Source organism: Pan paniscus, chromosome 13 (assembly GCF_029289425.2).
Source record: "Pan paniscus chromosome 13, NHGRI_mPanPan1-v2.0_pri, whole genome shotgun sequence".
Lineage (NCBI taxonomy): Eukaryota > Metazoa > Chordata > Mammalia > Primates > Hominidae > Pan > Pan paniscus.
In genome coordinates this window covers 100298981-100443159 of record NC_073262.2, presented here as the reverse complement: position 1 = coordinate 100443159, position 144179 = coordinate 100298981, and the positions used below count along the sequence as shown (strand labels likewise).

General features: G+C 38.2%; 3 protein-coding genes across 9 annotated transcripts in view; 1 reads left to right on the top strand and 2 right to left on the bottom strand.

The window, feature by feature from the left end:
- Positions 1–20045, bottom strand: part of PLCL1 (phospholipase C like 1 (inactive)) — a 348610-nt gene extending 328565 nt beyond the window's left edge. For 2 of the 5 annotated variants that reach the window (XM_003825319.4, XM_034954745.3), the window contains exon 1: positions 17016–20045. In XM_003825319.4, coding sequence (XP_003825367.2) covers positions 17016–17255 — 240 coding nt within the window. In that variant the 5' untranslated portion in view covers positions 17256–20045. Of the gene's footprint in view, positions 1–12004; positions 16422–17015 lie in introns of those variants that run through there. The other 3 variants (XM_034954746.3, XM_034954743.3, XM_034954742.3) reach the window with 3 other exon arrangements.
- A 16238-nt stretch (positions 20046–36283) lies between these two features.
- Positions 36284–96974, top strand: BOLL (boule homolog, RNA binding protein). Of its 3 annotated transcripts, none has more exons than XM_003825318.5 (11): positions 36284–37155; positions 41262–41405; positions 44060–44151; positions 46023–46077; positions 47396–47471; positions 51155–51282; positions 56623–56694; positions 66532–66579; positions 67376–67504; positions 80770–80868; positions 94027–96974. In XM_003825318.5, the coding sequence occupies exons 1-11, from the start codon at positions 37135–37137 to the stop codon at positions 94048–94050; spliced, it is 888 nt and encodes a 295-aa protein (XP_003825366.1). In that variant the 5' UTR covers positions 36284–37134; the 3' UTR covers positions 94051–96974. The 3 variants fall into 3 exon arrangements, with proteins under 3 accessions (XP_003825366.1, XP_054964894.1, XP_003825365.1); XM_003825317.4 differs by lacking the exon at positions 36284–37155 and adding an exon at positions 37862–38082; XM_055108919.1 differs by lacking the exon at positions 56623–56694 and having other exon boundaries at positions 36444–37155.
- A 6261-nt stretch (positions 96975–103235) lies between these two features.
- MARS2 (methionyl-tRNA synthetase 2, mitochondrial) lies at positions 103236–123319 on the bottom strand. Its single transcript, XM_003825316.5, has one exon. It carries the CDS (start codon positions 117610–117612, stop codon positions 115771–115773), a length of 1842 nt encoding a protein of 613 aa, XP_003825364.3. The 5' UTR covers positions 117613–123319; the 3' UTR covers positions 103236–115770.
- Between the last annotated feature and the right edge of the window lie 20860 nt (positions 123320–144179).

The window sequence follows — 144179 nt, the reverse complement described above, 5'->3', positions numbered from 1 at the left end:
TTCAAACGACAAAAGCAGACTGAAAATGAAATTGGCTCCCTAGTAAGGGAGGCAACTCCCTGCTGACTGGAAGCAAATTCTGCACATCTAGAAGGGTTCCTGCCCTAGTGTGGTTAACTGCAAAATGACCTCCAAAGGCTCTCCTAAAAGTTCACCACAGGATCTTTCAGACAGCATGTGGCACACAACAGTTACTCAAGGCATCCTAAGTTGTTCTTGCTTGGAGTTTATCTATGATTCACATATGGTATACATTTGAAAGTCAGGATAAAAAGTGCAGTCCATGTCTGTGAGACATCATTTTGAAGCCAACTGGCTCATACAGATAGACCCTAGTAGCACATGAGCCGTGTTCTGGTCAATTTTCCTAACCAGGTTAAACAATGTGAACCCCAAAACAGAATAATGTCTGATTCCCTCCTATTACAAAACACTTTGGTCCCTTCTCCAAATTAAGAATATATCCCACGACTAACTGTTTAAACCTTAACAAAAACTTACAGTCTCCTCTTGTTCATTTTACCAATAGAATCTCCTAATCTCTACCTAAGCACATGGCCATCCTGATAAAGACTACATTTTCCAGCCTTCTTTGCAGCTGGGTATGGCCATATGACCACTGGGCCAATGGGCCAGTGGGATATGAACAGAAGTGGCATGTGAAACTTATGGGTCACTTCCTTAAAAAGAAACTAATTGCTCTCCACTTTCCTCATCCCCCTTCTTATGAAATAGAAGGCAAATGTGGTGATAGGCCATTTTCATCAAAGGGACAAGCCAACATCTTAAGGGGTGGCCCAAAAAGAAGAGCAAAAAATCTGGATCCCTGAATTACTTTACGGAGCAGAGACACCTACCTGATTTGTAATAACCTGCTTAGTGTTGCTTATTAAAGAAATAAACTATCTTGTTTGAGCCACTATGTGCAGGGATCTCTTTGTCAGAGTGACATAGCCTCCCATCAGATGAAAGTATTTATAAATATGGAGAGTGGACCTCTTCACTTCAAAAGCTCAGAAGTTCATGTATAAATATTCTCAGCTAAATTCCTCCTTTAAAAAAGATTTTTATAGGGAAATTTTAAGTTCAGATGTAGATCAAGCCAACTATCTAAAGCAAACAATACTTTGGAGGGCTGAGTACCACCACCAGTGATATACTTCCTGAACACTGAAAAACAGAACGGTTTATAAAGGAAAAGACCCAAATGATAGGGGGAAAAAAGAGAACTTGAAGAAAACTACAAAGACAGTCCTTGTGGGTTATAGCACCGTGATCCTTACAAGGACAAGACAAATAATCTACCTTAATCATCTACTTGATCTTTAAAATGCTTAAGCCATTTTCAAATGTAAGACCTAAATATCAAAATTGAAACCATTAATAAGAATACAGAAAGGCTTCAAACATAATCAGATAAACACAGTTAAGCTTTAATGTCCATACGAAGCCTCAGAGCAATGTTTCTGTAGCTTGTAAAAAAGCAAATTCTTTAAAAGATAGTAAGGTATTAGGCACAGTGGGTAAAGAACTTAAATCACAGTTTTGCTTTCTCCAGATTTTTCTTGAAGAAGTTCAGAACAGCAAAAATATCCACTTCAGAATTTTCATTTTATGTAAATAAATATCTAATATCTACATCTAGAGAGTTTTAAATTTTGATTTCAACTTTTTATCTTATTTAATGCCACTAAGCCCACCACATTCTCAGTTGATCCCAATGTCAGCAGAAAGTATTGCTTTTCTCTTCTGGCTTTTAACAGGCTTCATGCAATGAAAAACATTCCATAACCTGGTCTTGTTATCCATGAAACCAGATTGCAACTGATTCCCTATGATGTGAGCTTATATGGAAATCACACTTTGATACAAGCAGTGCTAAGAAAACTGGGCTTTGTTCTTATTTTAATATCTTACACTGCCATACAGGCTGGCATACATACCCCATTACACTGACAATGCACAGAGGAACACAATAAATGACTCTAGAACTATAAGATAATAAATCTGTGCTGTTTTAAGCCACTAAGTTTGTAGCAACTTATTACAGCAGCAACAAGAAACTAATACTTCGGGTTGCTGACATGTAAGTTTTGAAGAGTCAGAAGCCCAAAACCCAGCCCTAGGAGTTGTGCCAAAACAATTACTTCAGATCCATTGCTTTTTCTTAGATCCTTCCTACTTCCAACTTAAATGAAATAACATATATGCACCTAACTCAATAAACGGTGGTTGCTTTTATTGCAAAACAATCCAGGGTTTAACTACCTTAACTTTTGTTTTTCTGCTCAGCTCCATTCCAGCCAGATGAATATATTCTGAAATCATTGTTTGTTTTTTCAGGTTGCAGATTTGGAAGACAAAAGAAAATGAAGAGTAAAAGTATACCTTCCCCCAACCCTACTACATACACACACACACACACACACACACACACGCATAATAGTGAGCCTTGGCTTCCTCATCTGTAAGGTGGAAGTGATAATGATAGCTACATGTCTTCCCAGACTGTTGTAAGAATTGAAGATATTGTAAGATCTTGACAATGGTGTGCTCATTATTATTCTATAACATGAATGCTTGAAAGAAACCTCCACTACCTATCCCTGGTATCATAAACAATTCTAATTACATTATCTAATTATCACAAATAATCTCATTTTAATGATTCTCTGAAAGAATGGGAGTGATAGTAGACAGCCGGCTTAGTAAAATGAAAGGGTAGAATTGGAAAATGGTCTCTAAGCTCCCATTCAGCCCTCCAATTCTATAACAATGTAATTGAATAAGTAAGCAGTCTCAAGTTGTGGTATAAACATATATTTTTTTCCCTAACTGCTCATTCTCAGATCCTCTTTGTTTCTCTATACTCCAGTTATTACTGATAGCTTACTCAGATTCCATAGTGTTTCATTCTGTTTCCATTATCAGAAGGGTTCTTTTGAGTCCTTACTCAGTCTTGTTCACTTTAAAATTTCAATGTCATGTTTAATTCAAGGTCTTCTCTACTTTGCAGCCCCCACGGCAAGCTAGAATGGTGGATTTAGTGGCTAGGGCTGGGGGTGGGTCTACTCTACCCACTTCTCCCTTTCTCTTCCCTGCTACACTTCCTTTCTAGTCTTAAGCTGGAGGATGAAATGAAGCCGAGGTCTCTCCATAGGATGGCCTCATAGGGATGTTGCAGGCCCCACTGGGTTGGTTTTCTCTACTCCTCAAATTAACACTGAACTGACCACTGGTTCTCTCTGTGAGGCAGGCATCCAAAGGCTGACTCTCTATGAAGTTGCTTATTCCCTATAGTGCCCTTCTTCCCCACACATTTATTATCCTGGTGTGGGAGATTTGGCATGAACATTGACCTTTTCCCTCCCATCCCTCACCAGCCCCTGTCCCAGCCTTTTGTTACCAGAGTCTCTTCACCCAAGAAACCTCTTTGGGTGGGGCAGCAGCAAGAGGACTGGATGTCTTCTACAGTGTCCTCTTTCTCCACAAACAGGAGAGCATCAGGGGCTCTGATGGTCCAGTAACTCAGTGTCTTTCAAGAAGAGACAGAAAGACACCAGTCTGAACTTATAGGGAGATTTGGTGGAGAAGGAGACAGTTAAATGCCACCACCATTACCAGTCCAATCTTACACTTAAGAATTATCTCTTGGCCAGGTGCAGTGGCATGTGCTGTAGTCCCAGCTACTCAGAAGGCTGAATCAGGAGGATTGTTTGAAGCCAGAAGTTCAAGTTCAACCTGGGCAATATAGTGAGACACCATCTCAAAACAAGCAAACAAAAAAGAGTCATCACTTGAGTCCTTTCTCAACCTCAGAAAGGGTCATTATCTCTTCACCTTACAATGAGGTAAGTGGAAGGAATAGGCTGTCTTCAGGAACCACAAACACCCCCCGCCCCAACCTCCAAGTCTACTTTGTCCCTTCCAGTCATTCCCTTACTCAGCCTGGGGAAAAGGGTTTGGGCAAAAGAAATAGTGAAGGTAGTGGAGGTAGTGAAGCCAGCTTCTTAGTAAGGAAGGGACGGTCATGGTTGCCTGAGTATGTGAATATTTAGAGCCTTTTTTAAAGGAGTGGTGGCTAATTCCAGCACTCACAACTACTTCCATCCTAGTACACCAACTTCTACAATGATTTGTTTGTCAGGTCATTTCTCCCTATTGGTAAACCTATCATACTGAAGGTGCCACCATGAAGAATCTCCCTGGACTTTCCTAGAGCTGGGGTTAGCAAAATAGCCAAGTAGACAAAGCTTACTTTTAACGCCAATCATCACTATCGACAACCCAGAACAGTCCTCCCTTGATTCTTCTCAGGAATCTTCAGACTCAAAAGAGCTTTGTGTCCAACGATCACTGCTAAGTGTGTTAAGGTGTCAGGTGCCCATCAGTTAAAAGTTCTCCAAAAAAACCAAAGACCATCAAAATTAAAAAATAAATAAATAAATTCCAAAATGTACAACTTCTGGCAGAATGATTCAAGTAAAGACATTTGTCAAGGCATTTACTCAGCCCATTTATAAGCATGGTCCCATCTGACTCCATTCCCCTCTAGCACACCTTGATCCCTCTCTTTCTCTTCACTCCTTTCAGAAACCTCAACTACTGGTCAAGCTTAACAGTTAACATTTCTGAGTGTGACTTCTCACAACCTATGCAGTTCTTACTTTGATGACGATGTCTCTGGATAAAGACCATCTTCCCAGTTGCAGGAAAGAAAACTGGGGATCAAAAGGTTACCTAAACCAGGCATGGGGACATAGGCCTATAGTTCCAGCTACTTGGGAGTTTGAGGTGAGAGGATCCCTTAAGCCCAGGAGTTCAAATCTAGCCTGGGAAACATAGCAAAACCCCCATCTCTACTAAAAAAAATAAAATAAATGTTACCTCCTGTTGAGACTTCTGACTTCCAATATGCCTGGCGTAAGTATACACACACACACACACACGTGCACACGCACACGCACGTGCACGTAGAAACATCAGTTCATTTATCACAAAACTAGCTTGTTCCCACACTAAATAAACATGAGAAAGTATGAGGAAAAAAAGTTTTTTAGGTTTCAAATGCTTGGGAGAACCCTTTCTTTTTGGACAAGAAAAAAAAATCACTTTAAGAGAATGTGACCAAATACTTTATTGCATAAGTGCTGTAATACTAGAGAGAGAGCCAAAGACCTGTACCTTTCAATAATTTAACATAACTTCAGATAGATAATTAAAACTGACATACAAAAGAAAGCTTACTGTACCTTTAACACTAGGCAGTCTCCAAGTTATGGGGACAAACTTATGGGTACCATTTGGCCATGACACTAAATCTCTGCACAGCAGAATGGATTCATTACCTTTAACACAATAAAGCATCCACAAGGGCACAATTTCATGACACAATCATATATTTGAATTTCCCACATATTGACTTTGCAATTTCTACCAAAAATAAGAAATTAATTGATCAGACAGAATTTCAGTTTAATGGAATTTAACAAATATTAAACATGTTCCTCCTACATATAAGGCACTATATCTGCCTCAAAGCTAATTAGGAGGAAATCTTGACCATATAGCACCATCTCTCCTACCACTAAACAAAAGTTACAACTTCCTTGGACTGGAAACTTAAATGCTCTTTATTTTATTTATTTATTTATTTATTGACACTGGGAGACAAATCTATCAAAATATAAAATAATTCATAACAGATTACAATAATTAAGTAATGGTCCATCCTTAGCCTATATAATTTATACCAAAGTTGGACCATAAACTCTTGCTTCATGGTAAAGAAGATAACTTCAGTCAAAGAATAAAAATAAACAGGCATACCTCAGAGATATTGTAAATTCAATTCTGGACCATCACAATTAAGCAAATATTGCAATAAAGCAAGTCACACAAATTTTTTTGTTTCCCATGCATATAAAAGTTATGTTTACACTATACAGTAGTCTATTAAATGTGCTATAGCATTACGTCTAAAAGCACAATGTATATAACCTTAATCTTAAAATACCTTATTGCTAAAAAATGCTAATGATCATTAGCTATAATCATAATGATTATGAGCCTTCAGCCAGTCATAATCTTTTTGCTGCTGGAGGGCCTTTCCTCCATTTTGAACACTGGTGACTGATCAGGGTGGTGGTTGCTGAAGGTTTGGGTGGCTGTGGCAATTTCTTAAAATAAGATAAAAGTGAAGTTTGCCACATTTATTGACTCTTTAGTGAAAAATTTATCTGTAGCATACAATGCTGTTTGATAGCATTTTACTCACAACTAACCTCTTTTAAAATAGGAGCCCACTCTCTTGAACCCTGCTGCTGCTTTATATAGGTTTATGTAATATTCTAAATCTTTTGTTGTCATTTCAATGCTCAGAACATCTTCACAAGGAGTAAAATCCATCTCAAGAAACCAATTTCTTTGCTCATACATAAGAAGCAACTCCTCATCCATTCAATTTTTATCATGAAATGGAAGCAATTCAGTCACATCTTCAGGCTCCACTTCTAATTCTAGTTCTCTTGCTATTTCCACCCCGTCTACAGTGACTTCCCGCACCGAAGTCCTGAACCTTTCAAAGTCATCCATGAGGTTGGAATCAACTTCTTCCAAATTCCTGCTAATGTTGACATTTTTACCTCCTTCCATGAATCACGAATGTTCTTAATGGTACCTGGAATGGTGAATCCTTTCCAGGTTTCAATTTACATTGCCCAGATCCAACAGATGAATCACTATCTATAGCAACTATAGCCTTATGGAATGTATTTCTTAAATAATAATACCTGAAATTCAAAATTTCTCCTTGATCCATAGGCTGCAGAATGGATCTTATGTTAACAAGATGAAAACATTAATCTCCTCTACATTTCCATCAGAGCTCTTAGGTGACCAGGTGCATTGTCCACAAGCAGTAATATTCTGAAAGGAATGTTTTTTTCTGAGCAGTAGGATTCAACAGTGGGCTTAAAATATTTAGTATATCATGCTATAAACATATGTGCTGTCATCCAGGCTTTGTTGTTCCATTCATAGGGCACAGAGTAGATTTGGCATAATTCATAAAGACCCTAGGATTTTCAGAATGGTAATTGAGCATTGGCTTCCACTTAAAGTTACCAGATGCATTACCCCAGGCAAGAGAGTTAGCCTGTCCTTTGAAGATTTGAAGCCAGGCATTGATTTCACTGCTGTAGCTATAAAAGTCCTAGATGACACCTTCTTCTAATTTGAGGTTTTTTAGTATAGCCGGCTTCATCGATAATCTCTGCTAGATTTCCTGGAGAACTTGCTGTAGCTTCTACATCAGCACTTGCTGCTTCACCTTGCAATTTTACATTATAGAGATAGCTTCCGTCCTTAAACCTCATAAACCAACCTCTGCTAGCTTCCAACTTTTCTTCCACAGCTTCCTCACCTCTATCAGCCTTCACAGAATTGAAGAGAGTTAGGATCTTGCTCTGAATTAGACTTTGGCTTAAGGAAATGTTATGGCTGGTTTGATCTTCCATCCAGATCACTAAAACTTTCTTCATATCAGCAATAAGGCTGTTTTTGCTTTCTTATCATTCATATGCTTCCTGGAGTAGCACTTTTAATTTCCTTCAAGCACTTTTCCTTACATTCACAACTTGGCTAACTGACAAAAAAGGCCTACCTTTCAGCCTATCTCAGCTTTAGACATGCCTTCCTTACTAAGCTTAATCATTTCTAGCTTCTGATTTAAAGTGAGAGATGTGAAACTTTTTCTTTCACTTGAACATTTAGAGGCCATTATAGGGTTATTAACTGAACTAATTTCAATATTGTTGTATCTCAAAGAGTAGGAGGCCCAAGGAGAGGGAAAGACACTGACAACGGCAGGTCAGTGGAGCAGTCAGAACACACACATTTATCAATTAAGTTCGCTGTATTATATGGGCATAGTTCATGGCACTCCAAAACAATTACAATAGTAACATCAAAGATTACTGATCACAGATCACCATAATAGATATAATAACAATGAGAAAGTTAAAAATCTTGTAAGAATTACCAAAATGTGACACAGAGACACAAAGTGAGCACACGATGCCAAAATGAGACACAAAATGCCACCAGTAGACTTGCTCAACACAGGGTTGCCACAAATCTTCTATTTGTTTAAAAAAATGCAATATCTGCAAAGTACAACAAAGCAAAGTGTGATAATGTGAAGTTGCTTGTACTACTAGGAGCCCCACTCCTCTCAAGGGAAAATGGAATGCAATATTAAAGTAAAGTCATAGGTATTTTATGTGAAAGGAAGGCTGTGAAACTGAGAAAAAATGTATATTCAAGTAATCCTTGAGTTTCCCAAAACTGTTTTAAAAATTGGTTTTTGATTTGTCAGCTGAACTTAGTGTTTAAGATAACAATAAAAAATCTGCTATTTTATCCACACCAGCTAAGCTTTAAATCAATACTGTTTTAGAGGATAAGAACATATAGCATAAAGATTAAAAGCAACCTCTGGAGCTAGATTATTTGGACCTACTTCTTGGCTCTGCATTTATTAGCTATGTGACCTTAGGCAAGTCACTTAACATCTCTCCATCTGTAAAAATCGAGATAATAATAATATGCATATCATATGGTTATTGTGAGAATTAAATTATTTGACACACGTTAATGCTCAAAACAATGCTAGACTCATCATACAAATTATATTAGTATTTGCTATTATTATAAAGAAAATTGCTCAGTAGGAAAACCAATTCAAGATGTTACTAGGTGTTTTATATATTAGATTAAACATAAAAATAAAGCTACTTACTATTAATAACATTTCTAAATATATAATATTTAATTATGATATGAAATCAATACTTCCAAAATATTTCAAAGCTGGAGTTTACTAAATGCTGAAGATGACTTTGCATCTTTTATATACGCCTCTAGGGGGAGCATGAGGCTCCAACTCCTTCACCTCCATCCCCACTCCCACTTCCAAACATTAGTCACCATCAATGATTAAGAAACTGCAAGTTCAAGGACATTGATGGGGTATGTTATATGGGGAGGAAGCTCTCAAAGGAGAGAGAGGTCAGAGTGCACATAGCATGGTCTTCTCTCTCTCCTCCCCAACCCAACAATCAGGGCTGACCTGTAGGGGAGCAGGGCCATCACTCTTCTGATGCCATTACCCTTTTCCTGAACCAGGCCTTAACCCAGCCTGAGCCAAGGGAGGCTTAGAGGGGAAACATACTCTCCCCCTGCTGACCATGTCTCTGACTCCTTATTGTCTAGCCCTAATGGGTGTGCCCCTGATTACACCCTAGAAGGTGTGCCCACCCTCATCATTGGCTGTCAGATCTGGGAGGTGGGGTGTGGGCTTTAAGTATACAGGTTATTTGGCTTGCTTTTGTTTGAAGTCGTTTGGGCCTTAGGGAAAAGTGCCTACAACATGGTCAGGTCTAGCTTTCTAGGGTTCTACATTGTAATTTTGGTCCCAGATAACACTAAAGTGTTCTTTTGTCTCTTTTTGCCTTATTTGTGCATCCATCTCCCTCACATCGGAGAATGTCTCACAGAGCAGGTGTTCTGAATTTGAGTATCTCTGATTTCTAAATACTCAGTAGCATCACAATCCCACCATTTCTAACCGTGATATTGTACCGTGTAAATAATACAAGTTTGCCTGCTTATACATATTGCCTGGGCTTAGTCTGTGTTTAGTACATACTTAGCATCTTTTAAAAGGCTTTTGAAAGACATGCATGCAGCCAACAAATATATTTTAAAATGCTCATCATTACTAATCATTAGAAAAATGTAAATCAAAATCACAATGAGATACTAACTCACACCAGAATGGCTATTATTAAGAAGTCAAAAAACAACAAATGTTGGTGAAGTTGTGGAGAAAATGGAACACTTATACACTGCTGGTGGTAATGTAAATTAGTTCAGTCACTGTGGAAAGCAGTGTGGAGATTCATCAAAGAGACTAAGACAGAACTACCATTTGACTAACCAATCCCATAACTGGGTATATATCCAACAGCGCTCTACCAAAAAGACACATGCACTTGTATGTTCATCACAGCACTCTTCACAATAGCAAAAACATGGAATCATCTCACCAATGGTGGACTGGACAAAGAAAATGTGGGAAGCATACACTATGGAATACTACACAGCCATAAGAAGGAACAAAATCATGTGCTTTGCAGCAACATGGATGCAGCTGGAGGCCATTATCCTAAGTGAACTAATGCAGAAATAGAAAACCAAATACCACATGTTCTCACTTGTAAGTGGTAGCTAAACACTAAATACACATGAACACAAAGAGAGGAACAATAGATACTGGGGACTACTCGAAGGGGAAGGTTGGGTTAGGGGACTTGGGTTGAAAAACTAACTATTGGGTACTATGCTTACTAGCTCACAGGATCATTCATACACCAAACCTCAGCAACATGCAATTTACCCAAGGAACAAACTTACACATGTACACCCCCTGAACCTAAAAGTCAAGAGAAAAGAAGTAAAAATGTTAAAAATTAAAGGCTCTTGAAAAAGGTCAGCATAAGAATTAATAAAGCAGATATTATCTTTCAAAGGTATTTTAAACTTTTGAATATGAAGATGTATAGTTAAGGAAAAACACAATAACCTTGCCTATAATAGCTACACACTTTCATAAATTTACAAATACAAATTAAGAAATATATGGAAACGAGACACACTAAAATAGTTTATGTTGTTTTGCCTTGATAGATTTTATTATTTTCAAAATTAACTTGCCTTCTTTCTGAAGTGATAATGATAATGTAAACAATGCTTCTTTTCTACTCACCATGTACAATCCTACTTTTCTCAAAGTAATGCTAGATTGATTATTAATAAGATGAGTTTAAACGGCACTGCTGAAAATAAACTAGGTTATATCTCTCTCTTACATTCACAAAAGATGTTACAGATAAAACTACAAATGAAATCCAATTTTAAATCCAATGGACTATTCCAATACTTCGTCATACTATGATTTTGTTGCCATTAAAAGTTAGCTGAAATACACAATACATTTGCCAATATGTAAGACCGAATGTTGTTGTTACAGAAGTTGGCCATTTGGCCCTAATAGTTATTGTCAGTTTAGTATAATCATTAATTACCATAAACTCTGTCTATTGTTTCCTATTACAGGAACTAGAATACAGAGATGAACTAGGATAGATAGGGAGGTGAATAAGAGTCAACAAAACTACAAATAAACCTCTTTTACATTATTAAAACACTAAGATTTTGCAGAACTGAAAGGTTTCACTATAATAAAGTTTATTGATTTATTACCTTAGATTTCAATGTAAAGTCCAACACAATGATTCTCTCCCTCCTTCTTATAACCAATGGCTCATTTACTGTTGCTGAGATCCTGCCTCTTAGCTCTGTCTAGTCATCTAAAGTCGGATAGTTTTTTTAAAATATACAGTGTTAAGCACATCTCAGTTTGGACATTGCTCCTGAATGTGGAGTTATTTTTAATATTCACAGTTATTAAAGCTGAACAGAATTGAGTGAGGGCGCAAAGAAGACTGATGCAATTCCTTCATTGAGTTACTGCCTGGGCCACTGCCTGATTAGTTTGCTGTGGCATTGCCTAGAAGCAGTTAATGAATTGCTTGTTCAGTAGCACCAAGGTAAGGTCGGCTGTCTCCTGATATCTTTTCATAATGCCCTGCTATGCCTGAGGTGTTATTTGGCAATAAATGTTCAATTGACATTTTACTGTACAAAATTTAATTACCTGTTTTCTCCATTGTAAAAAGGGAAAGGTTGGGAAAACACTATTCAGTCTCAATCACAATGCACGTTTAACCCCTCAATGGCTATGTAATTAACTTACACTTTTTTTAGCCTTAATATATTTTCCAAAAGGGAAAACAAACTTTGTGAATTCTGATAATAGTAGCAAACACTAATCAACAGACACTTCAAAAACCTTTCATCAAAGTAAGACAAAGCTCTTTACCTGAAGTTTATTCTTCATTTTCTTGAGAGGTGCTATAAGAAATCACATCAGAAAGACCCTGCAATTAGAAGCAACCACTTCTAAGGTGAAATGTGACCAGGTTACTATGGCAATTTGAGAGAAAGTAACATTCTAACTGAAGTTGTGGGAATCATAAACCAAATCTACCTAAGAGGTTCATGCCATTCATGCAGCCAAATCACATCTCGGGAGGAGAGCCGCAGCTGAAGCCCCCAGGGCACACTCTCAGCAACCCTTACGGTAAAGTGAAGGCTGGCCAGCATCTCTGGTTATTTCTCCAAAATCCATCCATAAGTTGGTTATTCAGAACTTTTAACACATATTTGTAGAGAATAAAATCTATAAATGCTGATTAATTCCTGGGTCAATCTACAAACGCCTATATAATCCATAGGGTGCCTAAAATTTTTAACTGATTTTTAATCACATTTAATTTCCCTTCATAACCGTCCCTATTTAAACACACACACACACACTTTCAGAGCTCCAAAAGAAGATTCCCCCATTTCCTTACTCCCCTAGATTTATATATATTCCTATGACCCAGGTATTTTTTCTGCCTGCGTATCAGCCTAAAAGAGAATAAAATGCTTCACAAACTCCACTGTCTGCAGGGGTATGGGGAAAGTGGGCCTGGGGTAAAACAATAGGATGTAAGCTCCATATATTGATGCCAAGCAGAACACCTGCCAGATTGCTCTGTCTTTTCAAGTACAGCACAGGCCTAACAAAATAGCCAAAGACAGAAGAGGTTGCAATCCCTTTCTAGAATAATCAACCTCCAAATGTTCTGAACTGAAGGAAAGAAGGCTGAGAAAAGATAATTTACCCCACAAACCATAGGACCTAAGATGCATACTCTTCTGTCACTATCTCACGTGTTCGGGCTGTTTCAAACCTAGAAGTGTTGATGGATTGTGGGACTTCTTGCATCTGAGAACCAGCCCAAGAGCACAAACTCTGAAATTAAGCAGACATGACTTTCAGTCATCACTCCACATTTTAACAGTAGCTCTCTGTGCCTTCCTTCCATACTTTAGAGAGTTTCCTGTGAGGTTTAAGTGATACAAACGTACGAAAGCTCCTAGTTTAGTATATGACTCACAGTAGTAGGCACTTAATGTGAACTGCATTCCTCTTGCCTCTCTGAGGAAAGCCATAATCTTGATAGGGGTCTACTGGTACCCAAGGGGCACCTTTAAGGCTTCAGTTCAAAAATCCACCATACCAGCCCAAGATGACATGAGAGAGTGAGACTCGCCATGATATAAAATAATGAGACATGAACAACACCCAAGTAGCTGCTCCAGTGCTGGTCTCAACACCTCATTCCCAACTCCCATCTTCATCCCCCACACCCATGTCCATGAGATCCAAGTGACAATTTCTATTCTTCCTTGCCTAGAGAATTTGTTCTTAAGTAGAACAAAAGGAAGTTGAAAAAAAGTAGAACCCGTCAATGTGTTACATACAATGGAAGAAAAATCAACTGCTATTTTTAAAATACATATGTAGCTCAGTTTCCACCAACTAATATAGTAAATAAGCTATGCTGCTTCCTATTTCCAAAACATTACAATTATTACTGCACTACAGCTATTTGGAACAGCATTTAATATTTTGATTAATATAAAATGTACTAAAGCTTTTCTTCTTTGTGTACATTTCAATGCCAAATTAAAAAAAAACTCTTGGCAAAACTGTGAAAAATGCATTTTCTCTCAATATAGAACATTTGCTATGTATTTCTTATATGATCTAGACTTTTTTTGGAAACTCATTTTTACTATGCTAAAGGGAACAAACCACAGGGCAGCAGATTATAGGGCTATAAGCAATAATCTAAAATGTTAAATATTTTAAATGCTATAAGTTTGATATCAAATACCAGATAAATAAATGGTCTTATTTCTTAATTAGAAATATATTCAAATGCAGAATAGTAAACAACTTTTAGAGATTATCAATACTGCAGGTATCCAACTTGTCATTTCAAACCACAAGTCATCAAGAAGAAATTAAAATGGATTCTATTGCATTATTGTGGTATATAACAATGCGCTTACCAAAAAACATGCAGCATTTATCAATGTCAATGCTGTTGAAACAATCACACAGAAAAACATAGGAAAAAGTAGACAGATTTTTTAAAAACTTAGTTTAATTCTCACATTGAACGTTTTTAAACTTAGGATTGGTTATATGTGGGGAAGAAACACAATGGCAGTAGAAAGAATTTCTGAAGATGCATACAGATAAATGTTGTCATTGTTTTCCTCAGCTCAGAAGAAAATTGTTTTTTCAACTAAACACATGTTTTCACAAATTATGGAGGGCAAATTTACTAAAAACATTCTTTTTATTAATATACAAGACAGTCTGTTTTCTGTCAGGATAGCACTATTCTGAAACAATACCTTAAATTGAGCTGACAAGAATTTAATATTTGATGATTCACAACCTTTCAGTGGCTCAGCATTATGAATATCAATTATTACTGCACTACAGCTATTTGGAACAGCATTTAATATTTTGATTAATATAAAATGTACTAAAGCTTTTCTTCTTTGTGTACATATCAATGCCAAATTTTAAAAAAAATCTCTTGGCAAAACTGTGAAAAATGCATTTTCTCTCAATATAGAACATGTGCTATGTATTTCTTACATGATCTAAACTTTTTTTGGAAACTCATTTTTACTATGCTAAAGGGAACAAACCACAGGGCAGCAGATTCAAGAATGTCACCAGAAAGGTTCTTGATCTCAGAGAAGGAGTGGAACAGAGCTTACCACCTGCCTTTTTTTCTCCTTAGAAGGGCGTTAAGGCCTCTGGGAACAGACCCCAATGACTGCTGCCCACCAAAGACCTACCAGATTACCCTTGAAGATTAGTTTATTCTTCACAATGACCTTAGACTACTCTCTAGGCTTCAAAAATGCTTAAAACTATGAGACTTATAAAACTCTAGCCAGATTTTTTTGTAGAAATCAGGAGCTGCTATAGTTCATCATAGACACATATAGATATATCTGCTTACACATGCATGGAATATTTTGGAAGCATACATAAGAAAGTGTTAACATCTATGAGGGTGGACTACATAAGTGGGAATGTGGAATGTCTGAGGGTCTTTCCTTCACACTCCTTTGCAACATTTGATTTTTTAAATTATATGTATGTGCTACTTTTTCAATAAAAACCTAACATAATAATTCACTTTATTTTCTAATATCTTTAATTTTAAAGGCCATTTACCAAATGTTAATTGCATTTACTATTAAATAGGGGGAAAATCAAGTTAATATTCTGTTGTCTCCCTCCTTTTTTGTCACAAAAAGAAACTTCAAAACAAAAGAGGCACCATTACTCAGCAATGACCCTTCTGAGAATATAAACCAGCATAGTACAATTCAAAAGTGGCAAACTCAGTTGCAAGAATTTGCATATTCCTTATACTCCATTACTTTTGTTTTTTACAACATTATAGAGCCCTTTGCTCTTTATTGTCATATATTTTAAAGTCTCTTGCAGTGCCTGTTTTACACACACAGGACACCATGTAGTATCAATACAGTAGAATCCAAAATGTATGTGTTTCCTAATTGTGATGTTTTTTAAGTTTCAAAACAGTGTGCTTTCTGACCTGTGGGTTAAAAACAAAATAGTAATTTCCCTTTGTCCAAATTCACACCCAGAATAGAACACTCCTGTTACATAATCAAAAAGCCACAAAATAACAGAAACTACTACAAGTCATTTGTAATTACCACCCACTCTTCTTTATATATTATAGAAACCTCTCCACTGATTTTAAACTTCCATGTGTCAGTGTTGGGAAAAAGACTTTACTGGAGCCACATTCTGTGGTTAGTCTACCTCAGCTGGTGCTGGGAGCTTGCAACATGCATGATGCACTGGTTACGCAGCTTAACCCTGAACAGAGCTTTTGAATATATTAGTGAACCCAATAAATTCAATAGTAAGTAAAAGTCCATCTTTCATTGTCATTGAGGGATGTGTGTGTGTGTATGTACACACACACATATATACTTATATATATACATACATACATATCGTTTTATACTGACTGCTCCACCAAAATCAATTTTAATCTGCCATGCATTTGATTGATTACTCACATGCATTTACACTGAGGCCCTTTTCCAGAGCCTGTGCGAGGGTTCTTACCTAAATAACCTTACCCCAAAGTCATGCTCCCAAAAGAGGAAATCTCAAACAGAAGAAACAAGCCCCAAGTGGAAGGAAGATGGAAAGAGAAAGGGGAGGAAAGAGGTTTACAAATTCCTTGCCAAATGGATGGAGAGAAATTCTGTGAGGTGATTAGCGGGTCAGGAAGCGTTTTCCCTGGATGTGGTGGTAACCACAAGGACCAGTGATAATGCTTGGGGGATTGATTGCTTTCCGGTTGTGCTTTCTGCAGCGCAAAAACTCTGGGCTCTTGCATTGCTCTTTACTGTGGTGCAGGGTCCACTTAAAACTCTGCCTCCCTACCGGGAAAGTTCACACATCTTGGGATTTCGGGATCATTTAAGTCTAGAGGGATTTTTTTTTTCACTTGAGAGTAAGCTGTGCATTTTCTTCATTGTATGGGAAAAGCTAACCCTTCATTGGAAAGCAATGCACAACCATCCGGTGGGTCTGCATTTATCCTGAGTTCTCCCTTCCTCCCTCCATCAATGGTTTAGTGAAGCTTGCAGAGAAAATGAGGGAAAGCATCCATCAGAACGCAAAGACGCAGAGCGGAACTTTTCCTCTGCCGTCAGTGGGGAGAAAAAGTCACTTGTGCGTCTCGTGGCTGACAGCTGAGTCTGGGAACCTCCGGATAAGGAAGGAAGGTTTGGCGTTGAAGGAGGTGGGAGAAAACAATGCTGAGCCCGGATGCCTCCGGACACCGCACATCCTGCCCGGGTCCCCGACCCACCCATCACCCACAGCCACGCTCCCGGTGCGGCGCGGCTTTGCTTACCTTGATGATGCTGCTGCGCCGGGGGGTCGCCCGTGCTGCCTCCAGGAGGCCCGCCTCGCTGTCCGCTGGGGTCCCCGCGGCGCCTGGCAGTGCGACCCCGCTGCGACGGTCCCTCATCCGGCCCCCAGAGGCCGCCGTCACGCAGTCCCCGGCGGCATCCGGGCCCACTCGGGGGTCGTCTTCGCCCCCCGCCGCGTCGGGCGGCGCCGGATCCTCCCTGCCGGCCGCGCCCTCGGCCATGGCCTGGAGCGTTTAGGGCTCCCCGGGGGAAAGCGGGACGCCCGGCAGCGGAGTCCAGCCGCTAGGCACGGGTGCGCTCCTGCACCGGGAGGCGGCCCCGCCAGACTTTGTTTCACCGCCCAGCGGCGGTAGTGGCGGCGGCGGCGGCGGCGGCGGCGGCGGCGGCAACTTTCTGGAGAGGGGACATCGCTCGGGCAGAGACGTCCTCGGGCTTCGGTCTAGGAGGCTAGCAGTCCGGCGGGGGACGGTGGCGGGAGTGGGGAGGCGATGTGAGCGGGAGGCAGAAGGAGAGGCGAAAAAGAGAGGGAGGTATCCGAAATGTGATGCAAACGCCGGCCCTGCGCCAGACAAAAGGCACCGGGCGCCCAGCCAGGCAGCCTCTGAAGCCCGGACGCCGGCGGCCCGATAGGGGCCAGAGCCGGGCGACTGCGGCCGGGCGCAACCGCCACCTGCCCGCGGACTGCGGCGCAGCGGTCCCAGGAAGTGCGGCGGCGGCGGCGGCCTCCACTCAGCTCTGTTGTGACAGGGAGGGAGACTTGTTTTGACAGCCCTTGGGGATTGGCAGGCGTCTGGGCCTCTTAGGAGCCTCGCCTCGCCGAGGGGGCTCGGCCCGACCAATCCTCACTGCGGAGGGGTGTGCCCGAGCGCGAAGAATGGAATGTGTTCTGCAACTGGGAGCCGGCCAACGGGGCTAGTGTACTCGAGCCAGGGTGTACGCGCGCGCGCGCGTGTGCAAACCCGGAGGCGCTCCGTGTATATTTTAGGAAGTTTAGATTTGCGAAACGAGCCTGAGATGCAACAAAATCCAGGTTGGGTGAAGGAGAGGGGAGAAAGAAACCTTCTTCTGCCAAACAAAGCAATTTGGAGGAAAGGGGGTATTGAGTATGAATGTCTAAGCGTTTGGGGTGACGGGGTGAAGGTTACAGGTCACAGGTTAATTGCAGGCTCTCAGGCCAATTCTTAGAAGTCAAGTCCATGCAGAGATAAACTAGGGTTTACTGGGATCTTGGGGTTCCATAATGTGCTTCAGGTTCCAGGAAAGGATTCTAAGGTATTCTGCAATGTGAGTAAATATAACCAGGAAGGGGAGTCAGTGAAAGAGATGACGGTGAAAGGAAACTGAACCAACTAAATCCCTCCGAAGACTGACTCTTAACAAAGCACAGATAGAATCCAAGTCAGATAAATGCAGGTGGGGAGTTTAGTCTCTATCCTAAAACATTCCTATTTGACAATGTTTCAGCCTCCTTTCTCTATATAATCCTATATAAAAACATATTTTGCTCATTTCCAGTAAGCTAGCAACCAAGAAGGGAGAGATCTTTGGATGATGAGTTAAGTCACTGAAATTATCCACAGAATGCTCAGATGCAAACCATGGTCCTAAGGCTCCCTGGTAAGACAAAAGACTTGGCATTTTAATTTTAAACTCCTTTGATATTAGAATCTATATTAAACCTCACTTATAACATTACATTTTATCCTATTAATAATTTAATAATTTGAGATTTTACTTGTTCCTTAGTCTGGCTAAGAGCATGAGAAATTATTCAGCATTTTAGACCAACAATTTGGTTTGAATCTCATAATTTTAGAGATATATGGGGATTTAGGGATCAACTAGGACATCATTTTTGTTTTACGGTTGAGACAAAGGCCCAGGGAGTCTTGTCTACTAGTTAGTGCAGGAGCCAAAATTAGAATCCACCACCCAACTCCTCCGATAATCTCTTCACTACTTTATCTGTCTCCTCTGGGCTACAACCAGCCAGAACTGGCAGGGGCACTTGGGAGGTTTCAGATTTGACATTTATCAACTACTAGGGAATACTGAGAAGGCTTGACTTTGCCTTTTCTTTAAACATAAATGCAGCCTAGTAATGAATGTACTGTAGAGAGTAGCAGTGACCTCTGGTTTTAGAACCAACACCACCCTCTAGTGAGATTCTGAGAACTGCATCCATAACAGCAAAGGCTTCTTTTTCCCCCTCATCTTTAAAAGACAGGAGGGGTAACCCAACAAAAGTTTCCTTTTCAACAGGTATGCCTTTACAACGCACAGACTAGAGGAAGAAAATAAAGTGTACCCAGACTTAAAACAACCATACATGTCTTCCATCTCCTTTAGTTCAGGGAATTCCTGTCTATGCTATATAGGAAATATTTTTAATTGCTATCCTCAGAAATATATCTTATTTTAGGCTATCATTTTTTTCTTTGATATTCAACTATTATTACATTTGACTTCTGTCATTTACAGTTGTCAGTGCTTCATTTTTCTTTGTTACTCTAATAAAAGTCCCATTCTTCGGTTGTCCTCTGAAAAATGTAAAACTGCCTTTATCTCACTCATTATCTTGTTATAGGATATTAATGTCATTTATAAGTTCCTCATCCTACAGATTTGTGTACCATTATGATAATAATTTATTTTTACAAATATTAAAATTAGCATCACTTTATTAACAAACATTCAAGGTCAGTGATTTAAAAAAAAACAGAAGCCAGAAAGTACAGCATATAACTTGCAAAATGTTGTATCTTTCAACTAGACAATGTCTAGTTGGACTCTTTTCTCTTCCTTGGCATCCTTCCCTCTCACCCTCATGTGAAAGTGCACACACACACACACACACCCCTCTGATTCCTTTGCTCTGAGCCTCTATCCGTAAAGATTGTTGTCTAAATTACTCTGCTTTGATAAACTAGTTGGACCCTAATCTAGCAAGTCGTTTATATTGTTGTGTTCCAGCATAAGCTCAGAAGGCTTTTCCTGATACTCATGTTTGCAACTGAAAAAAAAAAACCCTCCTATGTACTTGCTCCTAGCCAGGAGCAGATTCTGCTTTGTGGACCCACTTCAAAAACTGAAAGAGACTAGCTAGTTTCAGTTAAGTCAGCAGCCATGGGCACATTCCTACCCCTGCATTAACAGTCCCTCTTTCCAAATAGCTGTCACCTACAATTCTTGCCTCCCAACCTTTTACCAAGTCATGGTGACAATTGCTAGATTGGCAGATTGGAATTTGGGGGTGAGCAGGGGTAGGAAGGTAAGATGTGAATAATAGTAACGAGCAGGAAATTCAAATGTTACTACGTCAGAAAGGACTCTCTAACTACAAATCTCAAGTTGCCCCTACAAGCCTCAATACATGTCAGTCATATCGTGTTTTGTCTTCTCACAGGATTTTATCACTGTGAACCAACTGTCTTTTCCATGGAATTGTTTACTTACATATTCTGTTTTATTTTCCCCCTATCTCTGCTTCACTGAAATGTAGAATGCCATCTCCATGTGCCTAAAGACCTTGCGATTTTATTCATTGCTGTATCTCCAGCTCCCAGAACTATGTCTGGAACAGAGTAAGTGCTCAATAAATATTTATGGACAGAGGACTTTTGCAGTCCTGTGACTAAATAAAATAATCAATCTGATAAAGAAAAATGGTTCTGTCACTGTCTGCATGGTAGAACTTCTCATCCTCAAGGATCCTAGAATTCCATTTTAGAGCAGAAATCAGAACAGATCCACACCAAGCAGCTACAAATCTCAGAAGAAGGGCACTTATTAATTGGAATGACTTGAAATCTAGAATTAGACTGAAATACAACCAATAAGAACTAAGCAAGTTCTAGCAGTCCTGAAAATACCTAGACCAGACTAAAAGACTAGATATGTCAATATAGTCCTTCCAGCCAGGGAAGTCCAGAACCCTGGGCCTGAGAAAAAACCAGTGAGAATATTAAGACTTTCCATATACTACCAGGAAGTCATAGTGGGGGGAAAAGAACTATCTCTTTGATAACTGCTTTCTATGTACCAGATAATCCTCTCTGCAGTATTCTGATCTCCACTTCACAGATAAGAAAACTGGGGATCAAAAGGGTCAAGTAGCTTGCTTGAAGTTAGAGCCAACTAGGAAGTGAAAGAACCAGCATTTGAGGCAATGTTAGTGACTTCAAAGCCTGCATTCTTCCTGCTACCCAAAGCTCTCATAAGATACAAGTCCAGTAGCTGTCCTGGAGAATGAAGCCACTCCTTCGGATCTGGGACCACTCATATTAACCATGACAACCTCCTCTCTCAACATCAACATGACCTTTATGTCATCAGCATGGACCACCAGTATGACTGATTCATTAGTGCATGAGGAAACACATTTATCATCTCATTCACATATGTGTAAGAAAAATATTTTTATATTGAGACAGGTCTCCTAATAAGTTAAAGGACGCATTGCACGTAATCAAAGAAGAGGACATACAGCATTTTCAGTTAAGTTGCATGCATCTTTACATTCGGTCATAGCCCTCCCCAATATACATGGTGATCATTTTGTTTTGCTAGCTCAAGAAAACAGAATTTGTAGGGTAATTTGTAGAGTGAATATTATAGTAGAGTAAATACATACAAGTCAATAAAAGATAAGCAAAACTTGATATATGACCTCTTTGAAATTCAAGTTTTTTCTTGAAAGTTTTTGTCACTTATATTAGGAATTAAGAAATTTCAGTAACTAAAACATAAAAATCAACTAATCTTATTTCAAAGAACAAGTAAAGTGTGCTCCATTATAACAGTCCTACAAAAATGAGAAGTTACAAATTGCTTATAATAGGTCTAGATTCCCCAGTTTAATAAATCTTTAAAGTACTGAGAGGCAATGAATCTAAGAAATCTTTAATTACAGCCAATGTTCTTCAATGTCTGATTACTGCTGCTTCTTTCAGAGATTGAGAAATCTCTACTGTCTGCAGGAGAGCAGAATGCCTGGGCCTCTATCCATTAACACCATTCCCACAGGAATTACCCCATGAAGACCCTGGGGCTAAGGCACTATCAGGAGCTCCAGGCCAATCATCTGGCAGTAGTCTGTATTGTGCATGGCAAAGGTCTTTTAAAAATAGACAGTGTTGATTTATTTTCTATGTATTAACTTACTTTGACGTGGATCCCGGAGTTGGAGCTCATATCACGGTTTTTTCCCCCACTGATGCAGAAGCCAGAGGCACTTAGGAAAAGTACCACTGAAATGGCACAAATAAGGCCCCCATAAAAACTTGATTCTCTGTTTTATTTGACAACCGAATCTTTTCCAGGTACAACGTTATGACAGAAATCTTTTCAAACCAGATATACACCCAATGCCTGACATTTTCAATGCAGAAGTGAATATACAGTAGGTTCCTCCTCCCCTCGAGCCCCCAAATCCCAGGTACATTCCTCAAATCTAAATCACCTACACGATGTTGGGGTTTTTATCCTCCAACTTATACCAAGGTATGAAGTTTATTAATGCTTTTTAGTGTCACAGGGCCCATTGGAAGAAACTGCAGAGTCATATTTCCTTTTCTAATGCACTTCTTTTCTCCACTCATAATGTGTAAGACTCTTACACCTATTTTATAGACTTTATTGATATGCCTTTGTTCTAGTCTACCTTAAACCTTTCGGGAGGAAGAAGCAGAGTGCAATATTTGAATAAATATAAAATCATAATGCATGTTTTACATTAAAATATAGGACAAAAGTAAAGTATAGTTTGTTTTGTAAGCCCTTTTTTTCCGAGTTAGTTTTCAGGTATATAGCTCTTTTGTTAAGCATGATACGAAGTTTGTCTGCTTTACAAAATGAGGAGTTAGAAAAAGTGAATCCTTCCTTTTAAAAAAAAAACAAAAAAACAAAAACAAACAAAAAAAGCCAAATGCCTCATGAAAGCTGGCTTGCCAGCGTTTGCTCTGTCATTAACCCCTGTGAGAATCCCGCAGTTCCCACTCTCACTAAGTCATATAGGTCACCATGGATACAACTGCCTCTACTCAGCCCACAGTACGGGAGCAACAGCTGTTGAACCACACTTGGGACTTTTGCCATTCACTGTTCTGTATAAATTGTACTGGTGAAACATTTCAGATAATGTTACAATTGTTTTTGAAATTTTAAGTATGTTGTAGGAAACATCTGAAATATTAGACAACAGTAAAGGACTGAAATTTAATTTAACTTGTGAAATAGAATAACAAGTAAGAAGCACCGTACATTTTGTGTAATAAGATGTTGCAGCACTTTCTTCAAATTTTCTCCTAACCAAAATGAAATTTTAATAACTAAACTGATAGCTGCAGATAAAATCTACTTGGAAGATTCTTTGACAAGCAAATACTTAAACTCTGGGCAAAAACCACAAAACAGTACTATTTTATACTATAATTTATAAAGGAAGGAATATGTTTTCTGATTTGTGATGATCATTATATTTCTCATCAATAAGCTACTGTGAATTCTAAAATTCAGAAAAGTAAAATATGTAGTTAAAATTTTACCCTTCTGCCTACCATAATTTTTCTATATTCAGGATATGGATTAATGATATTTTACTTTGTTTTATGAAAATGTGATGAGATGGTCTGTGATCTGTGATTGAAGCAAAAAAAAATCTAAAGGAGTGTCTTTATACTTAACACCCAGTGGATAATAAAAATAGCATTTATTTAATTATAAAAAGTAGCATACACAATGTATTTCCTCTTATTTCTCATCTTAATTCTCACCACTCATTAATCCACCAATCATTAATAACATTCACTACTGTGATCACACGGAAACACTTCATTAACACTCTTTGTCATAAAGCAGATCTTTATACCCTGGGGGATTTTTACTGATCCTCCCTGGAGGAGGGTCATACATCCTCATCCCATTTACAGTGGGCTCAGCCATGTGACTTGCTTTGACCAGTGAAAGAACCCCCTTCTAAGCAGACGCTTTAAAAGCCAGCATAAATTTAACTATGATCTCATTTTCTCAGCCTCGAGATTGTTCACCAGACAGGGGCTGAATCCTGAATGAAAGTGGCATGGAGCAGAACTGAAGCCAATCTATAATAGACACGTAACATGAGCAATAAAACATCCTTTGTTGTAAACCCCTTGGATTTGAGGGTCATTTGTTACTGTAATATAACCTAGCCTCTGCTGAGTGATAGAGGTATGTAAGTTTACTGAAAGCCCTGTGCTTTCCACAACCATGCTTTCAGTTCATATGGCCGGATACTGTTTGATTCACTTGTAGCCAGTAAATATTTCTGGCATCTAGTAAACTGGTACAAACTAAAAACTTCTATATATCCAATAAAATTGCATATAATGATTTCCATTTCTGTGACCCATTTTTCTCATTTATCTCTTTACTGCAAGCTGTGTAAGCCCCGATTCTGCCTTCCTTACTAGGTTTAGAAATTATAGCATAATGAGATCATATGTATGCTTTTTTGGTACAATTTGTTCTTCTTTTGCCTATCTTGGACATATCTTCCCTCTTCCACCCACATCAACCCTCCCCACTCCTTGCAAGGTAACTCAAGTTAACATTCATCTATGTATATGTATATGTGTGTGTATATATATACACATAAACAAAGTATATTTTGTCACTGTTTAGCAGAAAAAAATGAGGGGGAGAGATAATCTTATATATACCTGATATGGTTTGGATGTGCCCCGCCCAAATCTCATCTTCAATTTTAGTTCCCATAATCCCCACTTGTTGTGGGAGGAACCAGCTAGAGATCATTGAATCATAGGGGCAGTTTCCCCAATCCTATCCTCATGATAGTGAGTTAGTTCTCACAAGATCTGATGGTTTTATAAGGAGCTTTCCCCTTCACTTGGTGTTCATTCATTCACATTCCTGCCACCCTATGAAGAAGAACATGTTTGCCTCCCCTTCCACCATGATTGTGAATTTCCTGAGGCCTCCCCAGCAATTCTGAACTGTGATCAATTAAACCTTTCTCCTTTATAAATGACCAGTCTCAGTAGTATCTTTGAAGCAATGTGAGAACAGACTTATAGAGTAAATCGGTACCGGTAGAGTGGGGTGCTGCTATGAAGATACCCAAAAATGTGGAAGCAACTTTGAAACTGGGTAACAGGCAGAGGTTGGAACAGTTTAGAGGGTGCAAAAAAAGATAGGAAATTGTGGGAAAGTTTGGAACTTCTTAGAGACTTGGAGGGCTCAAAAAACAGGAAGATGTGGGAAAGTTTGGAACTTTCTAGAGACTTGAATGGCTTTGCCAAAATGCTGATAATGATATGGACAATAAAGTCCAGGCTGAGGTGGCCTCAAATGGAGATTAGCAACTTGTTGGGAACTGAAGTAAATGTCACTCTTGCTATGCAAAGAGACTGGTGGCATTTTGCCCCCATCCTAGAGATCTGTGGAACTTTGAACTTGAGAGAGATCTGAAATTGGAAATTATGTTTAAAAGCAAAGCAGAGCATAAAAGTTTGGAAAATTTGCAGCCTGACGATGCAGTAGAAAAGAAAAACCCATTTTCTGGAAAGAAATTCAAGCCCACTGCAGAAATTTGCATAAGTAATGAGAAGCCAAATGCTAATTGCCAAGACAATGGGGAAAATGTCTCCAGGGCATATCAGAGACCTTTGCAGCAGCCCCTTCCATCACAGGCCTGGAGGTCTAGGAGGAAAAAAATGGTTTTCTGGGCCAGGCCCAGGGCCCCCCTACTGTGTGCAGCCTAGAGACTTGGTTTCGTGCATCCCAGCCACTTTAGCCATGGCTAAAAGGGGCCATGGTACAGCTCAGGCCATGGTTTCAGAGGGTGCAAGCCCCAAGTCTTGGCAGCTTCCACATGATGCTGACCCTGTGGGCCCACAGAAGTCAAGACTTGAGGTTTGGAAACCTCCACCTAGATTTCAGAGGATGTATGTAAACCCCTGGATGTCCAGGCAGAGGTTTGCTGCAGGGGCAGAGCCCTCATGGAGAACCTCTGCTAGGGCAGTGCAGAAGAGGAATGTGGGGCTGGAGCCCCCACACAGAGTCCCCACAGGGGCACTGCCTAGTGGAGCTGTGAGAAGAGGGCCACCATCCTCCAGACCCCAGAATGGTAGATCCACCTACAGCTTGCACTATGCACCTGGAAAAGCTGCAGACACTCAATGCCAGCCTGTGAAAGCAGCCAGGAGGTGGGGGCTGTACCCTGCAAAGCCATGGAGGCTGAGCTGCCCAAGGCCATGGGAACCCACCTCTTGCATCAGTGTGCCCTGGATGTGAGAAATGGAGTCAAAGGAGATCGTTTTGGAACTTTAAAGTTTAGTAACTGCACTATTGGATTCTGGACTTGCATGGGGCCTGTAGCCCCTTTGTTTTGGCCAATTTCTCCCATTTGGAACAGGTGTATTTACCCAATGCCTGTACTCCCATTTTATCTAAGAAGTAACTAACTTGCTTTTGATTTTACAGACTCATGGATGGAAGAGACTTGCCTTGTCTCAGATGAGATTTTGGACTTGGACTTTTGAGTTAATGCTGGAATGAGTTGAGATTCTGGGGAACTGTTGGAAGGGCATGATTATGTTTTGAACTGTGAGGACATGAGATTTGGGAAGAGCCAAGGGTGGAATGATATGGTTTGGCTATGTCCTAATGCAAATCTCATCTTGAGTTGTAGTTCCCATAATCCACATGTGTTGTGGGAAGGACCAGGTGAAGATACTTGAATCATGGGGATGGTTTCCCCCATCCTGTTCTCACCATAATGAGTTAGTTCTCACAAGATCTGATGGTTTTAAAAGGGGCCTCCCCCTTCACTGGGTATTCATTCATTCTCCTTCCTGCCACCCTGTGAAGAAGGACATATTTTCTTCCCCTTCCATCATTACCATGAGTTTCCTGAGGCCTCCCCAGCCATGCTGAACTGTGAGTCAATTAAACCTCTTTCTTTTATAAATCACCCTGTCTCAGATAGAATCTTTGCAGCAATGTGAGAACAGACTAATACAATACTCCTCTGCATCTTTCTTTTTTCATTCAATAAGAGCTAGTAAAAAATCCCACCACCTCTTCTGCAATAGCTACTTATTCATTCTTTTAAATAAGTGCATAGTATTTCCATGGTGTGAATATATCATAATTCATTCAGCCATTGCCTTATTTAGGGTATTCAATTTATTTCTAGTTTTTCACAACTACAAACAATGTTGTAAAAATCATTTTTATACACATATTTATGAACCAAAGGTTTTATTTGTATAAGATAGACTCCCAGGAGTCAAATTTTAGGGTCTAAGGCATATATTTACCTTTGATAGATAATGCCTGATAGCTTTCCCAAAGAGCTACAATACTTCACATTCCACCTTAAAAGGTACTGTAGCTCTGATTAACTTCTGTGACTATTATAGGTATAAAGTTATAGTCTATTGTTATTTTAATTTTCACTTTCCAGATTACTAAGCATTGTTTCCAATGTTTCTTGGCCATTTGGTCTTGATCTTCAGTAAATTGTCTACAAATGTGCTTAGCCCTATTTTCTATTGGATCAAATGCCATTTTCTCAGGATTTTGTAAGAGTTTTATGGCAAACATGGAGTTGCCACACCCAGACCCTGCTACGATAAAGGACTCAGTCCCCAGCTGCGAGGAGTAAGGTTCACTGACAGCCTGCAGCTATTCACTTATTCAGGGTCCACCTCAAATTTGAACCAAGATCATAAAGTTCTTCTTCAGGCAGCCCATGGCCAATGAATGAGTGAGGCAGTGATAGCTGAGGGCATGCCCTTCTCCATTTCCACCATCACAGGACTCCACCAACAGACATCCTTGCTCCACAGCTCCCACTTGGCTGGCTGAGTCAGCTTGTAACAGAAGTGATGGCACCACCTGCCCCTCCCTTTTCCCCCAAATATTTTTTGCACCCCTATAAACCTTTTGCACCCCTAACTCCATATGCTTCCCAGAGAACTCAATCAGCACATTGTAAATATTATCCTTATTATGTCATCTGCATTAATAGCTATCTAGAATAATCCTTTATTAACTTTATGGAAACTTTTGCCTACACATTATATTAATTTTCACAGAATCAAAAAATGTCTATCAGCTTGATTATAATTTTTGAGTCTCCACTGTTGATTAAAATGCAGTTTTCCACCCCTAGATTGTACATGTAAATCCTACCTTTTTCTGCAAGATTTTTATTTCTTTTTGAAACTATGTATTTGGTCTGTTTATAATTTATTTCTAAATTTGGTTTTTATATTTATATAAGTGTTAATGAGTGTGTATAAGTGTCAAATAAATTTTTAAAAATAAGATGGGGGTCTATTTTTATTTTCTTCCAGATGAATGTCTATTTGTGCCAACACTATTAAATAATCCTATTGTCTCCTCACTGAATAGAATTATCCTTCTTGTCATATATCACATTTCTACATGTACTTCAATCTACTTTTGGATTGTCCTGATTCCCATCCAATACCAATTAAGTTGATTACAGTGACCATGTGTTATGTTCTAATATCTATCTTCCCTCTATATTGTAGATAGAGGGATTTCTGTAAAGTACAAATCTGACTTCCCACTATTAAGATTCATTGGCTTCCCAGTGCCAGCTGAATAGAGTCCAGGCTCCTTGGCACACATGGCCATGGCTCCTATCTACATCCCTGGAATCCTCTCTGGCTACACCACTTCTCTTCTTTCACACTCTAGGACTATTAGGCTACTTGAAATCCACTGAATACTGAATGCATTTCATGCTTTCACCTCTTAGTTATATGAAATCCCTTTCCCACCTCTCTTCCTTGAGCTAACCATCACTCCTTCAAAATTCATTTCAGACATTGTCTTTTCCAGAAAGTGTTTCCAAAACCCTCAAGTTACCATGTATTCTCCATTAATACCTTTTATACCCAGTGTACTATATTTACATCTTTTTAAGTGTGTCTGCCTTTTTAAGTGTGTATTTCCTCTGCCTTCTAGAACAAAACAAAACAAACAAAAAAAAGCAGATCTTGAGGACCATGCTCTTCTGTAGGAGTTTCCACACATTGTGTTTGCAAATTCTTGTTGGTTTTTGAAGACGCCCATCATTTACTATGTCTCTATGTTAGTATTTATGCACATTATAAAACATACACCAAAGAGTTTTAAGAAGATGAAGCAAATATTACTTTAAAATGTTTTGCTAATGGTGATGGCTTTATATCACCATTAGCTAATATCTTAAGAAACAATATCCATTTAGGGCCTTCTGTTGTTTATGGAAGAGGGTGTACATCCACATACTAAAAAGTCAATTTTGGGGAGCTGACTTCTTATAAGATATATTGTCATTGTTTTTACTTCATGATGTGGCTGAGGACGTGCTTGTAGTAAGAATAGAAGAAGGGAACGCTCTGCAATTTTTGAAATGTTCACTAGAATTATCTTTGATTTATGTTCTCTGGAATATTTAAGCCATGCATCCATCTTGAGTTAGTTTAATTCAAACTAACACAACATAATTTAAAACTCATTTAGCTGGGCTCATGGACCAGGCAATGAGTTGGAGCTGTCAACTTCTCCATGTTCTAGAACTCCCAATCTTCCCTCAAAATATTTTTACCCATATATGGATCAAGTAAGGGTAAGAGTGGAATCTACATATCAAACATTAGCAAAGCTTGATTTACTTCTTATCAATTTAGATAAATAAAAATATGAGCTCTAATATTTTATTCCCATATCCCTGGGGTACTACTGCTCTACCTCAATAGTTTAAGATAAAATATTGAATGTCTGTTATGTGTCATTACAGAGTTAAGTTCACAGTGTACAAAAATGAATAAGACCTGACACATATCTCTAATCATCAAAGAAATGCAAATTAAAACTGCAATGATGTATCACCTCACATCTGTTATATAGCTATCATCAAAAAGGTGAAAGATAATAAGTGTTGGTGAGGATATGGAGAAAAGGGAAGCCTAGTTGGTGGAAATGTACATTTGTACAGTCATTTTGAAAAACAGTACAGAGGTTCCCCAAAAAAACTAAAAATAGAATTACCATATGATCCAGCAATCCCAGTTCTGGGTATACATTCAAAGAAACTGAAACAAGTATGTCAAAGAGATATCTGCACTCCCATGTTCACTGCAACATTATCCACAAAAGCCAAGATATAGAAGCAATCTAAGCGTCCATCAACAGATAAATGGGTAAAGAAAATGTGGTATATGTACACAATGGAATACTATTCAGCCTTTAAAAAGGAAATCTTGTCATTTGCAACAATATAGATGAACCTGGAGGACAATATGTTAAGTGAAATAAGCCAGGCACAGAAAGGCAAATACTGTATGATCTCACTTACATAGAGAATCTAAAAAAGTCAAACTCATAGAAACAGAAAAAGGGAAGACATTGGTCAAAGGGTACAAAATTTTACTTAGATAGAATGAATAAGTTTTACTGATACATTTCAAAATTGCTAAAAGAGTAGATTTTAAATGTTCTCACCACAAGAAAAATGATAAGCAGATGAGATGATGGATATGTTAATTCACTTGACTTAATTATTCCACAATATATACATATATCAAAATATCACATCGTACCACATAAATATATACAACTATGCACTTATAAAATATTTTTATTTGTCAATTAAAAAAAAGAACTACAGAACATCAGAGCTATTAAAGGACCAACCAGTGAGCTTTTTAGATTTGCCTACCACCAGGCTGGCAGAAGCTTCCGAGAGTGAGAACTTACAGTGTGCCAATGAAAAGGAATCTGTACTCTCACAAATTGTTATGGGAAAATCAATCAGGAGAAATCAATTAAAATTTAGAATCCACATATCCATTGAGGGGGAAAAGGAACAAAGAAAAAGGTTATCTGGCAATAATCAATTGTTCTTCACTCTTAATCCAGAAGGATGTCATAGTGGTCTAGAAGGACAGCTGTGTTCTAGCCATGAGCTAGCCTGTCTAAAGTACCAAGAAGTCTCCTAGTTTATATCTTAATGAAAAAAAAAAGCCACCTTTTACTAAGCATCACAACTAAAACTTTCCTTTACAGTTAAACATGTCCAAATTCACTTCTGTGAGTTAAGGACAAGAAAGTAAGTATCTGATCTCATTCTACCTATAAGGATTAGAGGACAGTCCAGCTGGTGAGCCTCTTAATGGTCCAAATGTCTAAAGTAAGAATCAAATGGTGGGGACTTAGACAAAGTGTGGTATGGGGTGAGGCTTATCTGTTCATTTATTCCCTTATTCTACAAATATTTTTTGAGTTCATACTTTATGCTAGTCAGTAGGTTCTATATTGTATGTTCTTGTATCTAAGTAGTGCTCACAGTAAACAGCATAAGCAAATAAATGAACTAATTTTTACCAAAAAAAATCCAATAAATCAAATATTGTTCTAGTCTTCGTCTCTGTAACAACCTCTCCAAGTCTAAGTGTTGTGTTCCCTGTAGGAGAAAAGAAGATCTGAGCTGTCCTCTTTGCTTTCTTAAGGCATTTTTTAAAACTCTATCCCTCACCTCTCCTATTTCAAACATCCAACCATTACAGAGAAAAAGAAAGCACCTAAAATCCTCCAAAATGAAACAATAAGTTAATAGATCTGGAAACAAGAAAAAAAAATAAAATGGAAACAGAGGCATCTTCTAAACATGTCTTTACATGTTGTTTTATCTACCAAGTTAAATCACTCCCTGGTCTGGGCTATCTCTGTACCTGGCAACTCTTCTACTGCCATGCTTAGCACAATGAATGTATAAACTTTTTACTTACTTAGCTGCTTCTTGCACTAGACCACAGGCTGCTTAGCTGCTTCTTGCACTAGATCACAGGCTGCCACTAGGTCTTGCTACCAGAGCAAGAACTAGGCCTTAATCATTGCTGTATCCCATGCCATAGCATAAAGCCTGCCCACAGGAGGAACAAAATAGTTATCCACATCTATAAACTAGAGAATGCATCCAAAGGGTTATCAAGAAAATGAGAGCCAGAAGTAGATATTAGGAGCTACAATCTGAAGTTAGAAAACTCAAGAGGCAAGAAGGGAAGAACTGTCAACTAGGGAAGGCAAGAAAGAAGGGTAGTTGGGTAAATCCCTGAAACAAAGACTATGTTCTGAACAGACTGTGCAAAGAAAAAAGATGAGAAACATTGGGAACCTGGCAGAAAACTTAAGAAAATGGGATGTATAGGTTTGCAATTTGTAATGTGCTGTACTTTTATGTTTATCTTGGTAAACAGTATCTCCCATATGTGAAACCAGATTTCTGAATGAGCCTCACTAATCCCTCTCCATCATCACCCATGCCCAACAGTCTCAATTCCTCACTGGTATCTCTTTAACCTTTTCCCAGTGTTTGATTCTCACTCCTGTCACCTTTGTTCAGGTCCCCATTATTTTTCACTTGAATTGTTTTCTCCTCCAAATTCAATTATCTGTTTCCAGTCTGTGCCCCTCAAAAACTCTTCCTTGATATGAAAATATCTTCCTGTGAGGAGCCCCTCTGCCCGGCCAGCCGCCCTGTCTGGGAGGGAGGTGGGGGGTCAGCCCCCCGCCCGGCCAGCCGCCCCGTCCGGGAGGTGAGGGGCGCTTCTGCCCGGCCACCCCTACTGGGAAGTGAGGAGCTCCTCTGCCCGGCCACCACCCCATCTGGGAGGTGTACTCAACAGCTCATTGAGAACGGGCCATGAAGACAATGGCGGTTTTGTGGAATAGAAAGGGGGGAAAGGTGGGGAAAAGATTGAGAAATCGGATGGTTGCTGTGTCTGTGTAGAAAGAGGTAGACATGGGAGACTTTTCATTTTGTTCTGTACTAAGAAAAATTCTTCTGCCTTGGGATCCTGTTGATCTGTGACCTTACCCCCAACCCTGTGCTCTCTGAAACATGTGCTGTATCCACTCAGGGTTGAATGGATTAAGGGCGGTGCAAGATGTGCTTTGTTAAACAGATGCTTGAAGGCAGCATGTTCGTTAAGAGTCATCACCACTCCTTAATCTCAAGTACCCAGGGACACAAACACTGCGGAAGGCCGCAGGGTCCTCTGCCTAGGAAAACCAGAGAACTTTGTTCACTTGTTTATCTGCTGACCTTCCCTCCACTATTGTCCTGTGACCCTGCCAAATCCCCCTCTGCGAGAAACACCCAAGAATGATCAATAAAAAAGAAAAGAAAAAAAAAAAGAAAAAAAAATAAAAAAAATTAAAAAAAAAGAAAAAATGTAGAACCACAAAAAAAAAAAAAAAAAAAAAAGAAAATATCTTCCTAAAATTTGGCTCTGATTATACAACTTCCTGGTTCAATCATCTTCAATGGTCCCTATTTACAAAGGTCTCCAGAATAAAATTCTCTTTATTGCCATAGTATAAGTAACATGACAAAGTGCACTGAGCCCGAACATAAATCATGCTACTGTAAAGACACATGCACACGTATGTTTATTGCGGCACTATTCACAATAGCAAAGACTTGGAACCAACCCAAATGTCCATCAATGATAGACTGGATTAAGAAAATGTGGCACATATACACCATGGTATAATACTATGCAGCCATAAAAAAGGATGAGTTCATGTCCTTTGCAGGGACATGGATGCAGCTGGAAACCATCATTCTGAGCAAGCTATCGCAAGGACAGAAAACCAAACACCACATGTTCTCACTCATAGGTGGGAACTGAACAATGAGAACACTTGGACACAGGGTGGGAAACATCACACCCCAGTGCCTGTTGTTGGGTAGGGGGCTGGTGGGGGGGGATAGCATTAGGAGAAATACCTAATGTAAATGATGAATTAATGGGTGCAGTAAACCAACATGGTACATGTATACCTATGTAACAAACCTGCACGTTGTGCACATGTCCCCTAGAACTTAAGGTATAATTTTAAAAAAGGAACAAAGTTTTGAAAATGACATCCACCACTTACTAGCAGTGTGACCACGAGAGTCACTTTTACCTCTCTAAGACTCAGGTTTCCAATGAGAGAGAGAAAAAGAGAGACTAAGAAAAAGAGAGAACTAAGACTTAAAAAGAATGTGGCTAGCCCAGCGTTAGGTACATGATGCAGGCTCAATATCTTTCCCTCAATTTTTCTGCCCAGACCAGCATTCCAGCCTTAACGATGCCCTTACCCAGCCCTGGACACTGTGCTCTATGATGCTATCCTCTGTTCTCCCACAGACCGTTGATCATTGTTAATATATCACTCAGCCTCTTATGCCTGTATTTTATTTTCTTATAAGCATATTTATATTATACTGTTTGGAGTAATTAGTTTTTTCTATCCTTCTTGATTTAAAATGCTTTGAGAACAGAGGTTTGACCTTGTTCTTCAAGCTTGTCCAACTGGTGGCCCATGGGCCACATTTGAATGCGGCCCAACACAAATTCGTAAACTTTCTTAAAACATTATGAGATTTTGTGATTTATTTTTTTAGCTCATAAGCTATCGTTAGTGTTTATGTATTTTATGTGTGGCCCAAGACAATTATTCTTCCAATGTAGCCCAGGGAAGCCAAAAGATTGGACACCCCTGTTCTTCATCTTCATATCTCCCATATTATATTCCATTATGTACTGCACAGAATAGGAACTCTGTTAAGTGTCTACTAAATTGGGGTGCATTGCATAATTTTATGTGGTTTATCCAAGTTTTAAAGCTGAACTTTCCTTTTGGTGTAAGAATTAATAGTAAGAGGCAGAACAGAGAACTGTTACACTGAAAATAAAGTATATCCCTCTAGTACCCAACACCAGCCTTGAAATACAGTTAGCGTTCCCTAAATTACGTAAATTTTTGTCAGATTAAACGCCTACTGCGCTGAATACATTTTTTAAGAGAATGTAGTTCTTGAAAATAAGTGTTTTTAGTCAAAATGTTTTGGGCAAGAGAGGATAGTAACATCTACCCAAATCCAGCAACAGTCCTAGGAAAAAAAAAATGCCCAAAGAAGATTAGTTCTACTGGTATTGAACAGTAAGATTATTATGCTTTAGAATATGAGTTTTCATCTAAATAGGTTTGTATTCTCGATTTCCACAGAGACTGAAACCTGGTAAAATGAGCTTAAATTGCATGCAGAAATGTATAATGACTTTAGGGATTCTTTGGGTAAGATAAACAAAAATTGTTTCCCATTTTATTTTGGGTAAAATAATATGAAGAGCTAATCTTTGAATAAATCAAAAATTAATATAGTCACTCTGTTTTTAATTCTATATCTTGAAGGCAAAGTAACCCAAAGTCAAACTTTTATAGTAGTGTGTACAATAGTTATTACTGGTGTAACTTTTAACAGTTGTTACTGCTGATTCTTTAAAAATATGTGGCAAAATGGTTATGATCAAGAACTGTGGGTTGGGGGGGAGACGAGGGTTAAACCTCCTACAGCTTTAGATCTTGACCAAATTACTTATCCTTCAAATCTCTGCTTCATCACGTACTATGACGATAGTTGGAGCATCTATCTGAAAGGTTGCTGTGAGCATGAAAAGATTAAATGATACTGATCATAAAGCATTGTGCCTGAAACAAAGTGAGTACTTGATAAATGGCAGCTATAATAATGATAATCATTACTATAAGTTTATCCAGTTGTAATCATTTTAGCTACCTACTAGAAATACGTATTATTTACAAAGCAGTCTTCTTTCAGCCAGGCATGGTGGCGTGGGCCTGCCTGTGGTCCCAGCTACTCAGAAGGCTGAGGTGGGAGGATCGCTTGAGCCCAGGAGGTCGAGAATTCAGTGAGCGTGATCGCACCACTGCACTCCAGCCTGGGCGACAGAGTGAGCCTTCGTGTCTAAATAATTAGTCAACTGGACGGGCACGGTGGCTCAAGCCTGTAATCCCAACAATTTGAGCGGCCAAGACAGGCAGCTCACTTGAAGTCAGGAGTTCAAGCCTGGACAACATGGTGAAACCCCGTCTCTACTAAAAATACAAAAATTAGCCGTGGTAGCGGGCGCCTGTAATCCCAGCTACTCGGGAGGCTGAGACAAGGAGAATCGCTTGAATCCGGAAGGCGGAGGTTGCAGTGAGCCGAGATCGCGCCACTGCACTCCAGCCCGGGCGACAGTGCGAGACTCCGTCTCGAAAATAAAAATAATTAGTAAGTTAATTCATTAATTTAAGAAAAAAAGCGCGATCTTCTTCCAAAGGCGATCCCAAGGCTGTTGGAGGCTGAAACCGCTAAGTCGCCCTCTACCACGCGGGTGGCTTCGTCCCGGACCCCTCCAGAGGCTGTGCCACTGCTGGAGGTGCTCAGCGGGGCCGGGACCCGCTTGGGGCGCCGTCCGGGGCGAGCACCGGAGCCCGACTGGGCTGAATGGCAGGTCCTGACCAAGCCACCCGCGCGGCCCCGCCCGCCTGGCGGGATGAGTGACGGCGGCAACAGGTGCAGAGCGGCGTCCGCGGCTTCTCGGGAGCCCCCGAGTTTTGCGAGTCAGGCCCCGAGAGTCAGAGTTTGACTCTAGAACCTTCTTCGCTTTACACCAGTCTTCGGAAGTCGCCCGTCAACCGGCTTCTTCCACCTCAGTAAAGCCTTAAGGTCACCTCAACCTCTCGAAACCCACCAGTCCCAGAGGCCGACTCTTCTCAAGTGGAGGAGAGGGGAAGGCGTGCATGGAGCTTTGCCTGACCGCTCGCTCTCTCCTCCCCAGCAGTCTGAGAGAAGGCGAGAGGGGTCCCAGAACAGAGCCCTCGCTCCGCACGCCCCACGCCCGCCCCGCTGTGCCGTGCGCTCTGCCCCTGAGACGCCCCGGCTCGGAGTCCCAGGGCCACAGCCGAAACTCGCCCTCCCGCGCCCCTCTCCGGCTTGCGGCGCCCGCCCGCACTGCCACCTGCCACCCGAGGCGACGCAGTCCGCTTCTCCCCACCCTCCAGGTGGCAGGTTCAGGGCCCGGGTCCGAGCCTGCTTCCCTGCAGCTGCCACAGCCACCCTCGCCGCCAGGGGGCGAGAGTCCCAGGCAGGACAAGCAGCGCTGCTGCCTTGGCGTGAAGGTGGTTTCAAACTTTAGGCTTCTTTTCCCTACCCCGCGTCTCTGAAGAGCAGAGAGGAAGATGGAAACCGAGTCCGGGCCGGTGAGTACGGCGATCAGGGCCCCAGGGCGCGGGATAGCGGGGAGAAAGAGCAGCGTGGAGCCTGTCCCTGAGGGCTTGGAGGGGCGAGGTGAAGGCCCCAAACGCTCGCTATCTGGTTGGGAAGAAACGTGGCCAGGTGCCCCATCGACCGCTGCCAGGAGCCACCCGCCCGCAGACCTCGTCTGGCTGTGTCATGGGGGTCAGAAAGGCGCCGCCACGGGGCCTGGACTGGGTGTAGACGGGCCAGGGGACCTCAGGCGTGGATGTTTCGGGAGGCGGCGGGCGGCCAGGCACCCAGCGGAGTCCGAGCAGATAAACCGCTTTCCCGCCGAAATTGGGCTAGGCAGCGTCTTTGACGCTCCCTGCGGCCGAACTCGACCCAGCCGCCCAAGGCGAGGAGTTGCCAGGGCGGTCGACGCCTCCACTCCCCAACTGGTCAGCGAGGACCGGAAGGTCTGAGAGACCTGGCAGGGCCCGCCTGTGGCCCAGGCGGGACCCGGACACTCTAGCCCTGGCTGTGCACCCAAGCCAGTCAGGGTGGACTTGGGGAAGTGAAGGAGGACTGCCCGCACAGGCCCGAGGCGCAGCGGCAACGTGCCATCCCGCCCCGCCCCGCCCCGCCGCCAGCAGCCAATCAGGGAGCGCCGCGCGAGGGTGGGGCCCAGCTGCGCACGAGGCCAGCGGCGGGGTCGCTGCCGTTGAGGCTTCCCGCCACTGCTGCTGGCGGATTTGTGGGGCAAAATTTCTCGCTGGCTAGCCTTCTTTTCCCTCCCGCACTTTGGTGGGGAGGGGGTGGATCCTCGTTTCGGTGCCCAAGTTCACGATGACCCGAGAGAACTCGAGGAAGTTGTCGCCGCGGCCATTTCCCCCAGTGCCGCAACTTGCTGGCCTTGGAGGGGGAGGAGCGCCGAGGCAGTGACTGCGACGGTTAGCCCGCCCGTTCCTGCTGTCTTCGTTTGCAAAATAGATGCTAGATCTCGAGGTTGATTCTCAAGGGGAGGGGCCAGTGAGGGCACATTGCTTTGGAGGAGTAGTTTAATAAACTCTCTAGTGCTGGAAGTTTTAGCAAACGGAGGAGCCTTCAAACCCGACAACAGTCCCCATCTAGATGTTTCCGTAACACATGCGGAATTATTGCTAGTGGAATTTCAGGCTTTCTTTGTTGTTTAACTCAATGCATCGCTAATTGTTTATAATGAACTTAGATGTTGCCTCCACCTGAGCCTTGCTATTGCTAACATTAAAATATTTTGTAGGCCTGGCGCGATGGCTCCCGCCTGTAATCCCAGCACTTTGGGAGGCCAAGGCGGGCGGATCACGAGGTCAGGAGATCGAGACCATCCTGGCCAACATAGTGAAAACCCGTCTCTACTAATACAAAAAAATTAGCTGGGCGTGGTGGTGCGCACCTGTAGTCTCAGCTACTCAGGAGGCTGAGGCAGGAGAATCTCTTGAACCGGAGAGGCGGAGGTTGCAGTGAGCCGAAATCACGCCACTGCACTCCAGCCTGGCGACAGAGCAAGACTCTGTCTCAAATATATACATATATATATATATATATATATATATATATATATATATATTAGACTGCTGTTATACTGTATTCTTTAGCCTTCAGCCTATTTGGCATATCATGAGCAGGTCTCTCCTGAAGAAATGATTCACTTTTAGTCATTCAACAGATATTTATTGAGCACCTGCTGTGTACTGTCAGTACTTTAGATGCTGCCATGAAAAAAGCAAAACTTCTGCCCTAGTGCATTACATAATAGTGGAGACAGATAATAAACATACTAAGTAAACTATATCGTATGTTAGAAAATGATGAGGGAGAAAACTTAAGCAGAGCGAGCCCACAATAGAGCCTTAGAGAGTGGAGGAGAATGAAGTGAATTGAGTGTGAAAGGTTGTTTTTCTTTTCTCAGGGAGTATCCTTTAGTTTCTCGAGATTGGAAATAAAGCACTGTTTACTTCCGTTCATTTCATCCTTCTCTCAATGAAATATAATGGGGTTTGTCTTTTACTTAAACTTGCGAACATATTAGTACATCTTATTTTCAATAAGAGAATTTCATGAAGAATGATTTTTTAAATTTAGCAAATAGGTAATTTTGACACTGTAAACAAATGGGCAGAAAGACAAGATTACATCTACTAGAGCTGTTATATTATCTCTAGCAATACAAAATCCATAGTTGAAAAATACTAAGCATTCCAGAATTACCCATTCTGAGCATTATATCCTACTGAGCGAAGTGACTGAAGTCACAAATAACCTCCAAGTGCCCAGAGAGAAAGCTGTTAAGATTAGATTCCCAGTTTCTTTCATTGGAAACTACAACATAGTAATTATTAAATGTGGTGGCTTTTCTGTGTTTTAAAAGAAGTATTTACATATTCCCTTATTAGGAGTACGTACTTCCTTAAGGCTGGATGGGGAAGAGAGCCCATAAGGTCCAGCCTATAGCCCAATTGCCACTCCTGCCCTAGTCATTTCTCTGTACATCTTGCAAAGATTAATTTAGGGATTGTGGTTGTATTGGCCAGAGAAGAAAGAGCAGAACAAATTTGAAAAAGAACAACTTTATTACCTGAGCTGGAGATTCATTTTCATGAGTTTGTTTCTCAGAGAATTGGAATTATGAACTTCAAGCTTTTGTTATTTTCTTTCTCGTTCTTTTTGAGATGGGGTCTTTCTTTGTTGCCCAGGCTGGTCTCGAACTCCTGATCTCAAGCAATCCTCCTGCCTCAGCCTCCCAAGCAGCTGGGATTACAGGCACAAGCCACAACACCCAGTTTACTTCAAGTTTTTTGAAGCACACATTTAGGATATTATGGGGTTTGTCTTTAGGATATTATGGGGTTTGTCTCAGAAGTGTGTTTAGTGTTTCCAGATGGAAAATAATTCACCAGTTCTTGAATTGGTTTCTCTTCAACGTGATTCTCAAGTCTTGGGTTTTTTTTCAGTTATACCTTAAAAGTCTATTATCTTACCGTTCTGCAAAGGCTTATACATTTATATATATTTATTAAAATTTAAATTATGTCCTCTAACTTAGAATTGTGAACATGTGGATATGTACTGAGCTAATTCTTTGGAATAAACATTTATGAGCTACAAGTATATAATTTTTTAACAAAATCAGTCCAATCTTCAAATTGACAAGTGCATTTAAAATTTTGACTTTCAGGCTGAAAATGGTGATTGTGAATGTTAGAGTTTATTAACTTGTCGATGACCATTAGTTAAAGACCACCAGGAACACATGCGTCATTTAGTAAAGTTGGGTCTGTTAATTGTTCAAACAAGGGAAAACATAAACCATGGGGCCTCTCAATCAGAAGGTGTTAGAACTTACAGGATATAGGCTTCTGTTGAGCAATTTTTAGAGAGGGTTTAAGGAAGTAGGGCTTTACTCTGGAATGTATAGCGTCAGGAAATGGTAGTAATTCTATGATTGGATGTGTTAACTTTTATCTAAAAGGAAAGAAAAATGGATTGAGGCTAAAACTATAGCTGATAAAGAAGGAGCAGTCACTCATATCAGCCAGAATGGAGGGTTGTTTGGTTATTCTTGTGGTTTGGGCAATGCCTTTGTTTTTGTCAGCATTCAAACATGATTATGGAGTGGTCTTGTTTTTAATCTTGATCCATCAGAGTCACAGGGTGACTTTGTCTGATGTTGGTGTTCTGTTAACAAGAGAACACCACAGCCTAGCTGTGAGTGCCAGGCCAACTCCTAACAACACCAGGGTGTAGTTGATTGTGTCAGGCTGGGACTGTTTTTCTCTTTCTCAAACATGTTCATGAGTTTAATATTCCCCTTAATAATTAAGTAATAGGTTTGATAATAATATAAGCATTTTAAGTAATATATTTAATATTTAAAATCTCTATAGTGGAGTAGATTCTGTGTTTCCTAGTTCTGTTGCCTTAAAAAGCTCTTAGCTCTAATTATAATTTTTATAATATTAAAAGTAAAGCCTAGAATACTATATTTTGCCTAAATGACTCTTCTTTTTGAAAAATATATGTTTTTGGTCTGCATCAAAAGCAGACTGCATTATACCCAGTGCAAAAAGTGTAAAAGAATTTTATTTTACAGCAAACATCAAACCAGATGCAAACAGATTCATTATCTCCATCCCCTAATCCTGTGTCACCTGTGCCTTTGAATAACCCAACAAGTGCCCCAAGATATGGAACAGTGATCCCTAATCGCATCTTTGTAGGAGGAATTGATTTTAAGGTACCTATTTATGCATGCAGTAAAGTGTATTTTTTCGTTAGAAGTCTTTATTTCTCAGAAATTGTTTCTTTGTGCAACTATAAAATAACATATTTGCATAATGATTAACAGATTTTGAATTATCTTATTATAAAGAATCTTTTCAACCAGCATGTAGGTTACATAAAGCATTAAAAACTGTTCAACGTCAGATATAAAGAAATTGATCCTCACTGACTTGCTGTGGGCTGCTAGCCACATAGTGACAGAGTGAGACTAGAAGCCTAGTTTTCTGTCTCATAGCTCCATACTCTTCCATACCAGAACTAATTATACTTTCTTGCCTAATATTCCAATAGCCAAAATAATTGATGATTATAATTTTCAAAAGAGACTCCATTTTTTAAAAACTTAGTTTTATGAAATACTATTTCTTTACCCCAACTCTTATCTCAGATTCCTGAGCAACCTCCTAGGCATCTATTCTTTGCAAAGCACTTTCTATGTTAGAATTTAGGATTTGATCACCAAAAAAGTCCTGTGTCCTTGTCAGAATAAAGCATCTTAAAAGTAGTATATTTAAGCAGAAAAAAAAATAACTATTCGGTACTAGGCTTAGTACCTGGGTGCCGAAATAATCTATACAACAAACCCCAATGATGAGTTTATAACAAATCTGCACGTGTACCCCGAACTTAAAATAAAAGTTTTTTAAAAAGTAATATATTTATATCATGTAATCAGCCATTCCACTGTTTCAAGGAAGCATAGTTCATGACATGATGTGCAGTGCCCCCCAGCCCACATAGGGGAGGTAAGAGTAAACACCTACAAGAAAGGCATGCATAGATATTTTAAGTGGAATACTCTTACTTTCAAATGGATATATAGAAGGATTTCCAAGCTTCTATTTTACATATTAGAAATTATAGGGAGAGTTATCATTTTCAACAAAAAAAAACCTTCCTTATGCCATTAGGTGTGATATTTGACATTTATAACTATTTCCATATAACCAATCTGTTACAATTTGGGTGGAATTTCTTTTTTCCTGCACAAGAGAAATGTTACACTTAGTGTATTTGCCAAAACAATGAGTCTTAAACAAGTATATGATTGTTTCACTAAAAATAAAGTAAGAAAAATTATTTCTTATAAAATATTTATTTTTAAAAAGATTTTCTTTGTGGAAAATACTGATAGCTGGCAGAAATGTTCAATTTGGGAATTCATTTATATTACAATAGATTAGCATGTTTTAAAAAATAAGTTATCAATAAATATAAACATTTGTATGGCCAGGTTATTTTAGGTTACTGAAGCCCATCAGCTACAGCATGCACTTTGGAGACGGTTGTTATAATGCAGCCATAGCTTTAAGGTAATTGCTAGGGCTTCCTCCTGTATACTTATACCTTTTTCAAAACCACAGATAAAGGCCAGCAAGGAAACCATTTACTTTAATAGCAAGTAGTCACAGACTTTTTAACCTTTCATTTTTATAAGCAAACAGACTATCCCTCTTAATGCTTACTTTTCTTGACTGTCTCTTTGTCACTAAAGAAGTGGAGCTACAAAATTGAGCTAGTGATTATTCTACCAGAGAATAGTTGGAATTAATTTGTATTCAAATATCTAGTAACAATTCTTATTCTAGCATTGATTTCATTTTCTGTTAACTGAAATAAAAGGCATTCAGTTTTTCTTAGATTGAATCAGTATTTGTCATTATCCAGCTTAGCAGGCTTTATGTTACCAACTAAAAACCAATAGTGTATGTAAGTAGTGAGGTGGCAGTTGAACTCAAAAGGCATAGCTCTGCACTAAGGCATGTCTTTTTGCAGTATATATAAAGAAATTTTTTTCTAGAGAAAAGTTACTCTTGTAGACAAACAGTTACAGCTAAACCAGGAAATGAAATTGCAATGAATTTAGTGTCAGTATTCTGAGAAAAGGTGATATGAGTCTATTATCAGACTATTTCAATTAAAAAAACAGACATGCCAAAACCATCTTTGTAGACACCTTGTATGCTTTAAATCTAATTCTGATTCCAATTTTTATTTTATTATCAAAACAATGTCTGAATTTAGCTGAAATGTATATTGAGTACAGATAAGGAATCTAATAACTTTAAATCTTATAGTCACTCCATTGTTCTCACAGTTGAGTTCAAGCACTTTTGGAAATATATTCCTTTCCTAAAACTGACTTAGGAAAGGAGTTCCTGAGACTACTGATTAAAATAGAATGACTGGTGTAGGCCAACACAACCTAGTTCCACTGCCATGACTGTCTCTGAGCCACAAGAGCCAAAATAGTATTGTACCCTTACTATGGAAATACCATTCCTAATCCAAATTGGCTTTTTAAAAACTGGCCAGCTAGAGAACAAGAATCATTTAAAGATTTCTTTAAATAGTGAGTTTTGTAGTTTTAAAATAATTCAGCTTACATTTTTATTGGCATATGGTAATTTAACAACATAGCTATTGCATAAAGCAAGATATTTACCTTGATTTTAATCACCTAATGGTTTATGCACTGTTTTGATGATGAGAGGCATTTTTCATGCATCTTATCTATAACTTTTTCTGTCTCCAGAGCAAGCATGAGAATTATTCATCTTTTATCAACTAAAAATGCTTTTTAATGTTTTCTTTTTATGCCATTAGACAAATGAAAGTGATTTAAGAAAATTTTTTTCCCAGTATGGGTCTGTGAAAGAAGTGAAGATTGTAAATGACAGAGCTGGAGTATCCAAAGGGTTAGTATCACTATAGATTGTCTATGGAATTAGCAACTCTATTTTCATTGGATGACTAGGTTTTGTACGCCAGTTTACTTTGGTTCCATTTTCCAGCAGAGACCATCATGCCCTCTTCTTTCCTCCTACCTTTTGATTTCCTTGTGTGTGTGTGTGTGTGTGTGTGTGTGTGTGTGTGTGTGTGTATTTTGGAGGGAGGAGACACTGTAATATTTCTTAATTTGTTGAGAAGTTATTCTTGCATGGGTGGAGGGACCATTCAGTGGTAGGCAGCAAGCACTTAATGTAAGTAGCAGATGTACATTAGCTGAGGAATGAGAAGCAAAAGGAATCAGATTCTTTTGGAATTGTATCCCTGCTTTAGGCCATAGAGAGCTTTATTTGAAAACAGCTGACACCAAGAAATGTCTGTAGGTTGTGCCTCAGAGACCTAATTAGGGGACCAGTATGAGAAATATAATTCTAGTGAGAATGATTTTTAATTGCTATATCAATGATAATGAAAATTGAGAAGAAAGTAATAGACTGTGTCTTTAAATGTGTATAGAGCTGTTTCAGTGGAATGCTATGTGTACAAAGCCGAATTTCAGAAAGGAAACAGATAGTTTACATAGTACACTCACTTAAGGAGTTGGACTGCAAAGTTAAAAGAAAATAGATAAGGCAGTAAAGTATTGTATTTATTTTCTTGAAAGAGAGGCGAGACATACATATTTATAGGCATAAGAAAAGGGACCCATTGAGGTGGTATTGGTGAGAAACAACATTCGACAGATGGATATGCTGGAAGAGATGGGATTCTACAGAAAGGTTATTTTTAAACAGATGAGATACTTCCTCAGAATGCCAAACAATATTAAGGTGAAGTGAGATTTACCTCTTTTGTTTGACTAACAGAATTTGCTATGTTTTGGTAATACCATTTTTTAATCATTGGAAAACATACGTGGAAATGTAAACTGTATTTTATGCCTTTTCCACTGGGTGGTGTGTGTGTTCTACCAAAAAAACAGTGTAAAAATAATTCCTTAACTTTTTAATGTTTGGGCAAATAGATAAAGAGAAATTCCTTTGTTTAAAAGAAGAAACTTTGTATATGATCCAGTAATTATGAATTGAAGAAAATAGTGAAGATATTTAGCATTACTCAGAAGAGTTTCCTTAAGTTATCTAAATAGCAATTATGTTTTGAGAGATACACTTTTTCTTTCTTTTGTTACTTTTTTATCTACCTATTGTGGCTTTTTGGACATGGAGCACATCATTTATGTGTATTTGTATCTTCACCATTATATGAATTGTGCTTGAAGTTAATTATGTATGAAAAACAGATGTGAAATCTGGGTTGTACATATTTTTAATTGATATTGTTTGGGAATATACTAATAATTACATTATCAGTTATATGTGCTAATAATAATAATTAAATAATACATTTACATTGTCATTCACCAATATAAGAAATTTTATTGTGTTGAAATTTTAAATTTTTTAGTTATTTTTCTACTTTGATTTCTCTTAGCCAAACTTCTATTAGTTTAAAAGGAGATTATTGCTCTGGATTGAAATTTATTGCATCCCCAATTTTTAAGCCACAGCATGAATCTCTTGTGCTTTTCTTTCCTGCATACAGCTGAGAGCTGAAGCTGTTTCAAGATCTCAGGGGTTTTTTTTCTTTTAGTTCCTGACTAAAAATGACAGTGTTAGGCTGTGAATGATTCTTCTAAGATTCCCATGCTAGTGCAGCATAGAAACATGCCTACTCCTACAGTGGCCGATGGTTTAAAAACAAAATTTTTAAACATTTTAATATAATTAATATAACATTCTAAGAAAATGATTAATTAGTAATAATTAATGCATTTATTTAGGTATGGTTTCGTCACTTTTGAAACACAAGAAGATGCACAAAAAATTTTACAAGAGGTATGATCTTTTGGTGTATTTAACTTCATTTCTGGAAATTTTGTATTTGAAACTAATCTTTTCGGGTTTCAAATACAATAATCAACTGCTTTTTAAAAAAGGTTTGCATCTTAAGATTGGCATTGGTCTCTAGGAAACTTAATCTGCAGAAGAGCAAATTCCAAAATCACTACAAGTATGGTTGTGAAACTGTAATATAATGTTTCGCTTTATTTACTTAAATTAAGAACTTGGGGATATATCTTTTGTGAAGTGTTAATAGCATTTTGAATGTTTAAAAAACACTACAAATGTGGATTCCAACAGTGAGGTTATCTGAGATGATTTCCCTCCTGTGAAAAACATTATATAAACTAAGAATATTCACAGAAAAAAAGCCTATAGCCAGCAATTCAGTGTAATAACTTTAAGTTAAGGCAAATATAACATTTAACTTTTTTAGAAAAAAAGTAGAATTTGAATTGTATGTTATTAAAATCAAATACAGTCAATTCTTGTTATTTGTGGCAGTTATGTTCTCTAACATTGCTAGGAACACTGAATTAGCAAATGCTGAACTCTTCTTTCTAGGGGAAGTACAAGGTAATGTTCCCAAGAACCTCTGGTCACAATATTGTCATCAACCTATCAATATATAACCTTGTTTTATATGGTTTTCCATTTAAAGGCATCATATATAACAGATTACTGGTTCATTAACATTGAAGCCATGGCCAATAGCACTATAATTCATGCTTGAATTAAGCACATCTAATATATATATTCTCCATAATGCCTATGACAGTCTTCTTGTGCTAGCCAGCACTTCAACAATACACATGGGGGCCATTTTAAATAGCAAAATCACCAACAAAAAGCACAAAAATGGAGAAAACATGGCACTAAATAGAAAGCTCTCTCTTAGAGTATGAGCACTGGAACAAGAAGAAAGAATATCGCCTTATTTGACCTCAACTGGGAGCATGCGCATCAGGCTACTCAAATTTTCCGCCGCTCTTCACGTGTCCACTAATAACCTCAAAATTGCCACAAATATTAATTTTAGGATTACAAGTAAATTTTAGCAAATAGGCAAATTCACAAATACAGAATCCATGAGTAATGAGGATTGACTGTATTACAAATGGAGAAAATGGGGAATTGCGGTCAGACCCAGATCTATTTCAGTCTGAAGACGGCTCTTTCCCACTATTCCTTGCTGCTTTGAAAGAATATTATAGTCTGAATTTTTGAAATTCTTTCTAACTAGTTTTTCCTTATTGATTTTATAAATAATAGTGCCAAAATAATAAAATAATTTCTTTTTTCTTTATTTTAGGCTGAAAAACTTAATTATAAGGATAAGAAGCTGAACATTGGTCCAGCAATAAGAAAACAACAAGTAGGGATCCCTCGTATGTATTGAGAACTAATGTATTTTTAAATATTTTTGCATGGTTCTTTTTTGAAATATAAGACTTTTTATAGAACTTTATTAAAAGATCATGTTTCTTTCATCTAATAAAGTTATTTTAGCAAAGTTGGTGGAAAAACTGAATATTTTTGCCACAAAATAATGTATCTCAATTTTTTTTGGCTGGGAAAAAATTTATATACATAAAGATGCTTAAGTATATTCCATGTAGTTACATCATTAAAGGAAAAAAAGCTTTCGTGATGAAAATATCATTTAATATAGCAAAAGTAATTAGAAGTAATTTAATAATTTAGACTTACTAATGAGAAAAATTTTAATTAGAAACTAATTTAAAATTAATCAGAGTAAAAATATTGAAAGTGAAAACATAGAACTAATATCAGAAACTCGCTGCATGCTGTGTACTGTAACCCAGCCAGGTGTGTCATAATTTTCAGGGGGACAATCCCTAAAGCTTTAGGAATTGGCTAAATTATGTATCTACCTTCCTCAAATTTCTCTAATGCTTTCAATTCTATCTTTCCTCACTCTTTCTACTTATTAAGTTAGGCATCTTTATAGTTAACTTTTTACCTTTAATATTTATTAAAATTCCTAACAGTCTTTGGCTAGAAGGAGAAATGTGATGTAAAATTTATAACTAACTTATTTTCCCTTAGCCACATCCTAGTGTCTACGGGAATGTTTAAAACATTAGGTTATTATATATAATCTGTTAACAAATTAATAGATTGTATTCATTTGGACTGTTATGCTTTTGACTTAGAAATAATAGATATTTGGTTAATACAGTTGCCACAACTACAACAAAAAAGAGATTGATGTATATTAAGTTTAATTTTGACTTAGTATTTGTTAATTTAGGAGACAATCAAAGTATCCTCAGTAGGTTAATACAAAATGGAATGCACTAAATATGGCAGAATGCTGAATATTTTCAATCTACTGTTGTTACTTGCAAAGGTTAAGCTAGAACATATAGTAACGGTCCGTTAGCCCATTATCACCAGCAATATGTACTAAATAGTAATGCTCATAGTATGATCTACCAGTTGCTGAAATAGAAAATAAATCAGCACTATGCTGAATGCTTTCACATATACAAATAGTTTTTTCAAAACTACTTAGTGCAAGGGTCAATGTTATGAGTTTTCATTTAATCTTCATAGAATCCCATGATGTATTGTTATCTCTATTTTTGTAAATAGAAAATTCAATCCCAAAAAGATAAAGTCATTGTTTTAAAAATGTTTCTGCTGAAATACTCCTAAAGGTAGAGGAGAGTTAATCTTGGCATGTTGTGGTTCCTAACCCACTGCAGCATACTGGAATTGCAAATTTTCTTTAAAGTCTCATGATTTATGCAAAAACATCATGTATAATTTGCATTCTGTTCCATAATATCATATTGTTTATTTGAATATAAAAATATTTCCCAAAAACAATTGAATAAAACTGATTCTGTAGGAAGATTACTATGTTCAGCCTCTGCTTTTTCATATCTCCTGGTATACCATCCAGCCCTTATCCAACTTTAAGAAGTATGGGGTTAAATAGCCTAATGGTGAGTGGTAGCACTAGCCTTCAAATGCAGGACTGTTTGACTCCAAAGTTCTTTTGACTTTTCTGCGAAGAAAAATAGGTGTTAAAAGTACATTTACAAATAAGGGATTCTTATCTTAGTTTTTTCTTAGATCTGTCATTTCTTTCCATCTCCATTACCAACACCCGAGTCCCAACTAACCACTTTGCTTACCTTAATTCCTGGAAAAACATCCTAAGTGGTCTCTCTGAATCCAATCTTTCTACCTTCCAATCCATCATTCACAAGGCAGCCAGAGTGATCTTTCAAAAGTGCACCTCTTATTGTCTTATGCTCAGCTTATTTTGAGGTATTCTTCCCTTTTCTTTCCATGCTTTAGCCATGTAGCCTTCTTTCAGTTCCAGAACATTCTATACTCCTGTTCTCAGAATCTAATATACTGTTTTCTTTACCTAGAATGTTCTTTGCCATCCAATTCATTCTTTAGAGCTTAGCTGAAACATCATTTCATCACAAATTTTCCATATATATGTATATATAGAGAAATTTTATATATGTTTTGTATACATAATAATTGAAATGTTCAGTATCGTACCCTATAATGCCTCATGTATTTATCAAAATTGTATTTAATTAATTAATTGTGTAATCAACTAATGACTATCTTCACTACCAGACCTAACTTCTTTGAGGATACAGACCATCTCATGTCTAATTTTTTTATTTTTTGCTGTATCACTAGGGCCCTGTTCAATGCCTTGAAATAGTACACACTGAAAATTTATTTATTTAGCAGGTAAAGCATGGTTCATTTTCTTTGAATAATGAACCATTATTGAATAATGAACCATTATCATTATCTTTGAATAATAGTGGAATATCTTTTGGGGGGAATCCATGGACCTCCAAAATTGTGTGTAAAATTGTGTTTGACTGTATATACATCTGAGGAAAAGGTCCCTGATTTTCATCAAATTCTCAAAAGGATCTAATTAAGAACCATTAAAATAAATAATAACAATACTAGATCAAATGCAGTGAAAATATAAAAGCTGAGGAGCAATAGTATTATTTAAAGTGGTAGGCCCATGCTATTTGAAGTGTGGTTTGCAGACAGTGTCATTTCATTGGAAGCTGTCAAAATGCAAATTCTTAGGCCCTGTCCCAGATTTACTGACTCAAAATCTCTGAAGATAAGTCCCTGGAATTTGCATTTTAAAAAACAATTTAAGTGATTCTAATTTATGGGAAATTTTGAGAAGCACTGGTATAGGTGGAAGAATTGTCAGTTTCACTAATTTATATAACCTTGCTGGTTAAGACCTAATCTAATTTGGCTAATTTAACTTTTAAAGTCTCCTCAATGACAAAAAATATATATATATCTATGTATATTATTTACTGTTTTTTGGTTTGTGGTGGGGGTTTATATAACTTGGCCCGGGAAAAGAGTTGGGGACCCCAGACTAGCCACATGAAGACTTGTGGTCATGTTTGCAACAGCAGCAGTTGTAGCAAAGGGAGACTAGATAGAGAATAGATCATAGAAAAGAGAGATAAAAGACAGCCATAGCATGAACGAATGTTTGCTGGTAGGATATCCAAAGAATTAGTAGGGTGGAACCAAAATGTCTTCAGGAAAGTAGAATCTTCTCCAACTTTACTGCCTCCATCATCTTTGGACTTTCAGAAATAAAAGGTCTAGCCAAGACCTTAGGAACTTCACTACAGTGTATGTTGTCTTGAAGTAACTTTAAATTATACATAATTTATATTTGTACAAATAATTACTTTGCTGATGATAGTCTAAATTGTTAAGCTTTGTGTAGCATACTGGTGTTGGAATCTGAATTGATACATTTTTGGTATTTCTTATTCGTATTGTTTTTCTTTTCTTTTAATCATCTTAAACTAAAAGCTTTAAGGTATTGAGTTTTAAAATACAGGCTTCAAAGATACTTTGACAAAAGGAATTTTTTTAAAATATCTGTGACATTCAATTTTTACCATAGCTACATAGGTATATTAAGATAAATATTTTTCTGAAGTGTTTAGAAACTACATTTTTAATAATTAAATTGAACATTTCAATTATTATTATTTAATCTTTGCTTTAGGTTCTAGTATAATGCCAGCAGCTGGAACAATGTATCTAACAACTTCAACTGGATATCCTTATACTTACCATAATGGTGTTGCTTATTTTCATACTCCAGAGGTAACTTCGGTCCCACCGCCTTGGCCTGTAAGTAATTTCATTTAAAAAAGGATTTCCATCTATTACTATCAATTTTTTAATGTTTGTTATATTTCTGAAATATCTTAACCACAGATAATTACAAATAATAACACACATCAACCAAATTAAATAGACATCAACATTTTGCCACATTTACTTAAGTTCTTAAAATGGGGAGTAAAGTAAGACAGCTTCAGGTCAATTCTCCTTACCCCCACTTCCTTACCCTCTTTCCTGTTCAGAAGTAAGCAGAATATCTTTCCTATTCATTTTATATATTTTTGCTACAAATATATGTATTCATAAATGACATATAGTACTGCTTTAGTGGTTTTTATTTTTTATTTTTTGCATTTCTTTTTTTATATACTTTAAGTTCTAGGGTACATGTGCACAACGTGCAGGTTTGTTACATATGTATACATGTGCCATGTTGGTGTGCTGTACCTGTTAACTCGTCATTTACATTAGGTACATCTCCTAATGCTGTCCCTCCCCCCTCCCCCCACCCCACAACAGGCCCTGGTGTGTGATGGTCCCCATCCTCTGTCCAAGTGTTCTCATTGTTCAATTCCCACCTATGAGTGAGACCATATGGTGTTTGGTTTTCTGTCCTTGCAATAGCTTGCTCAGAATGATGGTTTCCAGCTTCATCCATATCCCTGCAAAGCACAAGAACTCATCCTTTTTATGGCTGCATAGTATTCCATTGTGTATATGTGCCACATTTTCTTAATCCAGTCTATCACTGATGGGCATTTGGGTTGGTTCCAAGTCTTTGCTATTGTGAATAGTGCCGCAGTAAACATACGTTTACATGTTTCTTTATAGCAGCATGATTTGTAATCCTATGGGTATATACCCAGTGATGGGATGGCTGGGTCAAATGGTATTTCTAGTTCTAGATCCTTGAGGAATTGCCACACTGACTTCCACAATGGTTGAACTAGTTTACACTCCCACCAACAGTGTAAAAGTGCTCCTATTTCTCCATATCCTCTCCAGCACCTGTTGTTTCCTGACTTTTTAATGATCGCCATTCTAACTGGTGTGAGATGGTATCTCACTGTGGTTTTGATTTGCATTTCTCTGATGGCCAGTGATGATGAGCATTTTTTCATGTGTCTGTTGGCTGCATAAATGTCTTCTTTTAAGAAGTGTCTGTTAATATCCTTCACCCACTTTTTGATGGGGTTGTTTGATTTTTTTCTTGTAAGTTTGTTTAAGTTCTTAGTAGATTCTGGATATTAGCCCTTTGTCAGATGGGTAGATTGCAAAAATTTTCTCCCATTCTGTAGGTTGCCTGTTCACTCTGATGGCAGTTTCTTTTGCTGTGCAGAAGCTCTTTAGTTTAATTAGATCCCATTTGTCAATTTTGGATTTGTGGCCATGGCTTTTGGTGTTTTAGACATGAAGTCCTTGCCCATGCCTATATCCTGAATGGTATTGCCTAGGTTTTCTCCTAGGGTTTTTACGGTTTTGGGTCTAACATTTGAAGTCTTTAATCTATCTTGAATTAATTTTTGTATAAGGTGTAAGGAAGGGATCCAGTTTCAGCTTTCTACATATGGCTAGCCAGTTTTCCCAGCACCATTTATTAAATAGGGAATCCTTTCCCCATTTCTTGTTTTTGTCAGGTTTGTCAAATATCAGATGGTTGTAGATGTGTAGTGTTATTTCTGAGGCCTCTGTTCTGTTGGTCTATATCTCTGTTTTGGCACCAGTACTATGCTGTTTTGGTTACTGTAGCCTTGTAGTATAGTTTGAAGTCAGCTAGCATGATGCCTCCAGCTTTGTTCTTTTTGCTTAGGATTGTCTTGGCAATGTGGGCTCTTTTTTGGTTCCATATGAACTTTAAAGTAGTTTTTTACAATTCTGTGAAGAAAGTCATTGGTAGCTTGATGGGGATGGCATTGAATCTATAAATTACCTTGGGCAGTATGGCCATTTTCACAATATTGATTCTTCCTATCCATGAGCACGGAATGTTCTCCCATTTGTTTGTGTCCTCTTTTATTTCGTTGAGCAGTGGTTTGTAGTTCTCCTTGAAGAGGTCCTTCACATCCCTTGTAAGTTGGATTCCTAGGTATTTTATTCTCTTTGTAGCGATTGTGAATGGGAGTTCACTCATGATTTGGCTCTCTGTTTGTCTGTTATTGTGTATAGGAATGCTTGTGATTTTTGCACATCGATTTTGTATCCTGAGACTTTGCTGAAGTTGCTTATCAGCTTAAGGAGATTTTGGGCTGAGACGATGGGGTTTTCTAAATATACAATCATGTCATCTGCAAAGAGGGACAATTTGACTTCCTCTTTTCCTAATTGAATACCCTTTATTTCTTTCTCCTGCCTGATTGCCCTGGCCAGAACTTTCAACACTGTGTTGAATAGGAGTGAAGAGAGAGGGCTCTACGCCAATAAACTAGAAAATCTAGAAGAAATGGATAAATTCCTGGACACATACACCCTCCCAAGACTAAACCAGGAAGAAGTTGAATCTCTGAATAGGCCAATAACAGGCTCTGAAATTGAGGCAATAATTAATAGACTACCAAATAAAAAAATTCCAGGACCAGACAGATTCACAGCCGAATTTTACCAGAGGTACAAAGAGGAGCTGGTACCATTCCTTCTGAAGCTATTTCAATCAATAGATAAAGAGAGAATCCTCCCTAACTCATTTTATGAGGCCAGCATCATCCTGATACCAAAGCCTGGCAGAGACACAACAAAAAAAGAGAATTTTAGACCAATATCCCTGATGAACATTGATGCAAAAATCCTCAATAAAATACTGGCAAACCGAATCCAGCAGCACATCAAAAAGCTTATCCACCATAATCAAGTTGGCTTCATTCCTGGGATGCAAGGCTGGTTCAACATCACGAATCAATAAACATAATCCATCACATAAACAGATCCAATGACAAAAACCACATGATTAATCTCAATAGATGCAGGAAAGGCCTTCGACAAAATTCAACAGCCCTTCATGCTAAAAACTCTCAATAAACTAGGTATTGATGGAACGTATCTCAAAATAATAAGAGCTATTTATGATAAACCCACAGTCAGTATCATACTAGATGGGCAAAAACTGGAAGTATTCCCTTTGAAAACTGGCACAAGATTTTTTCTGCTTTTTTAGTTTTTTGTGTTTTACTACAAGAATATATTCTATTTTTTATTTTTAATGCTATAGTATTGCCACTTTTCACTTCTAGATCTTAAATCTTGAATTTATGTATCGACTAATCCACCTATTTCCTACTATTTTGAAATTAATCCTCTGCCAAACACTAAGTTTCCATGTGTGTGGGTCTTTTTTCTGCTATTTTGTTCCATTGGTGTATTTGTTCACCTTGCCCAGTTGTAATTATTTTGACTTTATAACGAGTCTTGAAATCTTAAAGTACATTGTTCATCTTCAGGAGTCTCTCATCTATCCTTATGTCTTTGCTTTTATATGTATAAATTTTTCAATTCAGTTTGTTTAGTTCAGTGAAAAGCCCTTGTTTTTTTATGAGAATTGCATTAAATAGTGTGAATAACTTGGGACATTTCAGTATTTTAAAATATTGAATCTTCCTATCCATGAATATGATACATCTCTCCATTTATTTGTCTTATTTTACTTCTATCCATAAAAAAGTTTTCTTTCTCCATAAAAAAGCATGACACATTTTGTCAAATTTATTCTTAGTAGACTATAGTTTTGTTGCTTTAATGAATGCTGTTTTTTAAATAACATTTCCTAATAGATTGTAGCTGGTGTATAGTAATGCTCTTGATTTTTCAATAGTGATAATCTATCAGTAACCCTGCCAAACTCTCATTTACACAATTATTTATGATTCAGTGTACTTCTATTTCTTTCACTTCTTTTTTTCCTGGAGTTTTTGCACTGACCATGTCTCTGCTACAGTATTGATGTAGTGAAAACATCATGACCTTGTTCTTGAAAAAGGGAGCAATTTCAGTGATTCACCATTAAACTTTACATGTATGCATGCATATACACATATGTATGTGTATATGCATGCATATACATATATGTATGTGTATATGCATGCATATACATATATGTATGTGTATATGCATGCATATATACATACATATATAGACACACACACGCATACTTTGTAAGTGGGAAGATACTCTTAACCAGACTTTCTCAATCTTAGCACTGTTGACATTTTGAGCCAGATGATTTCTTTGTTGTGAAGGGCTGTCCTGTGCACTGTAGGATGTTTAGAAGTATCCCTAGGCTCCCCATAGTTATGATAATCAAAAATGTCTCCCAACATTTCCAGATGTTCCCTGTAGGACAAAATCACTCATGGTTGAGAGTTACTGCCCTAAATCAATTAAGGAAGCCATTTTCTACCATGTTTGTTAAGAGTTTTTAATCATAAAAAGGTATGGAATTTTAACAAATGCATTTTCTGTCTCTGTTGAAATTACCATTTTTTCTCCTTTAATCTATTAATATGGGAAATTACATTATTATTTTCTAATGTTAATCAGTGATACAGTTTTATTAGCATACCATAGTCTGTGAATTGTACAAAACTGTGATACTTTTCCTCAGTTTCGGGGGTGCAAACATTAAACAAAACAATATAAGTTAGATCCCACATTAGACACTGAATTTTAATTGCTACATTAGAGCCAGTTTTACTATCTTGCAATACAACTTGCCTGTTTTATTAAAGATCTGGTTTTAAGTAATCTGTTTTGGGGCTTACTCTTTCACTTTGAATAATCAAGTGTTACCTGTACTTTTTTCAGCACAGATTTTTCACTTGTAAGTTTATCAAACTATTAACTCTTTTAAATGTCAAATTACTAAAATAAAAATAAAATCTTTGCTTTAATTATAGGTATAACAAAGGAATAGAACATTGATTATTTGTAACTAGTGGGAAAATTAGATACGACTATTCATTCAGTTCTAAATACTATTATAAACATTAACTGTTTCCTGCTGGTCCCCACAATGGAAACAGGCAGCGTCACCCTAAGTCTTGCTGTCATTTTCCTCTAAGTATTCTCTTATAACTATATTTTCATAATCTTTGGAGATGGTACATTTCAGACTAAAAACAACTTTTCTGGTGGTTGTTTTAGCATTACTATGGAAATGAAACCACGTAGAAGTAGAAATATTGTGATGATTTTAATAGACTTAGTAGAGTTGGTAATCATATCAATAAGAGGTAGAAAAATAATATTTCTAATCATAAACCAGAAGTTGACTGGGTTTAGGTAATAATTTGAGATAAATTTTATTGTGAGCTATTTTAAAGGCTTCTGCCTAATTTTTCTTTTTCCATCCTTTTATAGTCACGTTCTGTATGTAGCTCCCCTGTGATGGTAGCTCAGCCCATTTATCAGCAACCTGCATATCACTACCAGGTAAACATAAATTACAATTAAAATTCTCTCTGAAACTTTCAGTCCTTTCTTAGCTAACTTTCATTTATTTCTCATGCAACTACTTTGCTAATTACGAAGAGATAGTTCATTAGAGAAATGTGAATCAAAACCACGTTGATATACCATCTCACACCAGTCAGAATGGCTATTATTAAAAAGTCAAAAATAGCAGATGCTGGCGAGGTTACAGAGAATAGGAACACTTATACACTGTTGGTTGGAGTGTAAATTAGTTCAACCATTGTGGAAAGCAGTATGGAGATTCCTCAAAGAACTAAAAGCAGAACTACCATTAGACCCGTTACTGGGTATTTAGCCAGAGGAATATAAATCATTCTACCATAAAGACACATGCATGTGAATGTTCATTGCAGCACTATTCACAATAGCAAAGACATGGAATGCCTATCAATGACAGATGGATAAAGAAAATGTGGTACATATACACCAAGGAATATTATGCAGCCGTAAAAAACAATGAGATCATATATTTTGCAGGGACATGGATGGAGCTGGAGGCCATTATCCTTAGCAAACTGACACAGGAACAGAAAACCAAATACCACATGTTCTAACTTATAAGTGTGAGCTAAATGATGAGAACTCATGAACGTAAAGAAGGGAACAGTAGACACTGGGGTCTACTTGAGGGTGGAGGGTGGGAAGAAGGAGAAGAGCAGAAAAGATAACTATTGGGTACTGGGCTATGAAATAATTTGTGTAACAACCTCCTGTGACACGAGTTTACCTATGTAACAAACCTTCACATGTACACCGGAACCTAAAATAAAAGTTTTAAAAATAAGTAAAATAAAATAAATGATTAGTTAGAAAATAAAAAATAAAAAAGAGATAGTTAATCCTTGGTAGTGTTTTTTTTTAATTTTTTTCATTGACAAATGATAATTATACCTATTCATGGGGTATGTAGTGATGTTTTGATACATGTAATATGGTGATCAAATCAGAGTAATTAGCATATCCATCATCTCAAACATTTATCATTTCTTTGTGTTGGGAGCATTCAATAGCCTCCTAGCTATTTGAAACTATGTATTATTGTTAACTATAGTCATCCTATAGTGGTATAAAACATTAGAACTTATTCCTCCTATCTAGCTGTAATTTTGGAGGTGTTTTGGATTTTTTGTTGTTTTTTTTTTAATTTTTATTTCCATAGGTTTGTGGGGAACAGATGGTATTTGGTTACATGAGTAAGTTCTTTAACGGTGATTTGTGAGATTTTGATGCACCCATCACCCGAGCAGTATACACTGAACACAATTTGTAGTCTTTTATCCCTCACCCTCTTCCTACTCCTTCTCCCTAAGTCTCCAAAGTCCATTGTTTCACTCTTATGCCTTTGCATACTCATAGCTTAGCTCCCACTTATGAGTGAGAACATAGGATGTTTGGTTTTCCATTCCTGAGGTAGCTGTAATTTTGTATCCTTTCACAAACCTCTCCCTATTCTTCCTTTCCCTCTATCCTTCTCAGCCCCTAGTATTCTTTTTACTTCTATGAGATCAACTTTTTTTTTTTTTTGTAACACATGGTACTCTTTATTGTGATGCTCAGTGGAAAACATCTGTAAACCAGCTTACTGTAGTGATGACAGTTGCAACTCATGCTAAGGCAGTTTTATTATATAAAAAAGGGATTAGGGTAGGAGTTACATTCATTTCTTTGTGACAGCAATGGGACCTGAATTCAGAGCTTTGTAGGCATATGCAACATTCACATCACTTCATGATTTGAGAGTTTGTTTCCTTTAACAACAACAACAACAAAAATGCCTTCTTGCCATATGTAAGTCTAAATGCAGCATATACAAAAACAGGAATACAAGTAAATTCAGCAACCAGTGTAGACCAGCAGAGGATAAGCTACTCTCTTCTGAACATGGTTTGGAAGGCAGTGAAAAAGACTTGGAATTTTATCACTTATTACAAGAAAGGGGGAAAAATAAAACTTGTTTCTTTCAAAAATATCTGTGCAGGTGGCAGATTTTTGAGATCAGTGTTTTTTAGCTTCCGTATATGAGTGAGAACATGTGTTGTTTAACTTTCTGTTCCTGGCTTATTTCATTTAACATAATGACCTCCAGTTCCATCCATGTTGCCATGAGTGATAGGATTTTATTCTTTTTTATAGCCAAATAGTATTCCATCGTGTATATATATACCATATTTTCTTTATTCATCTGTTGTTGGACACCTAGGTTGATTTCATATTTTGGCTATTGTGAATAATGCTGTAATAAACATGGGGGTGCAGATGTCTCTCTGATACAATGATTTCCTTTTCTCCAAATAAATTCCCAGTAATGGGATTACCAGATCATATGGTAGTGCTATTTGTAGTTTCTTCAGGGATCTCCATACTGTTTTCCATAGTGGTTGTACTAGTTTGCATTCCTAGTAACAGTGTATAAGAGTTCCCTTTTCTCTACATCCTCACCAGGGTTTGTTATTTTCTCTTTTTGACAATAAACATCCTAACTGGGGTAGATAATACCTCATTGTGGTTTTCATTTACAGTTTCCTGATAATTAGTGATGTTGATCATTTTTTCATGTATTTGTTAGCCATTTCTTTGTCTTCTTTTGAGAAATGTCTATTCAGATCATTTGCCCATTTTTAATCAGTTTATTTTTTGTTTATTTTGCTGTTGAGATGTCTCAGTTCCTTGTAAATTTTGGATATTAATTCTGTGTCAGATAAGTAGTTTACAGATGTTTTCTCCCATTCAACAGGTCGTCTGTTCACTCTGTTGATTGTTTTATTCACTGTGCAGGAACTTTTTAGTTTAATATAATCAAACTAATGGGATGAATTAGGGAGAATTCCCTCTGCTTCAATTTTTTGGAATAGTTTGGGAAGATCTGGTATTCTTCTCTAAAGGTTTGGTAGAATTCAGCTATGTAGTTCTGGACTTTTCTTTGTTGGAAGACGTTTTAATTACTGATTCAATCTTGTTACTTAAATTTGTTTCTTAAGGTTTTCTTTTTTTTTTTTTTTTTTTTTTAAGACGGACTCTCTGTCGCCCAGGCTGGAGTGTGCAGTGGTGCAATCTCTGCTCGCTGCAAGCTCCGCCTCCCAGGTTCATGTCATTCTCCTGCCTCAGCCTTCCGAGTAGCTGGGAATACAGGCGCCCGCCACTACACCCGGCTAATTTTTTGTATTTTTAGTAGAGACGGGGTTTCACCCTGTTAGCCAGGATGGTCTCGATCTCCTGACCTCGTGATCTGCCCGCCTCGGCCTCCCAAAGTGCTGGGATTACAGGCGTGAGCCACCGTGCCCGGCCTTGTTTCTTAAGGTTTTCAATTTCTTCAGTCTTGGTTTAGTCTTGGCAGATTGTATATGTTCAGGAATTTATCCGTTTCTTCTAGGTTTCCTAATTTATTTGCATAGAGTTGTTCATATTAGCCTCTAATGATCCTTTGTATTTCTGTGGTATTCATTGTGGTGTCTTTTTCATTGCTGATTTTATTTATTTGGGTCTACTTTCTTTTTTTTCTTAGACTAGCTAATGGTTTGTCGATTTTATCTTTTTAAAAAGTCAACCTTTTGTTTTGTTAATCTTTTGTATTGTTTTGTAGTCTCAACATTGTTTATTTCTGCCCTGATTATTACTATTTCTTTTCTTCTACTAATTTTGGGTTTAGCTTGTTCTTGCTCTTCTAGTTCCTAGAGGGACATTGTAAGGGTGTTTATTTGAAATATTTCTAGTTTTTTGATGTAAGCATTCATTGCTATAAATTTGCCTCTTAATACTGCTACTGTTGTGTCCCATAGGTTTTGGTATGCTGTGTTTCTATTTTCATTCTTAATTTCTTCCTTCACCCACTGGTCATTCAGCAGTATGTTGCTTAATTTCCATGAATTTGTATAGTTTTGAATGTTTTTCTTGTTATTGATGTCTTGTTTTATTCCATTGTGGTCAGATAAGATACTTTATATAATTTCAGTTTTTTTTAATTTTTTGAGACTTGTTTTGTTTCCTGAAATATGGTAATTCTGGAGAATGTTTTATATCCTGATGAAAAGAAAGTATATTCTGCAGCTGTTCAGTTAAATGTTCTCTAAATGGCTGTTAGGTCTGTTTGGCCTATGGTGCAGTTTAAATCCATGTTTCTTTGTTTCTTTTCTTTTTTTCTTTTTGAGAAGGAATCTCGCTCTGTCACCCAGGCTAAAGTGCAATGGCATGATCTCGGCTCACTGCAACCTCCGCCTCCCAGGTTCAAGCAATTCTCCTGCCTCAGCCTCCTCGGTAGCTGGGATTACAGTTGCATGCCACCACGCCTGGCCAATTTTTGTATTTTTAGTAGAGACGGGGTTTCACCATGTTGGTCAGGCCGGTCTCGAACTCCTGACCTTGTGATCTGCCCACCTCGGCCTCCCAAAGTGCTGGCACTACAGGTGCGAGCCACTGTGCCCGGCCTGTTTATTTTCTTTCTAGATAATCTGTCCAATGCTGAGAGTGGGGTGTTGAAGTCCCCAACCACTATTTTATTGGGGTTTCTCCCTCTCTCTTTAGATCAAATAAGACTTGCTTTATATATCTGGGTGCTTTTTGTTGGGTACATATGTATTTACATTGTTACATTCTCTTGCGGAATTGATCCCTATATTATTATATAAATGTCCTTCTTTGTCTTTTTTTAAAACTTTTAACTTGAAGTTGGTTTTGTCTGATATAAGTATAGCTACTCTTGCCTGCTTTGGTTTCCATTTGCATGAAACATGTCTTTCCATCCCTTCACTTTCAGCCTATGTGTGTCTTTACAGGTAAGGTGAGTTTCTTTTAGGTAGCATATAGTTGGGTCTCTTTTTTTAATATATTCAGCTAGTCTCTATCTTTTAAATGGAGAATTTAACCCATTTGCATTCAGGGTTATTATTGATAGGTGAGGACATCCTGTCATTTTATTTATCATTTTCTGGTTATTTTGCATATCTTTTGTTCATTGTTCCCTCTCTTTTTGGTGATTTTTTGCAGCTGGGTTCTCTGTAATTATAAGGCTTGATTCTTTTCTTCTTTTTGTCCTTTGTGTAATGGCTGTCCCAGTGAATTTTATAGTTTTGCATGTTTCATGATCGTTGTTACCATCCTTTCACTTCCTGATGTAAGACTCCCTTGAGTATTTTTTTTGTAAGGCCAATCTAGTGGTGATAAATTCTCTCAGTTTTTGCTTGTCTATGAAAGAGCTGGTTTTTTTAGAGACAGAGTATAGTGACATGATCATAGCTCACTGCAGTGTCAAACTCGTGAGCTCAAGTAATCCCTCCCACCTTAGCCTGCCACACAGCTGAGACTATAGGCATGTGCCCTGCCTGCTAATTTTTTTTAAGAGATAGGGTCTTGCTATGTTGCCCAGGCTGGTCTCAAATTCCTGGGCTCAGGCAATCTTCCTGCCTTAGTCTCCCAAAGCACTGGGATTACAAGTATGAGCCACCACACCTGGCCTTGTGAAAGATCGTATTTCTCCTTCATTTCTGAAGGATAGCTTTACTGGGTATAATATTCTTGGCTGGCAGGTTTTTTTTCCTTCAATATTTTGAATATATCTAAATATATCATCCCATTCTCCCTGGTAAGATTTCTGCTAAGAAATCTGCTGTTAGTATAATGGGGATTCCTTTAATTGTGACTTGATACTTTTTTCTTGCTGCTTTTAAAATTCTTTCTTTCTCTTTGACTTTTAACAATTTGACTATAATGTGCCTCTGAGAGGATCTGTTTAGATTGAATCTGCTAGGATTCTTTGAGTTCCCCAGACCTGGATATCCCTCTCTTCACCCAAGACTTGGAAAATTTTCTGCTATTATTTCATTAAACATGTTGTCCTCACATTTTCCCTTCTCTTTTCCTTCTGGAATGCCCATTACATGAATGAATATTTATCCTCTTCATGGTGTCTTATAAATCCTGTAGGTTTTCTTCATTCTTCTTTTTTTGTCTGCCTGTGTTATTTCAAAAGACCTGTCTTCAAGTTCAGAAATTCTTTCTTCTGCTTGGTCTAGTGTATTGTTGAAGCTCTCAGTTGTATTTTTATTTCATTTGTTGAATTCTTCAGCTCTAGGATTTCTGTTTGGTTCTTTTTTATGATATTTATCTCTTTGTTAAATTTCTCATTCAAATTATGGGTTGTTTTCCTGATTTTGTTGAATTGTCTATCTGTATTCTCCTGTATCTCACTGAATTTCCTTAAGATTATTATTTTGAATTCTTTTTCTGGCATTATGAAATATATACAAATATTTCCCTATGATTGGGGTCTGTTACTAGAGAATTACTGTTTTTATTGGAGGTGACATGTTTCCTTGATGGTTGATGTGTCCCTGCATTGATTTCTACACATCTGGTATGAAAGTCACCTTTTCAAATTTGGAGTAGGTTTCATAGGGGAAGACTTATTTCTATGAATGGGTCTTGGGGTGTTGGTTCAGTGGGGTGCATTGGCCTTGGTTCTAGGTGGACACAGTAGGGTAGTCTCTGTTTAGTCTCTTAAGCTGTAATACTCTCTAGTTGTGTTTCCAAGTTTCTCAGTGACCTAGCACAAGAGAGTCTATGACAATGGTGGTAGGGCTTTGCCAGGGGTGGGCTTGCTGAGCTGTTCCTCAGGTCAGGGCTGTGTACATGAACATGGTAAGTCTGGCTCACTGGGCTTGGGGCCACAGGGCTGTTACTCTGACTGAGAGCACAGGCATGCAGTTTCTCAGCCAGCCTGGGGGAGTGCCCACCAGAGGCAGCCTGTGGGGCTGTTTCTTAGGTCTGGTATGCAGGCACATGGCTGCTTCGCTGGCCTGGGGGTGCATCTCCTGGGGACAGCCCATGGGACTGTTTCTCAGGCCTGGAATACAGCTGCATGGCTGTTCAGTCGGCTAGGGACATGTTTGTCAGGGGCTGTTTCTCCGGCTCAGGATGCAGGTGCACAACTGCTCACCTGGCCTAGGGGCATGTCTGCTGGGGGTGGCCCACGGAGCTATTTCTCAAGTCTGGGACATAGGCACAGGGTGGATCACCCGGCCTGGAAACGTTTCTGTGAGGGCTGTTTCATAGGCCCAGAATGCAGCCACAGGGCTATTGGTCGGCCTGGGATCATGCCCACTGGAAGCAGCCTATGGGGCTGCTTTTCAGGCCTGGGACACAGGCTCCAGGCTGCTCAGCTGTCCTGGGGATGTGTCTGCTGGAGGGGTGGGCACAAGGCCATTTCTTAGGCCTGAGGCATGGACACACAGCCACTCCACTCCCCTGGGGACATTTCTGCCAGTGGCAGTCCCCGGAGCTGTTTCTTGGGCTCTAATTGCATGCACAGGGTAGGTCAGGGGCTTGTCTGCAGGGCGTGAGGCACCTCTGGGCTGTTTCTCAGCCCTGTATGCAGGTGTGTAACCATTCCATCCCGGCAGCATGTCAGCTACTACGAGGCTTGAGGACCTGTCCTGCTCAGGAGAGTGCAGCAGTTTGACCAGCTAAAGAGTGGGTTCACCCTGGGCAGGTCAGCCAGATTGTTCCTCTAGCTGGAGGTGAGGGCAACAGACGTTGGTTTCCCTACTGTACAGAACCAGAATCACAGCCAATCTTGAGCCTCAGGTTCCATGCTGCTGAGGTTGTGTTCAGCCACTGGTGTGTACTTGGCAGAATGAAAATGGAACCCCAGTACTGGAGACGTGCAATAGCTACTGGCCCCCTAGAGATGACTATGGCTTCAAGATGCTGTCACGCTGCAGCAGCTTCGCTCACAGGGTGGGGTTGAGGGGGTGGGGAGTACACACTTTGTACTCCTAATTCGGGGCAATGCAGCCACGAATTCCCAGCAGCTCTTCAAACTGTGAGACTGTGGGATTCTGTTGCAAGGAGTGTGGGTGTTTGCAGTAGCAATGCAGGCTGGTGGGGATCTTCTGCTTACCTTTTCCCTGCAATAAGAAACTGCAGGACTCCAGGCAGAACAAATCCTAGCAGAAGAGAAGGGTTTGCAGAGGCTGGGTGGCTCCATGCTGCGCTCCTGGATTTGCAATCACCACAGGTGTGTCTCCACTCCCCTGCGGCACTCCAGCACTCTCCTTTTGATGCTCCTGTCAAATTGTAGCTGTTTATTCTTTGCCTTAGTCTTTTCTTGTGGCGGGGTGGGGAGCCAGTGGAAAATGAATGCTAGGCATCTCTGGTCAGCCATCTTGCTGACATCATGCCTCTCTTTTTTTACGAGGGAATTAAACAATGTCATACAAGAAGATGGATGGACTCTTTGCTTCCTTTTACCAAATGTGATGAGGTCAGTTTTGCTCCCCTGGCTAACATTTAGATCTAAAAAGTCTTTAGCAATAATTCCCCAAGTAAGATACAGGTATTGGACTGCAAGCTGGTTTTTTAATGTTAACATATGTCAGTTTCTTGCTATATTATATTTAACATAATTTATATTAAAGCAAATAATATATTGTGGTTTATTATATATTATGACATCCTCTTTCAGTTAACCAGCACTCTTCATTAATTTTAGTGAGAAATTGGGGATAAGTGAACTATAATGCCAGATCATTCTGGTCTATAGCAGGGTCATCAAACTATGGCTTGCAGACCAAACTCCAGCCAGCAGCCTGCTTTTGTAAATAAAACATTATTGGAACACAGCCACATTTGTTTACTTATTGTCTATGGCTGTTTTTGTGCTACAGTAGATGAGTTGAGTCTTCTTTTTCCCCTTATCCCAGTGCTAGGCAACCAGTAATCTACTTACCTGCTTTTCTAGATTTGCCTATTCTGGATATATCCTATAAAAACAATCATACAATATGTGGTCTTTTGTGACAGGCTTCTTTCATTTAGCATAATGACTTCAAGATTTATCTATGTCATGATAAATGAGACATGACATATCTCAGTACTTCGTTCTCAAATAATATCCCATTGTATGGATACACTGTACCACATTTTGTTTATCCATTCATCAGATGATGGACACTTGAGTTGTTTCTACTTTTTGACTGTTATAAATGATACTGCGATGGACATTCACATAAAAATTTTTATGTGAACACATATTTTTATTTCTCTTAGGTCTTATAACTAGAGTGGAATTGCTGGGTCATACGGTAACTTTGTTTAACCTTTTAAGGAAGTGTTTATTTTCCCAAAGGGCTGCGCCATTTTACATTCCCACCAGCAGATTATGAGGGTTCTAATTTCTCCACGTGCCCGTCAACATTTATGATCTACTTTTTTGATTAAAGCCATCCTAGTAGGTATGAAGTGATGTTGTATTATGGTTTTGATTTGTATTTCCCTGAAGGCTAGTGGTGTCGAGCATTATTTCTTGTGTTTATTGGCCATATGTGTATCTTCTTTGGAGAAAAGTCTATTCATATCATTTACCAATTTTTAAGTTGGGTTACTTGTCTTTTGATTATTGAGTTGTAAGAGTTCTTTATACATTCTTGATATAAGTTCCATGTTTTCTCTCATCCTGTGGGTTGTATTTTCACTTGCACAAAAGTTTTTTAAAGTTTTAATGAAATCTAATTTAACTATTTTTTGTTGTTGCTTTGTTGTTTATGCTTTTGGAACCATAATTTTAAAAACATTTCCTAATTCAAGGTCACAGGCATTTACACCTATGTTTTTTTCTAAGAGATGTATAATTTTAGCTCTTACATTTAAGTCTCTGGTCCGTTTTGAGTTAATTTTTGTATATGGCTTTAGTTAATTTTTGTATATGGTGTGAGGGTCCAACTTCATATTTTTGCCTGTAGATATCTAGTTTTAACCCTTGTTTATAATCAGAATGGGTTTTTCTTTTCTTTTATTTAATTTTAGGCCACCACACAGTATTTACCAGGACAGTGGCAGTGGAGTGTTCCTCAGGTAAATGTTAACTTTCAATATATAATTTTAAATCCTTCTTTCATTATATTCTTGTGATGACTGCATGAATACTAAAGTTTTTTAGATTTGAGACCTTCTTCTTCTGTTTATTAACTTATTCTTTTGGCAGTTCATTTTCAGTTTCTTCATTTGTAAAATGGATATAATGATACTATACCTTTGTAAGTTTCCTTACATGATTTTTGTGAATATCAAATGATAATGCATAAGTGAAAGCATTTTATAAATGTGTACTGTATAAACATGAAAACTTAACCTTTTTTACTATTAGTGTTATTTGAAAATTTAGCATTTTTCTAACTTCACTTGGATTTGGCTTCAGTTTTTATTCTGTTCCTAAATAAGTATTCTATTTCCCAACTTTTGGTAACAAATAGTACTTCACCAAAAAAGTTTCACATTTTCCCACTTTCATTAGAAGTCACAGAGCTGAGAGTAGACATTTATGTCAATTTAAATACCATAGATCACATTATCACAACCTTTACTGGTGACATTAATATAACCATAATTATTATCTGAATTTATATATGAGGTTCTGAGTCATTAAGAAGTTCTAGTGCTTACCAATGATAAGATTCTTTAACTACATCTACACAATTGGAATTTATAACAGATCAGTTTCTAATCTGTTGCTGAGATACTTCTGTGCTATTCCTAAAAAAAAATTTAGTAAAATAAAAAACAAGTACTTCTCTCATCTGTTGGCTAAGTCATTTGGTTTAACAGAAATAACTAATCATATTTGAATTAGAAATATGGTTTTGTATTTTAGCCTTCTGCCTCTTCTGCTCCATTCTTATACCTGCAACCTTCTGAGGTTATTTATCAACCAGTGGAAATTGCACAGGATGGTGGATGTGTTCCTCCTCCACTGTCTCTGATGGAAACTTCAGTTCCAGAGGTATGTATTAGTCTTAAAGTAATTGATCTATAACTACCTCATGTTAACATTTATTTCTTTTTCTCTTTTTTAAATTTGTTCACGACCCTCATTGAAACTGCTTCATCTTTGTTTTGTTGATTTATTCAAATCTCTTCCCCTTTCTTATATCTAAGAATGCATCATCTTAGACTTTTTCACTAACTAGTTCTGAACCATTTCCCAAATCAACCATTCACTCCACTAAGCTAATCTTTGATTTGATATTTTTGAAATAGTAAAATTCCAAATACTCTGCATTCTCATTTTGCCTGTCAATCTGTATTGTTACTAACATTCTATTAGTCAAAAGCATATAATTAAGATGAAGAAGAAAAAAAATCTTTAAAAAAATTCTTCCTACAAAAATGTAAATTAAATTTATAATTACAAATTTTAATATCCTCTTCAGCATCTTTAAATTATATTTCTGATCCGTTACTTATAGCTTCACCATCTGTATGCCAGGAACTGTGCATGGTATGTTTTATTTTATATTTTTTATTTTATATTATTTTAAGTTCCAGTACATATGTGTAGGATGTGCAGGTTTATTACATAGGTAAACCTGTGCCATGTTGGTTTGCTGCATCTATCAACCCATCACCTAGGTGTTAAGCCTGGCATGCATTAGCTATCTTTCCTGATGCTCTCCCTTCCCAGCCCCGACACGTCCCAATGTGTGTTGTTCACCTCCCTGTGTCCATGTGTTTCTCATTGTTCAGCTCCCACTTACAAGTGAGAACGTGCAGTGTTTGGTTTTCTGTTCCTGTGTTAGTTTGCTGAGGATAATGGCTTCCAGCTCCATCCATGTCCCAGCAAAGGACATGATCTCTTTCCTTTTTATGGCTGCATAGCATTCCATGATGTATATGTACCACATTTTCTTTATCGAGTCTATCACAGATGAGCATTTGTGTTGATTCCATGTCTTTGCTATTGTGAATAGTGCTGCAATGAACATACACATGCATGTATCTTTATAATAGAATGATTTATATTCTTTGGGTATATACCCAGTAATGGGATTGCTGGGTCAAATGGTATTTCTGCCTCTAGGTCTTTGAGGAATCACCACACTGTCTTCCACAATGGTTGAACTAATTTACATTTCCACCAACAGTGTAAAAAAGCGTTCCTGTTTCTCCACAGCCTCACCAGCATCTGTTGTTCCTTGACTTTTTAATAATCGCCATTCTGACTGGTGTGAGATGGTATCTCATTGTGTTGATTAGCATTTCTCCAATGATCAGTGATGCTGAGCTTTTTTTATGTTTGTTGGCTGGATAAATGTCTTCTTTTGAGAAGTGTCTGTTCGTGTCCTTTGCCGACTTTTTAACGAGGTTCTTTGTTTTTTTCTTGTGAATTTGTTTAAATTCCTTGTACATTATGGATATTGGACTTTTGTCAGATGGATAGATTGCAAAAATTTTCTCCCATTCTATAGGTTGTCTGTTGACTCTGATGATAGTTTCTTTTGCTGAGCAGAAGCTCTTTAGTTAATTAAATCCCATTTGTCAATTTTTGCTTTAGTTGCAATTGCTTTTGATGTTTTCATCATGAAGTCTTTGCCCGTGCCTGTGTCCTGAATGAATAGTATTGCCTATATTGTCTTCTATGGTTTGTGTGTGTGTGTGTGTGTGTGTGTGTTGGGGTTTTTTTGTTTGTTTTTGTTTTGTTTTTTGAGACGGAGTCTCACTCCGTCGCCCAGGCTAGAGTGCAATGGTGTGGTCTCGGCTCACTGCAACCTCCACCTCCCAGGTTCGAGTGATTCTCCTGCCTCAGCCTCCTGAGTAGCTGGGACTACATGCACGTGCCACCATGCCCAGCTGGCTAATATTTTCATATTTTTAGTAGAGACGGGGTTTCACCGTGTTGGCCAGGATGGTCTCGAGCTCCTGACCTCATGATCCACCTGCCTTGGCCTCCCAAAGTGCTGGGATTACAGGTATGAGCCACTGCACCCAGCCCTTCTATGGTTTCTATAGTTTCGGGTTTTACATTTAAGTCTTTAATCCATCTTGAGTTAATTTTTGTATAAGGTGTAAGGAACGGGTCCAGTTTCAATTTTCTATATATGGCTAAACAGTTTTCCCAGGACCATTTTTTTTTTATTATACTTTACATTCTGGGATACATATGCAGAACGTGCAGGTTTGTTACATAGGTATACATGTGCCATGGGGGTTTACTGCACCCATCAGCCCATCATCTGCATTAGGTATTTCTCCTAATGCTATCCCTCCCCTTGCCCCCGACCCCCTGACAGGCCCTGGTGTGTGATATTCCCCTCCCTATGTCCATGTGTTCTCATTGTTCAACTCCCACTTATGAGTGAGAACATGCAGTGTTTGGTTTTCTGTTCCTGTGTTAGTTTGCTGAGAATGCTGGTTTCCAGCTTCATCCATGTCCCTGCAAAGGACATGAACTCATTCTTTTTTATGGCTGCATAGTATTCCATGGTGTATATGTGCCACATTTTCTTTATCTAGTCTATCATTGATGGGCATTTGGGTTGGTTCCAAGTCTTTGCTATTGTAAATAGTGCTGCAATAAACATACATGTGCATGTGTCTTTATAGAAGAAAGATTTATAAACTTCTCAATATATACCCAGTAATGGGATTGCTGGGTCAAATGGTATTTCTGGTTCTAGATCCTTGAGGAATCGCCACACTGTCTTCCACAGTGGTTGAATTAATTTACACTCCCACCAACAGTGTAAAAGCCTGCCTATTTCTCCACATCCTCTCCAGCATCTGTTGTTTCCTGACTTTTTAGTGATCGCTATTCTAACTGGCGTGAGATGGTATCTCATTGTGCTTTTGATTTGCATTTCTCTAATGACCAGTGATGATGAGCTTTTTTTCATATGTTTGGTGGCCACATAAATATCTTCTTTTGAGAAGTGTCTGTTCATATCCTTCACCCACTTTTTGATGGGATTGTTTTTTTCTTGTAAATTTGTTTAAGTTCTGTTTAGATTCTAGATATTAGCCTATTGTCAGATGGATAGATGGCAAAAATTTTCTCCCATTCTGTATGTTGCCTGTTCACTCTGATGATAGTTTCTTTTGCTGTTCAGAAGCTCTTTAGTTTAATTAGATCCCATTTGTCAATTTTGGCTTTTGTTGCCATTACTTTTAGTGTTTTAGTCATGCCTATGTCCTGAATGGTATTGCCTAGGTTTTCTTCTAGGATTTTTATGGTTTTAGTTCTTACATTTAAGTCATTAATCCATCGTGAGTTAATTTTTGTATAAGGTGTAAGGAAGAGGTCCAGTTTCAGTTTTCTGCATATGGCCAGCCAGTTTTCTCGACACCATTTATTAAATAGGGAATCCTTTCCCCATTTCTTGTTTTAGTCAGGTTTGTCAAAGATCAGATGGTTGTAGATGTGTGATGTTATTTCTGAGGTCTCTGTTCTGTTCCATTGGTCTGTATATCTGTTTTGGTACCAGTACCATGCTGTTTTGGTTAGTGTAGCCTTGTAGTATAGTTTGAAGTCAGGTAGCGTGATGCCTCCAGCTTTGTTCTTTTCACTTAGGATTGTCTTGGTTATATGGCCTCTTTTTTGGTTCCATATGAAATTTAAACTAGTTTTTTCTAATTCTGTGAAGAAAGTCAATGGTAGCTTGATGGGAATAGCATTGAATCTATAAATTACTTTGGGCAGTATGGCCATTTTCACAATATTGATTCTTCCTACCCGTGAGCATGGAATGTTTTTCCATTTGATTGTGTCCTCTCATATTTCCTTGAGCAGTGGTTTGTAGTTCTCCTTGAAGAGGTCCTTCACATCCCTTGTAAGTTGTATTCCTAGCTACTTTATTCTCTTTGTAGCAATTGTGAATGGGAGTTTGCTCATGATTTGGTTCTCTGTCTATTATTGGAGTATAGGAATGCTGAATGCTTGTGATTTTTGCACATTGATTTTGTATCCTGAGACTTTACTGAAGTTTCTTATCAGTTTAAGGAGTTTTGGGGCTGAGATGATGGGGTTTTCTAAATATACAATCATGTCATCTGCAAACAGAGATAGTTTGACTTCCTGTCTTCCTATTTGAATACACTTTATTTCTTTCTCTTGCCTGATTGCCCTGGCCAGAACTTCCAATACTGTGTTGAATAGGAGTGATGAGCGAAGGCATCCTTGTCTTGTGCCGGTTTTCAAGGGAATGCTTCCAGCTTTTGCCCATTCAGTATGATATTGGCTATTCATTTGTCATAAATAGCTCTTATTATTTTGAGATACATTCCATCAATACCTAGTTTATTAAGTGTTTTTAGCATGAAAGGGTGTTGAATTTTTTTGAAGGCCTTTTCTGCGTCTATTGAGATAATCATGTGGTTTTTGTCGTTGGTTCTGTTTATGTGATGGGTTACATTTACTGATTTGCATATGTTGAACCAGCCTTGCATCCCAGGGATGAAGCCAACTTGACGGTGCTGAATAAGATTTTTGATGTGCTGCTGGATTTGGTTTGTCAGTATTTTATTGAGGATTTTTGCTTCGATGTTCATCAGGGATGTTGGCCTGAAATTTTCTCTTTTTTTTTGTTGGTTTCTGACAGGTTTTGGTATCAGGATGATGCTGGCCTCACAAAATAAGTTAGGAAGGAGTCCCTCTTTTTCTATTATTTGGAATAGTTTCAGAAGGAATGGTACTAGCTCCTCTTTGTACCTCTGGTAGAATTCGGCTATGAATCTGTCTGCTCCTGGACTTTTTTTGTTTAGTAGGCTATTAATTACTGCCTTAATTTCAGAACTTGTTATTGGCCTATTCAGGGATTCGACTTCTTCCTGGATTAGTATTGGGAGGGTGTATATGTCCAGAAATTTATCCATTTCTTCTAGATTTTCTAGTTTATTTGTGTAGAGGTGTTTATAGTATTCTCTGATGGTAGTTTGTATTTCTGTGGGATCAGTGGTGATATCCCTTTTATCATTTTTTACTGTGTCTATTTGATTCTTCTCTCTTTTCTTCTTTATCAGTCTGGCTAGTGGTCTATTTTGTTAATCTTTTCAAAAAACCAGCTCTTGGATTCATTGATTTTTTTGAAGGGTTTTTCGTGTCTCTATCTCCCTCAGTTCTGCTCTAATATAGTTATTTCTTGTCTTCTGCTAGCTTTTGAATTTGTTTGATCTTGCTTCTCTAGTTCTTTTAATTGTAATGTTAGGGTGTCCATTTTAGATCTTTCCCTCTTTCTTCTGTGGGCATTTAGTGCTATAAATTTCTCTCTAAACAGTGTGTTAACTGTGTCCCAGAGATTCTGGTATGTTGTGTCTTTGTTCTCATTGGTTTCAAAGAACCTATTTATTTCCGCCTTAATTTCATAATTTATCCACTAGTCATTCAGGAGCAGATTGTTCAGTTTCCATGTAGTTGTGTGGTTTTGAGTGAGTTTCTTAATCCTGCATTCTAATTTGATTGCACTGTGGTCTGAGAGACTGTTTGTTATGATTTCCGTTCTTTACCATTTTCTGAGGAGTGTTTTACTTCCAATTATATGGTCAATTTTACAATAAGTGCTATGTGGTGCTGAGAAGAATGTATATTCTGTTGATTTGGGGTGGAGAGTTCTGTAGATGTCTATTAGGTCCTCTTGGTCCAGAGCTGAGTTTAAGTCCTGACTATATTTGTTAATTTTCTGTCTCATTGATCTGTCTAATATTGACAGTGGGGTGTTAAAGTCTCCCATTATTATTGTGTGGGAGTCTAAGTCTCTGTGTAGGTCTCTAAGAACCTGCTTTGTGAATCTGGGTGCTCCTGTATTGGGTGCATATATATTTAGGATAGTTAGCTCTTCTTGTTGCATTGATCCCTTTACCATTATGTAATGCCCTTCTTTGTCTTTTTTGATCTTTGTTGGTTTAAAGTCTGTTTTATCAGAGACTAGGATTACAACCCCTGCTTTTTTTTCCTTTCCATTTGCTTGGTAAATATTCCTCCATCCCTTTATTTTGAGCCTATGTGTGTCTTTGCACATGAGATGGGTCTCCTGAATATAGCACACCAATGGGTCTTGACTCTTTGTCCAATTTGCCAGTCTGTGTCTTTTAATTGGGGCGTTTAGCCCATTTACATTTTAAGTTAATATTGTTATGTGTGAATTTGATCCTGTCGTTGTGATGTTAGCTGGTTATTTTCCACATTAGTTGATGCGGTTTCCTTATAGTGTCGATGGTCTTTACATTTTGGTATGTTTTTGCAGTCACTGGTACTGGTTTTTCCTTTCCATATTTAGTACTTCCTTCAGGAATTCTTGTAAGGCAGGCCTGGTGGTGACAAAGTCTCTCAGCATTTGCTTGTCTGTAAAGGATTTTATTTCTCCTTCACTTATAAAGCTTAGTTTGGCTGGATATGAAATTCTGGGTTGAAAATTCTTTTCTTTAAGAATGTTGAATAATGGCCGCTACTCTCTTCTGGCTTGTAAGGTTTCTGCAGAGAGATCTGCTGTTAGTTTGGTGGGCTTCCCACCAAACTCTTCTCAAGGAGTATCTTTCTGGTGGTCTCTGTATTTTCTAAATTTGAATGTTGGCCTGTCTTGCTAGGTTGAGGAAGTTCTCCTGGATAATATCCTGAGTGTGTTTTCCACCTTGGTTCCATTCTCCGCGTCACTTTTAGGTACACCAATCAAACCTAAACTTTGGCCTTTTCACATAGTCCCATATTTCTTGGAGGCTTTGTTCATTCCTTTTCATTCTTTTTTCTCTAATCTTGTCTTCACGCTTTATTTCATTAAGTCAATCTTCCATCTCTGATATCCTTTCTTCTGCTTGATCAATTCAGCTATTGATACTTGTGTATGCTTCACGAAGTTCTCGTGCTGTGTTTTTCAGTTCCATCAGGCACTTATCTTTTTCTCTAAACTGGCTATTCTAGTTGGCAGTTCCTGTAACCTTTTTTCAAGGTTCTTAGCTTCCTTGCACTGGGTTAGAACATGCGCCTTTAGCTCAGAAGAGTTTATTACCCACCTCTGAAGCCTACTTCTGTCAATTCATCAAACTCATTCTCCGTCCAGTTTTGTTCCCTTGCTGGCGAGGAGTTGTGATCCTTTGGAGGGGAAGAGGCATTCTGGTATTTGGAATTTTCAGCCTTTTTGTGCTGGTTTTTCCTCATCTTTGTGGATTTATCTACCTTTGATATTTGATGCTGATGACCTGTGGATGGGGTTTTTGCGTGGATGTCCTTTTTGTTGATGTTGATGTTATTGCTTTCTGTTTGTTAGTTTTCCTTCTAAGAGTCAGGCCCCTCTGCTGCAGGTCTGTAGGAGTTTGCTGGAGATCCACCCCAGACCCTGTTTGCCTGGGTATCACCAGCGGAAGCTGCAGAACAGCAAAGATTGCTGCCTGCTCCTTCTTCTGGAAGCTTCGTCCCAGAGGGACACCCACCAGATGCCAACTGGAGCTCTCCTGTATGAGGTGTCTGTCAACCCCTGCTAGGAGGTATCTCCCAGTCAGGAGGCACAGGTGTCAGGGACTCACTTAAGGAGGCATTCTGTCCCTTAGCAGAGCTCAAGCACTGTGCTGGGAGATCTGTTGCTCTCTTCAGAGCCAGCAGGCAGGAACATTTAAGTCTGCTGAAGCTGTACCCACAGCTGCCCCTTCCCCCAGGTGTTTTGTCCCAGGGAGATGGGAGTTTTATCTATAAGCCCCTGACTGGGGCTGCTGCCTTTCTTTCAGAGATGCCTTGCCCAGAGAGGAGGAATCTAGAGAGGCAGTCTGGCTACAGTGGCTTTGCGGTACTGAGGTGGGTTCTGCCCAGTCCGAACTTCCCAGTGGCTTTATTTACACTGTGAGTGGAAAACCGCTTACTCAAGCCTCAGTAATGGCAGATGCCCCAACCCCTGACCAAGCTTGAGCATCCCAGGTCGACTTCAGACAGCTGTGCTGGCAGCAAGAATTTCAAGCCAGTGGGTCTTAGCTTGCTGGGCTCCATGGAAGTGGGATCCACTGAGCAATACCACTTGGCTCCTGGCTTCAGCTCCCTTTCCAGGAGAGTGAATGGTTCTGTCTCTCTGGAGTTCCAGGTGCCACTAGTGTATGAACAAAAAAAACCCTGTAGCTAGCTCGGTGTCTGCCCAAATGGGCACCCAGTTTTGTGCTTGAAACCCAGGGCCCTGGTGGTGTAGGCACCCGAGGGGATCTCCTGGTCTGCGGGTGCAAAAGCCATGGGAAAAGCGTAGTATCTGAGCCAGATATCACTGTCCCTCATGGCTTCCCTTGGCTGGGGAAGGGAGTTCCCCGACCCCTTGTGCTTCCCGGGTGAGGTGATGCCCCACCCTGCTTCTGCTCACCCTCTGTGGGCTGCACCCACTGTCTAACCAGTCCCAGTGAGATGACCTGGGTACCTCAGTTGGAAATGCAGAAATCACCCACCTTCTACATTGTTCTCACTGGAAGCTGCGGACCAGAGCTGGTCCTATTTGGCCATCTTGCCCTGGACCTCCCCAGCACCATTTATTAAACAAGGAATCCTTTCCCCATTGCTTGTTTTTGTCAGGTTTGTTGAAAATCAGATGGTTGTAAATATGTGGTCTTATTTGAGTTCTCTATCCTGTTCCATTGGTCTGTGTTTTTGTACCAGTACCATGTGTATGGTATGTTTTAAATCAGTGTGGTGAAAGATTAAGAAATTAGCATTTACCTCCCAGTTTAAGTACATTGTTTTATTACTTTTTTAATATTATAATTTTGTTCTGAAACAATAATTTCCACAGTTGGATCTTAAGATTTACTATCAATACTTTTACTACGATTTCTTTATTGTTTGTTTCATGACCCACCTTTTTTTTTTTTTTTTTTTTTTTTTTTGAGCCCGAGTCTCGCTCTGTCGCCCAGGCTGGAGTGCAGTGGTGCCATCTCGGCTCACTGCAACCTCTGCCTCCTGGGTTCAAGTGATTCTCCTGCCTCAGCCTCCCAAGTAGCTGGGACTACAGGCGTGTGCCACCAAGTCTGCCTAATTTTTTGTATTTTTAGTAGAGACGGGGTTTCCCCGTGTTAGCCAGGATGGTCTCAATCTCCTGACCTCGTGATCAGCCTGCCTCGGCCTCCCAAAGTGCTGGGATTACAGGTGTGAGCCACTGGGCCTGGCCTGCCCCACCTATTTTTTTATGGTTGCTTTTTTCTTTTTATCCTCAGCTTTACTAAATTGTAACTAACGACAAATGTATACATTTACAGTGTATAGCATGATGGTTGGATATATGTACACACTGTGAAATGATTACCCCAATCAAGCTAATCCATCACCTCGCATGGTTATCCTTTTTTTTGTTTGTGGTGAGAACATTTAAGGTACTTTAAGTCTTAGCAATTTTCAAGTATATAATGTTATTATTAACTATAGTCATGCTATACAGTAGATCTTCAGGGCATATTCTTCCTTTAGAACTGAAACCCTGTAACCTTTGACCAACATCTCCCATCTCACTCACCGTCCCCAGTCCCTGGCAACCACCATTCTTCTGTTTTTTTTTTTTTTTTTTTTTTTTTTTTTTTTTGAGACGGAGTCTCACTCTGTCACCAAGTTGGAGTGCAGTGGCATGATCTCGGCTCACTGCAACCTCTGCCTCCCGGGTTCAAGCGATCCCCCTGTCCCAGCCTCCCAAATAGCTGGGACTACAGGCGCACACCACCATGCCGGGCTAATTTTTATATTTTTAGTAGAGACGGGGTTTCACCATGTTGGCCAGGATGGTCTCGATTTCTTGACCTCATGATCCGCCTGCCTCGGCCTCCAAAAGTGCTGGGATTACAGGCATAAGCCACCGCACCTGGCCCTCTCTGCTTCTATGAGTTCGACTTTTTCACGTTCTGCACATAAGTGAAATCATGTAGTATTTGTCTTTCTGTGCTTGGCTTATTTCACTTAGCATAATGTCCTCCGGGTTCATCCATGTTGTCATAAATGACAGGATCTCCTTCTTTGTTAAGGCTGAACAGTATTCCATTGTGTATATGGATACTACATTTTCTTTATCCATTCACTGATTGATGGACACTAAGGTTGATTCCATATCTTGACTATTATAAATAATGCTGGAGTGAACATGGAAATGGAGATATCTTTTTAACATACTGACTTCATTTCCTTTGGATATGTATACACAGTAGTGGGATTTCTAGATCATATGATAGTATTCTTAATTTTCTGAGAAACCACCCTACTGTTTTCCAAAATGGCCATACTAATTTACATTCCCACCAGCAGTGTACGAGGATTCCCTTTCCTCCACATCCTTGCCAGAGATCATTTTTGTTCCTTGTAAAGCCCTTTTTATCACAGGGGTTCTGTATTGGGATGCGGCAATTGCTACTTCCTTTCCCACTTTCTCCCTGCTTCACCTCCAGCAGTATTCCTCAGGTAAAAGGCTAGATAGTAGACAAGAAAAATTATATAAACATGATTTCTCCATCAAGTCTACCTCCCCTGTTAAGTCAGGATTCTTAATTATTATTAATTATTATCCTAATTATGAATAGGATCTCTGTGGAGATATTTTGTGCTTCTACCTCACCCTGACCAATACATACTTCTGCACTCAAGACTCTAAAGTATCTTTGAGGAGGTCTTCCAGAACATTGACCTCTTGGGAAATCGTCATCCTTTCTCATGACTGAGGAGGCTTCAGAATCCTCCCTTATGTTGGTCCAACTTGCACAGCACTTGGCAGACATTCTACATTGTGTATGGTTTGGGAGTCATAGGCATTTTCTTCTTTAATTGATGATGGCATTTTAAAAATCTATATTTTGTTCTTTTTGTTGTTTTCTGGTTTGCCAGGAGCAGGTAGTGAGATAAGAATGCTTTTACATTTGATTTTTTGTCAGAATCTCTTTTGGCATTAAATCATATTTTTAATATCTGATATCACATACTTACCATCAGAATATATGCACTATTTAATGGAATCTAATAAAGCTTTTCTGAAAATATTGCCCATCATTATCTTATAACTTGTACTTTGTGTGGTATTTCCATACAAAATATTTGCATGTTTTTGTTTTGCTACTGTTTCTAGTAGAGGGTATAGTCTGACTAATATATAACTTAATGAATAGAGTGGGATGGTTTACAGTTGAAGTGTTTTTTTCCCTAAAATTAAGAACTTCACGACTTTTCTTGTGAGTGTTATAGTCAAATTTCTTTTTTTAAAAAAAAAAGTGACCGTCTTCACTCACTTATTTCAATGATTATTTTAAACCTTTGCCAAGCCCTCAGTACTACCAGATTGCACCCACTCCACTGCCTGCCCATGTCATTCTGAGAATATAGCTTTGCCTTCTCTTTTGCAGAGTAAGTAAGAACCAATTTGTGAAAACCAACTCAGCCTCCAACCCCCGAAACACAAACTTACCTGTATCCTAACTCATCCTTAGCTTCTTATATTTATTTAGTGACTTTCAGTCTTGTCCAAGGTTATTTCTGCCTCTTGCGATCTAGATGCTATCAGTTCCCTCCTCCTCAGGGACCTCATTCCATCTACTGTTCTTTTTCTCTCTTGTATTTGAAGTCTTCTTCTCTCCATTGGTTTACAGCTTCACAACTTACTGTGTTACTTTGAGGAATTGCTTAACCCTTCATGGTCTTGCTTTCATAATCTCCTTATTTGTAAAATGGGGACATCAGGAAAAACTATTTTGCAGGATTGATGTAAAGACTAGAGAGATGGTATACAAAGTTCTTTGTATAGTGTGCAGCACCTTGTAAGAGGCAATATTATCCCGTGACACACACTCCCACCACTTCCCTGATTTTCTGCTACCTTCCAAAGCCAAGTTTCTTGAAAAAGTAGTCTACATTCAGAATTTCTGCTACTTCACTACTCATTCACTCCTCACCTGCTGAAGTCTACTTCATTATCTTTCTGCTGAAGCTGCCTTGGGTAAAGGTCCTCAATGACTTCCTAACTGACACAAACTTTCCTTTCTTTTTAATCTTATTTGACCTCTCAGAGACATTGTACCTACTCCCTAAAACTCTTCCTACCCTTGGTTTCCATGATACTACTCTCTTCTGGCAATCCTTTTACCTCCTTTTGTTTTCCTTTATAAGCAGATTTCGTATTTGATTCTCCATTCTTTCACCACATGTACTCACTCTGATGTTATCATCCATAGCCATATATCTAGCCTCCGTCTCACTCCTGAGTTTTAGACTGCACTATCCACTACAATAGCCACTAGCCACATGTGGCAATTGAGCACTTGAAATGTGGTAAGACCGAATTGAGATGTCCCCTAAGTGTAAAATACGTACTAGGTTTTGAAGACACAGTGTGAAAAAAGAATGTAGCTGGGCGCAGTGGCTCACGCCTGTAATCCCAGCATTTTGGGAGGCCGAGGCGGGTGGATCACGAGGTCAGGAGAACAAGACCATCCTGGCTAACACGGTGAAACCCCGTCTCTACTAAAAATACAAAAAATTAGCCGGGTGTAGTGGCGGCACCTGTAGTCTCAGCTACTTGGGAGGCTGAGGCAGGAGAATGGTGTGAACCCAGGAGGTGGAGCTTGCAGTGAGCCAAGATCACACCACTGCACTCCAGCCTGGAAGACAGCAAGACTCCATCTCAAAAAAAAAAGAAAAAAGAATGTAAAACATCTTGGTAATGTTTATATTGATTGTACTTTTATATGATAATATTTAATATGTATTAGTTTAAATAAAAGGTATTACTAAAAATTAATTCTACCATTTTTTATTTTTCTAACATGACAATGGGAAAATTTTAAATAACATATGTAGCTCACATTATATTTCTATTTGACAGTCCTGGTCTAGAGCCACATCTATCAACAGTATACGTCTACTAGAATTCCTACAGATACCACAAATTTTGTATATCACAAACCTAACTCCTGCTCTGCAACCCCTTACACACAATTACATGAATATTAAGCTTTCCTTGTATTCTATATTCCAATGAATGGTACCACCATCTGCTGGACAAGCCATAACTGCATTTACATAATCTCTTCCCTTGCCTGTTGCATCCCTATACGTGTCTATAGGATTTATGATCATTCGGACTACTGTCTATTTCCCTCATCAGATTACAAGTTAATTCATAAGTTAATTCATTATATTAACTCATCAGATTATAAGTTAATTAAACATAAGGGCATGTGTTTTTAACTGTTTCTACATTGTACAGCTAGATGATTAGTATATTGTAAATGCTGAGTAAATATTTAGAATTAATAGATGAAAGGTGACATTTTTTCTCTCTTTTTTTGTAATAGCCTTATTCTGATTATGGAGTTCAAGCAACATATCACCAGGTTTATGCTCCAAGTGCCATCACTATGCCTGCGCCTGTGATGCAGCCTGAACCAATTAAAGTAAGAAATTTGTTTTGACTTTTTACTTTGTTTTTCTTCCATCATATTTCAAGTTTTCCAACTTTCTCTTCTAGAAAGGAACAATTTTGGATATTTACATCACACTTGTGATCAGAAGTACAGAATTAGCAAACTCTTTCATGTGAAGGAAATATAATTCTAAATTAACTATTAACTTTTTTATTTATTGTGGTAATATATGCAACTTAAAAATTTTCTTTTTTAAAAAATTTTTATTTTATTTTATTTTATTATACTTTAAGTTTTAGGGTACATGTGCACAATGTGCAGGTTTGTTACATATGTATACATGTGCCATGTTGGTGTACTGAACCCATTAACTCATCATTTAGCATTAGGCATATCTCCTAATGCTATCCCTCCCCACTCCCCCCACCCCACAACAGTCCCCGGAGTGTGATGTTCCCCTTCCTGTGTCCATGTGTTCTCATTGTTCAATTCCCACTTATGAGTGAGAACATGCGGTGTTTGGTTTTTTGTCCTTGCAATAGTTTGCTGAGAATGATGGTTTCCAGCTTCATCCATGTCCCTACAAAGGACATGAACTCATCATTTTTTATGGCTGCATAGTATTCCATGGTGTATATCTGCCACATTTTCTTAATCCAGTCTATCGTTGTTGGACATTTGGGTTGGTTCCAAGTCTTTGCTATTGTGAATAATGCCGCAATAAACATACGTATGCATGTGTCTTTATAGCAGCAAGATTTATAGTCCTTTGGGTATATACCCAGTAATGGGATGGCTGGGTTAAATGGTATTTCTAGTTCTAGATCCCTGAGGAATCGCCACACTGACTTCCACAATGGTTGAACTAGTTTACACTCCCACCAACATTGTAAAAGTGTTCCTATTTCTCCACATCCTCTCCAGCACCTGTTGTTTCCTGACTTTTTAATGATCGCCATTCTAACTGGTGTAAGATGGTATCTCATTGTGGTTTTGATTTGCATTTCTCTGATGGCCAGTGATGATGAGCATTTTTTCATGTGTTTTTTGGCTGCATAAATGTCTTCTTTTGAGAAGTGTCTGTTCATATCCTTCACCCACTTTTTCATGGGGTTGTTTGTTTTTTTCTTGTAAATTTGTTTGAGTTCATTGTAGATTCTGGATATTAGAGATATCCTTTGTCAGAGGAGTAGATTGCGAAAATTTTCTCCCATTTTGTAGGTTGCCTTTTCACTCTGATGGTAGTTTCTTTTGCTGTGCAGAAGCTCTTTAGTTTAATTAGATCCCATTTGTCAATTTTGGCTTTTGTTGCCATTGCTTTTGGTGTTTTAGACATGAAGTCCTTGCCCATGCCTATGTCTTGAATGGTATTGCCTAGGTTTTCTTCTAGGGTTTTTATGGTTTTAGGTCTAACATGTAAGTCTTTAATCCATCTTGAATTAATTTTTGTATAAGGTGTAAGGAAGGGATCCAGTTTCAGCTTTCTACATATGGCTAGCCAGTTTTCCCAGCACCATTTATTAAATAGGGGATCCTTTCCCCATTTCTTGTTTTTGTCAGGCTTGTCAAAGATCAGATAGTTGTAGATATGCAGCATTATTTCTGAGGGCTCTGTTCTGTTCCATTGGTCTATATCTCTGTTTTGGTACCAGTACCATGCTGTTTTGGTTACTGTAGCCTTGTAGTATTGTATATCTAGAAAACCCCATTGTCTCAGCCCAAAATCTCCTTAAGCTGATAAGCAACTTCAGAAAAGTCTCAGGATACAAAATCAATGTACAAACATCACAAGTATTCTTATACACCAATAACAGACAAACAGGGAGCCAAATCATGAGTGAACTCCCATTCACAATTGCTTCAAAGAGAATAAAATACCTAGGAATCCAACTTACAAGGGATGTGAAGGACCTCTTCAAGGAGAACTACAAACCACTGCTCAATGAAATAAAAGAGGATACAAACAAATGGAAGAACATTCCATGCTCACGGGTAGGAAGAATCAATATCATGAAAATGGCCATACTGCCCAAGGTAATTTATAGATTCAATGCCATCCCCATCAAGCTACCAATGGCTTTCTTCACAGAATTGGAAAAAACTACTTTAAAGTTCATATGGAACCAAAAAAGAGCCCTCATCGCCAAGTCAATCCTAAGCCAAAAGAACAAAGCCGGAGGTATCACGCTACCTGACTTCAAACTTAAAAATTTTCTGTTTCAACCATTGTTAAGTGTACAATTCAGTGGCATTAATTACATTCACAATGCTATGCAACCATCACCATTGTTTTCAAACCTTTTCCTCACCCCAAGTTGAAACTCTGTGCACCCATTAAGCAATAACTCTTCCTATGTGCTTCCTCTCAACCCCTAGTCCCTGGTAACCTCTAATTTACTTTCTATCTATATGAATTTGCCTATTCTAGATATTTAATATACAGTACTCTGATTTTTATTATCTATGTTGATGACATGTGACATTTATGGGGAGGTGAAAACAATTAATGATCTCCTTTTCCAGTTTGGGGATCATGTTCATGCCTCCTTAGTCAGATTCAGGCCAAAGAATGATAATCTAGTTATACCCATGTATACACTCAATATATTTTGACTATCTACTATGTACAGGGAATTCTTCCTATTCCCTTATGAACAAGTTTCTTGGTGAAACTCTTGCATCATCCCTTTAAGGAAATGAACTTTATCTGCAGTAAAGAGCCACAGACTGATCAACTGTTGAGATGGTAATATGAATCCTGCATACAGTGTACTTTGGTGAGGAAGGTAGGCATAGTCTTTGCATTAAAATAATGGATATTAGCTATTTCACACTCATATTTATGTTCTGGCCCATCCTATGTGTTGAACTCAATACCAAGACAGTCTACTTTAAGGAGCCTCCCGGTCTTCTCGTGACCCTTCACCCCATTACCACTCACTGCCATTACCACTCACTGCATCCCTTCATTGGCTTTATCACTATACACCAAACATGAAATAAAACCATAATTTTGACATATTGTCAAAACCTATAGTGTTACTAAACATTACTTATAGAGGCTTCATTTTTAGTATTGTTAGAAAATCTTCTAAAACAGACTTCTTCTGTCATCAACATTTACTCCAAATATACTTTTGCAGAAATGGCTGATGTTGCTATGCCATATTATGTAAGTGATAGTTATTTTCAGTTACTGAGAGAGAGCTATATCACAAAGTGATGGAAATTGTGTAATTTATACAATTATACAAATTGAATAATTTGAATAGAGGATGGAGTGGTGGGTGGTATTTGGATAGGAGAAATTTCCAAAGGATGTTAATGTTAAACATTCTTAAAATTTAATTCTTCTAGTTTAAGAGTATATATTTCTCTAAATGTTCTTAGATCTGTGAGTAGGTAACATCAGAAATTGTACAGAGAAACTGGTATCTTACTCTTTAATATAGTCATATAAAGATTACCAATTCTGGCCAACTGTGGTGGCTCATGCCTGCAATCCCAGCACTTTGGGAGGCCAAGGTAGGAGGATTGCTTGAAGCCAGGAGTTTGAGAGCATAGTGAGACCCTGCCTCTACAAAATAAAAATTTTAAAAACTATCTGGGCATGGTGGTGCACCCCTATAGTGCTAACTCCTCAGCCTCTACAAAATAAAAATTTTAAAAACTATCTGGGCATGGTGGTGCACCCCTATAGTGCTAACTACTCAGGAGGCTGAGGCAGGATGATCACTTGAGCCCAGAGGTTCAAGGTTACAGTGAGCTATGATCACGCCACTGCATTCTAGTTTGGGCAACAGAGTGAAACCATGTATATCTCTAAAATAAAAAAATAATAATAATTACCAATTCCTCTTTTGTTAGAGATGGAAAAAAATAGACTTCCAAAGTCAAAACTGGAGCACAAGATAGTTATGTAGAATTTTGTGTTTCTCATTTTTATTTTTTAAGATTAAATGTTCTATGCATTTTATACTCAATATTTTTCTTTAGGTGACTTAGTGGCCCTCAATACAAAACGATACCCCACTCAGAGACAGAAACTCCAAAACCACTTCTGTAGTTTTCTAGAACTATATAATGCTGTAGAAATGCTTTAATATGCATGTATTACTATGTGGCAAATTATCTATTTTTATTTACAGTGCATTTCTATTATAACATGGAAATCTTAATATACAAATGTTGTTCTACATTATGAAACAATCTTTTTCTAGAACATATTACTAATATTAAAATATTAGTGAATGACATTTGAAACATTAGCCTTTTTTTACTTCCAATGCAAATTTTCTCTAGTACCAAAAATCTTGGTGACTTTTAAAATAGAAAGGTGGAAATATTCTTTGGAGGAGTTGTTGTTTTTATAAGCGTAAAACTCATTTTTAAAGCTCTAATGATTACAACTCATGAATGTTAATTGAAGATATCCCAAAGTAGGAATTTCAAATGTCAAAATTATCTTGAAGCAACAAATCTATTCCATAAAATAGAAACCTTATGCAGAGTTTGAAGCACAAGTCTAACTGCTGTGAAGTACTGTTTACCAGAAACTACTCATTGGCTGTAAGCCACAGCCTACATACTCTGTCAAATCAAATACAAAAACGAATAAATACAAAACAGACCAATATAGAGGTAACTAGATTAATATAATACTAATTAGGGCCATCATTCCCTAATTCAGCAGTAACATCTTATACAGAATCAAGTTTTAGGCCAGGTGTGGTAACTCACACCTGAACCCCAGCACTTTGGGAGGCCAAGGCAGGAGGATCACTTGAGCCAGGAGTTTGAGGCCAGCCTGGCAATATGGCGAGACCCCATCTCTAATTTTAAAAAAGAAATAAAAGAGAATTAAGTTTTAAAGTCAAAAAAAGCAAAACCACATAATGTCAAAATTATCCCACTGAACTAGACTAGGAAGGAACAAAAGGAAAATCTGTGTTTCTGGGTATGTGAACTATTATGTTTCTAAGATAAATATCAAATCCCAAGGTATGAAGGGTATAAGTGGAGAATTCTCAAGTGTTTTGGTTTTCTTACAGTGTTTTTACATTTTTGCATTAATATAAGCATCTAATAAAATTGTTCTTATATGGATTAAGTTCAATGTGTATTTTATTTAACTCCCATGTCTACTAACAATCGATGAAAACATATGGCTATTAAGGATCATATTTAACCTCTTGCCCAGGCTATAAGGAATTTCTTCTAAGTAAAATACTGGTTGGACTTAAATGAAAAACACAACTAATGGTCGACAAAGTATGATTCAGAAGTAAATTGGAGAGGGATCTGAACTACTACCACTATCTACTTCTAGTTCAGAGGCCCAGAGCGTGCACTTACCTAAAAATTAGCAACTATATCTGCTTTACAAAAAGATTCCACTACCAGTATCTTTTTCCCAACCATTTCCTCACTTGAGTATCATTAATACTTATGAATCAATTTAGAGACTAAAATTGTCTTGTATTCTGAAAAACCTGGGAAGGACAAGTATAAAGCAATGTAATCTAGAGGACAGAGGCAGGAAAAGCTCTGAATATATAAGGAGGGTATAAATTTTCATGTATGCTATATATAGTCAAACAATAGACAGCCTCAGATTCTCTAGAATAAGTTTTTTACTCATAAAGAACTAGGCAGGAGGAGCAAAAAATGCTCACCCACTTAGACATTAGAAATTGTATAGGTTCTGTGTCTACCAAGACTCCTTTTTGATGTAAGGACAGTAAGGAGAATCAAGTGTTCATGACACCAGTTCTAATTGTCATGAGTAGATCCCCATTCAAGGATGAGTAAACAGAAAAGTATGTATTATATGGATTCTGTGAAAAAAATTGAATATGGCACTACATTGAAGGCAAGGATGAATAGTATAAATATGTATATATGTATAAGAACGTATGTATTAGAGGAAATTAAATACAATTTTTAAGATGTATCCCATGTTCTCAGTAATAGATCTTTAAGAAACAATTGCAAGCTGAAAAACAGGAAAAATGAAATGGTTGCTAGCTACTGTAAGAAAATACTGCCCAAAAACTATTGACATGATGGAAAGAATCATATTTGCCTTTGTCATAAAGGGCCAGTAGTCACAAAAGAAAATGAAATCCTTCATAGAGAAGGATATTTTTAATTCTTCCAGAATGTAAAAGAAAATAACATGAAAGATTAAATGATGAGATAAAATGCTAGAACAGAGAGAGCAGAGAGACAGGTCCAACCAAAAAATAGTAATTCTCAAGAAAAGAATACAGAATAAATGGAACAGAAAGAATGTGCAGAAATTTTAACAGCAAAACAAAATCAAAAACACTGTGACTTGAATTTACAAATCAAAAAAGGATTCATCATGCCTCAAGCAAAATTAATGAGAAGCAACCCATGCATAGATATCCTGGCAGTTATCTTCCCCCATCATCCCATCCCACCAAACGTCCTTGGCCTTTTAACCTATTTTTTAACATTTTATTTTAAAATAATTTTACACTTACAGAAAGGTTGTAAAAATAATACATAGAGTTCGTGTATCTCTTCACTCAACTTCTAATTTTAACAGCTTATAATCAAAACAATTAGCAAAACCAAGAAATTAGCATTCATAAAGTACTGTTAAGTAAACTACAGACCTATTAAGTGAACTACAAACTTCACCATTTTTTTCACTTATGTTCTTTTTCTGTTCTAGGATCTAATCTAAGATCCTACATTAATTTGTCATGTCTCCTTATTCTCCACCAATCTGTGACATTTACATAGTCTTTTATTGTCTTTCATGACCTTGATTCTTTTTTAAAATATTGATTAGTTATTTTGTAGAACACTCTTCACTTTTGTTGGCCTATGTTTTCTCTTAATTAGATAAAGGGTATGAATTTGGGACAATAATATCACAGAGGTGATATGCCCTTATCAGTGTGTCATATCAGGGGATATGAGATGCCAATATGTCTAATTACTGGCAGTGTTAATTTGATCACTTTAAGCTTAAAAAGTAACTTGCCCACAGTAGCATAGTTGAGTAAGTGGCAGATCCAGGATTCTAATCCAAGCATGCCTTCTACCATAGAGAAAAAGTTCGCTGGTCTCTTAAATCCTTGAAGTGAAGATCACTGACAAACCATGCACAAAGAACTTCCCATTAGGATTTTAGTGCCTCCCTCTTAACTATGACGTGCAGCCACGTTAGAATAAAACCTCTAGGGTGAGAGAACAAAATAAACAGAAAAAAAGAAATTCATAAGAAACATACAATGCAGGGAGCAGAAGAAAATATCAAAGAAACTACAATTAATATCCTCTCCGAAACAGGCAAAAACTAATGAGAAGTGGGACATGCATAGACAGCCTGACACTTTTTCTCTCAAACATCTGTCCTTTTAATTTTTTTAGCCTTGCATTTTGAAATAATTTCAGATTTACTGAGAAGTTATAGAAATAATAGAGTTTCTGTATATCCTTCACCTACTTCATCCTTTGGCTAGAGGGCACAGGCACAGGAAATGAACATCAGTACAGTCGTCTAAACTATACACCTTATTCTAAAATGTCACTAGTTTTTCCACTAATGCGATAATTGAAATAAATTATGTGTGAGTTAAATATTACAGGCAAAAGTTTTCAGAACGTAGAATCAAAAAAGACTGAGGTGAATAATAATAGAGAAAAGATAAAATTAGATTAATCCAAGAAGTCAAATATTTTTTAAATTGCAGAAAGAGGAATAGAGAAAAATCATTGGAGGAAATTATCAATAAATTAATAGAAGAAAACTTCCTAGAAACTTAAGGACAAGAGTCTCTAAATTGAAAAGGCCTACCAACTACTTGCCACAATTACTGCAAAAGACTCACACTAAGGCCAATTATTGTGAAATTTCAGAATGGCAGGAATAATAGAAAAAATTCCAAAAGCTACTAAAGACAGAAAATAGATCACATTTCCCCTTGATCTTATCCATTTTTTTAAATAAATTTTACAGTAACTTTTACCTCAAATGTATCATGTAACCTGGAAATAATTATCTCAATGGTTCACTTTGTAAGAATGTACAGTGTATTTTTTGCAGTAATTTTCTGCTTTATTTTTCATTATGCAGACTTTAAATAGAATTCTTTTTTTTAATTTTATTATTATTATACTTTAAGTTTTAGGATACATGTGCACAACGTGCAGATTCATTACATATGTATACGTGTGCCATGTTGGTGTGCTGCACCCATTAACTCGTCATTTAGCATTAGGCATATCTCCTAATGCTATCCCTCCCCGCTCCACCCGCAACAGTCCCCTGTGTGTGATATTCCCCTTCCTGTGTCCAAGTTTTCTCATTGTTCAATTCCCACCTATGAGTGAGAACATGCAGTGTTTGGTTTTTTGTCCTTGCAATAGTTTGCTGAGAATGATGCTTTCCAGCTTCATCCATGTCCCTACAAAGGACATAAACTCATCATTTTTTATGGCTGCATAGTATTCCATGGTGTATATCTGCCACATTTTCTTAATCCACTCTATCATTGTTGGACATTTGGGTTGGTTCCAAGTCTTTGCTATTGTGAATAGTGCCGTGATAAACATACGTGTGCGTCTTTATATCAGCATGATTTATAACCCTTTGGGTATATACCCAGTAATGGGATGGCTGGGTCAAATGGTATTTCTAGTTCTAGATCCCTGAGGAATCGCCACACTGACTTCCACAATGGTTGAACTGGTTTAGAGTCCCACCAACAGTGTAAAAGTGTTCCTATTTCTCCACATCCTCTCCAGCACCTGTTGTTTCCTGACTTTTTAATGATCGCCATTCTAACTGGTGTGAGATGGTATCTCATTGTGGTTTTGATTTGCATTTCTCTGATGGCCAGTGATGATGAGCATTTTTTCATGTGTTTTTTGGCTGCATAAATGTCTCCTTTTGAGAAGTGTCTGTTCATATCCTTCGTCCACTTTTTGATGGGGTTGTTTTTTTCTTGTAAATTTGTTTGAGTTCATTGTAGATTCTGGATATTAGCCCTTTGTCAGATGAGTAGGTTGCAAAAATTTTCTCCCATTTTGTAGGTTGCCTGTTCACTCTGATGGTAGTTTCTTTTGCTGTGCAGAAGCTCTTTAGTTTAATTAGATCCCATTTGTCAATTTTGGCTTTTGTTGCCATTGCTTTTGGTGTTTTAGACATGAAGTCCTTGCCCATGCCTATGTCTTGAATGGTATTGCCTAGGTTTTCTTCTAGGGTTTTTATGGTTTTAGGTCTAACATGTAAGTCTTTAATCCATCTTGAATTAATTTTTGTATAAGGTGTAAGGAAGGGATCCAGTTTCAGCTTTCTACATATGGCTAGCCAGTTTTCCCAGCACCATTATTAAATAGGGAATCCTTTCCCCATTTCTTGTTTTTGTCAGGCTTGTCAAAGATCAGATAGTTGTAGATATGCGGCATTATTTCTGAGGGCTCTGTTCTGTTCCATTGGTCTATATCTCTGTTTTGGTACCAGTACCATGCTGTTTTGGTTACTGTAGCCTTGTAGTATAGTTTGAAGTCAGGTAGCGTGATGCCTCCAGCTTTGTTCTTTTTGCTTAGGATTGTCTTGGCTATACTGGCTCTTTTTTGGTTCCATGTTAAGTATAAACTAGTTTATCATTTTTGATTGTGTCTATTTGATTCTTCTCTCTTTTTTTCTTTATTAGTCTTGCTAGCGGTCTATCAGTTTTGTTGATCCTTTCAAAAAACCAGCTCCTGGATTCATTAATTTTTTGAAGGGTTTTTTTGTGTCTCTATTTCCTTCAGTTCTGCTCTGATTTTAGTTATTGCTTGCCTTCTGCTAGCTTTTGAATGTGTTTGCTCTTGCTTTTCTAGTTCTTTTAATTGTGATGTTAGGGTGTCAATTTTGGATCTTTCCTGCTTTCTCTTGTGGGCATTTAGTGCTATAAATTTCCCTCTACACACTGCTTTGAATGCGTCCCAGAGATTCTGGTATGTTGTGTCTTTGCTCTCGTTGGTTTCAAAGAACATCTTTATTTCTGCCTTCATTTCGTTATGTACCCAGTAGTCATTCAGGAGCAGGTTGTTCAGTTTCCATGTATTTGAGCAGTTTTGAGTGAGATTCTTAATCCTGAGTTCTAGTTTGATTGCACTGTGGTCTGAGAGATAGTTTGTTATAATTTCTGTTCTTTTACATTTGCTGAGGAGAGCTTTACTTCCCAGTATGTGGTCAATTTTGGAATAGGTGTGGTGTGGTGCTGAAAAAAATGTATATTCTGTTGATTTTGGGTGGAGAGTTCTGTAGATGTCTATTAGGTCTGCTTGGTGCAGAGCTGAGTTCAATTCCTGGGTATCCTTGTTGACTTTCTGTCTCGTTGATCTGTCTAATGTTGACAGTGGGGTGTTAAAGTCTCCCATTATTAATGTGTGGGAGTCTAAGTCTCTTTGTAGGTCACTCAGGACTTGCTTTATGAATCTGGGTGCTCCTGTATTGGGTGCATATATATTTAGGATAGTTAGCTCTTCTTGTTGAACTCATCCCTTTACCATTATGTAATGGCCTTCTTTGTCTCTTTTGATCTTTGTTGGTTTAAAGTCTGTTTTATCCGAGACTAGGATTGCAACCCCTGCCTTTTTTTGTTTTCCATTGGCTTGGTAGATCTTCCTCCATCCTTTTATTTTGAGCCTATGTGTGTCTCTGCACATGAGATGGGTTCCTGAATACAGCACACTGATGGGTCTTGACTCTTTATCCAATTTGCCAGTCTGTGTCTTTTAATTGGAGCATTTAGTCCATTTACATTTAAAGTTAATATTGTTATGTGTGAATTTGATCCTGTCATTATGATGTTAGCTGGTTATTTTGCTCGTTAGTTGATGCAGTTTCTTCCTAGTCTCAATGGTCTTTACATTTTGGCATGATTTTGCAGCGGCTGGTACCGGTTGTTCCTTTCCATGTTTAATGCTTCCTTCAGGAGCTCTTGTAAGGCAGGCCTGGTGGTGACAAAATCTCTCAGCATTTGCTTGTCTGTAAAAGATTTTATTTCTCCTTCACTTATGAAGCTTAGTTTGGCTGGATATGAAATTCTGGGTTGAAAATTCTTTTCTTTAAGAATGTTAAATATTGGCCCCCACGCTCTTCTGGCTTGTAGGGTTTCTGCCAAGAGATCTGCTGTTAGTCTGATGGGCTTCCCTTTGAGGGTAACCCGACCTTTCTCTCTGGCTGCCCTTAACATTTTTTCCTTCATTTCAACTTTGGTGAATCTGACAATTATGTGTCTTGGAGTTGCTCTTCTCGAGGAGTATCTTTGTGGCGTTCTCTGTATTTCCTGAATCTGAACATTGGCCTGCCTTGCTAGATTGGGGAAGTTCTCCTGGATGATATCCTGCAGAGTGTTTTCCAACTTGGTTCCATTCTCCCCATCACTTTCAGGTACACCAATCAGACGTAGATTTGGTCTTTTCACATAGTCCCATATTTCTTGGAGGCTTTGCTCATTTCTTTTTATTCTTTTTTCTCTAAACTTCCCTTCTCGCTTCATTTCATTCATTTCATCTTCCATCGCTGATACCCTTTCTTCCAGTTGATCGCATCGGCTCCTGAGGCTTCTGCATTCTTCACGTAGTTCTCGAGCCTTGGTTTTCAGCTCCATCAGCTCCTTTAAGCACTTCTCTGTATTGGTTATTCTAGTTATACATTCTTCTAAATTTTTTTCAAAGTTTTCAACTTCTTTGCCTTTGGTTTGAATGTCCTCCCGTAGCTCAGAGTCATTTGATCATCTGAAGCCTTCTACTCTCAGCTCGTCAAAGTCATTCTCCATCCAGCTTTGTTCCATTGCTGGTGAGGAACTGCGTTCCTTTGGAGGAGGAGAGACGCTCTGCTTTTTAGAGTTTCCAGTTTTTCTGTTCTGTTTTTTCCCCATCTTTGTGGTTTTATCTACTTTTGGTCTTTGATGATGGTGATGTACAGATGGGTTTTTGGTGTGGATGTCCTTTCTGTTTGTTAGTTTTCCTTCTAACAGAGAGGACCCTCAGCTGCAGGTCTGTTGGAATACCCTGCCGTGTGAGGTGTCAGTGTGCCCCTGCTGGGGGGTGCCTCCTAGTTAGGCTGCTCGGGGGTCAGGGGTCAGGGACCCACTTGAGGAGGCAGTCTGCCCGTTCTCAGATCTCCAGCTGCATGCTGGGAGAACCACTGCTCTCTTCAAAGCTGTCAGACGGGGACATTTAAGTCTGCAGAGGTTACTGGTCTTTTAGTTTGTCTGTGCCCTGCCCCCAGAGGTGGAGCCTACAGAGGCAGGCAGGCCTCCTTCAGCTGTGGTGGGCTCCACCCAGTTCGAGCTTCCTGGCTGCTTTTTTTACCTAATCAAGCCTGGGCAATGGCGGGCGCCCCTCCCCCAGCCTCGCTGCCGCCTTGCAGTTAGAGCTCAGACTGCTGTGCTAGCAATCAGCGAGACTCCGTGGGCATAGGACCCTCTGAGCCAGGTGCGAGATATAATCTCGTGGTGCGCCGTTTTTTAAGCCCGTCGGAAAAGCGCAGTAGTGACCCGATTTTCCAGGTGCCGTCCATCACCCCTTTCTTTGACTCAGAAAGGGAACTCCCTGACCCCTTGGGCTTCCCAAGTGAGGCAATGCCTCGCCCTGCTTCAGCTCGCGCAAGGTGCACGCACCCACTGACCTGCGCCCACTGTCTGGCACTCCCTAGTGAGATGAACCTGGTACCTCAGATGGAAATGCAGAAATCACCGGTCTTCTGCGTCGCTCACGCTGGGAGCTGTAGACCGGAGCTGTTCCTATTCGGCCATCTTGGCTCCTCCCCTGGACAGCGTTCTAAATAGCCTCCTGCCAAAAATACTATTCCCCTTTTAAAAACAAGTTTTTAAGACCCACCTAATAGAAGGAAATGTTGTAACTCGTAATCTGTGCTGACCCATCCCTCATTTTATTTACTCAACATTTATACTGTAACACTAGACTAGAGATTGTCTAATATAGATTCTAAGCTCTCAGCGAGCAGGTTTTCCTGAGTTCTGGAGCCCTCCTAATTGCTAGCCTCTCACTTTGTAACATTCTAATTTAATTGGTACCAAGGTTCTGCAAATATTTAGTGAATATTGATTGATGGTCTGTACTCATCTGTTCTAACTTATCTTTTTTTTTCCATTCCGTCTTCCTGATCTATATTTTCTCTTTACTTAACAGACAGTGTGGAGCATTCATTATTAAGACAATTGGGCAGCTCTAGTCCAGCTCAACTGATTTCTTGTCCAATGATCCTTGCGTGGCCGAGATCCAGCTTCAACGAACCAGCTAGAAGCTGCCCGTTGTGAAACTTAGTGTTAGTTAATACCTCACCATACTCAGTTATTCCACTATAAGCTGTCTAAATTTGATGAAATTTGCTTTTTCAGCTGTTCTACAAAATTATTTAGGTAGATGTGGCATGTTGGTTTTTTATGTGCTAACCTAACTGTAATGACCTTTTCTACAACATGTTTTATCCATTCCATAAATAATAACCGCATTGGGAATAGTGAGGTGTCTTTTATTTTCTCTGCTTTGTGTTATTTTTTCTTATCAAACAATTAGATGTTATGTTTCATATTATTTGATATTTCTTTTCATATTTAGGATAAGAATCATTTTTAATTATAATACTTTTAATACTTTCATATATTTTACAACAGTATACTATTTAATATTAATGACAATTCTATTTTTGCTTTGCTGTCATTTAATATGCTTTTGTCTAATTTTTAATTCATTTATTACTGTTACTCCTTATTTAATTTTGCGTCTGCCATGGTTTTCAGAATCTGAATAGTATTTATACTTCTTTTTTATAACATTTTCCAAATATTAGAAATACCATCAACATGATCAGTATTCTTGCCTTTTCATGTAATTTGACTATATTAAATTTTTTCTCCAGTGTTTGAGACAATATTGAAATCTTCCTATAACATAATTTATTTGGTATCAAATTTTATAAAATATGGATCCACCTTTGGAATTTTGATAAAAGAAGGGTTCATCTCTGACATGATCCCATAACACTGACTGAAATTCCACCAAATTACTGTTCTTTGAATGCTTTAATCCTTAAAACTTTTCTTCTGATATGCAACCAATATATTCAATTATATATGTGATTAATTTTTAAAAGGACAATTGTTTTCATAAAATGCAAAACTATTTTTTACACCAAAGGAAAATTTTAGATTCTGATTCTAAATCCGATTTTTACTATAAAATTGGAAAATAGATGGGAGGGGTGTCATTCATTGTTCAAAAGGTACAGAACAAATCATAGGGGTTTTTAATCTCTAAAATTTCTGCAGTAGTACAGGAAATATTCCTCTTTACATTCATTTGCAGTTCTTTCACTGACCTCCTAATTTTAGGTGGAGGGGGCAGGGGGAGCCATAAAAGTTGGTATTACCCTAATAAATCTATCTCTTTCCTCCCCTGTTTCAACCCCAAATGTATTCCATGCTTAGCAGCAGCAGCAGAAATAGTAGGATATAGATCACAAAGGTTTTTCTGGTGAGTCAAATAGGGTGTTTTCTTTTGAAACTGTAATGAATATGTTTGCCAGTCAAATGGCTTCATGAGAACAGTAGAACCTTATGAATGTATACTAGCATACAAGGATCTCAAATACATTAATTATTCTCAGTTTTAGGAATGTAAATAGATTAAGTCCCACAATGAAATTTCAGAAGTTTTTGTTCTGTAAGTAAAAAATTACTAACCACTGATGTTCAAGATTTTCTTTTAATAGCACTATCCTTGAGAACCAAAAAGTTTATGTTTTGATTTTCAAATGTTAAACAAGATGCTAAACAAATCCTGGACTGTTAATAAAAATTAATGATGTATTATTGGATAAGGAATTTTGATGATAATTGATACCCAAGTGTGTTTCTTCCACAACTATATAGATTATATGCATACACATATATACATGTTTATATGCATATATACACACACATATATAATTTATACATATGCACTTTCTTAGAATTTAGCTTTATTTTGAGAAGCTACTAAAAATTTTGGGAGTTTGACAATCTGAATAAATGGAGGATATCATACAGCCTTCTTCATGGCCTAGCTTAATAGCCCAAACATGTTACTTTTTTTTTTTTTTTTTTTTAAGAGACTGTCTTGCTCTGGGGCCCAGGTTGGAATGCAGTTATGCGATCATGGCTCACTGTGACCTCAAACTCCTGGGCTTAAGCCATCCTTTCACCTCAGCCTCCCTAGTAGCTAGGATTACAGGCATGCACCACCACACCCAGCTAATTTTTTATTTTTTGTAGAGACAGGGTCTTACTAGGTTCCCCAAGCTGGTCTCAAACTCCTGGGCTCAAGTGATCTTCCTACTTTGGCCATCCAAAGTGCTGAGATTACAGGCGGGAGCCATTGTACCCAGCCCCACACATGTTACTTCTAAAAACAGATAGATTGAGAGACAAAAATTCTCCTTACATATACTAAGTAAAGCCCATTTTATTTATTTCTATTTTGTAGTATATCTCTGATAATTTTGAAAATTAAGGTTTTACTTAGGACCCATTTTGAAAGGCCAATCTGAAGAAATTATCTGAAATTCACTGGGTGTTAGAATAAAATGGATAATACAGATATTAGCACATGTACCAAAATCACAAGGTAATAACTTTGCAGCCTGTTTTCCAAAAATCTCTAATACAATCAGAGATAGATGGTAACATGTCAAAAGATAAAGCATCTTGGGAAATTAGGCTTTAACTTCCTCTGTCAGCTGATTTCAGAAGGATGGCTTGGAAAGAGGTACGATTTAGTTTAAAACAGATTGCTTTATAAATTTCCACCGACAAGAACAGTACAATTATTTTCAAACAAATTTATACATGATAACCCCCATATGTAGGAGTGTGTTTCCTAGATTTATGCTACACTTAACTATAAAATAATGATTTGGGGGTCACACATAAAAATTATTTGTATCTTTCCCAGAAATTGCACTTCAATAGAATTAAAATACAGAATCAAAGGACTTTAGGAGGGCATCCAATACAACTTCAATATCATGCTTCAACATGCTCTTTGTTACTGGAATAAATTGTTGGCCTCTAGATCTATAGTTTGACTCCAGTTTATCCTGAAATCCCTATAGACTTAAAAGTGGCAAAGAGGAAAATTTTACCCAAAGAATGAATGTAAGTAATATTCATAATTGGTGCGGTTTCTTTCAACTCTATTCAGTGTTTTTATCCCTGTGCATAAGCCTTAAAAATATCGCATCGGCTTTGTCCTTACATGTTGAATACTACTCTCTGATTAGCAACCACAGTGGCTGCTGTTTGTTGGACTTACTCTTCCCTTTGAAATACAGGAGTGTGAGAAGTGACCTCTCTATACTTTGAGACCAAGGCCCCTCACTTCCTCCCCTGCTAAGAGTCTTCTCACTTCAGAAGATAAGCAACAGTTGATGGTTGGTCATCAGAGAAAATTTTGGGGACCTAGATCCTCACACTTCTTGGGATGTACCCATAAGATTCCAGTATACCGTTAGGTCTGAAGAGAGAATGTCTAAGAAGAAAGTTCTTTGATTAGACTCCTACTTTTTTCTTCTCCATTTCTTCCTGCATGAGATGGTGAAGATAAAAACACATCTCTAAGAGTTTTTATTTCCTGGGAAAAAAATATCATTTTAAAAATATCATTTTGTGTTGTTATTTTATGAGTCAGGTTTCTTTCCAGAGGTATAAAGCCTTCAAAGTAACTGCCCCTAATGTCTTAATATTTATTTTCTCCCTTTACTAACCACTGACAAGTTTTGTGGCATTCTCTCTATACCTTTGTCTTTGATAGGTTTTATTCCTTTAAAAAGTATTTGTGAAGGCTGGGTCTATCATATAATCTATGCGTTATCTCAGTAAAGTATTTTCTCCATCAAATGGGACCTGTGGTATTTACATTAATAGTGGCTTTACTTTCACTCATGAAGCATTTGAAATAAAAACATTTCTAAGTTCATCCTTCAATATCTCATAGTATTTCAATTGCAGATGCCCATTGGGGTACAATTGCTCATGTCATCATTCTGTTCTTTTAATTAATCAAATGGTATATAATCATCTGAAACCTGAGGCTTTGTGATAATCTATAGTGAAGTCCTTTTATAGAAATATCTTGGTGATTAGAGCTTTTATGTAACTATATTATATATTATATATATACACAAATATATATGTATGCATACATGTATAGATATAAAGAAGTATAACAGAAAACATATGTTAATTAGAACAGACAATATTATTGTAATATTACTTATTAACAAGTAGTGTGGCACCTATTCTACGTGTCTGGACTGGGAATCGGAGGCTACAGACAGGTTCTAATTTTTTAACAGGTGAGTTTTTGCAGCTTTATCTAACAGCTATCATTCCATCCCTTTGTAGAAGGTATCAAAAAAGCAACTGATAAATCCCATCTAATTAATGGATCAAAATTCTGTGGACTTATTTCTAGTTTGGGGGGAACTGACCAACATCTGATTTTTGAGAAATATAAAAGTCTGAATTCCTTGTTAAGATTTAGTTCTTGGCCAGGCACAGTGGCTCACATCTGTAATTCCAGCACTTTGGGAGGCCTAGGCGGGTGGATCACGAGGTCAGGAGATCGAGACCATCCCGGCCAACATGGTGAAACCCCATCTCTACTAAAATACAAAAAACTAGCCAGGTGTGGTGGTGCACGCCTGTAGTTCCAGCTACTCAAGAGGCTGAGGTAGGGGAATGGCTTGAAGCCGGGAGGCAGAGATTGCAGTGAGCCGAGATCACACCACTGCACTCCAGCCTGGTGACAGAGCAAGATTCCGTCTCAAAAACAAAAACAAAATAAAAAGATTTAGTTCTTCGTGCATCAAATGTTTAACTGGTGGTTTCCTACAGAACTGGAGTATATGTATTTGTTTGTAGTGGTAGTCTAAAGCATTATTTATTTTTTTCCCCTATCCCCCAGTGAATAAATGACTTTGTTATCTTAGTAACCATATTAAAAACAGCAATAGAGAATTCAGGACATCTTTTCACATCACCTACAGTGCACACAGGCTCCCTTAGCCCCACTGTGCCATGTGAATATTATGGTTATGCCATGATATGGGAAAAGTTTAGAAAGCTGAAGAAAAGATAATGTGTTTGTTTTTTTGATGGGACTTTTTGAAGTTAAACACTTTTTTTAAAGATTCAAACTTTGATTTGGGATATAAACCTAACACTGTACAACTCATTTAATCCATTCACTTGCTTCATGAAAATTACTTTCTAAATCACTGTCACCTTTGCTTAAATTTTGTATATCCATTACAGAGAATTCAGCTTTCCCTATTCTCTTCTAAATGATGAATTATTTGGAGAAACATCCAGAATTCATCCTAAATGTCATTTCTTCATATAAATCATCCAGTTGGTCTTTCCTTATTAAACATCCTTCAAACCAAACATCTTCATACATGCTAGCTAAAGGTAAGTAACAGTACAGTTTTTACTGACATGATTTAATCTCGGGTCATGCAGTTTCAAAAGAAATCTCATCTTTATTATTTAAATAAAGTACAATTCGTTCCATTAAAGTAAGACAGACTGCCTGTCTTACTTTACGGTCTGCCTGAATAGGGTCATGTGTAGTAACATAACTACATCTTTTCTTAGAACTGATTACATCCTTAGACACATGCCAAGTTCCACTGTAATTATTAGTTTAACCTTCTCTGAAACAACATTATATGGACTCAGAATTAGGAGTCCTTGTTCTCCAACACATATTTCCTCTTGAATCTCACCCCCACCTGCATTGATGAGCAGCAGACTTGATTTTTATTATCTTTACAGAAATCAAGGTGATTCACCTATAGACGAGGTCCTCTGATGTTTCATCAGTCATATCAAATTCTGCACTAACTTCTGCTCCTTGTAATAGTCAGACAGTTCTTGACTTTGCTGATCTCTGCTCAGAGATCTTATATGGGGTAATCATCTACTTATCATCCAAATATGAATACTTGAGAGAGAAAGGGGGCACCAAAAAGAATTAAAATTACATATTTTTTGAAATATGTCTTTATTGGCCAAAAAGAAGTTTGCCATATTAATAAGCCTATAAAATCATTCTATTCAAAAACTGTTTTTCAAAACTAAAATTCTAGTAATACAGTAAGCGTAAGCCTCGACTGTCTCAGGGAAATTGGAATATAGCTAACCCTATTAATATATTACACAATAAATGTAACATTAAATCAGGATCAAAAAGTATGGCCTAAAAAGGGATTAAGCTATAGGGCCTAGGCCTGGACTGCTTTATTACTTTAACCCTTGAAGCTTTATGGTTTCCAGTTTAGCCAGTGAGTGATACAGCTATATAAACAGATTGACTTATGTTTAGATATAAACATATTTTCCTATGTTATAAATATGAAACCATAGAATTATATAATTTAAGGACTCAAATAAATCCCAGAGATCCTATTATCCCTTACTTCATATATGAAGAAACAGAGTCTATAACTATGGAATAGTCTTAAGATACTAGTCTTGAAATTTTGGTCACTTAACCTGTGTTCACTGTTCTACAGAAAAGCTTTGCTTAAATCATTGAAGATTGTTCAAAGTCCACGATAATATTCCAAGTAAAAATGGTATTAACTTTGTTGATGATGTGCTATAAAGTCCTGCTTAAAATATCACATTTTTTCTGACTATATTATTTCAAAACAAGAGTAATACCTTATATTTATATATTTATATTTATATAGCACCTTACAATGTACAAGCACTTCACATGCATTATCTCATTTTATCCACTCAATATTTTTGTGAGATAATCAGGCACTTTTTTATGAGAGAAGTGAAGCTCAGAAAGGTTAAGAGAATTTCCCAAGGTGACATTACTATTAAGTGTTAGAACTCAGAACTTTTTTTTGCTAATAAATGGTCACCTGTAAGGAAGCAAGTGATTTCTGGGGAGTGGAGGCGGGAGGAGGGTAGGAGGAGTGAGAGGGAAGTTCCTTAACACAATGCTTTTCAAAAATAATTTTTGTCCCACGCAAGAGTTATGGACCGTCTTTCATTGAATCACCAAAATTAACTCAAATAAATATCTATTCTAATCCCTTTAGCATCTGGGAGTCTGAATCAGAAAAATATTTCACTTCTAAAAAAAAGAAACAAATTGTGATAAACATAAAACTGTTTAATCATGCTTTTATCAAGTAACCTAAATATGAACCAGTTTTCTAACCAAAATAGTGGAAATAAATTACCCCAGAATTTAATTTTCTTTAAAAGCGTTGTGCAAGTCAGCATTCTGGGAAATATAAGAAGGAACACAGCATGAGAAGAAAGAACTTCTAAGGTATCCCAGAAAAACTTTAATCCCTGCTATAGCAAAAGATACCTAGAGGCTGTGCCATGTCCTCTTTGTATATTGGGAACATGGCACATTTCCACTGCTTATGAAAGAATAAAGTTCACCAAAAATAAATGTTATTTTTCTTCTTTCTTCCTTTCAATTTTTCTTGCTAATTGCCACAATGTAGGCATGTATCAGTCTTAGTACAGGCCCTCCATGTAGAATTTGCTATTTTGGAAGAGGGTTATTCTAGTTTAGTTTTCCTTTTTACATCCTAATGACAGGTACCAGACTTTTTATACTGGTAAAACTTGGATGTGTCTCTAAGGTAAATGGGTCATTATCATAATTGTCCACTGAAGTATTTTTAGCTCAAAAATTATAACAGTGCCTAAGGTTAAATATAGTCTGATGTCATTGGAGTGAATTTTTTTCACAACACTGATTTCAATAAACCACCTTTAACTTATTATTAAAATACATCATAAATGTGTTTCTTTCCTAGTTGGAAGACTATTTTATAACTTCACAAGTGATAATTGTGCATTTACACAGAAAGCTTATTCATATTGCTTTAAGATACTTGATAAGAATAAACTCTGTGTAATTGCACAATTTAAAACACTTGACCCTAGAGTTATCTAGGTCTTATATGCCATGAGAAATTATCCATTGTTTTTATTACTTACTCCTGATACTTACCTATTCCAGCAGTGGCAAATTGGTTGTTGATAGACATGCTCAATGTTTTGGTAAGTCAGCAGAGTGGCCTACGTTCCCAAATCATGGAAATTACAATATATAATCAAACATACCTCTTTACAAAAATTTTGCCTTTTACCTTAGAATCTTTAGCTCATTTCCCTTAACTATATAAGTCCCTAGTTAAGTTTTTGGAAAAACTAACAGAACACTTAGTATTAAATTTCTGTTATTAGATGCAGGCCAGGCAGTTGATTTGGCCTAAGTGCTACTTCAAAAGTTGTGTTCATCTTTATGAAGTTAACCCCACCTCCTTGATGCTTGCATTCTTCTTCAATCACAACTCAAATCACTTAAAGCAGGCAGGGAAAATTACAAGATTTTTAGGTAAAAGGATTTGGTTACATCTTGACTCCTGAAGTAAGCATTTATTCATTATGGATGCCTTAACTGAAATTTCCTATTCTCAGTTTCTTGAACAAAACAATATCTCAAAGGATCGTTATGTTCAGCAGTGGATCGAATAAAAATCATTTGTTGGGACACAGAGTCTATTCATTGCATGTTTTAACAGGATGCTACTCTATTAACATGAAGTAGTATATTAATAATTCTCTGATTTTCTCTGGATAGTTGCTTTATTACCTATCGGATCTCATCTTAATTTTGTATATCATAGTTCATAAATCTTTTTTCAACAAATCTTTACCAAAGTTCAGGGATGATACAAAGAAAGCATAACCTAATAATTTAGAAATACCATTGGATGTGGCCTCAGATCCCTTGAAGTGAGTCTCTTTTTATAGCCCTAGAATGCCTCCTTGTCCAGCAGCAGGTTATGAGGTCACCTACTTTTTCTAGTGGGAATTTCCTAAAACACACCTTCTCTCTGCAGAATCCAGGCCCAGTTAATCTGATTTTTTTAATCTTTCCCAAGTAATTATAAAATTAGAGCCATTTAAAATGCATTAAACCTTAATTTTCTTTAAATCTCTTAATAGGAACCAAGGTTACATTCTGTGAGAAGCTTTTCTCAGCCTTTGTCTAGGTTTGAAACCTTGATATTCTCAAAGCCCACATCTTCATCCTAGAAAAGATTTCAGAGCAGAGGATTCAATTCTTACTCCACCTTCCTCTGCTGATTCTGTTAAGCAGAATCTTGGATAACTATTTTGTCCAATAATAAAAAACAACTAGCCCCATATGTGATCTGGTAACATATATGAGGGTTTGGATGTGCTTAAGGTTAAATGTTTTTGTTTTTAAGAGAATTAAAGAAATCTTAGTAACCAGAACATTGGAGATGCAGGATAAACTAAATGTTTCCTTTATTCATTCACACACTCAAGTAACATAGACTTATAACCTGTAACAAATAGAACAAAGGTTACACCTATAAGACAACAAAAATCTTGAGTTTGAAAAATTTAGTTATTATCTGGCTATTTTGTCAACATGATAATTTCATATACAACCACGTACAAACATCTTTGGTGTTTAGATTTTTCCATTTTATTCCAGCTGTTCCATATTTGTAGACATAACCATGGCATGTACAGAATATGTGTAGCAACAGGCCATTTGTATAATATAGTACAGTCAAAAAAAAAAAAACACTATCTTGCTAGGGAGATATGTCAAGTAGATTCTAGTTTCCACATTATTTTGATTTTACTGTATTTAACTTTGTATATATTTTACATGTATTAAATGTTTTGATGAAACATTTCAGACTCTAAGTTTATATTAGAAATGTTGGCAAACATTAGTATCTATAAAATATAATCTGTATATATATAAAATATCCAGAAATCTGTCATATTTTTATTTTATAGCAATTACAATGGCCAAAGTTTACACTATTCTTAAATATACTTAATGATTATCTGGATTATCTCCATATTTATTTTTGGCCCTCTTTTGCCATCCATACGTGAAGTATAAAGATCCTTATTCCTTATGGCATCTTTTGTTTTTGTTTTTGTTTTTGTTTTTGTTTTTGAGACGGAGTCTGGCTCTGTAGCCCAGGCCGGAGTGCAAGGGCGCAATCTCGGCTCACTGGAAGCTCCACCTCCCAGGTTCGTTCACGCCCTTCTCCTGCCTCAGCCTCCCGAGTAGCTGGGAATACAGGCGCCCGCCTCCTGCCTCAGCCTCCCGAGTAGCTGGGACTACAGGCGCCCGCCACTACTCCCGGCTAATTTTTTGTATTTTTAGTAGTGACGGGGTTTCAGCGTGTTAGCCAGGATGGTCCCGACCTCCAGACCTCGTGATCCGCCCACCTGGTCTCCCAAAATGCTGGGATTACAGGCGTTGAGCCACCGCGCATATTTCACCTTTTAAATACAAAGAAGCTATGATTGCGTGCTTTTACAGAATTAGAGAAGCTTTTTACAATTAACAAATGCCACTCTAACTAGAACATTTTAAAATTAAATAATTGCCACAGTAACTTTTCTTTAAATATTGCCTGTTTAATATATATCCCAACTTTCTTGTCTAAAAACATTATACTCCTTTTAGAGAAGATTAGATTAATAAAACAATAAAAAGTTACATAAATAAGCAATATTTACATTGACTACATGAAAATTTATTCTGGCCTTTAATAAAATTCGATTGCACAATACGAGGAAATACTAGGATTTTACTATTTTAATTTCACATCCATTCTAAGATCTAAAGTTGATTTGTACTTCTGTTGGGCAAGAATAAGAATTATATACAAAAAATCTTCTCATAATATTAGGAAGATAACCCAATAATAACTTCAGGTGATTTTATTTTACCTTGTCATAAAAGATAATGTACTAATGTTTCTGAGCTCAAATATTTAGATTAAGGAATAAAATGTAATGGCATAGTTATATTAAAGAATATTTTGGCACACCCTAAGTCCACTCCAACTATTTAATTTTTTTTCCTGCAGTTTTTTTGTTCTGTTTTGGTTTTTTCTTTTGTTTTGTTGTGATGTGAAGTCTCAGCCTTGTCCCCCAGGCTGGCTTGCAATGCCGCCATCTTGGCTCACTGCAACCTCTGCCTCCCGGGTTCAAGCAGTTCTCGTACCTCTGCCTCCCAGGTTCAAGCAATTCTCCTGCCTCAGCCTCCCGAGTAGCTAGGATTACAGGCGCCTGCCACCACGCCCGGCTAATTTTGTATTTTTAATAGAGACAGGGTTTCACCATGTTGGCAAGGCTGGTCTCAAACTCCTCATCTCAGGTGATCCACCCACCTCAGCCTCCCAAAGTGCTGGGATTACAGGCCTGAGTTCTGCAGTTATTTTTATTTATTTTTTATTTTTTTAATTTATTTTTATTTTATTTTATTTTATTTTTGAGACTGAGTCCCGCTCTGTTGCACAGGCTGGAGTGCAGTGGTGCCATCTCGGCTCACTGCAAGCTCCAACTCCCGGGTTCATGCCATTCTCCTGCCTCAGCCTCCCGAGTAGCTGGGACTACAGGCGCCCGCCACCAGGCCCAGCTAATTTTTTTGTATTTTTAGTAGAGACGGGGTTTCACCGTGTTAGCCAGGATGGTCTCTATCTCCTGACCTCGTGATCCACCTGCCTCGGCCTCCCAAAGTGCTAGGATTACAGACATGAGCCACCGCGCCCAGCCAGTTATTTTTAAAGTAACATGCTGTGTAGAACAAGCCCAGTAGAGTGTTATTAGAGCCCTAGTCAAAATATCGTGAAACAATCTATTTCATATTCAGCTTGTCTGATGTTTTCAGCATACATGTTAATCCTATATTTATTATTCAGGCTTATTCAAGTGTACAACAAGGCATTTTTGTTCCACACCATCTGTAAATTTTAAGAGTCTGAGAGTCATTGTATATTAGTTCAAGAAAGATTGATATCGAAGTGTTTTTCTTAGCTAATTTATTTTAGGCAATTGGCTCTTTACCAAAATGTATTGATGTGCTTCCACATTACTTTCGTTCAGTTCTACAAATATTATATATTACTTTATTTCTCACTCCAAACTATGAAGTACAGAAGAACAGAGATGGTAGGAAAATTTATTAATGTATTCCCCACAAAAAACTTACTCTGCTTAAATTGTGATATTTGGCTCTTATTTTGTAATATAACATATCCATGATAGCAAAAATACCTTTAATAACTACAAAAGATCAATGCTTTAACTTTTAATTATCAACATCATTTTTATAAATCATGGTATAAAAATGAATGAAGATACCGAGACTAAACTTTCATCTTTAACCTCATACAGCTGTGAAACAACACAATGATAGTATATAAACGTTTCATTACTATAAAAAATATTGCCTAAAAAGCATACCTTTTTTTCCTTTGATGTTTTGGAGAAAACATCTAAAGGATGATAATTTTAAAGTATTCATTAACAATTTGAGATGATTTTAATACAATGTGTATTAATTGCTAATCACACTCAGGATCTTTGCTTTTAACATGTCTAATTTTGATACCAAAATAAAGCTACACAATATTCATTTATATATTTGTAGCAACACATAAAAGAAATTTCCTAAAATCCTTATTAGTATCTGAACTATTACGCATAGTATTTTAAAAGATACTAATACGTGTAAATTTTTCCTGCCCTATATAGGTACCCACATACTGACTTCAGTTAACCTGTTAGCACTATTTTATTCAGGCTATTTCCAACTGTCTGTGAGAATAGCTTTCAATTAAAGTAACATATTTAATATCCTAATGTTGTCTATTTCCTTATGTCTAAGGAAAAATGAACATAAATGCAGCAACAATCCTGTTTACCAAATAGATTTTCATGCTTATGCCCTAGCTGTTTAGACAATTTGTTTAAAACTCTTGAGCTCAGACTCACCTACCTACCTTCACATACTGAATATTTAAACATCTGCCTCAACCAACTTACCAAGGATGAGTTTCGATAACTTGGTTTAACTTGGGTAGTCCCCTTCTCTCTACTCTGTGTTAAGCAATAAGATTTCACTATTTCTCCTATGTTTTTCTAACTGATATCATACTGATTTCAATTTTTACAATAGCTACACAGTTATACATTTATATTGGTTTTATGCCCCAGTGCTGATAGCTCCACTTTTAGATCATCTCCATGGATTATGGAAAAAGAAAGAAGTGCTACATATTCTCCTTAAGCTAAAAAACTAATTTTAGGACATCAGTTACAACCAAAAGTTTTATTTAAAATTTGTTATGAATTAACTACCTTCTAGAGGCTGATTTTTATGTACATAACATTTAAATAAGAAAAAACTTACTATTTTGAGGACTATTATTATTGTTTGTAGTAGGTCAAACAATATCACAATGAATGTTAAAAATATTTCCTTTATAGCCAAGCCAAAAAATACTTTTTTCAACTCTTAAAATGGCACGAAAATGCAATCATCAGCGTTCATGCAATTAACCATATATATTTTCAAAAATTTGCTTATGTTAGTACTTATAATTTTATTCTATAAATCAATAGGCTTCTCACACATTTTAACTTGATATAATGTTCCAGTAATTACTTATAAAATCAAACAGAACTCAGTACTGTTTTGCTTTTTATATAAAATATAGGATGTTTCTGTAAAATAAATTTTATAGAAATTTAAATGTAAAAAATTAGGGCCGGGCGCGGTGGCTCACGCCTGTAATCCCAGCACTTTGGGAGGCCGAGGCGGGCGGATCACGAGGTCAGGAGATCGAGACCATCCTGGCTAACACGGTGAAACCTCGTCTCTACTAAAAAATACAAAAAATTAGCCGGGCGTGGTGGCGGGCGCCTGTAGTCCCAGCTACTCGGGAGGCTGAGGCAGGAGAATGGCGTGAACCCGGGAGGCGGAGCTTGCAGTGAGCCGAGATCGCGCCACTGCACTCCAGCCTGGGCGACAGAGCGAGACTCCGTCTCAAAAAAAAAAAAAAAAAAAAAAAAAAAAAATTAATGCAGTAACTTCAATTTACCAAAATTGAAGGCTCTTTACGAAAGCCTTTATAAGCCGGGAGCGGTGGCTCACACCTGTAATCCCAGCACTTTGGGAGGCCTTTCTTACCTTACGAGGTCAGGAGTTCAAGACCAGCCTGGCCAAGATGGTGAAACCCCCGTCTCTACTAAAAATACAAAAATTAGCCAGCCATGGTGGCAGGTGGCTATAATCCCAGCTACTCAGGAGGCTGAGGCAGGAGAATTGCTTGAACTCGGGGGACAGAGGTTGCAGTGAGCCGAGATCACGCCACTGCACTCCAGCCTAGGCGGCAGAGTGAGACTTCACCTCAAAAAAAAAAAAAAGAGAAAGCCTTTATAAATTCCTTAAGTGAGTTTTAAAGGTAATCTAAAATATGCTACCCAGGACATTTTGTATGATCTATCAATCTGATTCTGTCAAAAAGTCGTAACCTGCCATACCAAAAACTGAAAAAGCACCCATCATGCTTTGCTGTGGGACTATACTGCTTGCATTTAGACAGAATCCTGAAAAAAATTATTTAAACATGGAATAAAAATATAGGTCTTCCTGGCCTTCCAAGTTAGCAAGAACTTTAATGCCTTTTGATATTTTTTAAATACATTTTCGATGATAGCTAAGAGACCTATATAAAAATAAGATTCAACACATTTCTTCAAAGACACATCATGTCCAACAAAATAGCTACACTTCAGAAAAAATGTAAAATACAGCATTGTGTATTCATTATGCAATTCATAGTAAAGTCTCTTAGTTTGGGGGTATAAGAGCTTATCTCAACTGTGATATGAGGTGTTTAATTTACCAGGAATTATCCAATCTGTGGCATTTTAGCTAACAGGGTGGTATTTGCTTTGGTAATAACCACTGTCAAGGATATTTAATCTGGTTTCTGCAGGCTTGTTAGGAAAGATATAAGAATACAGTAATAAATGTTCGATAAATTCATAGAACTTAAATTGTTAATAAATGGATGTCATATTAATAAGTTCATTTGCATTAAAACTGTATGTATGAAAAAGTTTCAGTGTTTGTGGCCTCTAATAAAATTATCTGGCTTTGTCACTATAATAGTTAATTCAAATAAAACTTTTGAATGTTGATGTTTTCATGTTCAGAGATAAATGTATATTTAATTAGTAAAATATCATTAAAAAATACTTAGATTCATGAATTTATGACTATATACTTTCACTTAGAGAACTGCTAGATTCTAGAAATTGGAACATCATTCTAAAATTAAGAAACAAAATAAGAAAACAAGGACAAACAAAAATAGGGACTATACAGTTATTTAAAATTTTAACAATTTGCACAGCACACATAAGCAGGTTTAGGATATAAAAGAAAATACTAAAAGCAAAAGTGAAATATACCATATTTCATGATAAAGGTAAGTATATTTTTCTGAATTTCTATTTTGGCACTCATCAGTTTCATAATCTGGCTATCAACAAACAGATTCCTCATCTTGAAACACTAACTGATCTATTTCAGTTCAAGGTTCTTATTTGGACTTTTCATCTTCAGATCTTTAAATCTCATTATACTACTTCCTCTTCCCCACAATACTTAAAACAATGCCCTCAGTATATACATATTGACTGATTGTGGTGTTGGTACTAAAGGTGGTGCTAAGGCTTTGGCATTAACACAGGATTGAGTCCCAGGCTCTCCTGTTTTACAAGCTGTATAACGCTAGCCAAGTTGCTTAATCTCTGTACCTCCGTTTCTCATTAGCCCATTTATACCTAGAGTTCCATTATTGGAACGCCAAGCATGTGGGGGTTATTTTATATCCTGCTCAAGGTCTTCGCCAAGGTCTGATTGCAAAAATTCAAAAAATTGCAACCTCAGGCATAAATGGGTTAAACACAAGAAGAGTACCTTAAGGCGCTGAATACCTCAAGGGAAAGATAAATGAGAGAACACAAATAAGGAAAACAGAACTGTTGGTTCTCTCCCCTCAACTTATTACTGAACTAACAGAAAATTTGGCAAAATTATGGCCATGTGATTCCCCGCTTTTAGTAACCCAGAGAGGACTTACTGAATAGGTATATTTGGCTGACAGTTATATTCAAAAAGCAAGCTGTTATTTTCATACAGGTATAGATGGAAAAAGACAAAGTTTTAGAGTCACGAAACCTTGACTGCCGTAATTTTTTTTTCCTACATTTAGCAGTGATGATACACTTAGTAGTAAGCATTAAAGACTGAAATGCTAATGTCTAGTATGAGTTGTTATACTTTTACCCTGTGGGCCTTTTTTTTTTTTTAGAGACTTGAACATTTCTTGTAATTTTCAATCTTAGCTTTTTACATTTTGAGGCTATGTGGTTAGGTCATACAAGTTTATAATTGTAACTTGGTGCATTACTCCTTTTATATTAAATTCCACCTTTTTAGTAATGGTTTCCCCCTAGTATAGATTATGTAATATTAATATTGCTACACCAGCTTTCTTTTGGTTAATATATGCCTAGTGTTTCTTCGTATGTCTTAGTTTCTTCTATGTTTAAGTATATCCCTTTTAACTACATATATTGCTTTTTAAATTTAATTTTGAATAGTTTTGTCTTTTGACAGAAGACTCATGAAGTTTTATTTTATTACAATTACTGACATATTTGTATTTATTTCTGCCTTTATTTTGGGCTTTCTATTTACAATATTTTTCCTTTTTCTTTGCCTCTTTTTTCTCCTACCTGTCTTCTATTGCATTGTTCCTTCCTGGCTTCTGTTGGATTGTTTTCTTTCACTTCTCTTTTCATCTGGCTTGAAAGAAATACATTCCATTTGTATTATTTTGTGATTAATCTAAGATGTATACCATGTTTATTAACTTTATATTTTTATTATCTATAGCTTTTTAACCAATAGAAGCTTCTAGACTGGTTTCAAAGGAAGCCAAACTACTGAAGCTATTTTATTTAATGTGTTCCAAAAATATACAATCAGGAAAAAATGTGTAATTGGTCATATCTTTATGGAATGTATTAAAAGAATAATATGATACCAACCTATAACAATCATTATCTAGTTTTTGAAGCTTCATCATCATGTTAAATCCCATAAACAATTGATTCTCAACTAATGAGGGGTACATGTACAAGGCATGGCCTTAATAGCAGTAGCACAGAGGTGTTAGTACCATTTCTCCCACATCATAATCTAAGAAAGGCATCCTCCATTTCCATAGTTATTCCTGGGTCTGTCCCTTCAGCTTCCCCAGTGAGTCAGGCCCTCTGCAGATGTTTCATCCAGAAGTGACTCAAGGGCAGGGCTCATCTCTCCTTGGAGCTATAATTTTCTTCTTGCAGATGGCACACTTGGTTTCCTGAAACATCTTGACATCTCACCATCCTGTTCTTCAGTGAGGAGCAGTGGACTTTAAAATCCATGGTGAGCAAACTGTGCCATTAGCTAAGGGGGTACAATTCAGCTCAAGGCCAAGGATGAAACATATGTACTATGCCTTGCTTACCTTGGTGAACATCCAAGTATGGCTGAACCTCCCAAGTGGTACTCATCAGAAGAGGCATGGTAGAGGATATATTATTTCTAGTTGTCGGGGCCATAGGAAGATCTTGTTGGTGTGTAGTTCCTTCTAGTTCCCTTCCCTCATCGTGAAAAGTGGAAATTAATGTGATACAATCCTAAACAAACTATTTAAATATGGCCAACTGTTTCCTGCTAGGTAGTTCCTTTAATTCAGAGGATCTATTCTGGATAACCCAAGACTACCTACTAAAGAGAAGCAGCTAATTTCACCTCTAAATTGGTTAGTCCCTTCCCCTCTGCTCAAAGTAGTTATTGGTGACATAGGAAGGAAGTTTAACCAGGGCTTCTCCTGTCCTGTCTCCAGAAAGAATAAGATACTCTTCCTAAAAGGTTAAAATTCCCATTAACCTTAATTAACTTGGTTGTTAACTGTTATTAACCTCCAAATTTGGTGTGTTCCTCTTGATAAGAGTTAACCAATCCTCTCCAAACTTCCTGCAAGAGGAAGGGGCAGAGTGAGTTTTGTTGTGCTGAAATAACATATATTATACTATCTTAGTTTTCCAAGAGACTCAATGGCTTTCTTCTAGAATCTGTCAATATGTCTACATATTGACAATAATATGTATAATATTACACATATTATTATACATATTATATAATACATATTATATAATATGTATAATATATACATATTATATATTATAATACATATTATACATATGTATAATATGTATATATAATAATACATATTATATTATATATGTATCATATAATACATATTATTATTATACATATAATAATATGTATAATAATAATAATCTGTCAATAATCTGTCAATATGTCTACACCCTTTTAGGTCCATTGATATTCACTTTCTGACAAAAGACAAGGCAAGGACCCACCAGCACTCCAGGTCTCACTTCATGATGATGTCATCCTCATTGAGGGCTCACAACCTGACCAACTACTGGTTTCACTTCAGTTTTGACATTTCCCAGAGCTAAAGAGCTAAGTCCCAATCACAGGTACAACCACCTTGGGGGGTGGGGGGAAGGGGGAAGACCAGTGTCCCAGGGCCCATGTTCCAGCCTAGGCCCTTCTTAAGTACTCTGACATCAACTTCATATTCAATTTATTGGGCTCTTCATAGACCCTACAAAGTCCACAGATTCTTAAGAGAAATAATGAGGTCTACATGCAGAATAAACTGAGGTTTCAATAAAATCAGAGATTATATCTATTTCTTATGCTCCTTCTTATAGCCATAGGTCTTCTGTCTAATCTATGAGTTCACTTGTGAAACAGCCCTCCAGTATATAATGGGGCAACTTAAAATGTGCATTGCCCACTTCTCACATGACTTCACAGAGAGGATTATAGTCTGCTGAGTGAGTTGACGTCTTTTTATTACTCTCCTAATGTGACATCCATGAATACCTGATCTAGGCAGTGGTCTATCACCTCCTGCAACACTGCTTCCAGGAACACACCAAAATGAATATTTGAGGACTTCAAGGATAGTATTTGGAAGACAGTTACTTTCTGGCGAAGGAATCCAGAAAATGCCAGATAAAAGTATTAACAGTGCTAGAGTAGGGAATTCTACAAGTGTATCATTTTCTACCAGAAGTGGTTAGGATGCCCCCTCTTGGAAGTACATCCCCTTCAGTTTTCACGTATTCTCCATTTGCTATTCTTAAACTTCTGGACCAACTCAAACACATCACTAATTATTCAAAGAATATTTGCTGTATCTATTGTGCCTCCTATAGAGAATCCAACTGGTTCATCTTCAGGATCACCGCAGAAGTCAGATTCAACTTACCACACATTCCTCCATTTAAAATACCCTGTCTTTGGAAAGTCAGGCCTCTGCACCAAAGCTAAGTCATCATATCCCCTGTGACCTGCACGTACACATCCAGATGGTCGGTTCCTGCCTTAACTGATGACATTCCACCACAAAAGAAGTGAAAATGGGCTGTTCCTGCCTTAACTGATGATATTACCTTGTGAAATTCCTTTTCCTGGCTCATCCTGGTTCAAAAGCTCCCCCACTGAGCACCTTGTGACCCCCACCCCTGCCCGCCAGAGAACAACCCCCTTTGACTGTAATTTTCCTTTACCTACCCAAATCCTATAAAACGGCCCCACCCCATCTCCCTTCGCTGACTCTCTTTTCCGACTCAGCCCGCCTGCACCCAGGTGATTAAAAAGCTTTATTGCTCACACAAAAATAAATAAATAAATAAATAAACAAAATAAAATATCCTGTCTTTCTAATAATTACGCCCTGTCCTATCTGGTTCCCCTATGTTCTTGTGTCCTCCAGTATCACAAATATCCAGGTAGCCAGCTAAGTGCCTGCACAAATGACAGACTGCACTAAAAGAACTCCATTGACACCCTCCAGCAAGCAAAGGTCGATTGTATTGACCAGCACTAGGCTATAGGAAAGATCATTCAAGTAGAAGACACTGTCTCCATCCATGGTAGGAACTGTAACACTGCTATAAGAGCACTTCAAAGGCAGAGGTTATCATCTCACTGGTTTTCAAATATGTTTTCCTTCATCCACGTAAATACATATTATCCTTTTCCACTCTCTGCTCTATCCACCTGTAGGAGATATTACACTCCTACATCCTATGCCCCAGTAGTCTGTGCTAATAACCCCAGCAGTTAACTTGAACATGTCATGTGGAAAGCCCAGACTTATGAATAAGAAGGGTCTGAAGGGACATTTGTGGAAACAGTCCTTCCACCTTTAGAATACCTTCAAGCATTCTCTTCTAAGCAATATTCCAGCAACCAAAAATTCCTCATTTCGCTGATTAATAAACAGAAACTGGAACTGAATGGTGGCACCTAGAATAAATCCAGGGGAACTACCAGTACAATAGTTTAATTCATTGTGGGCCCTCTCTACTTGCTACCATACTTAGAATGTATATTCCAAGGCAAGTTCTCATTTTGAACTTTGGCCCAGCTGTCTAATCACCTATGAGACATAACTGGCTTACTATGTTGTAGTCACTGTATAAATTGCTAACATCTTCTCTGTGATGTTCTCTTATGGAGCCTTAGAGAGATTCCTAAATCCAGTTTGAGATTCCTGAAGCATTGGTCAGTTCCTCCTTTCACCATCACCTTCAACGAATGCAACAGAACAGATCTGAATAAGGTACTTACAAACTTTTAAACTTTAATAACTTAAGTTAAAAGAGCAAAAGAAATAATCAGTTAAAATTACCTGAAAGTTGTGTATTAACATTTATAATAACTATTACACAATTTCTATATTGTATTAAAGATCCTGATTGACCAAAAGAAATCATGAGGTAAATTATGCACATGGATAACAAAATTAAGACTATAAGAAATATAAAGAAAACATTGCCCTTTTGAACTATTTACAAATTTTTAAATCATACCTGTAACCTAATGTTACTAAAGTTTAAAATTTTTAACATACCAAGTGCCTCAAGAGTTTTATAATTTATTATATAAACAACTTGATACATTTACTTATTCACTTATTAAACATTTAGCAGAGTAAATGTTATTTTTCAGTAGTCTGAAAAAGAACGAGGATTCTGATAAGTTTGGGGGGGTTTTTTGCTTTCCATTAAAACAATAGTGGTTGCAAAGCTATCCCTTAAGAAAAGCAATAAAAATGTAAAGATCTGCAAAATTAGAAAGCAGAAAACTCATTTATTCTAAATATTCCGAATCCTCAATCTTTAGTAAGTAAATGTGTGAGATTAGAGCCATCTACCGGTTGAAGTGTGATGTTACACAACCCAACTGTTGGACTATTAACAAAGCAGGGAGACTTAGTTGTAGGAATTTAAATGGGGATACACATGGGCAAAAATCATCTGGTCTAGGACACTGGTTCAAGGGTTTAATAAAATACTCTCTTTTTATCAGGAAACCCAACATGTGTAACAAAGTAGGATCCCCCTGTAAAACCACCAGTAAGGGGCCTCCAACCCTGACCCTCAAAGAAAGGAGTCACTAATTAGCCTGAGAAGCAGAGGCCAGGCCAATGAAAAACCAGCCACGAGAGGTAGTTTGGGCAAATAACTGTGGTTTGGAAGGAGGCACAAAGAAGGAACAGCATTAGCAACACTGTCTCTTACCCATCTTTCCCCTGAAGACATCTTAGACACACAATGCACAAAGGACAGTGATCAATGGTCACAGAGAAATGAAGAATAGGAGCAGGCACCTGAAAGGCTACAAACCTCTTTTCACAGGGACACAGCTTATGTGCTCATTTGATTCCACACTTAAGAAAATACTAGTATAACTTTCCTGAAAATAAAAAATAAAAAAATAACACATTTGCTTTTTTACCACAAGCCGGTAAGAACTGAGTTTCTAGGTCCGGTGGGCTTTCACCAGCCAAGTCCTGGACTGGTCTAGTCTTGGAAACAAAAGCCCAGTTTCAGGTCCCAGCCTCCTCCCTTCAAAAGGGCATGGATGTCCATAGAATCGAGGCAAGAAATAGAGCTCTCCAAGACTCCTCTCTGAGGCAGAGACCCCCAGCCTGGACAGCAGCTTGTCAGCTAGGCTTGGGGTGACAGGCTGCAGCAAAGTCCCAAAGACTCGCAAACATTCCAAGGCCACATGAAGCACAGTACCCAGCCAGGGAGCATCCACTGGGCTCTCCCAGTTCAGCTTCCATGGTGCATGCCTTTGGACAAAACCATTAGTTTGCCGGACACAGCTGGACACGGCCTCCAGAGCCTTATATATCTGAAAGTTATCATAGTGGTCTGCTACCTGCTTTGGCAAAGTGGCCACTGCGCTCACCAGAGCATAATCCTCTGCCTGAGCACGAACTGACGGCCCCACCAACCCTGGCTCACTAGGGAAGCAGGTAGTGCAGAAGGCTGGGTAGGTCTCAGAAGGATTTATTCTTTTGGCAGTGCATCGGTTCAAGAGACCTCCCAAGGCATCTGCCAGCTCGGAGTTCAGCAACTTAACCACCTTTTCATCATAGTAGTCACAGTCCCAGTTGGGGACGCCCTGCCGAAGAAGAAAGTAGCGGAAGCCATCCACGGTATAGCGGTTAAGGCAAGTCCTAGGATCCACCACGTTGCCCAAGCTCTTGGACATCTTTTGGCCACAGACTGTCCAGTGGGAATGGACATAGATGCGCTGTGGCGGGCTCATGCCGGCCCCTAACAGGAAGGCAGGCCAATAGATGGCATGGAATTTGAGAATGTCCTTACCTATGATATGAGAGGTGGCCGGCCACCAAGATTTGAACTCAGCATTTGGGTAGCCAATTACAGTGAGGTAGTTGACCAGGGCATCCAGCCATACATAGATGGTCTGCGAATCATCCCCGGGCACCGGAATGCCCCAGTGCAAGTGGCTACTTCTGCGAGACACGGACAGGTCGGGCAGCTCCTCGTCCAGCCACTGAAGAACTACGTGATGAAATGGTTCGGGGGTGATCGCCTGAGGGTTGCCCCGCAGCCACCGCTGGAGTGGCTTCCGGAACTGGGAAAGCCTGAAAATGTAGTTTTCTTCCTTGGTCCAGGAGACTGGATGCCCGCTCTCGAGAGATACAGGAAACGAATCCCCCGATGGGCCCGGCTGCTGGGTGACCTTGGCCTCAGGCAGGAAGCACTCGTCGGAAGCGCAATACCAACCTTCATAGACGCCCTTGTAGAGCAGACCGCGGGACTTAAGCACCCCCCAGAAGTGCTGCACAGCCACCCGGTGCCGGGCCTCCGTGGTGCGGATGAAATCTGTGCAGGAGATACCGGCCTCCTGGAAAAGCTGCTGGAACTGCTCAGAGACTCGGTCGCACAGCTCGGTCGGGGCCAGGCCCGCGGTAGCTGCTGCCTGCTGAATCTTCAGCCCGTGCTCGTCGGTACCAGTGGAGAATCGCGTGGCGGCCGTGCTGGGACCTCGGAGGCGACGGTGGCGGCATAGGGCGTCCGCCAGTAGTGCCGAGTACAGGTGCCCGATGTGCGGCGCCGCGTTCACGTAGAAAATGGGTGTAGTGAAGTAGGTGCGTGCATCACAAGCATCATCGCCGGCACTGAGGGAGCCCGAACTGTAGTAGCGTGGGCCGAAGTCCTCCAGGAGAGACAGCCTACTAGCCCCCGTGCGTCCTAGCAACCGGAAGACGGACGTTCGCAGCATGGTGCAGACCGGCCGCAAGCGGAGGCGGCGGCGTTCTGACAGCACGTGTGAGAGGCGCATGCGCAGCCCGGTCGCGCCGCAGCTTCCGGCCGGAAAGCCAATGAAACGCGGCCCCGAGCGCCGGCCCTCACCGCCCTCCCCGCCCGGACCCGCCCCGCCCGCGCCTGCGCCGTCCGCACGCCGAAAGCCGCGGCGCCAGAGGCCGCCAAGGGACGGCGGCTTGCCAGAAAAACAACTCAGAGTTGCCGGGTTTAGGAGAGGCTATGAAAGAAGACGAACCTCTTTGCCTTCGTATAACATACTGTGTTTCCTGCTTTGGATTGTAATTTTATATTTATGAATCTGTTTCCCCCTCTAGGCTGAGCTGCTTGTAGGCAAGAGTTTTATATTCAGCCGTTTGTCTAAACCCCGTCCGTGGCTGGCATACTGCAAGACAGAGTATGGCTCTGCACATGCCCTGTCGATATCTAAAATGTCACCTAAATTTTATCTCAGAGCCTAAATCAATCTGTAAGGGAGGGAGAGAGAAAAAAGATGAAAAATCATTACCTACAGCATTTTGAGAGAAGGATACGAACTGAGAATGGAAGAGAAGTCTTTAAACAGTTTTTGTTGAATCAACAAAAGTAGATTTGTGATCTGCCAAGTTCTTGCCAAAGTTTATTGAGATCCAGGAAAGTAGAGTGCAATATGCTGTCACTGTGCATATAAAGAATAATTTTCAAATTTATTTCTCAAAAAGTTAATTTTTTTAATGGTCTTGAAGTTCTTTTAAAATAGTGTTTCTCAAGTTTGCTTTTAGTAATGGAACCTTAGAATTTTTTTTAGGGGAGGAAACCTCAGGAGCCCAGAATTGAATTAATGTTAATCCCTAGTTCAAAACACACTCTCATCTTTGATCTTTTTTTTTAATTTAATTTAAGTAGCATATACATTTAATACTAAAATGGAGCAGCTATGAACCTACAACCCAATCTAAGAACTACAAGTGGTTTCAGAGTGTGGTCCCCAGAGCAGCAGAACTAGCAGCACCTGGAACTTCGTTCATATGTATATTCTTAGGCCCCATCCCCCACCTACTGAACCAGAAAACTCTGAGGGTAGGGCCCAGTAATTTAGATTTTAAGGTGATTCTGATGCACATTAAAGTTTGAGAAACACTGAACTAGAAAATTACCAGTGATTTAGATCTGTGTGCTCCTTTTCTTCTCGTACTGTCCTCCCTGAGGTAGTCATTGTCCTGAATTTTGTTCTTGCACATTTGTGTTATCACATACATAGTATGTCTAAGTAACATTGTTTAATTTTGCTTGCATTTAAATATTCTAAAAAGGATATAATACTACATGTAGTCTTCAACTTGCCTTTTTATTCAACATTTTGTTGCTGTATTAATCCATGTTGTTGCATGTAACTGCATTCATATGTTCTTAATACATGTTGCATGTAATTCATTCATTTTGACTGCTGTATAATAACCTTTGACTGAACACATGTGGTAACTTGGATCTGATTTCTGTAGTGATATGATGAAAGGTGGACCAATCAAATTCTGTATAAGAGATATAAAAAATAACTTTGGATACTCAGTTGATGTGCTCTTATTTAATCCAGCAGTTTAAGAATGACCTACAACCATCTGGTCTTCAACAAAGTTGATAAAAACAAGCAATGGGCAAAAGACTCCCTATTCAATAAATGGTGCTTGGATAACTAGCTAGCCATATACAGATGAAACAGGACCCCCTTCCTATACCATATACAAAACTCAACTCAAAATGGATTAAAGACTTAAATGTAAAACCTAAAACTAAAAACCTTAGAAGGTAACCTAGGAAATACCATTCTGGACATAGGACCTGACAAAAATTTCATCATGAGGATGCCAAAAGCAATTGCAACAAAAACAAAAATTGACAAATGGGACCTAATTAAAGAGTTTCTGCACCACAAAATAAACTATCAACAGAGTAAGCAGACAATCTACAGAATGGGAGAAAATATTTTCAAACTATGAATCCAAGAAAGGTCTAATATCCAGAATCTATAAGGAATTTTAAAAATCAATAAGCAAAAAACCTCATTAAAAAGGCAAAGGACATAAACAGACACTTCTCAAAAGAAGACAGACATGCGGCCAACAAGCATATAAAAAATGCTTAACATCACTCGTCATTACAGAAATGCAAATCAAAACCACATTTAGATACCATCTCACACCAGTCAGAATGAATATTATTAAAAAGTCAAAAAACAACAGATGCTGGCAAGGTTGCAGAGAAAAGCAACACATACACTGCTGGTGGGAATGTAAATTACTTCAGCCATTATAGAAAGCAGTTTGGTGATTTCTCAAAGAACACAAAGCATAATTATGATTTGACTCAGCAATCTCATTATTGAGTATATATCCAAAGGAATATAAATCATTCTACTGTAAAAAAAAACGCACTCCCATGTTTATTGCAGCACTGTTCACAATAGCAAAGACATGGAATCTTCCCTAAATGCCCATCAACAGTAGACTGAATAAAGAAAATGTGGTACATATACACCATGGAATACTATGCAACCATAAAAAAGAACAAGATCATGTTCTTTACAGCAGCATGGGTGGAGCTGGATGCCATTATCCTAAGTTAACCAACATAGGAACAGAAAGCCAACTATCATATGTTCTCACAAGTGGGAGCAAAACATTGAGTACATATGGACACAAAAAAGGAAACAGCAGACTCTGGGGCCTACTTGAGGGTGGAGGAAGGGAGGAGAGTGAGGACTGAAAAACCATCTATCGGGTACTATGCTTTTTACCTAGGTGGAGAAATAATCTGTACACCAAACTGCCGTGACACACAATTTACCTATATAACAAACAGGCACATGTACCCTGAACCTAATACAAGTTTTTTTTAAAATGGCAAGTGAACATAGGTAAAACTTAAAACTGGAAGGTATATATGGCACCCTCCAGAACTGGCAGATAAATGGAAGCTAAGTGTCTGAGAAACCAGGTTATCCAGAAATTCTTACTATTTTTTTTTCCTTTTCCATTGAAGTACTGCCTCAGCATACAAGTGTGCTATTTTTTCTCCCATTAAAAAAAAAAATTCTCAACCTCCATTACTGCACCATTTCTTTCCTTCCCTTTAGAGCAGAACTCCTTAAAGAAATGGCCGTTGATACACACTTCAGTGATTCAAGTTTTCACTCTTAGAAACAATACTACTATTAACACTGTCGTATATGCCTCCTGGTGCCTATATGCTGAAGTTTCTCTTGGATATATACATGGGAATGAAATTGCTGGATCATAGAGAGTATGAGTTTTCCATTTTTCAAAATAATGCCAAGTTATTTTCCAATGGTTAAACAAATTTACACTCTACTCAGCAATATACACTTGAATAGATCTCTCCAGTATTTGGTATTGTCTGTCTTAATTTTTGTCAGTCAAATAGATGTAAAGTATTATCTCACTAATATTTATTTATAACAGCAGTATTCACAATAGACAAAAGGTGGAAACAGCCCAAATGTCCATCATCTGATGAATGGATAAACAAATGTGATATATCTATACAATGGACTATTACTCAGCAATAAAAAAGAAAAAAGTGAGAGAGGGAAGATGGTGGTTAGGAGACAGGGCTGATGTGCAGCTCCCACTTGGATGGAGAGAACAGTGTGGGCAGATTCACACCATGAACTTTTGCTCCAGCAACCACTGCAGGAGCATATCAGGAAAACCATAACAAATCACAGATCCTTTAAAATAAGTGGCAGGCCCCTGCAAATTCCACAAGACAGGTGAAAAACTCTGGTGCTATCTCAAAAACACCACCTCCCGGCTAGAGGCCAACCAACTCAGGACATTACAGCAACTCATGACAGAACAACCCTGTTCCAAGGAAGGAGAAAATAACAGCTAATTCCACTGCCTGCAACATCCTGGCTAACCAGTGGTTCTGAATCTGTCCACGTGACAGCTTCACTGCTGGCATAACCAGCATTTGAAAAAGCAGGCACTCTAAACATATCTACAACCAAGGACTCTCACAGAGTCTACGTCACTCCCCTACCATCTCTACCAGAACAGGTGCTGGTATCCACAACTGGGAGACCTAAAGACAAATTGCAACACAGGAATCTTCACAGACATTCTCCAGCACCAGCCTAGAGTCTGGTAGCACCACTGGGTGGCTAGACCCAGAAGAGCAATAACAATCAGTCTGCAGACTGGCTCGCCAGAGCCCCATCTTTAGGGAAAGGAGGAGTGCACCACATCAAGGGATCACCCCATGAGTCAAAAGAATCTGAGCAGCAGCCCTTGAGTTTCAGATTGTTCCACTGAAATAGTCTACCCAAATGAGCAAGAATCAGAAAAGTAATTCTGGTATTATGACAAAACAAGTTTCTATAACACCCCCAAAAGACCACACTAGCTCCCAGCAATGGATCCAAACCAAGAAGAAATCTCTGAATTGCCAGATTAAAAATTCAGAAGGGTGATTATTCAGCTTCTCAAAAAGATACCAGAGAAAGAAATTTTAAAAAACAATACAGAGTATGGATGAAAAATGCTCCAGAGAAATAGATATCATAAAGAAAAAACTATCACAACATCTGAAAATGAAAGACACATTTAGAGAAATACAAAATGCACTTAAAAGTTTCAACAACAGAATCAAACAAGTAGAAGAAGAACTTCAGAGCTCAAAGACAACTCTTTTAAATTAACCCAATCAGACAAGGACAAAGAAAAAAGAATATTTTAAAAAAATAAACAGGCCAGGCACGGCTGGGATTACCCAGCACTTTGGGAAGCCGAGGCAGGCAGATTGCCTGAGGTCAGGAGTTCGAGGCCAGTCTGGCCAACATGGTGAAACCCCGTCTCTACGAAAAACACAAAAAAATTAGCCGGGTGTGGTGGTGTGCGCCTGTAATCCCAGCTACTCGGGAAGGTGAGGCAGGGGAATTGCTTGAACCAGGGAGGTGGAGGTTGCGGTGAGCCGAGATCAGGCCACTGCACTCCAGCCTGGGCAAGAGAGAGAGACTCCATCTCAAGAAAAAAAAAAAAAAAAAGAACAAGACCTCCAAGAAACTTGGGACTATGTTAAACAGCCAAATCTAAGAATAATTGGTGTTCCTGAGGAAGAAGAGAAATCTAAGAGTTTGGAAAACATGTTTGAGGGAATAATCAAGGAAAACTTCCCTGGCCTCACTAGAGATCTAGACATCCAAATACAAGAAACTCTAAGAACATCTGGGAAATTCATCAGAAAAAGATCATCACCCAGGCACATAGTCATCAGGTTATCTAAAGTCAAGACAAAGGAAAGAATCTTAAGAACTGTGAGGCAAAAGCATCAGGTAACCTATAAAGGAAAACCTATCAGGTTAACAACAGATTTTTCAGCAGAAACCTTACAAGCCAGAAGGGACTGGGTTTATCTTTAGCCTCCTCAGACAAAATAATTGCCAGCCAAGCATTTTGTATCTAGCAAAACAAAGCTTCATAAATGAAGGAAAAATAAAGTATTTTTTAGACAAAAAAAATGCCGAGAGAATTCACCACTACCAAGCCAGCACTACAACAATTGCTAAAAGGAGTTCTAAATCTTGAAACAAAACCTTGAAATATACCAAAATAGAAACTCCTTAAGCATAAATCTCACAGGGCCTATAAACCAATAACACAATGGAAAAAAAAAACAAGGTATTTAGTCAACAACTAGCACTATGAGTAAAACAGCACCTCACATCTCAGTACTAATGTTGAATGTAAATGGCCTAAATGCTCCACTTAAAATTTACAGAATGGCTCAAGGATCTAGAACTAGAAATACCATTTGACCCAGCCATCCCATTACTGGGTATATACCCAAAGGATTATAAATCATGCTGCTATAAAGACACATGCACACGTATGTTTATTGTGGCACTATTCACAATAGCAAAGACTTGGAACCAACCCAAATGCCCATCAATGATAGACTGGATTAAGAAAATGTGGCACATATATACCATCGAATACTATGCAGCCATAAAAAAGGATGATTTCATGTCCTTTGTAGGGACATGGATGAAGCTGGAAACCATCATTCTGAGCAAACTATCGCAAGGACAGAAAACCAAACACTGCATGGTCTCACTCATAGGTGGAAATTGAACAAGGAGAACACTGGGACACAGGGCGGGGAACATCACACACCGGGGCCTGTCTTGCGGTAGGGGGAGGGGGGAGGGATAGCATTAGGAGATATACCTAATGTAAATGACAAGTTAATGGGTGCAGCACACCAACATGGCACATGTATACCTATGTAACAAACCTGCACATTGTGCATATGTACCCTAGAACTTAAATTATAATAATTTAAAAAACTATTTTAAATAATGTTAACAGCTTTAAATAATCTATTATATGCCAATACATAAATAACAACATTTCAAGTTAAAAAAAAATTTTTACAGAATGGCAGAATGGATAAAAATCCACCAAACAATTATCTGCTGTCTTCAAGATACTCACCTGATACATGAGGACTCACATAAATCTAAGAGAAAGTGGTGGAGAAAGATATTCCCTGCAAATGGAAACCAAAAGTGAGCAGGAGTAGTTATTCTTGTATCAGACAAATTTTAAAGCCACAACAGTTTAAAAAGATAAAGAGGGACATTATATAATGATTTAAAAAATCAGTCCAACAGGAAAATATCACAATCCTAAATATATATGCACCTAACATGGGAGGTCCCAAATTTATGAAACAATTATACTAGACATAAGAAATGAGATAGATGGCAACACAATAATAGTGGAGACTTCAGTACTCCACTAACAGCACTAGACAGGTCATCAAGACAGAAAATCAACAAAGAAACAATGGACTTAAGCTATACCCTAGACAAATGGACTTATCAGATATTTATAGAACATTCTACCCAAAAACTGCAGAATATACACTCTTTTCGTCAGCACGTAGAACATTCTCCAAGATAGACCATATGATAGACCACAAAACAAATATCAATAAATTTTTTCAAATTGAAATTATATCAAGTACCCTCTCAGACCACAGTGGAATAAAACTGGAAATTCACTGAATGGTAATAGGAACACAACTTACCAAAGCCTCTGGGATACAGTAAAAGTGGTGGTAGGAGGGAAGTTCATAGCATTAAATGCCTACATCAAAAAAACTGAAGAGCACAAATAATCTAAGGTCACACTTCAAGAAACTAGAAAAACAAGAACAAACCAAACCCAAACCGAGCAGAAGAAAATAAATAACAAAGATCAGAGCAGAACTAAATGAAATTGAAACCAAAAAACAATACAAAAGATAAATGAAACAAAAAGCTGGTTCTTTGAAAAGATAAACAAAATTAATAGACCATTAGCAAAGTTAACCAAGAAAAGAAAGATCCAAATAAGCTCAATTAGAAATGAAACAGGAGATATTACAACTGATACCACAGAAATACAAAAGATCATTCAAGACTACTGTGAACGCCGTTACACACACACACTAGAAAATCTAGAGGAGACAGATAAACTCCTGGAAATATACAACCCTCCTCGATTAAACTAGGAAGAAATAGAAACTGAACAGACCAATAACAAGCAGCAAGATTGAAATAGTAATTTTTAAAATTGCCAACAAAAAAAATGTCCAAGAGCAGATGGATTCACAGCTGAATTCTCTCAGGCATTCAAAAAGAATATACCAATCTTACTTAAACTGTTCCAAAAGATAAAGAGGGAATCCTCCCTAAATCGTTCTGTGAAGGCAGTATCACCCGAACACCAAAACCAGGAAAGGACATAACAAAAAAATAGAACATTACAGACCAATATGCTTGAAGAACATAGATGCAAAAATCCTTAACAAAATACGAGTTAACCGAATCCAACAAATACTAGCTAACCAAATCCAATACTAGCTTGCCAAATATCAAAATGATAATCCACCATAATCAAGTGGGTTTCATACCAGGGATGCAGGAATGGTTTAACGTATACAAGTCAATAAATGTGATACATCACATAAACAGAATTAAAAACAAACATCATATGATCATCTCAATAGATACATAAAAAGCATTTGACAAAATCCAGCATTGCTTTATGATTAAAACCCTCAGCAAAATCAGCATACCGCAAGGTAATAAAAGCCATCTATGACAAACCCACAGCCAACATTATACTGAATGGAGAAACATGGAAAGCATTCCCCCTGAGAACTGGAACAAGGCAAGGATGTCCACTTGCACCACTTCTATTCAACATAGTACTGGAAGTCTTAGACAGAGCAATTAGACAAAAGAAAGAAATAAAGGGCACCCAAATCGGTAGTGGAAGCCAAACTGTCACTGTTTGCTAATGATATGATCATATACCTGACTGAGAATAGTGGCTCACGTCTGTAATCCTAACACTTTGGGAGGTCGAGGCACATGAATCACTTGAGGTCAGGAGTTTGAGACCAGCCTGGCCAACATGGTGAAACTGCATCTTTACTAAAAATACAAAAATTACCCAGGCATGATGGTGGGCACCTGTAATCCCAGCTACTTGGGAGGCTGAAGCAGAGGAATCTGCTTGAATTCAAGAGGCGGAGATTGCAGTGAGCTGAGATTGCACCACTGCACTCCAGGCTAGGTGACAGAATGAGACTCCATCTCAAAAAATAAAAATAAAGTAAAAATAAAAATGATCATATACCTAGAAAACCCTAAAGACTCATCCAAAAAGCTCCTAAATCTGATAAATGAATTCAGTAAAGATTCCAGATACAAAATTAATGTATGCAAATCAGTAGCACTGCTATACACCAACAATGACCAAGCTGAGAAATCAAGAACTCAACCCATTTTACAACAGCTGCAACAAAAAAAATTAAATACTTAGGAATATACCTAACCAAGGAGGTGAAAGGAAGACTATGAAACACTGCTAAAAGAAATCATAGATGACACAAACAAATGGAAACATGTCCTATGCTTATAGATGAGTAGAATCAATATTGTAAAAATAAATATACTGCCAAAAGCAATCTACAAATTCAATGCACTTCCCATCAAAATAGCATCATCATTCTTCACAGAACTAGAAAGAACAATCCTAAAATTCATATGGAACCAAAAAGGAGCCCACATAACTAAAGAAAGACTAAGCAAAAATAACAAATCTGGTGATATCACATTACCCCCACTTCAAACTATGCTACAAGTTTATAGTTACCAAAATAGCATGGTACTAGTATTAAAAATAGGCAGGTTGGCCGGGCACAGTGGCTCACACCTGTAATCCCAGCACTTTGGGAGGCTGAGGCAGGCGGATCACCTACCTGAGATCGGGAGTTCGAGACCAGCCTGACCAACATGGTGAAACCCCCATCTCTACTAAAAATACAAAATTAGCCAGGCGTGCTGGTGCATGCCTGTAATCACAGCTACTCCGGAGGCTGAGGCAGGAGAATTGCTTGAACCTGGGAAGCAGAGATTGTGGTGAGCCGAGATCGCGCCATTGCACTCCAGCCTGGGCAACAAGAGTGAAACCCTGAATTTGGGGGAGGAGCCAAGATGGCCGAATAGGAACAGCTCCGGTCTACAATGCCCAGCGTGAGCGACGCAGAAGACGGGTGATTTCTGCATTTCCATCTGAGGTACCGGGTTCGTCTCACCAGGGAGGGCCAGACAGTGGGCACAGGCCAGTGGGTGCGCCCACCGTGCGCAAGCCGAAGTAGGGCGAGGCATTGCCTCACTTGGGAAGTGCAAGGGGTCAGGGAGTTCCCTTTCCCAGTCAAAGAAAGGGGTGACAGACGCACCTGGAAAATCCGTTCACTCCCACCCGAATATTGCGCTTTTCAGACCGGCTTAAAAAACGGCGCACCATGAAATTATATCTCGCACCTGGCTCGGAGGGTCCTATGCCCACGGAGTCTCGCTGATTGCTAGCACAGCAGTCTGAGCTCTAACTGCAAGGCGGCAGCGAGGCTGGGGGAGGGGTGCCCGCCATTGCCCAGGCTTGCTTAGGTAAACAAAGCAGCCAGGAAGCTCGAACTGGGTGGAGCCCACCACAGCTCAAGGAGGCCTGCCTGCCTCTGTAGGCTCCACCTCTGGGGGCAGGGCACAGACAAACAAAAAGACAGCAGTAACCTCTGCAGACTTAAATGTCCCTGTCTGACAGCTTTGAAGAGAGCAGTGGTTCTCTCAGCACGCAGCTGGAGATCTGAGAACCGGCAGACTGCCTCCTCAAGTGGGTCCCTGACCCCTGACCCCTGAGCAGCCTAACTGGGAGGCACCCCCCAGCAGGGGCACACTGACACCTCACACGGCAGGGTATTCCAACAGACCTGCAGCTGAGGGTCCTGTCTGTTAGAAGGAAAACTAACAAACAGAAAGGACATCCACACCAAAAACCCATCTGTACATCACCATCATCAAAGACCAAAAGTAGATAAAACCACAAAGATGGGGAAAAAACAGAACAGAAAAACTGGAAACTCTAAAACACAGAGCGCCTCTCCTCCTCCAAAGGAACGCAGTTCCTCACCAGCAACGGAACAAAGCTGGATGGAGAATGACTTTGACGAGCTGAGAGAAGAAGGCTTCAGACGATCAAATTACTCTGAGCTACGGGAGGACATTCAAACCAAAGACAAAGAAGTTGAAAACTTTGAAAAAAATTTAGAAGAATGTATAACTAGAATAACCAATACAGAGAAGTGCTTAAAGGAGCTGATGGAGCTGAAAACCAAGGCTCGAGAACTACGTGAAGAATGCAGAAGCCTCAGGAGCCGATGCGATCAACTGGAAGAAAGGGTATCAGCAATGGAAGATGAAATGAATGAAATGAAGCGAGAAGGGAAGTTTAGAGAAAAAAGAATAAAAAGAAATGAGCAAAGCCTCCAAGAAATGTGGGACTATGTGAAAAGACCAAATCTACGTCTGATTGGTGTACCTGAAAGTGATGGGAAGAATGGAACCAAGTTGGAAAACACTCTGCAGGAGATTATCCAAGAGAACTTCCCCAATCTAGCAAGGCAGGCCAACGTTCAGATTCAGGAAATACAGAGACCGCCACAAAGATACTCCTCGAGAAGAGCAACTCCAAGACACATAATTGTCAGATTCACCAAAGTTGAAATGAAGGAAAAAATGTTAAGGGCAGCCAGAGAGAAAGGTCGGGTTACCCTCAAAGGGAAGCCCATCAGACTAACAGCGGATCTCTCGGCAGAAACCCTACAAGCCAGAAGAGAGTGGGGGCCAATATTCAACATTCTTAAAGAAAAGAATTTTCAACCCAGAATTTCATATCCAGCCAAACTAAGCTTCATAAGTGAAGGAGAAATAAAATACTTTACAGACAAGCAAATGCTGAGAGATTTTGTCACCACCAGGCCTGCCTTACAAGAGCTCCTGAAGGAAGCGCTAAACATGGAAAGGAACAACCGGTACCAGCCGCTGCAAAATCATGCCAAAATGTAAAGGCCATCGAGACTAGGAAGAAACTGCATCAACTAACGAGCAAAATAACCAGCTAACATCATAATGACAGGATCAAATTCACACATAACAATATTAACCTTAAATGTAAATGGACTAAATTCTCCAATTAAAAGACACAGACTGGCAAATTGGATAAAGAGTCAAGACCCATCAGTGTGCTGTATTCAGGAAACCCATCTCACGTGCAGAGACACACATAGGCTCAAAATAAAAGGATGGAGGAAGATCTACCAAGCCAATGGAAAACAAAAAAAGGCAGGGGTTGCAATCCTAGTCTCTGATAAAACAGACTTTAAACCAACAAAGATCAAAAGAGACAAAGAAGGCCATTACATAATGGTAAAGGGATCAATTCAACAAGAAGAGCTAACTATCCTAAATATATATGCACCCAATACAGGAGCACCAAGATTCATAAAGCAAGTCCTGAGTGACCTACAAAGAGACTTAGACTCCCACACATTAATAATGGGAGATTTTAACACCCCACTGTCAACATTAGACAGATCAACGAGACAGAAAGTCAACAAGGATACCCAGGAATTGAACTCAGCTCTGCACCAAGCAGACCTAATAGACATCTACAGAACTCTCCACCCAAAATCAACAGAATATACATTTTTTTCAGCACCACACCACACCTATTCCAAAATTGACCACATACTGGGAAGTAAAGCTCTCCTCAGCAAATGTAAAAGAACAGAAATTATAACAAACTATCTCTCAGACCACAGTGCAATCAAACTAGAACTCAGGATTAAGAATCTCACTCAAAGCCGCTCAACTGCATGAAAACTGAACAACCTGCTCCTGAATGACTACTGGGTACATAACGAAATGAAGGCAGAAATAAAGATGTTCTTTGAAACCAACGAGAACAAAGACACAACATACCAGAATCTCTGGGACGCATTCAAAGCAGTGTGTAGAGGGAAATTTATAGCACTAAATGCCCACAAGAGAAAGCAGGAAAAATACAAAATTGACACCCTAACATCACAATTAAAAGAACTAGAAAAGCAAGAGCAAACACATTCAAAAGCTAGCAGAAGGCAAGAAATAACTAAAATCAGAGCAGAACTGAAGGAAATAGAGACACAGAAAACCCTTCAAAAAAATCAATGAATCCAGGAGCTGGTTTTTTGAAAGGATCAACAAAATTGATAGACCGCTAGCAAGACTAATAAAGAAAAAAAGAGAGAAGAATCAAACAGACACAATAAAAAATGATAAAGGGAATATCACCACCAATCCCACAGAAATACAAACTATCATCAGAGAATACTACAAACACCTCTACGCAAATAAACTAGAAAATCTAGAAGAAATGGATAAATTCCTCGACACATACACTCTCCCAAGACTAAACCAGGAAGAAGTTGAATCTCTGAATAGACCAATAACAGGAGCTGAAATTGTGGCAATAATCAATAGTTTACCAACCAAAAAGAGTCCAGGACCAGATGGATTCACAGCCGAATTCTACCAGAGGTACAAGGAGGAACTGGTACCATTCCTTCTGAAACTATTCCAATCAATAGAAAAAGAGGGAATCCTCCCTAACTCATTTTATGAGGCCAGCATCATTCTGATACCAAAGCCGGGCAGAGACACAACCAAAAAAGAGAATTTCAGACCAATATCCTTGATGAACATTGATGCAAAAATCCTCAATAAAATACTGGCAAACCAAATCCAGCAGCACATCAAAAAGCTTATCCACCATGATCAAGTGGGCTTCATCCCTGGGATGCAAGGCTGGTTCAATATACGCAAATCAATAAATGTAATCCAGCATATAAACAGAGCCAAGGACAAAAACCACATGATTATCTGAATAGATGCAGAAAAAGCCTTTGACAAAATTCAACAACCCTTCATGCTAAAAACTCTCAATAAATTAGGTATTGATGGGATGTGTCTCAAAATAATAAGAGCTATCTATGACAAACCCACAGCCAATATCATACTGAATGGGCAAAAACTGGAAGCATTCCCTTTGAAAACTGGCACAAGACAGGGATGCCCTCTCTCACCACTCCTATTCAACATAGTGTTGGAAGTTCTGGCCAGGGCAATTAGGCAGGAGAAGGAAATAAAGGGTATTCAATTAGGAAAAGAGGAAGTCAAATTGTCCCTGTTTGCAGATGACATGATTGTATATCTAGAAAACCCCATTGTCTCAGCCCAAAATCTCCTTAAGCTGATAAGCAACTTCAGCAAAGTCTCAGGATACAAAATCAATGTACAAAAATCACAAGCATTCTTATACACCAACAACAGACAAACAGAAAGCCAAATCATGAGTGAACTCCCATTCACAATTATTTCAAAGAGAATAAAATACCTAGGAATCCAACTTACAAGGGATGTGAAGGACCTCTTCAAGGAGAACTACAAACCACTGCTCAAGGAAATAAAAGAGGATACAAACAAATGGAAAAACATTCCATGCTCATGGGTAGGAAGAATCAATATCCTGAAAATGGCCATACTGCCCAAGGTAATTTACAGATTCAATGCCATCCCCATCAAGCTACCAATGGCTTTCTTCACAGAATTGGAAAAAACTACTTTAAAGTTCATATGGAACCAAAAAAGAGCCCGCATCGCCAAGGCAATCCTAAGCCAAAAGAACAAAGCTGGAGGCATCACACTACCTGACTTCAAACTATACTACAAGGCTACATTAACCAAAACAGCATGGTACTGGTACCAAAACAGAGATATAGATCAATGGAACAGAACAGAGCCCTCAGAAATAACGCCGCATATCTACAACTATCTGATCTTTGACAAACCTGAGAAAAACAAGCAATGGGGAAAGGATTCCCTATTTAATAAATGGTGCTGGGAAAACTGGCTAGCCATATGTAGAAAGCTGAAACTGGATCCCTTCCTTACACCTTATACAAAAATCAATTCAAGATGGATTAAAGATTTAAACGTTAGACCTAAAACCATAAAAACCCTAGAAGAAAACCTAGGCATTACCATTCAGGACATAGGCATGGGCAAGGACTTCATGTCCAAAACACCAAAAGCAATGGTAACAAAAGACAAAATTGACAAATGGGATCTAATTAAACTAAAGAGCTTCTGCACAGCAAAAGAAACTACCATCAGAGTGAACAGGCAACCTACAAAATGGGAGAAAATTTTCGCAACCTACTCATCTGACAAAGGGCTAATATCCAGAATCTACAATGAACTCAAACAAATTTACAAGAAAAAAACAAACAACCTCATCAAAAAGTGGGCGAAGGACATGAACAGACACTTCTCAAAAGAAGACATTTATGCAGCCAAAAAACACATGAAAAAATGCTCATCATCACTAGCCATCAGAGAAATGCAAATCAAAACCACAATGAGATACCATCTCACACCAGTTAGAATGGCAATCATTAAAAAGTCAGGAAACAACAGGTGCTGGAGAGGATGTGGAGAAATAGGAACACTTTTACACTGTTGGTGGGACTGTAAACTAGTTCAACCATTGTGGAAGTCAGTGTGGCGATTCCTCAGGGATCTAGAACTAGAAATACCATTTGACCCAGCCATCCCATTACTGGGTATATACCCAAAGGACTATAAATCTTGCTGCTATAAAGACACATGCATACGTATGTTTATTGCGGCATTATTCACAATAGCAAAGACTTGGAACCAACCCAAATGTCCAACAATGATAGACTGGATTAAGAAAATGTGGCACATATACACCATGGAATACTATGCAGCCATAAAAAATGATGAGTTCATGTCCTTTGTAGGGACATGGATGAAATTGGAAATCATCATTCTCAGTAAACTATCGCAAGAACAAAAAACCAAACACCGCATATTCTCACTCATAGGTGGGAATTGAACAATGAGATCACATGGACACAGGAAGGGGAATATCACACTGGGGACTGTGGTGGGGTGGGGAGAGGGGGGAGGGATAGCATTGGGAGATATACCTAATGCTAGATGACGAGTTAGTGGGTGCAGCGCACCAGCATGGCACATGTATACATATGTAACTAACCTGCACAATGTGCACATGTACCCTAAAACTTAAAGTATAATTTTAAAAGAAAAAGAAAAAGAAAAAAAAAGCAGCTTCCATTAAAAAAAAAAAAAAAAAAGATTGAAACCCTATCTCAAAAAAAAAAAAAAAAAAGAAAAAAAAAAGAAGAAAAATAGGCACATAGGCCAATGGAACAAAATAGGGAACCCAGAAATAAAGCCAGATATTTACAGGCAACTGATCTTCGACAAAGCAAACAAAAACATAAAGTGGGGAAAGGCCATCCTATTCAACAAATGGTGCTGGGATAACTGGCAAGCCACATGTAGAAGAATGAAGCTGGATCCTCATTTCTCACCTTATACAAAAATCAACTCAAGGTGGAACAAAGACAAACCTAAGACCTGCAACCATAAAAATTCTAGAAGATAACTTCGGAAAAACTCTTCTAGACACTGGCTTAGGCAAAATGGTCATGACCAAGAACCGAATAGCAAATGCAACATAAAGAGAAATAGATGGGACCTAAGTCAACTAAAAAGCTTCTGCACAGCAAAAGAAGTAATCAGCAGAGTAAACAGACACCCCACAGAGTGGGAGAAAATATTCACAAACTGTGCATCCGACAAAGGACTAATATCCACAATCTACAAGAAACTCAAATCAGCAAGAAAGGAAACAAATAATCCCATTAAAATGTGGGCAAAGGACACAAATACACAATTCTTAAAGGAAGACATACAAATGTCCAGCAAACATATGAAAAAATGCTCAACATCACTAATTATCAGGAAAATGCAAATTAAAACTGGGATGAGATACCACTTTACTCCTGCAAGAATGGCCATAATTAAAAACTCAAAAAATAACGGATGTTGGCATGGGTGTGGTGAAAAGGGAACGCCTTTACACTGCTGGTGGGAACATAAACTAGTACAACCGCTATGGAAAACAGTAGGGAGATTCCTTAAAGAACTAAAAGTAGAGCTACCATTTGATCCAACAATCCCACTAGTCGGTGTCTACCAAGAGGAAAAGAAGTCATTGTATGAAAAAGACACTTGCACAAACTTGTTTATAGCAACACAATTCACAATTGAAAAAATATAACCAGCCTAAAAATATAGAACCAGCCTAAATGCCCATCAGCCAACAAGTGGGTTGGTTGTATACCAGAAAATGGGGCATATGTATACCATGGAATACTACTCAGCCATTATTTCATTTATATGAAATAATGGCATTCACAGCAACCTGGATGGAGCTGGAGACCATTATTCTAAGTGAAGTAACTCGGGAATGGAAAACCATGTATCATATGTTCTCACTTACAAGCGGGAGCTAAGCCATGAGGTCACAAAGGCATAAGAATGATATAATGGACTTTAGGGACTGTGGGGGAAAGGTGGGAGGTGGGTGAGGGATGAAAGACTACACATTGACACTGGATGCAGTGGTTCATGCCTCTAATCTTAACACTGGGTGGCCAAGGCAGGTGGATCACTTGAGGCCAGGAATTAGAGACCAGCCTGGCCAACATGGTGAAACCCCATCTCTACTAAAAATACAAAAATTAGGCGTGGTGGTGCGTGGCTGTAATCCCAGCTACTCGGGAGGCTGAGGAGCAAGAATTACTTGAACCCGCGGAGAGGGCAGAGGTTGCAGTGAGCCGAGATCACGCCACTGTCCTCCAGCCTGGGCACCAGGGCAAGACTCCATGAAAAAAAAAAAATACTACATATTGGGTACAGTTCAGTGATGGGTACACCAAAATCTCAGAAATCACCACTAAATAAGTTTTTCATGTAACCAAACACCGCCTGACCATAAAAGTATTGAAATAAAATTTTTTTTTAAAAAATTTTAAAGAAAAAAAAGAGCAAGAGAGTGATGACACCCCTCTCTCTCTTTCTCTCTCTCTTTCTTTCAAAACCTAGCTGACCTTCCCCTGAAAGTAGGTCATGAGATCCTCATTCCAGATAAACGGCTTCTCCTTATACCCAAAGGAAAGAAATGTTCTCAAGACACAGTGGCACCAAGAAGAATCTCAACAAATAGGTTTTGCTAAGTTCCTCCAGTTTACTACCATTAGATGACATCCATCTGTCATCCAATCATACCTCTGCAGCCAAACCGTCCTGAAAAATACACAACTTTCCCTATTTCTTTAAGTCTTTATTTCTGCAGGTCCCTGTGTAATCTAAAATTTATATTAAATAAATTTGTGTGCTTCTCTCCTGTTAGAAAAAAAATGGCTGGGCACGGTGACTCATGCCTGTAATCCCAGCACCTTGGGAGGCCAAGGCAGGTGGATCACTTGCTGCCAGGAGTTCGAGACCAGCCTGGCCAAAATGGCGAAATCCCATCTCTACTAAAAATACAAAAAAATTATATGGGTGTGGTGGCCCCTGCCTGTAGTCCCAGCTACTCAGGAGGCAGAGGCACGAGAATTGCTTGAACCTGGGAGGCAGAGGTTCAGCGAGCTGAGATCATACCACTGCACTCCAACCTGGGCCACAGAGTGAGACTCAGCCAAAATAAAATAAAATAAAATAAATAAAATAAAATAGAACCGAGACACAAAAGGCCACATACTGTATGATTCCATTATATGAAATATCCAGAACAGGCAAATGTATAGAGACAGGAAGTAGGTAAGTGGTTACCAGGGGCTCGGGGAAAATTGGAATGGAGAGTGCATGCTTAATTGGTAATGGGGTTTCCTCTTGGGATGATGAAAAGTTCTGGAGCTAGATAGTGGTGTTCATTGTACAACATTGTGAATGTACTTCATGCCATTGAATTGTGCACTTTAAAATGCACAAGGTGGTAAGTTTTATACAGTATTATTTATACTTTGCCACAACTTTTTAAAATGTTACTTTGCTGTGGTTTGGATTTACATTTATCCAAATACAATTGAAGTTGAGCATCTCCTCATATATACTTGAACCATATGTGTTACTTTGCCTGTGACACGCCTATTGATATTTTGTGCCTGTTTTTCTATTGGCTTGTCTTTTTCTTTACTTATTTGCAGGAGTTCTTTATATACTTTTTCTCTATGCATTTTTTAGATTTATTTTTTAAATTGGCACAACTGTACATAATTATGAAGAACATAGTCATGTTTCAATACATATAATGTATAGTGATCAGATCAGAGTATTTAGCATACGTCATCCCAAACATTTATCATTTATTTGTGTTGGGAACATTCAGTATCGTCTCTTCTAGTTACTTGGAAAATATATATAATATGTCATTGTTAACTAAAGTAACACTACAGTGCTATAGAATACTAGAACTTATTCCCCCATCTAGCTGAAATTTTGTATCTTTTAACAAATCTCTCCTTATCACCCCCACTTCCCTCTACCCTTCTCAGCCTCTAGTAACCTCTGTTCCACTCTTCTATAAAATCAACTATGCTGGATTCCACATATGAGCGAGCTCATACGATATTTGTCTTTCTGTGTCTGGCTTATTAACATAATGTCCTCCAGTTTCTTCTGTATTGCCACAAATAACAGGATTTCATTATTTTTTATGACTGAATAGTATTCGCATGTGTGTGTGTGTGTGTGTGTGCACGTGCACACATTTTCTTTATCCATTCATCCGTTGAAAGACACTTAGGTTGCTTCCATGTCTTGGCTATTGTGATTACTGCTACAATAAACATGGAGGTGCCAATATTTCTTTGACAAACTGACATCCTTTCCTCTGGATAAATACCTAGTAATGGGATTGCTGGATACTATTCCTTTATTAGTTGATAATTTGCAAGTATCACCCACCAATTTGTATCTTGCCCTTTCACATTAAGGAGTCTTAATGAATAGAAGCCTTAATTATATGTATTAAATTTTATTTTATGATTATCATTTTTACCTTAAAAACACTCTTGTACTCTAAGTCAGAATAAATATCCATATTTTCACATAAAAGTGTAAAATTTTTGCTTTTTATCCTAAGCAAAAAGAACAAAGTTGGAGGCATCACGCTACCTGACTTCAAGCTATACTACAAGGCTACAGTAACAAACACAGCATGGTACGGGTACCAAAACAGAGATATAAACAAATGGAACAGAACAGAGACCTCAGAAATAACACCACACATCTACAACCATCTGATCTTCAACAAACCTGACAAAAACAAGCAATGGGGAAAGGATTCCCTGTTTAATAAACGGTGCTGGGAAAACTGGCTACCTTTATGCAGAAAACAGAAACTGGACCCCTTCCTTACATCTTACACAAAAATTAACTCAAGATGGATTAAAGACTTAAATGTAAAACTCAAAACCACAAACACCCTAGCAGAAAACCTAGGCAATACCATTCAGGACATAGGCATGGGCAAAGACTTCATGACTAAAACACCAAAAGCAATTGCAACAAAAGCCAAAATTTACAAATGGGGTCTAATTAAACTAGAGAGCTTCTGCACAGCAAAAGAAACTATCATCAGTGTGAACAGGCAACCTACAGAATGGGAGAAAATTTTTGCAATCTATCCATCTGGCAAAGGTCTAATATCCAAAATCTACAAGGAACTTAAACAAATTTATAAGAAAAAAACAAACATCCCCATCAAAAAGTGGGTGAAGGATATGAACAGACACTTCTCAAAAGAAGACATTTATGCAGCCAACAAACATATGAAGAAAATCTCATTATCACTGCTCATTAGAGAAATGCAAGTCAAAACCACAATGAGATACTATCTCACGCCGGTTAGAATGGCGATTATTAAAAAGTCAGGAAACAACAGGTGCTGGAGAGGATGTGGAGAAATAGGAATGCTTTTACATTGTTGGTAGAAGTGTAAATTAGTTCAAGCATTGTGGAAGACAGTGTGGTGATTCCTGCAGGATCTAGAACCAGAAATACCATTTGACTCAGCAATCCCATTACTGGGTATATACCCAAAGGATTATAAATCATTCTACTATAAAGACACATGCACATGTATGTTTATTCCAGTACTATTTACAATAGCAAAGACTTGAAGCCAACCCAAATGTCCATCAATGATAGACTGGATAAAGAAAACATGGCACATATACACCATGGAATATTATGCAGCCACAAAAAAGAATGAGTTCATGTCCTTTGCAGGAACATGGACGAAGCTGGAAACCATCATTCTCAGCAAACTAACACAGAAACAGAAAACCAAGTACTGCATTTTCTCAATCATAAGTGTGAGTTGAACAATAAGAACACATGGACACAAGGAGGGGAACATCACACACCAGGGCCTGTCGGGGGGTGGGGGGCAAGAAGAGGGAGAGCATTAGGAGAAATACCTAAGGCATGTGGGGCTTAAAACCTAGAAGACAGGTTGGTAGGTGCAGCAAACCACCATGGCACATGTATACCTGTGTAACAAACCTGCACATTCTCCACATGCATCCCAGAACTTAAAGTAAAATTTTAAAAACTAAAGAAAAAAAGAAAAAGAAATATAAAAGAAATTTTTAAAAAATTGCTTTCAATGTTTAAGTTCTTTTTATAGAACTGAAAGTTTTGTGTATAGCAGGAGGTAGGGATCCAATTTTTCCCCATATGGATAACCAGTTTTCTCAGTTCCATTTCTCCACTGACCTACCATGCCACCTTCATCATATATTACATTTTCATGTGTCAGGTCTCTTTCTAGGCTCTTTAGCTGTTGTATTGGCTAATTTATCTATGCCTTGCTAAAAACACTATTTTAATTACTATAGCTTTATACTAAATTTTAATATATGAAGAATTTACCTGTCCTCCGTATTCTTCTTCAGAAGAATCTTAGCCATTTTTTGCCCTTTTATCTTCCACATAACTATTAAAATCAACTTGACAAGTTCCCTGCCAAAGACCTGTTGGGTTTAGGTCACCATTGCATTAAATCTATAGCTCAATGTTAGGTGTCAAGGGCTGGGGGAGGTTGACATATTTACTATATTAAGGGTTCCTAAAACTGACTATGAATATATACCCATTTACTTAAATCTCCTTTAATGCTGTTCAGTAAAGTTTTATGATTTTCTACATATAAGTGTGGCTTAATATTTTGATGGATTTATTCCTAGTTTATGTCTAATGTAAATGGTGTCATGGTCTGATAGTTAGGGCTTTTAAATTGTTTGTTACTGGTGTATGACACTGATCAAAGCTAGGCTGTTCTGTTTGAAGAAAGGATGGAGGGAAACCAAGAGCCTGCCTGCTTGGCCTCCCCTCATGATCAAACTCTCTCTCTTCACCAAAGCTGGCACCTCTTTGGAACCAAAGAGTTCTGCCATACAGTTTGAAAACACTGCTCCAGAAGACTAAATAGTTAAGAATAGTCAGTAACTTTTTTTAAAAAAGAAATACATTTTTGTAATTTCTGGACATTGAAAAATTATAAACCCATAAAAATTTTGAAGTGTGTGATGCTGAGAAACCAGACTATAGAACAAAATTAAAAGTCAAAATACAAATCATAGTTTATCTAAACCATGAAGTGGTTTAGATAAAGTATCTAAACTATGAAGTGGTTTAGATAAAGTATCTAAACTATAGTTTATCTAAACTATAATGTGATAAATGTAGCATTTCTAAATATTAAACAAAGAATGGCTTTTTCAATAAGTGATGTTTTTCAATAAGTCATTAACATCTTGGGAAACTTGACTACGTAATGAAACCAATGGTATAGTAAGTAGTTAAAACTCAGCATTAGTCTGCTAGCTTGTGAATTCTGCAGAGCATAACGTGGCTTTTTCATCTTTGTGTCCAGGCAGTGCCTTACATATACAGTAGACACTCCACAAATACTTGAGCTGTTGAATTTACTTCTTTGAGAAGGGATATCCAAGATAGACTAGATTTAAAAGTTGCTATTATGCAAAAGTTTTCTCTGTAGGGAATGGATTGGATGATACATAATTAACTCTTAGAAGCTTTGTGTCTTTGGTAAACTCGGTGATCCAAAGTTGCCTAGTAGCTATCAGAATATTATACTACATTTTCTTTTCTCTTTTTTTTTTTTTTTTTTGAAACGGTGTTTCACTCTTTTTGCCCAGGCTGCAGTGCAATAGTGCGCTCTCGGCTCACCGCAACCTCCGCCTCCCAGGTTCAAGTGATTTTCCTGCCTCAGCTTCCTGAGTAGCTGGGATTACAGGCATGTGCCACCATGCCCATCTAATTTTGTATTTTTAGTAGAGACAGGATTTCTCCATGTTGGTCAGGCTGGTCTCAAACTCCTGACCACAGATGATCCACCCACCTTGGCCTCCCAAAGTGCTGGGATTACAGGTGTGAGCCACCGCACCTGGCCTGTGCTACATTTTCATAAGTTTCCTTCATTCATTCAAGGACTAAGGGAGCCCATACTAGAGCACAGGCAAGAAGTGATAATACATCTCCATCATACCTAGCCAAATACAAACCTGCACTTGGGGAAACTCTATTTACAATACAGAACTGAAAGCTGTCCCTGAAATCTGCATTGGCAGCAAACAAATATAATTCATTATAGAAAAAATGACCAGAATTAGAAGACATTTATTCCAAAATTTTATCCAATTACTGTTAGTATTTAATATATGATAAGCCTGAGGAAACATCATTGATGAAAGATTATGGAAACAAATGTGGTTGTGACAGTTGGATATCAGGCTGGAAGAGAAATGACTTGGATCTATAGCTTACCCTATATATTACCATTGCCAGGTGAATCAGAGTTAAAGCAATAAGGAGGAATGAATAAGTGGACCATAGAATTTTTAGGACAGTGAAACTACTCTGTGTAGCACTACAATGATGAATGCATGTCATTATATATTTGTCAAAATTCATAGAATGTACACCTGAAGTGAACCCTAATGTCAGCTATGGACTTTGGGAGATAATGATGTGCTGATGTAAGTTCATCGATTGTAACAAATATGTCCCTCTGGTGGGATGGTGATAGTAGGGGAAGCTGTGCATGTGTGAAAATGGAGCATATGGGAATTCTCTGCTTTCTGTTCAATTTTGCTGTGAACCTAAAAATGCTCTAAAAAAAGTGTATTAATTTTTTAAAAACTAACAGAAAACAATATTTGTTCCAAAAAGAGAAATATACTAGTGAAGAGATGCAGATTATTCTTCAGGACACAAAGGAGAGGCAGAAAAAAAATTTTTTTTTTTTTTAAACAGAGCCTCACTCTGTTGCCCAGGCTGGAGTGCAGTGGTGCCATCTCAGCTCACTGCAAACTCCGCCTCCCAGGTTCAAGCAATTCTCATGCCTCAACCTCCCGAGTAGCTGGGACTATAAACATACACCACCACACCTGACTAATTTTTGTATTTTTTTTAGCAGAGATGGGGTTTCACCATGTTGGCCAGGATGGTCTGGAACTCCTGACCTCAAGTGATCTGCCCACCTCGGCCTCCCAAAGTGCTGGGATTATAGGTGTGAGTCACTGCACCCATCAGAGAAAAATTTTTGAATGCAAGTGTTTTTATATAAATATATAGGCATAAAAGATATAGGCAAAATATGTGGTAACAACTGATAAAACTTAAAATATATAAGATTGATACCTTAAACAGTTTTATGGCCAACCACATATTTAGATAAGTAATACACATGAGTTATTTAGCCATTAGAATGCATTTTCTCTGCTTATTGCTTCGTAACTGATTTCTTTGTCTTGAACTCCTGGCCTCAAGCGATCCTCCTGCCTTGGCCTCCCAAAGTTCTGGGATTACAGGCATGAACCACTGTGCCCATCCTCTAACTGGTTTCTTGTATGTAAACTACTTGACCATTTATGAAGTAGAATCTAAGTATTTAGGAAATAATCCAAAGTGAGGAAAAAAGTAACCCTTAGAAAAATCTTCACAGTAGAAGTTTGAAAATGACCAAAATGTTACTTGGTAAGCATTGTATTAATGCAGTGAAATCCCATGTAATTGTTAAAATAGCAGGAATGTGTGCCATATTGATAAATGAAAATGTTTTAAAAATATTGTAAGAGTCTAATTAAATTTTATTTTGTTAGAATTTGGAGGAGAAAATTACTTAAGTGATTGTTCAATTATGAACTTAAGAAACTATAGTTCCTTTTCCTAAAGGTAAAAATAATTCCTTAAGGACCTACTGATGTACCACATTCGTTCAGTCATCAGCTCTCTACTGGACTATTGCATTTACCCTCTTGACTGGTCTCCATTCTTGCTCTAAGTAAAACCATCTTCCTGAAATCAGCCACAGTAACCAATCTAAAAGGCAAACTCATATCACTTGCCTACTTCAGACTCCTCACTTGATTATTCCATTTGATTATTTGATTCACCTTTGTTGCCTACAAAATAAAGTCCAAATTCCCTTTGTATGGTAGACAAGTTCATTACAGCTTACCCCTTGCCTCCCTTACAGCTTAGTCTTTTCTCACTTTTTATGTTCTAGTAATTGTCAACTGTTTCGTGTTCCTTCGACATGCCATACTCTTTCATGATTCCATGATTTTGCTCATGCTTTTCTCTTCTCCTGGCACATGCTACCCACCTTCCTTTATCACCTTAAAAATACTTATCCTTGAGGACAACTCAGACATCATCCTCCAGGCTGAGTTAGAGGCCCCATCTTGAGTTTCTATAGCATCTTTTGCATACTTTTATTTCAGCATCTACCAAATTACATTGAAATTATCTGCAGATAAGTTTGTATTCCCCATTACACTATAAGTTTCTTTAGGGCAGAGGGCATGTTTAATTATCTTGTGTACCAGCACCTAGTTCAGTGGCTGGAATATAGCATGCATTTAATAAATATAATGGGTACTTAAATAATCTTCCAGGCACTTCAGTAGATGCTAGTGACCTTCAAAGATTCCATTTCTGCCATACAGGACCTCACAGCCCACCATACCAAAGAGGATACGGAAAATGACAGGCATGAAAGTACTGTGAACAGTCAGATGAGTCACACTGGGTCAGAGTTGGCTGTCTTTTTAGTCAAATTGCTTACCACCGACAGTGCTCATCCTGGAGCATGAAAGACTGTGGAATTTTTCTCTAAGACTTTTCTGAGAAATAAAACATTTAAAGGCAAGGAGGCAGTAGGAAAAGAAAAAAGGTAATAGTGATCTATAAAATAAAGAATCCATCCCCCTTTTGAGAGTTTTCATGCTCAGGCTTCAATGTGATTGAAAAAATTTTTCAGGCTTGTATTCTCTAGAATCTCAACTGTGATAAGGGTTTATTTTGTAAATAATGGAAGCAGTGGCAGAATCACTTCCTTCCTATTCCTACTCCCAACCTGTTTTATAATGTACACGCATCAACAAATGTATTTTGTGCTATTAGCCAGGCCTAGTGTTAACATATGAGATAAGATTATCTCATTCAGCCTTCATAACAAGCCTATGTAGTAAGTACCATTTACAGGGGAGGAAGTTGAAACTTGAAGAGGTCAAGTAACTTGCCCAAGATTACATCTCTAGTAGGCCTAAGAAGCAGGATTTGAACCCAGGCAGCCTGATTCCAGGGCTCACAGTTTTGATGAGCGCACCATACTTCCTGACCTGTAAAGGGTAAAATACAATAAATGTTCATTACAATTGGTCCATTATAAATTATTCTTGACCTCCGGTAAATGGCAGTTTATAAGACTGAATGGCCCTGGTGCAGTGACTCACACCTGTAATCCCAGTACTTTGGGAAGCCGATCCAGAAGGATCACTTTAGCTGAGGATTTCAAAACCAGCCTGGGTGACATAGTGAGACCCTATCGCCACAAAAAAATACAAAAATGAGCCAGATGTGGTGGCATGTGATTCTGCCACTGCTTCCATTATTTACAAAATAAACCCTTATCACAGTTGAGATTCTAGAGAATACAAGCCTGAAAAATTTTTTCAATCACATTGAAGCCTGTGGTCTCAGCTACTTGGGAAGCTGAGGTGGGAAGATGGCTTGAGCCCGGGAGGTCAAGGCTGAAGTGAACCATGATTTTGCCACTGCACACTAGCCTAGGTGACAGGCAAGACCACATCTCAAAAAAAAAAAAAATTAAATGAATCAAGTTGTCAGTTTTATTTTTTAATTAAGGATACTTTGAGACCTAT

Excerpts from the sequence above, each read along its gene's own strand:
- BOLL (XM_003825318.5), top strand. The coding sequence starts at position 37,135 with ATGGAAACCGAGTCCGGGCCG. Across the intron at positions 41,406-44,059 it reads TAGGAGGAATTGATTTTAAG|ACAAATGAAAGTGATTTAAG; the intron begins GTACCTATTTAT and ends TTATGCCATTAG. Across the intron at positions 80,869-94,026 it reads TGCAGCCTGAACCAATTAAA|ACAGTGTGGAGCATTCATTA; the intron begins GTAAGAAATTTG and ends TTTACTTAACAG.
- MARS2 (XM_003825316.5), bottom strand. The coding sequence starts at position 117,612 with ATGCGCCTCTCACACGTGCTGTCAGAACGCCGCCGCCTCCGCTTGCGG.